This window comes from Macaca fascicularis, chromosome 15 (genome assembly GCF_037993035.2).
Source record: "Macaca fascicularis isolate 582-1 chromosome 15, T2T-MFA8v1.1".
Taxonomy (NCBI): Eukaryota; Metazoa; Chordata; class Mammalia; order Primates; family Cercopithecidae; genus Macaca; species Macaca fascicularis.
The window spans coordinates 7,268,117-7,412,295 of NC_088389.1; the positions used below are offsets into that span (position 1 = coordinate 7,268,117).

A 144,179-nucleotide genomic window follows, 5' to 3' on the forward strand; every position below is an offset into this window, starting at 1 on the left:
GGATGATGGATGTTGGTGAACGACAGGCTGCACTCACCGCAGCTGGCCCAGGAATGGGGAAGGATGGCTGAGTATGTCATTCAATGGTACCTGGTTCTTTCAGATTTGACTTCCTTATGGATTTTCTGCTGTAAAGAGGAGAGAGCCTGTGGTTCTAGGCCAAGCATCTCACTCATCTCATAGCATCTTGTATCACTCAGCCAACATTTATGTCAAGTTTTAGAAGTCCTATCAAACTGGCAAGCATTTCTCAATTTGGTTTAACCATTGGATTTTATATCTGTGTCTGCATGTCTATTTTACATCTATGTGGTTATTTGACACTCTGTAGTACCTTTGTAATAGGTTCTATTTGGTGGAAGTTACTTTCAACAAACCCTTGCTGCTACTTGAATTTTCAAGGTTGCAAGTAGAAAGGAGAGAATAAAAACCACATCTTCTCTAATTTTAAAATGTGTTGTTTCTCAAATCACACCAGAAGTACAGATATTACAAATTACAAAAGCAGCCAGAATCAAGGTTAAGAGATTTCTGGGCGATTCTGGCTAATCAGCAGTATTTGCTGAGGTGTGTGCAGCAGAGCAACATGCCAAAAGGCCCGGGACGGGGGAGAGTTGGGAGGCCAGGCTGTGACTTCGGAGGTGTGTTGCCTCAGGGAGAGGAGCTAGATGTAGAGAGGATAAATGGCCACAGGTGTGACCACCGCCATCCTTGCCGCGGTACGGAGGCCTTTCTACAGGGGCCTTTGTGAGCTGAGTTAAAAATCGAAATTGAGAGAGTGCAATGCATTCTTAGTTTTTAAAATAAAATGCTAATAGAGAACGTTTTGTTTGTAAGAATGTAAAATGTTACATCTTTGTTTAGAATTTAAGAATAATAATTTGCTTCTGAGATCTTTGTGAGTGAGATTTGAAATCTTAAGTATGGTTTTTTCTTCCATGTTTTATACATATGCACGTATACACATATATGTAAGGTATATAAAAGGAAAATAAGCGTTTCTGTATTCACATTTATATACACTTCCATAATGTGTATACTTCCAGTCACACTTAGGTCTAAGAGACTATGACTTGACTTGATAACCATGAGAGGGTAATCGCGCCTCCCGCGTTCCAGGCCTCACACAGCCCGTGCCAGGTTTTGGAAGCAGGAGTTTGTCTGCAGCCACTTCGGGAAGCGTGTGGTTGCCAGGATTGCCTAGAGCTCCAGGCTGTCTCCAGTCCCAGCCTCCCTGGGGTAGAAGCTGCCCTACCAGGGGCCTGGACATGGACGTTAGGGCCTGGAGCCAGGGACCGCTCCTGAAGCGGGGGGCTCCCCTCACGGCTGGGCATGAGAACCGAGGATAGGAGGCGGAACCAGCCTCGGGCCAGTGCACGGCCTCCCTGAAGTGCTTGCGGGAAGCCCCAGCTGCACTTTGCTGACCCCATAGACAGCACCTCACTCTGTGAGATCCCCCTGGCCCACCCCTCAGGTTCCTAAAATGATGAAGGTTTCCTGAGCTGTGAATTTTTAGGTCTAGGCTAAAAAGTCCTGGGACAGGCTCACAGGGTTCTTTATGTAGAAATGATGAGTGTGCTGGTGACTCAGAGCAGGCACTGCACCCTCACTCCAGGGTCCTTCGTGCCAGGTGGAAACGAGCGTGTGGGTCACCCAGAGTCCCTGCATCCTCACTCCAGTCACTGCTCTTTGGTTTCTTAATTAAAAGCCTAAAAGCCTTGATAATGAAAATGCATTCTCCCCAGAGAGTCGAGTTTCCGGTTATGGAGGCTCACCTGTAAAGGCCGTGCCAGGTCAAATATGCTGAGATCTGGGCCAGGTCCTGCTTCCTGCCCGCGGCCAAAGCAGGTACTTCATTTGGGAGGTGACCCAGGGGGATATCTGAGAGGCCTGCCGGTCCCCGAGGGATGAATCCGCTGGCCTTCACACTCTGCTCCGGCCTCCATCAGCTCCTTTCTACCTGCAAACTGCTGGCTTTGACGTTGCCATCATTGGAGATATGTTAGGGACTTAGTATGGGTTGACACCCATAGGACCAGCAGATCGTGGAAAGGTGGGAACCAGGGCTGGGAGGGTGGTGACCACGGCCAAACTGAGAACCGTGGTGGGCTGGGAGGTCCATCTTCTGTCTAAAGTGTTTTTCAAAATATAAAACATAGTGTCTCAGGAGCATGAGAGGGCAGGCCACAGACGGGGAGAACGCATCTGTAAAAGACTCATCTGAGAAAGGCTGTTATCCAAACCGTGCAAGGAACTCTCAAAAGTCAACAAGAAAATGAACAACCTGATTAAAAATGGACCAAAGACCTGGACAGATACCCCAACAAAGAAGATACACAGATGGCAAATCTACACGTGGAAACATGACCCGCGTCTTATGTCATAGGGTGAGGCGTCACTGTGCACCCATCGGCCTGGCCAAAACACGAACTCCGACACTGCCGCGTGCTGGTGGGTGTGTGGGCATCAGGACCCTCACTCATCACTGGGGGAAGTGGGGCAGCTGCTGTAGGAGGCAGCGTGGCGGTTTTCCGTGAAACTAAGCTCTCCGACCACAGGAGCAATCACAGTCCTGGACGTTTACTCGGAGGAGCTAAAAGTTTGCTTCCATGCGGAAATGTGCACACAGACGTTGACAGCAGCTTTATAATTGCCAAAACTAGAAAGCAACCAAGATGCCCTTCAGCAGGTGAATGGATAAACTGTGGTATGTCAGATACTGGGATATTATTCAGCACTAAAAAGAACTGGACCCCTAAGCCATGAAGACAAGGAAGGATCTTAAATGCATGTTGCTAAGTGAGACTCCAATCTGGAAAGGCTGCCTGCTGTCTGAGTCCAACCACAGCACAGTCTGGAAAAGGCAAAGCTGTGGAGACAGTCAAACAGTCAGTGGCTGCCAGGGGCTGGGGAAGGGAGAGATGAATGGGAGGAGCATAGGGGATATGGAAGGTGGGAAACAACTCCAGGTGGGGCTTTCATGGGGGATGCATGCCGTTCCACGTCTGTGAAACCCACAGAGTGAGCAGCAGCAGGCCGAGTCCTCGTGTGAGCTGTGGACTGTGGGTGGTGGTGCCGTGTTGATGCGGGTCTGTCGGTCGTACAGACACGCTGGTCTGGTGAGGGCAGGAGAATGATGGAGGCTGTGCCTGTGCTGGGAAAGGAGATAGGTGAGGACTCTCTGTGCTTTCCTCTTGATTTTGCTATGAACCAAAAACTGCTTTTAAAAATGTCTATTGAAAAGACAAAAGAGTGCTGGCCAGACAGCATCTGTGTGAGGGTGTGGCCTGTGTTCTACATTCAGAATTTCCGTTAGAATACACACATCTAAATTTTTCAAAGTTAAACCTTTGCATTAAGTAACTCGCTACCAAGTTACAGTATCAGCTTGAGCGCTGCCAGGATGGCCAGGATCCTGTATCCTGACAGGCTTCTCCCCTTGCAGGTGCAGTTGACGTCCATGGCCACATCCCAGTAAGCAGCAGGGCTGGAATCAGGAGTCAGGCTTTGGGGGACAGAGAGGAAGTGAGATCTGTAAGCACGTGGCTGAGGGCCGGCAGGGGGGAACCCATGGCAGGGGGCCGGCAGGGATGACTTTTTGATCAGTTTTCCTTATCGCTGAGGCCTTCTTAGACTTGGGGAGTTGGAGTCCCCACTCTCGGGTGCCTCAGAAACCAAAGGCTGCTCGTAATCCTCAAGTTCCAGATGCCTCAGGGGAGGTACCTGGGTTGTTGGTTGCAGTTCCGTTATTTGCTGCTCGGTGGGATTTGCCCACAGCATTTCTGGTTGTTTTTAAGAGCTGATGTTGGAGCTGCTTATAATCACATATGGATGTCGATCTACCAATAAAAGTTAAGAGCAGAATTTTAGTTCAAAGAGTTTTGAAAATGCTCAAGGTCGTGTACTAATGTATACATTACATTTGTGGAAATATCTAAAAGTCCAGGATTTATATTAAACACTTCTCTTGATTTTTGTGATATCTACCTGTCATTTTTCCATTTGATTAATAGATGTCAGAGGGCTTAAATTTTGAGTGCCTGAATTCACTGAAACTAAAACTTCTTACATCAAATGTAATTGAACTGAACGTAGCCAACAGTGCATGCTTTTATAAGAACTGATTAAAATATATAGAAAAACACATATCCATGAACATGCAGATGGGGGCAACATGTTAAACCGTGGAAGTAGAATTAGTATTCTTTGTTTTCTGAGAAGACAAATTTTTAAAAAGCTAAGGGGTCTTATAACTTTCTAGTTTCCAACTTATTTGCCCTAAAGTGGAAGATTGACAGCAGCAGAAGAGGAGATCCTGCGCCAGTGCAGGCTCTGGGAGAAGCGGGGTGAGTGCTGGAAGGAGCTGGCTGGAGGCAGAGCCAGGGAGGTGCTCAGACAGGCCAGGACGGCCTCAGGGCACGCGGCTCAGTGAGTGAGAAAAGGTTCACATTTCTTGGAGAGCCCTTGACTCTGCCCACGGAAAACCCAAACTCCTTCCAACGGGGATGTGCATCTCATGTAAAAGTTGTTACTCCCAGAAAGAAAGCCAGTGGATGTAGAAATTTTATGTATGCAGAAATAATTTCAAATTTGTTTCTAACCTTATCCTTTTCTTCCCCCATCTTAATGTGTGGTGACTTTCTGCAGGTGACGCACACATCTTAGGAGAGCGCTGTATTTCAGTTGCTGTTGGCTCTGTTGTGACTTTGTGGTGTCCGATGTTCTGGTTCTGAGGTTCTGCCCAGAACGTGGCTCCTCCCTGCTGAGCGTTGCTTGTTGAAGGCCCGTGTGGAAACTTTCCCTGTAAGCTCGTTGCCCACAGCAGTCTTGGTTCAGAAATCTTTGGACCTCCTGAGACTCCACACAACCTTCTAAACTTTCTAGCGTGACCTTTTCATTTTACTGTTCCCCACTAACTCAGATGTTTTCCAGAATGTAAGTAATCTGCTGCATGCAGGGCGGGGAGTGCCCTCCGTTGGCTCTGGGGAGAAGCATCGCTGTTTCTCCGGGTGGAGCTTCCCGCCCACCATGGTGTGCTCCAAGACGCAGCAGGGTTCCTTGGCAGAAGTAACCGTCGAAGGCCCGTGTCTCCGTGGCATGGTGGCTGTGGGTATGCGGCCTCGCGGCCATACCGGCCCCTCCCCATCAATGGCACCACGGAGAGGAGCAGGGGGAGGCCTGGGATCTGTCTCCAGAGTCACAGCTGTGCTTCCGAGACTGCGTCGTCCGTTTGTAACTAGACATGCAGAGAAAGTGTTGGAGATCAGCAGGAGACGGTGTCTGTCCCTAATGAGCTCAGGCATGCCCTTGAGAGGGTCAGGTTTCTGTGCGGCTGACCTGGACTGAGCCTGGCTGTGGCAGTGCAGGTGACTGCTGGGCTTTGGCAAGGCTGCACCCACTGTCCGTCTGAAATGGCCCCCTTCCCTGGCTCACGGTGCCAACTGGGTGCCCAGGCCTGTGTATGTGTCGGGGAAGGGGTGGGTGGGGGTCCTACTTTATTGCCGTATCCAATGGCAAGCGGGGTCAACACTCAGGAAACATGTGCTGTGTGGGTCAGCGATTGAGTTCAGAAACCTGGAAAATTCAGCAGTGTAGGCTTTGGGCATGACCCGTCCAGCCTTGGGGCTCTTTCTTTCTCTGAATTTCCTTCCATGGCATCCTCATCCCAGGGGCCCCTGTCCCCATATGGCTGTTGGCAGCTTCACAGGTTCCTCTGCCTCCCCTCCCAGGCCCTGGAGTGGCTGGGACAGCTAGTGGTTGTGCAGACCTCACAGCCAGTAGATCGTTGGTGCCAACGCCTTGGGCCTGGGTTACCTGAGTCAAGGACTCCAGTACATGGCTGAGCTCACCCCGAATGTCTGGATCAGAAGGCCTTGGGTTGCAGAAAGGTGGGAGTTCGATATCGAAGGACAGCCTCCAAAGCAGAAGGGGAAATGGCTGTGCTGGATGGGCAGCTAGAAGAGTCTGTGCACAGCCTGGGACCCAGTGCAGACACAGAGCTGACATGGGCACTGCAGTGACACGGCCACCGTGGAAGTGGGCAAAGTTATAGGCTTTAGATCGATATGGAGGGGCTGGTCTAAAACAATCCTCTGTTTCCTTTAATCCTAGCAACTGCTGGCTTTTGGGGTGGGGGAGTGAGATCTGTGGTGGCCGCGAGGAGAGACAGGGATTTTAATTAAACCCCTCTTTCTGGGAGAGGGGAGTAGCCGTTTCTGTAGGGCAGTGAGCATCGTCATCTCAGGCAGCTCAGGCTGCTGTAACGAAACATCATTGACTGAGTGGCTTATGAAAAACAGGAATTTGTTTCTCACAGTTCTAGTGGCTGGAAGGCAGGATCAGGGTGCCGCACGGGTGGATTCTGGTGTGGGCTCCTTCCTGGTTGGCACACACCTTCTCTCTGGCCCTGACACAATGGGAGGGTGAGGGATTTGCTGGGCCCCTTTCTGAGGCACAAATCCCATTCAAGGGTCTCCAGCCTCGGGAACTCATCACCTCCCAAAGACCTCCTGACAGCATCACATTGAGGCTGAGGATTTCAACCTGTGTTTTGGGGGGCAGGCAGTTCGTAATCTTCACCCTCTTGGTGTATTTCTGACTCAACATTGAGTCTGCCTTTGGCTCTCCAGGGGACGGAGCCTGTGTGGACACTGAGCAAGGTCAGAGCTGCAAGCATGTGCACATCGGGGGCAAGGGAGCTGCCAGGGGTGTGAGAAGGGGGTTTCAGCGTCAATCGGAGCTGCTTTCCTGGCAAATGTACTCATAAGCTATCCTGGCAACATTTGCTTTTCACGAAGAGTCGATGAGGCAGTGGGGGCAGCAGGCGGTGTTGCCAGAAGCTTGGAACTGATGGGCAGCAGAGAAGGGGCAGAGGCCATGACCTTGGGGTGGTCAGCAGTGCCAGGTGTCTGCCCTCCAGGTCTCAAGTCTGTGATTGTGCAGAGAGTGAGCAGACCGGGGCTTGCCAGCCAGTGTGGCTCTCATGCAGGTGATTATCGGGGTTGCTTTCTATGTAATGTTCCCTCAACCCCATCCCCCCCCCCCACCAATTTCTGTGCCTAGCAGAAATGATGCTGCGTTTCCTTGATGAAGCCTTGAGTTTCCCATGGAGATGTAGGAATAGCACGATTTGGCTCACGTCAAAATACTTTGCAGTGAAGCTGCACGGAAGAGGATTCTAGGCTTCCATTTGACGTTTTCAACAATGCCTGAGTGTTACAGGACCGTCTTGCTTGTTAAAAAGCACCAGATGAAAAAGGCTACTGGTTAATAAAGGAGACTTTTTACATTAGCATAGAGAGGGTGGCTTGAGATAAATTCAGCGTAACGTAGGTGTGTTTGTAAGCCGTCAAAAGGACCATCTCTCTGCTGGCGACACATGTTTTCCGGTATTGGTTTTGTTCTGAAAAAGGATGACTGGCATTCGGCAGAGTCATTCCAGAATTCACCTGGAAGGTGTCCACATGGTGCCTTTTCTCCTGACATTCTGGGCACCACGAGGAATCATTCCTGTCTTCAGCACTAGCAGGAGACTTTTCCTGAACACCTGCTCCTCTTTGGCGTTGTGGGTGTGAAGGGGTCAGAGTGAGCCTGTCTTCATGGAGCTTTCAGACACCATGGGGATAGTGTGGCACAAGTGTCGGGCTCAGGGGGGACGGAGGCTTTCCCCCAGAAAACAGCTGCCGATTCCAGGATGGTCCTCGACCCCTCCTCCCTCTGTTCCTCTGCGTCATGTTTGAATTAAGGCTGTTCTATCGTAGCGGGGTTGTCATGTTAACTGGATGTGTGCTTTTTTACTGGGCAGTAAGTAAATTAATGGTACATTTTCCAAGGACAGCGAGGTTTGATTAGATGAATCCAGTGGGGGAAAGGAGAAGGGGCTTGGCTGTGTGGGGATGTGTGTGATGGGAGCAGAATGGAACAGCCATGCAGGCTGTTGGGATGGAGGGGCCACGCCCGCATTTCCATGGGGTCCGTCGCTGTTTGTGCCACTAGACCTGAACCTCTGTCTCTACAGTAGTAAGGCATCATTCACGTCCCAGCAGGCCAAGTCCTCAGGAAAATGGGGCCAAAAAGTAGAAAACCATGACCGTAGAAGGTAACGGCACATGACTGAGCTTTCTGGGTGGTGCGTCCTTGTGATAAAAACAGTCCTGAGCTGAACACCAGAATGAAAACGAACCGTCCTCCGTGCTGAAGGCGGAAGAGGTGTGCTTGGCTATCCGCAGTGCCTGCCTGTTTGGGCGGTGATTACTGCAGGTCACACGTGCTGTACAGGAGGAGGGCAGTGAACTCTGGAGCCAGGCTGGCTGGGTGCAAGTCCCAGCTCCATAGCCAGCTCTGTGATCTGGGACAAGTCACCTATGTCCTCTGCCTCTCGGTTTCCTCCTCTGTAAAAGGGGGGTAATAGTCGCATCTATCTGAAAGGGCTATGTGAGAATTAAACGACCTTGTAAATGTAAGGGGCTGAGAACAGTATCTGCTCTTGGTGAGCAGAAGGATGACCAAGGAGGTGACCAGCAAAATACCCCTTTCGAAGCCTCAATACTGTTCCATAGTGAGCAAAGACACAGCTCCTCTATGGACGAAGCCATTAATAGTCGATCCTGGCAGGCAGAGTGCAGATTCCTTCGAATCAGAAATTTGAACTCTGGCCAGCGACTGCTGTACTGATTGAGTAAATCTTAGGATTTGTTGTTAATGGTAAAGTCTACAAAAACAGAAACAGTCTGAAGGAGTTTGAGAGGGTGTGGGCTCAGCTGCAATCTCTCCTCCCAAGGCCGTTGGTTAACATCATCTCCAGCCCTGTGGAAAGACAGCAGCAGTGAAGAAAATGTCGGACAAACATTTGGTGTGTTTGTACACTTCTCCCAGAAATCCTAAATGCTTTGCATGTTTCAGCTAATAATTCATTAAAATGGATTATGCTGACCATTTTATAACCTACTTCACTGCTCTCCTGTCTAAATCCATCCCTTTGTGACACATTTTTTACACTTGGCTCATTTTTTCAATTGTGTTTGCTGTCTTACTGCCATGTAAAGGATAAACGTGCATGTCTATGTTGATTGGACTGAGACAGCTAATGCTAAATATGTCTCTGTTCCTTGAAGGTTGACTTGTGATGGTGTCATTTAAGTCTCTTACTTTTTCCCCTTGAGTCAGCAAAATATTCCATGTTACTTTGAGCAAAACTTGCTCACTAGTGTTATGGAGGGTATAAAAGCAAATGGAATAAGTTTCCTGCCTTCAGGAGGATTGAAATCTCAAAGTCGGTATGACAGCATGGATGGGAGTCAGCTCAGTTTGCAGCTTTTAAAACATGTTGGAATCTTTCCTCTGCCACTTTTAATGGTGAGACCCTGAGCAAATCATTTCCACAAGCATCAGGCTCCCCATCTATGACATGGAAGTAAAAATAGCAATCTTGACAAAATTGTGATGACTACAGACGTGTACCTAACCTCTTATTTACCGCCTCCCGATAGAAGATATTGTAACTCATCCCATTTGAGAGCAGGTGGTGATCACCCCATCCTGTGAGATTCAAGTATAATAATTATCTGGAATCCCCCATCTGCAGGCGAGGAAGACCCAGCAGCCCTCACAATGTCTTCTGGAAACTGGATTTTGTTTGAAGGGTGAACTGACTCCAAGTTTCTTCTGTTTTCACGTATTGTCCTTCCTACGTGTCTCCTGGGGTTTTTCCCTACCTCCCAATCTACATTAACCTGATAACAGCCAGCTATGTTTTCTAGAATTCCCCTAAATTGACTCATGCCAAATACTGAATACAGTAGATTGGGAGGGTTCATTAAATCACGATAGAGCATCCTAAAGAAGGAAAGTAGACACCTTTGTTCTTAAAGGGTCTTCAGCCATCCCACCCTGGAGAAGGTTGCTGATTGCCTCTTCTCCTCGGGCAGTCTTGTTACTATGCATCACTTTTTTTGTTTTTTTTCCTGAGATGAAATCTCTGTCACTCAGGCTGGAGTGCAGTGTCATGATCTTGTCTCACTGCAACCTCCATCTCCTGGGTTCAAGTGATTCTCCTGCCTCAGCCTTCCGAGTAGCTGGACTACAGGTATGTGCCACCACACCCAGCTAATTTTTGTATTTTTGGTAGAGACAGGGTTTCACAATATTGGTCAGACTGGTCTTGAACTCTTGACTTCGTGATCCATCCACGTTGGCTTCCCAAAGTGCTAGGATTACAGGCGTGAGTCACCGCACCCGGCCTGCATCACTTTTTATGCCTCGTCTTCATCCTTACAGCTTCTCCTTCCTAGGGGCCTCAACTCCCAACCCTGGAGTAAGGGTCACAACTGTCCATCTTCATGCAACACAGCTTAGTTCCCCTTCTTCTCCTCCCCACCATGCCCTATGGGCTGCTTTTCTACAACCAGAATGGAGACCCAGGGAGATCTGCTAAACTAAGACAGTTCTCACCCCTGGGAGAAAAATCTACTTCCCAGTTCTCAGTCCTGCTAAACTATTGTTAAGATAAAGAAGGACCATGATAAATCCTATTGGCTAAGAGAAGAAGATTCTCCAGGTTGCCATAGGACAAGAGAGGAAGTGACAGAATCTGCAGCCATTTGGTCGAATATGTGATATGTGAGTCATTCTGAGGAATACGTTAAAATTCTGTAGTCAGATCTTGGAAAATGATATTGCCAGTAGAGGGAAGAATGTAACAAAAAACCCAGGCAGAAAACAAACAAGTGTGTGTGGAGAACAACAATAATGTGATGTGAATGAAGGGTTCGGTGTCATGAGTGAGAAATGGCTGACCGAAAGTAGGGAGATGCAGAGAGGAAGATACTACGGGAAGACTGAACATCACATTAAGTGATTTAGGTGATTCTGCCTGCAGTGCAAATATTTTGGGCTCTGAAGTGAAGTCATCAAAAGGTTTACGTCTGTAATGGAGGATTGGTCTAGATAGCCTCTCAGATCCCACTCGGCTTTGAGGTCCTTGATTCCGGGTCACACCTGCGGGTCTGGAGGGCAGTTCTTCAGGGTCATGAAGGAAGGAAGGATTCCAGGAGGCTGGAACATGAAGGACATTCAGGTGACCACATCAAGAGATCAAGTGGGGTAACAAGAGCCTGAACTAGAAGGAATGCAGTGTAAATATGAAGAAGAGGAAATGGGAAACTGACTAGAAACGATAAGTAGAGAAAAAGGGAAACGTGTGATTCCAAGGTTTAGAACAGTATTTGTAAGTTACAGTCCCACAACTTCTTGCATAAACAGTATCTAAGAGAGTCATTTTAAAAAGAATAGCAAACGTCCAAGTTCCACTGAAAGACATCAGCATCTCTGTGGAGTGAATTGGGGAAAGAGAATGAAGAAGTCTGTTCAACTTTTAGATATACAAAATGTGAATTGAATTGCATGAGTGACACCAACAATGTGAAGATATTTAACAGGAGCTCTTTTTTCCCTTTTTGGTCTGTAGTATTTAATCCTTCTATCATCATTATCGTCCTTTCTCTAATTTAATGTCTTTGAACCTTTATTCAAAAATCCACTATGTATAGGTAACATGTTTGTGAGATTATTACTAGACCCTCTAGGAGGTTTCATTAACCCAGTTTTGATAGTTCAGGTAAGTCCTCCACCATTTTTTTTCCAAGTTGTCTTAGCTCTTTTGGGTTCTTTAAATTTCCAGACACATTTTGGAATCTGCTAGTTCATTTCTACTGAAAAAAAAAATAAATAAAATAAAATCATGCTGGGATTTTGATAGGAATTGCATTAAACCTCTGATCCACAAGGGCAGAACTGACATCTTAACAATATTGAGCCTGCTGATCCATGAACACAGTATATCACTTCATTTATTTAGTTCTTTAATTTATCTCAGCATCACTGCCTGCTTTACAGTGCATAGATCTTACACATCTTTTGTCAGATTTAGTCTTAATATTACTTTGTAAATTTCCATTTCCAATTATTTCTTTGCCAGTGTATAAAGAGATAAATACTGCTTATGGAAAGTTTGCAAGATACAAGCTAAACCCAAACTCACTTATTAGTAAGTAATTTATTATTATTAGTTTTAGTGGCTTTTTGTGATTTCAGGAGATTTTCCACACGGGTGATCACGTCACCTGCAGATACAGATAGTTTTAAATCTTATTTTCTAATAAGGGTGCATTTTATATGTTTTAACTTGCCTTATTGCACTGACTAGACTCCAAAAAAATGCTGAAAAGCAGTGAGAAAAAAGTCATCAGGTGGGATGGTAAATACAGCCCTTGTTCTTACATTTTGACCTGAAGCACCCAGTGTGATCATTTTCTCATTTGATTTTTGTGAGGACTTTTTGTTTCCTTTTTTTCCTTTATTTTTTTTTTAAAAATACACTTTATCTTCTAGGCAGTTTCACGTTCACAGAAAAATTGAGGGAAAGGTGCAGAGAGACCTTCTATATGCCTTCCCTTCCCCCACGTGCACAGCCTCCCCAAGTAACAACACTCCTGCCCAGAAGGAGCATTTGTAATAATTGAAGAACCTACGTTGACATATTGTCACCCAGAGTCCACAGTTTACATGAGGGCTCCGTCTTGGTGCTTGTTCTATGGGTTTGAACAAATATGTCATGACATGTATCCACCATGATAGCATCGTACAGAGCAGTTGCACTAAAATCCTAAAAATCTCCGTGTTTCACCTCCTCATCTCTCCCTCTTCCCAACACCTGGGAAGCACGGACATTTTCACTCCATAGTCTGGCCTTTTTCGGGATGTCCTTTAGTTGGAAGCTTACAGTATTTAGTCTTTTCCGAGGGGCCTCTTTTGTGTAGCCGTGCATGTTTAAAGTTCCTACGTGTCTTTTCATGGCTTGACAGCTCACTTCCCTTCAGTGCTAAAGAATATGCCATTGTTTGGATATATCACAGGTTATTTATCCACTCACCTAGTGAAGAACATTTTGGTTTCTTCGTTGCCTCCAAGTTTGAGCAATTATGAATAAAGCTGGAATAAAATTAGCAATTACGATTAAAGCTTCTATAAATGTTCATGTGCAGGTTTTTCTGTGAACACAAGTTTTCAACTCCTTTGGATAAATACCTAAGAGTGCAATTGCTGGAGCACATGTTAAGAGGATATCTCGTGCCCATCAATGATACACTGGATACACAAAATGTGGCACGTATATACCACGGAATACTATGCAACCATAAAAAAGAATGGGTTCCTGTCCTTTACAGGGACATGGATGAAGCTGGAAGCCATCATTCTCAGCAAACTAAAAGAGGAACAGAAAACCAAACACCACATGCTCTCACTCATAAGTGGCAGTTGAACAATGAGATCACATGGACACGGGGAGGGGAACGACACACACGGGGGCCTGTTGGGGGGTGGGGGCAAGAGGAGGGAGAGCATTAGGACAAATACTTCATGCATGCAGGGCTTAAAACCTAGATGATGGGTTGACAGGTGCAGCAAACCCCCATGGCACATGTATACCTATGTAACACACCTGCATATGTATCTAAGAACTTAAAGTAAAATGTAAAAATAAAAAATAGGGAGTATAGTTTGGTAAGACAATGTGATAATTTTACAAACACAAAACATGTCATACCCACTTCCCCACCTCCCTCAAGTGCTTTCAACAGCATCCTGTTGCTGTTATTAAGAGAATAAAGCATCTACCATCATCTCCCAGCCCCTGCCTGCCTGCCTTCATTCTTGTCTTGTGCCACTTTCTCCCGTGTTTACTTCCTTGCACGTGCCTGTTTCCTGCTGCAAGAGGCATTCTGCACGCACCCCCATCTCTGTTTAGACCGTGGTGTCCCTACACTCCACCCCCCTCAACAAGCAACCTCTACTTCTCTCCAGACTGCAAGGGGATCATACCTTCCAGAATGCATCGGTTTTCTACCTCTCATCCCAAGATACGCCAGATTCTTTTACAGCATAAATTTAGAGAACCCCGCTTCCCTTTCTTTGGTGCGCTTTCCTCAATTCTTCATCAGAAACCCATTAGACTGATTGTCATATTAGTGCCCATTCTCCCCATCAGGCCGCAAGTTCGTGTGAGCAGGGGCCGCAGTCATGTTGGTGAACCACGGTATTCTCAGTGACTATCCATGTGCTTAGAAAGTATTTGCTGAATGGGTAAATGGGTCTGCAGTTCCAACCAAAGCTAGAAGCTTGACTTTGGAAGAATGAAAGTAGATAACATCTCCAAAGCAGACCCCATAGCATGAAAAAAGAAAGGAAGAACGGAGGCAGAGCTGAAGGATGAATATTGGCACAGGAGTAGGTGAGAGTTTGATGTAGTTTGAACTACATCAAAATCTTAAGAGTAGCCATTTCAGGATGACAAGAGAACAATATATTGTTTTTGTTCATTCTTTTCAACATTTGCAAAGTTTTTTGCCTTGAGTGTAGTCACTTTTGCAATCAGAGGTTACAGTGCTTGATGGAATGAGGCCATGAAGCACACACACCACCGAGTTTCTAACACAGAGCAATCTGTGAGGAAGGATGGAGACACAGGAAAGGTTCATTTTAAAGCAATGCAGGTGTTTTCTTTATAAAGGCAAAAGACATTTTTTAAAGTGTTTGCATCATACACAAGTCTGCTAAATTTGGTCAAGAAACAGAGAAAACAGTAACAGAAGAACACTTTAGCCCACAAGGAGACCAGCACACCCAGCTCGAGACCACTCCAGATGAGGAGTGGAGAGTGGTTTCCTCACAGCTGACCCACAGGATCGGGTAACACAAGCAGAAGGGAAACATGGGGACCACAGAGACATCAGACTGTGGACTTCATAGCAAGAGACAGCAACACAAACTAGCGGAGTAATTAAAAACTATGGTAAAAAGAGGTCCCCATTCTATTTTAACCTGAAATCAGTGGCACGGGGACCACCACACCACCCTGCAGTTGCCTCCTCCCTCCCCCACACACAGCAGCCTCCTGGGACAACATCCTACTTCCAACTTGCAGTTGCCTCCCGTCCCACCCCCCCACAGTGGCCCCCTACGACAACATCGTACTTCCACCCTGCAGCTGCCTCCCATCCCCAACACACAGCAGCCTCCTGGGACAACTTCCTACTTGCCGGCCACAGCCTGGAGCCCCCAAAGCATGGAGGGGCTTAGCGAGCCACACAGCATTCCCCCTTCACACCTGGGAAGTCAGCCCCTCACTGAAGTGGGTCCTGTGCCCACCAGCTGTGCACGATCAGAGGTGTGAGGTTATGGACCTGGTCACCCACTGTGCAGAGAGGCGTGAGGTCATGGACCTAGTCACCCGTTGTGCACGATCAGAGGTGTGCAAGGTTCCAGACCTGGTCACCCACTCTGCACAATCAGAGGTGTGAGGTGATGGACCCGGTCACCCGCTGGGTATGAATAGAGGTGTGGGTGGTTAGTGACCTGGTCACCAGCTCTGCACAATCAGAGCCATGCGAAGTTGCAGACCTGGTCACCAGCTGCACCCAATCAGAAGCTTTTGAGGTTAGGGACCTGGTCACCTGCTGTGCACAGAAGTGTGAGGTTATGGACCTCGTCACCCGCTGTGCATGATCAGAGGTGGGCCAGGTTAGGGACCATGTGCGTGGTGATGGACCTGATCAGCAGCCAAGACACCTGACGTTTCCAGTGTCATCCCGGCTTCTTTCAAAACTGGAAAAGTCTTCAGATATTTCCCAAAAGCTTGTCCATCTTTGAAAACGATATGCGTGTGCACAGGTGATACCGATGACTGAAGATTGAAGTTTAGAGCATTCCAGCCCCATGCCCATGTCCCATCCCATCTGCGAAAACTTGAGCACAAACATCTCCCTCTCTGAAGCTCCCTGAACCCTGTGGCAGGCCTGAGACTCAGGTCCAGTGTCCTGTCAGTTACACTGAACAAAATGTAATTCAACACTGGCCATGGGCCCTGTGCTTTAAAAACCACATATAAATCTCCCAAAGAACTACAATCTATGAAAGCTTTCATGGCTAGTATTTTAAGAAGACTGATCAGTCTTGACGTAAATCAAAGCCGACACTGCCCAAATTCACTCTGACCCGAGCTTCGTGCACAGGCAGCCATCGCCTGGCCGTCAGGGTGACCAGCAGCCTGGGTACAGACAGGACCAGCGCCGGTCCCTCCCTGCACCTTAAGGGGGCTTCTGAGCTGCTGTCCATGATCAGTGATGGTGACGCCCAGAGCAGCTTTCCGGGAAAGCAGTAAACCTTTCAGGTCCTCACCTCACGAGGATGGCCAGGTATAAATCAACCACCTTTGTTACTGCCCTGCCATTCTCAAAGAGGGGATGGGTTAAACTTCTTTATCCACATGCCCAACACAAGGCACACCTGCTCCAGCACGAGGCTCATCTACTCAATCCCGGGAAACTCACACAACCCACAATCAGAGGCCGCACACAATCAGAGGCCGCGCACAATCCGAGACTGAGCACAATCAGAGGCCGCGCACAATCCGAGACTGAGCACAATCAGAGACCACACACAATCAGAGGCTGCACAGAGACCACACACAATCAGAGACTACACACAGAGACCCACACAATCAGAGGCCACAAAGAGGCCAGAGGCCACAATCAGAGACTATACACAATCACAGGATGTGCACAATCAGAGGCCATGCACAGTCTCTGCAACCTCATCAGAAACTGTTTCTGACCATTCACCTGAGGCCACCAAGTTTAAATGAGAGGCCCAGGTTTTAAAAGACAGCAGGAGTTCTCTGAAGGCAAACTCCGTGCATTCCACCATCAGCACCATTTGTGCCTGTCACGGTCAGGAAGAACCACAACCACGTCTCGGTGCCCTTGCAGTGCAGGGCGCTGCGTTTCTCCCCCTTTCCAAACCCGCGGCGGCTCCTGGCGACCCAGCGCCTCTGCTCAGCCACACGCCCCCAAGGCCTTCCTCCCTCACCCCACAGGGGAGCTCCCGCAGCCGGGCTATCTGGCTCATCACTCCGATTCAGTCACTTACACCCTCATTCCAGGCTGAAAATCTCTTCTGAAACTATCCAAATCTTACCCACGTCAGGCTCCATCTTTTCCCCAGAGCTCCTCATCCCCTCCAGAGCAGCAGCCCTGGTGCCCGTGCAGCCGGGGCCTGTGGGCAGATCCGTGGGCTCAGAATGCCCAGCCCCTCAGCCCCTCTGTGTGTCCCCTTACTCCCTGCTCCCTGGCGTTAATGCCCTCCGTCTTCGATTTCCTGATAGGCAAAAGGGGGTTAATTCTAAGAGTGCTAACCGAACTGGATCACTTAACACCATGTCGGGCCCAGAATACCCCTTGATCAATGACAGGTATTGCTGCGCTCTTACCATTGCGCTGGGTCCAGGTTTCCTGTGAGCCCTTTAGGCTCTTTGCCGTAAAGGCCACTCAATGGTCCTGTGCAAGCCTGTCTGTGGCAGATGGACAGGTGAGTGGCCGATGCACACGTGTGATGCTGAATGGGATTGTGCAAAGCTGGCCCCGCGTATTGTGGTCAACGTAAGAAAAAAGTCGCCCATGCTTGCTTGCTGCTGCCCTGCGGTGTCCAGAAGGAGCCGCTTAAAGGCAACTCCGCCGCACCTACCTTCTTGGAAGGAGACGGCAAGACCAGATTGGCTGGAGCTGGGAAGTTGTGCGCTACAGATCAGGGCTGCGTAACCCAGGGAAGGCATCACTCGAAACACGTGCTGGAGGGCAGCCAATCCGACCCGACCGTCCACCTCCAGGGTCAGCCATGGGGCTCCACTTGATGTGTCATCCTGATCACCCCTCACAGAGCAAATGAGCCTTTGACTTCAGCCTGTCCTAGGTACAACACCGACTCCCACCTCCCACGTCCTGAACCAGCCTGTTCCGGGGATTGCTGTGGAGGTAGAGGAGCAGGCCCAAGACATCTAGTGGCATTTCCTGGCAAGGACACTCACCATGCTCGACCATAAAACTCGGGTCAACTGGTTTTTCGGAGGGACTGTAATTTACTTGTGGCACGCATGGATACTGATTGACCCAGGGAGGGGCACGGAGGAGGCTGAAGGAAAACCCATGGTGACTGCGCCAGGCATTCCCGCACACACCGACATCTTCAGACTGGGGCGGCGTCCTAGTCTTACAAACAAACCGAAAGCCCAGAGAAACTAGGGACCTTGTCCAAGACCAGCAACAGGTATGTGGGCAGCTGGGATTCAACTAAGTCCTTTCCTGGATCCATCCGCGCTGCTCCCTGCCCCCACTCCCACCACCCCGCCATGGCCCCCGATCGACACAGCAGGTCTGAACATCAGGCACCCCGCACGCAGAGTACGGAGCAGAGCCGGCTTCCGCAGTGGGATCTCACACACATCCCACTCCCCTTCTTGCCGAATGCCTCGGGACTCTGTGCGGTCAAGTCTGCAGATGTGGCCTCACTCTGCGCTAGGAGATCTGGGTGGCCGGCAGCATTTTGCAGAGTGCTCTCCAGACGGGGCTCGTCGGCTGATCCATGAGACACAGGACACCTGAGAGAAGAGCCGACAAACCCCACAAAGTCGCTCCCAACGTGGAGAGGACAGGACCACAGCGGGGCTCTCGCAGTCCACGCTTTGGACAGGTCTTGCTGCAAACTGTGGTGCTCGTCAGGCGCGAGGAAGTTTCCCAGGGCAGGAGCTCTAAGTGACACAACAAAAGCGACACAGGCGATGCAGCAGGATGTACTTCAGCTCAGGGCTCAGGAACCACAGGGTGCAGCGTGGCCTACAGCAAACCAGACACATCAGAAGCCAATGTCCCACCTTTTACATTCAGTGACATTGAACGGAGGGAGTTATCTGTAGCAATCATCTTCCTGGGGGACCCGTACAGCACGCATGACCACCGACACTGACCACGAGTCCTTCCTAGGTCCTGGGGGCTACCCCACTTTACACGCACGGTTCCATGCACAAATCTACGCGTGGCAGTTGTTAGCCCCAGCTTAGAGATGAGGAAAACGCTGCTGGAAAAGCTAAGTGAGAAAATCAGACTTCAGCACACCTGCCATCTCCAAGACCACTACTACTTTATGTGCTAGGGTCTCAAGGGTTGGGTGTGTGGCATTTTAAGTGACTAATTGTAGGTGGTTTTCTTCTCTCCTACACCTGTTTAGCCTGAACGTGCACGTACATGCTCTGCTGCAGGTGCACTGCCGTATGTAGACCAGCAATGCTCTTTCCTGCCTCGGGTTCTCGTCACTGCCTTCCGGAAAATCTCACCTGCTTTACAGCCAAGCCAGGTAGGCCTGGTCAACCGCACAGTGAAACTCCTGCAGTGTCAGAGCTAAGTGCTGGCTGAGACTTTAACGGCGAAGACAGTGGAGTAATGGGGATAAACTGAGCAAAACTGTATTGTAACGCAGATGAACGTCTAGAAGCAAAAGAAACTGACACCCCCTAAGAGAGCAGGCGACTGTCTCTTACTATGATGTTAATAGCAGCTTGCTGTTTCCAGTGTCCCCGTGTGCCAGGGTTTCCAGTCAGCGTTTGTGTTTATCTGCTCTTGGGCTACCTGATCAAACCTCTGCCGAGATCAGGGATATCTAAATTGACCCAGTATCTGCAGGCTGGCTGCTCAGAGGCCGTGGTGTGGAACGGCCAGGACATCGCTTAGCCATACGGGGCACAAGCACGTCACTTGCCACTCCTGTCTTTCTCTTTCATCAAACCCTCTTTTCTCCTGAATATTGACCATAGCAAAGTCATTAGCCTTTGAGATGCATTTGAAACATCAACTTGCTTTGTTCAAGAGGTTTAAGACACACGTAAGTCTTTCTTGCCATGCTCAACACACACAGCCGGCCGTTTCTGAAGTCAGTGTTTCTGGAACAAAAGCCTCGGCCTGCCCCAGTGAACATTCACAATGAGCACACTGTCACGAGGCTGCTTGGCCAACCAGCAGGGGGCAGGACAGAGCTGCAGGGGCCACGTGGGGTCCCTGCAACCCCCCCCCCCACCTCCCTCAAATCAAGACCGGTGCCTCCTGCCAATCCAGCGGTTTCCTCCAAGGGGAAGAGGCCTCTTCAGCTGCTACTGCACTGATTTCAGACGGCTCAGCCAATGGGGCAACAGATTCAACAGAGTTCCATGTTGTTTAAGGAAAACTTCTGTTACCAGGCAACCTTAGTACCATATTCAATGTAAAATAACCAACAACATTGTTTCCAAAACAACATGCTACTAGTGCCTTATCCTTCAATGCTGCTTAAACACGGAAAAGTATGAGGAAAAAAGAGCATGGCACTTACTTCTTAAAAAATAACACCTCTTCCAGGTTATTTTTACCCCTATCATAAAGACTTAGAACTGTGGATTCCCTCCAGGAACGTGGAGTGGGGGTGGATCCCCACGCTGACCCAGCCTCACCCCAGGTCAGTCTTCCCCCCCACCACGGGGTTCACACCTCTCCAGGCCCTGTCACCTCATCAAGGAAAGGTGGGGTCTCTGAGCTCTCTTCACAGGAAGCACCCGAACGGGAGCTAGAGACACAGACACACCCACAACTGCTTTGAAATCCTGAACATATTTAAGGACTTCATTATTAGCTTTTTAAAACTGTAAGAACAAAGTGACCCTGGTTTTAACCTCTCTGCCACAATAACACCATGTCCATCTGTCTTTTACTGTTTGTTCCTTCTCCAGCAGCCGCTGTCTGGCTGGCCGACTGCAGAAGAACAGCCTCTGGTACCCCTGGGAAGCCCTCGGTAAAAGCGTGAACACCACGATCACGTCTCAGGACACCCCACATGTTAGGGTCGCCCACAGACCGCCATTCCCAGTGCCTAGAAGGCACTGAACGGGCCTCCTGCTCTTTGTAAATGTCAACTTTCCTAAGCTAAGTTGTGTTGAAAATTTTTAACTGCAGTCTACACGTACTTCTTTGTGTCTTGTTTTTATCCTAGAGGAATATTTTTATGGAAAATTAAGTTTGCAAGGTTGAAGGATTTTCTGAAAGTCGACTCCTAATCCTGGAAGAAAAAAAAAATGGGCCAAATGTGGTGCTCACGCCTGTAATCCCAGCAGTTTCGGAGGTTGAGGCCAGGAGATTGCTTGAGCCCAGGAGCTCGAGACCAGCCTGGAAAATATGGCAAAACCCTGTCTCTACTAAAAATACTACTACTACTACTACTACTACTACTACTACTAATAATAATAATAATAAAGCTGGGCGTGGTGACGTGTGTCCAGTCACAGCTACTCAGGAAGCTGAAGTGGGAGGATCACCTGAGCCCAGGAGGTGAAGGCTGCAGTCAGCCCAGATTTGCATCACTGCACTCCAGCTTGGGCGACAGAGTGAGACACCGTCTCGAAAAAACAAAAAGCAAAAACAACTGTATAAATCATTATAGAAGGGAGCTGGCCAGGCGCAGTGGCTCACGCCTGTAATCCCAGCAATTTGGGAGGTCGAGGTGGGCAGATCACCTGAGGTCAGGAGTTTGAGACCAGCCTGGACACTATGGCAAAACCCCATCTCTAATAAAAATACAAAAATTAGCGGGGCATGGTGGTGGGTACCTGTAATCCCAACTACTGGGGAGGCTGAGGCAGGAGAATCACTTCAACCCCGGAGGCGGAAGTTGCAGTGGGCCGAGATTGCGTCACTGCACTCCAGCCTGGGCAACAAGAGCGAGAGTCCACTTCAAAAAATAAAAATAAAAATGAAGGGAGCTTATGTTTTTTATTTAAGGGAAGGGAGAAGAACATTCAGTATTTATACCTCTCAAGCACACATCTCCAGTGGTGTCCTAAAGTATTCAAGATACACATTCCTACAAATATAGCTCAAAACTACTCACCAAGTTACATGCTAAAAGCACATGCATTGTAAGAATGCTACATTATATTTTTTGAGCATCTGTATCCAATATTTTAGCATACTGGCAGTTTTCCCTTCAGGTGCTGTATGCCTTAATTATTACATGTTTAGTCATTCATTTTAGAATTTATGACTATTATGCTTTAGGCAATAAACATAAGCTACTAAAGTAATGACTTAGGGGAAAAGTTACTAAGTTAACTTGGAAGTTAAACTTTGCAAACTGAATTTGTTGGACCTCATTCAAGCTAGATGATCAGTTTTTTAAATTGTTTCCTGTGTGTTTCCCTCCAGGATGGAAATAGCTTCACTCTCATCCACTGTGCACACTGCAGCCCACGCCTCTCGTCCACCGCGCCACACTGCAGCCTGCAATTCACCCTATACCAGGCTTTCCACACCGTACCTGAAAGTCACTAAGTATAACCAAGAAGGAAATGAAAAGCAGATAAATGACCTCCACCCCTACATCCAGCATGCAAATGTTAAACATTCATCAAAGTAAAACCAAAATCCCACGTTAGCTCACGATTGTAACTGGTAGAGTTATGTGCATGGCAATTTAAAAAGTCTAGTTAAGTAAAAACCTAATTGAGACTCTCAAGAAAGACATCTGCAAAGATTGACAGTGAGGAGAGGACTTCACTCTGCATCCAGCCTGTTCTGGAAGCCACGGCCAAATGCCAGGTTGTATAGATCCGAAAAGCAGGAAAAAACAAGTGTTGAAAGGTGTACAGTCTCAGCAATGTACAAATTCGATGTAGGATGCTCAGAAACCTTGAATTTCCAATCAGGAAACAGCAACATGAGCAAGTTTCCCAGCAGTGCCCACTTTCTACCTACGGCACGTGTAACAGTTACGCTGGCCACCTCCGGGGGGACAGAGGCTTCCTGGTCACATTCGCTCTGGCAGCCACACAGCTGGCCCCGCCAAACACCTGTCTAATACTGAGGAACCACTCTCTCCCTGGGCTTTGCTCACTCTAGCCAGGAGAGCATATTTACAGAGTACTTTACTGAGTCCTCGTTCAATGCGTCAAGCTTGTTGAAGGCAGGGCAACCCCATTCCTGGCCCAATTAAGTGAACTGAGCAGAGCAAATGCCTCCAGTTGGACGGCACTCAGTCACAACAGCAGTGGCCACTGTTCACAGGGCGCTGGCTTCGTGCCGAGAACAGTTACAAGCGTCTTCTCTCTGTCCGAGGAATGTGCACTGCAACCCTGTGGGGCCGTTTGCAACGTCCACCAGAGTTCTGAGGCAGCCAAGTCCAGGCTGTCCGTGGGCCTTGCCACGTGGCCGTCCACGTCCCCTGCAGATCAGACCTCACTGCAGGGACCACGGGTTCCAGGGCTGCCTTGAGGCACATGCTCCCTTCACCACCTCCTCCTGGCCCCTGACATCAACCCTCACCACTGCTGCCAACACTTGATTTTCTCATGGCTCCTGAGGGGCCTGTTCTGCCCTTCCCTGCTCCCTGCGTCCGGCTTGGAGGGTACCCACATCAACGCCAACGCTCACGTAATCACCAACCTTTCCACGGGGCTGGATGCCTAGGAGTCTCAATATCAGAAAGTCAGATTCCTGTGCTTGTTGGAGAATTTCTTCCCATTGTACAAGTGAAGGAGATAAAATTCTAGGTGCCTGCAATAACCTCATTTCCACAACGAAGCAACTTCAGTAGTAGCACAAAACAAACAAACAAACAAAAAAAGCTTTTTTTTTTTAAACTTCTTTTATACAAGCTAAATACAATTTAATTTTTACATCCACGTTCTCATCAGCTCCCACCTGGTGAGCAGGCAAATAGTAATTTTCAAAGAAACAAATTGTTGCATAATTTTAACACTTAGCATTATCACTATTAAGCAAGAAGTATCCCAAAAATACATGATGATCTTGTTCTCACGTTCAAAAATTGATTGTCACACAGTGAAATAACACTTAATGCAAAGGAAATTTTCTTTTCAGGTATCTGTCCTGGAAAAGAAAAAAAAAAGATTTCTGGCAAAGAGATAAACATTAATTATGTAACAATCCAAAATGCCTCTGGGAAAAATGATGTCATCCAATTAGTTCTTTGAAGTGTTACAAATGCAGCTGAGTTTTAATAGTAATTTCTCCATAATTATCAAAAGAGTCTTTAAAAATCTTAGTGCTGAAATAACTATAAATGGATATAATACGCAAAGCAGAAGAGTTAACATTTGGGGTAGATTTTGGCCCATATTTTTAACATATGCATAGTTATTCACCTAGTTGAAGCTTATCCCTCTCCTCCTAGGCTCTTCAAGACTGATTTTCAAACATAGACTGGCTTTTGGTACATGAAGGCAGCTTTAAAAGATGTCAGGATCAGGCCGGGCACACTGGCTCAAGCCTGTAATCCCAGTATTTTAGGAGGGCAAGGTGGGCCGATCATTTGAGGCAAGGAGTTCGAGACCAGCCTGACCAATATGGCAATACCCAGCCTATATTAAATATTTTTGTAATTAGCCAAGCGTGGTGGCACACACCTATAATCCCAGCTACTTGGGAGGCTGAGGCAGGGAGAACTGCTTGAAGCCAGGAGGCGGAGGTTGCAGTGAGCCAAGATCGCACCACTGCACTCCAGCTTGGGCGACAAAGAGAGACGGTCTCAAACTAGAACTTAGCCCTCAGGAAAAGCATTGAGCACCCCCCACCCAAACCAACCCAAGGAATCACATGGCAATGGTTGTCATCTGATTTCGACAAATAAAGTTCTGTTCTCCCCTCTGAACACAATGGTAAACACCTGCCATCAGCCCACAGAAACTCCCAGGACCCAGTAACACTGGACTAGCAAGATCAATGGGCCACGTATGCAGGGTTCAGCAGCAGAAAGTCATGGCACCGAGAATGGTGTGTGCTCAAACCAGATTCCTTGCTTTCGGGGTGAAGAGGCTTCCCGGGAAAATCTAGTCCAGTGGGATGGTTCCCACGTCCACCATGAGGAGGAAATGGGGGGTTTCCTGAGGGCACTGACAGGACCTGGGTCTCTGCCCCTTTGTCCTCTGTCCTGTTATGGGATGAGGGTGGGCTGAAGGCAGGTTTCCCCTACATCTTCCGGGCAGGAGAGATGGAGCTGACAAGTGGACGACGCTTTTTCCAAAACATTCCCATGTTTATAACCTGTTATCAACCTGTTTTCCCTGGAGATCAGTGAAGCAGCATCATTGATTCTCTTCCATTAGGGACAACCCGGTGTTAAGGGAGGCAGGAGACGACATGCGAGCTGGTCTGAGTCAGTCACTTGTGTCTGGTCCCCAGCGTGCTCGTCTATCAAATGGGCGGCCCCACAGACCAGTGACTTTGAACCAGAGTTCCATGGAGGTTGCCCAAGGACAGGGAGGGGGAAGAGGGGGAAGAGGAGGAAGAGGAGGGAGGAGGAAAGGGAGGAAGGAAGGAAGAAGGGGAGGAAGGAAGGAAGAAGGGGAGAGGAAGGAAGGAAGAAGGGGAGAGGAAGGAAGAAGGGAAGGGGAAGGAAGAAGGGGAGGGGGCGGAAGAGGAGTGTGAGGGAGGAGTGTGGAGGGAGCACTGTGGAGGGAGCACTGTGGAGGGAGCAGTGTGGAAGGAGGAGCAGAAGGGGGGTTCTCTGAGGAGGAGGGCCAAGTTTTTGAGGTGTCTTGGAGTCAGAGATGGCAGTGGCTTGGGCTCTAGGCCCTCTGTTGCATAGTTTTAGGCTTTAACTATTTATATTTGTGGACTCTTTAAAAGATTTAATTTGAAGGAAACCGGAGTTGGGGATACCTTGCTTCTAAAACACAATTTCTCAAGCCTGAGACTAAGTGCTAGGCATTGCTCATTCTGTTACAATCATTTCCTCCTATTTAAAATAAGCCACACACCCCCAATCTCTCTTCAGGGCAAACATCTTTTCCGAGGATCTCAAACAGCAGAGCGAGCGGCCCGTGACCCCAGCCGTGGGCACGAGGAGCGAAGAGGAGACGTGTGGAGAGGGCTGCTGATGACATGAGAGGTAGAGGCCCGGCACCTCCCTCCAGGGGCTGTGCTCCTCCAGGCCTAAAGGACATCCTCGCCTCTGGGGTGAACAAGCAGCACAAACTATCAACACTTATTCCAAAAGAACAGGAAGAAAATTCAAACGAAGTTAATACAGTTACCCCAACACAACACTGCAGCAGCCCAGAAACAGGAGGGCCACTGAGCCTGAGGTGGGCGGTTCCAATAGTAGGACAGCGACGTTGGCATTAGGGCTTTTCGGCAAAGAAAAAAAAAAAAAAAGACACAAAAGGTAACATGGGCCACCCATTATTTCCTGCCAGTGGAAAGACACCCACAGGCCCCCAGATGCCAACGGCCCCTTGGGAACGAGCTCACGCAGCACTTCAGGTCTTCGCACGAGCAGGCACGTGGTGTCCTCAGTACCCCCGCCTGTGACACACACACCACACTTGACTCCCATACCTGAGGGTCCAGGGGAATGGCGGGAAGTTCTCGGGGGACCAGGCATCCTGTGAGGGCACTGCATGACTATGTACCTCAGAGGGGTCCCCGGGCAGGTGCTCTCTCTCCAAAGGATGAACTGGATCCTGACCACACCCAGATTGCGCTGGCCTCCAAGCCGAGCGCCAACATCTCACATCCAAAGGGATGCACAGATGCCTGCTGCACGTGGAGCCCAAGCCCCTCGCAGAGCTCAGGACGAACCCAGTGTCCAGGCCTGGGGCCGTCACCAGCCAGGAGAGGTGTCCGGGGCACTTCCCAGCGATGGCCACAAGAAGAAACAACTCAGGACAAAGCCAGTGTCCAGCCCCAGGGCCGTCACCAGCCTGGAGAGGCGTCTGGGGCATTTCCCAGCGATGGCCATGGGAAGTAACAACTCAGGCCCATCAGGGACTTCCTCACTATACGGGTGTTAGAAGTAGAGACAGAGGTTCAGGTCTAGTGGCACAAACAGCGACGGATCCCATGGAAATGTGGGCGTGGCCCCTCCATCCCAAAAGCCTGCATGGCTACTCCATTCTGCTCCCATCACACACATCCCCACACAGCCAAGCCCCTTCTCCTTTCCCCCACTGGATTCATCAAATCAAACCTCGCTGTCCTTGGAAAATGTACCATTAATTTACTTACTGCCCAGTAAAAAAGCACACTTCCAGTTAACATGACACCCCCGCTACGATAGAACAGCCTTAATTCAGACATGACGCAGAGGAACAGAGCGAGGAGGGGTCGAGGGCCGTCCTGGAATCGGCAGCTGTTTTCTGGGGAAAGTCTCCCTCCCACCCGAGCCCGACACTCGAGCCACACTATCCCCATGGTGTCTGAAAACTCCATGAAGACAGGGTCACTCTGACCCCTTCACACCCACAACGCCAAAGAGGAGCAGGTGTTCAGGAAAAGTCTCCTGCTAGTGCTGAAGACAGGAATAATCCCTCGTGGTGCCCAGAATGTCAGGAGAAAACAAGGCACCATGTGGACGCCTTCCAGGTGAATTCTGGAATGACTCTGCCGAATGCCAGTCATCCTTTTACAGAACAAAACCAATACCGGAAAACATGTGTCGCCAGCAGAGAGATGGTCCTTTTGATGGTTTACAAACACACCTACGTTACGCTGAATTTATCTCAAGCCACCCTCTCTATGCTAATGTAAAAAGTCTCCTTTATTAACCAGTAGCCTTTTTCATCTGGTGCTTTATTAACAAGCAAGACGGTCCTGTAACACTCAGGCATTGTTGAAAACGTCAAATGGAAGCCTAGAATCCTCTTCCGTGCAGCTTCACTGCAAAGTATTTTGACGTGAGCCAAATCATGCTATTCCTACATCTCCACAGGAAACTCAAGGCTTCATCAAGGAAACGCAGCATCATTTCTGCTAGGCACAGAAATTGGTGGGGTGGGCATGGGGTTGAGGGAACATTACATAGAAAGCACAACGCGATAATCACCTGTATGAGAGCCACACTGGCTGGCAAGCCCCGGTCGGCTCGGTCTCTACACAGTTACAGACGTGAGGCCTGGAGGGCAGACACCTGGCACTGCTGACTACCCCAAGGTCGTGGCCTCTGCCCCTTCTCTGCTGCTCATCAGCTCGAAGCTTCTGGCAACACCGCCTGCTGCCCCCACTGCCTCATCGACTCTTCGTGAAAAGCAAATGTTGCCAGGATAGCTTATGAGTACATTTGCCAGGAAAGCAGCTCCGATTGACGCTGAAACCCCTTCTCACACCCCTGGCAGCTCCCTTGCCCCCGATGTGTACATGCTTGCAGCTCTGACCTTGCTCAGTGTCCACACAGGCTCTGTCCACTGGAGAGCCAAAGGCAGACTCAATGTTGAGTCAGAAATACACAAAGAGGGTGAAGGTTACAAACTGCCTGCCTGCCCCTCAAAACACAGGTTGAAATCCTCAGCCTCAATGTGATGCTGTCAGGTGGTCTTTGGGAGGTAATGAGTTCCCGAGGCTGGAGACCCTTGAATGGGATTTGTGCCTCAGAAAGGGGCCCAGCAAATCCCTCACCCTCCCATTGTGTCAGGGCCAGAGAGAAGGTGTGTGCCAACCAGGAAAGAGCCCACACCAGAATTCACCCGTGCGGCACCCTGATCCTGCCTTCCAGCCGCTAGAACTGTGAGAAACAAATTCCTGTTGTTCATAAGCCGCTCAGTCAATGGTGTTTCGTTACAGCAGCCTGAGCTGCCTGAGATGACGATGCTCACCGCCCTACAGAAACGGCTACTCCCCTCTCCCAGAAAGAGGGGTTTAATTAAAATCCCTGTCTCTCCTCGCGGCCACCACAGATCTCACTCCCCCACCCTGTAAGCCAGCAATTGTTAGGATTAAAGGAAAATGAGGATCGTTTTAGACCAGCCGCTCCATATCGGTCTGAAGCCTGTAACTTTGCCCAATTCCACGGTGGCCGTGTCACTGCATTGCCCATGTCAGCTCTGTGTCTGCACTGGGTCCCAGGCTCTGCACAGACTCCTCTAGCTGCCCATCAGCACAGCCATTTCCCCTTCTGCTTTGCAGGTTGTCCTTCAATATCCAACCCCCACCCCTCTGCAACCTAAGGCCTTCCGATCCAGGCATTCGGGGTGGGCTCAGCCATGTACTGCAGTCCTTGACTCAAGTAAACCAGGCCCAAGGCGTTGGCACCAATGATCTACTGGCTGTGGGGTCTACACAGCTACTAGCTGCCCCAGCCACACCAGGGCCCGGGAGGGGAGGCAGAGGAACCTGTGAAGTTGCCAACAGCCATATGGGAACAGGGGCCCCTGGGATGAGGAGGATGCCATGGAAGGAAATTCAGAGAAAGAAAGAGCCCCAAGGCTGGACGGGTCATGCCCAAAGCCTACACTGCTGAATTTTCCAGGTTTCTGAACTCAATCGCTGACCCACACAGCACATGTTTCCTGAGTGCTGACCCCGCGTGGCATTGGATACGGCAATAAAGTAGGACCCCCACCTCCCCCTTCCCCGACACATACACAGGGCCTCCGTCCTGGCGGGAATTCAGGCCTGGGGGCCCAGTTGGCACCGCGAGCCAAGGAAGGGGTCCATTTCAGACAGATAGTGGGTGCAGCCTTGCCAAAGCCCAGCAGTCACCTGCACTGCCACAGCCAGGCTGAGTCCAGATCAGCCGCACAGAAACCTGACCCTCTCAAGGGCACGCCTGAGCTCATTAGGGACAGACACCGTCTCCTGCTGATCTCCAACACTTTCTCTGCATGTCTAGTTACATATGGATGACGCAGTCTCGGAAGCACAGCTGTGACTCTGGAGACAGATCCCAGGCCTCCCCCTGCTCCTCTCCGTGGTGCCATTGATGGGGAGGGGCCGGTATGGCCGCGAAGTCCCATACCCACAGCCACCCTGCCACGGAGACGCAGGCCTTCGACGATTATTTCTGCCAAAGAACCCTGCTGCGTCTTGGAGCACACCATGGTGGGCGGGAAGCTCCACCCGGAGAAACAGCGATGCTTCTCCCCAGAGCCAACGGAGGGCACCCCCCACCCTGCATTCAGCAGATTACTTACATTCTGGAAAACATCTGGGTTAATGGGGAACAGTAAAATGAAAAGGACACACTAGAAAGGTTAGAAGGCTGTGTGAAGTCTCAGGAGGTCCAAAGGTTTCTTAACCAAGACTGCTGCGGTCAACGAGCTTACAGGGAAAGTTTCCACACGGGCCTTCAACAAGCAACGCTCAGCAGGGAGGAGCCACGTTCTGGGCAGAACCTCAGAACAAGAACATCGGACACCACAAAGTCACATCAGAGCCAACAGCAACTGAAATACAGCGCTCTCCTAAGATGTGTGCGTCACCTGCAGAAAGTCACCACACATTAAGATGGGGGAAGAAAAGGATAAGGTTAGAAACAAATTTGAAGTAATTTCTGCATACATAAAATTTCTACATCCACTGGCTTTCTTTCTGGGAGTAACAACTTTTACATGAGATGCACATCCCCGTTGGAAGGAGTTTGGGTTTTCCGTGGGCAGAGACAAGGGCTCTCCAAGAAATGTGAACCTTTTCTCACTCACTGAGCCGCGTGCCCTGAGGCCGTCCTGGCCTGTCTGAGCACCTCCCTGGCTCTGCCTCCAGCCAGCTCCTTCCAGCACTCACCCCGCTTCTCCCAGAGCCTGCACTGGCCCAGGATCTCCTCTTCTGCTGCTGTCAATCTTCCACTTTAGGGTAAATAAGTTGGAAACTAGAAAGTTATAAGACCCCTTAGCTTTCTAAAAATTTGTCTTCTCAGAAAACAATACTAATTCTACTTCCATGGTTTAATATGTTGCCCCCATCTGCGTGTTCATGGATATGTGTTTTTATATATTTTTTAATCAGTACTTATAAAAGCATGCACTGTTGCTACATTCAGTTCAATTACATTTGATGTAAGAAGTTTTAATTTCAGTGAATTCAGGCACTCAAAATTTAAGCCCTCTGACATCTATTAATCAAATGGGAAAATGACAGGTAGATATTACAAAAATCAAGAGAAGTGTTTAATGTAAATCCTGCACTTTCAAATATTTCCACAAATGTAATGTATACATTAGTACATAACCTTGAGCATTTTCACAACTCTTTGCACTCAAATTCCATTCTTAACTTTTATAGATAAATCGACATCCATATGTGATTTTAAGCAGCTCCAACATCAGCTCTTAAAAACAATCAGAAATGTTGCGGGCAAATCCCACCGAGCAGCAAATAACGGAACTGTACCCAACAACCCAGGTACCTCCCCTGAGGCATCTGGAACTTGAGCATTACAAGCAGCCTTTGGTTTCTGAGGCACCCGAGTGGGGACTCCCAACTCCCCAAGTCTAAGAAGGCCTCAGCGATAAGGAAAACTGGTCAAAAAGTCATCCCTGCCGGCTCCCTGCGCCACGGGCTCCTCCCTGCCCGCCCTCAGCCACGTGCTTTCAAGATCTCACTTCCTCTCTGTCCCGCAAAGCCTGACTCCTGATTCCAGCCCTGCCGCTTACTGGGATGTGGCCATGGACGTCTACTGCACCTGTAAGGGGAGAAGCTGGTCAGGATACAGGATCCTGGCCATCCTGGCAGTGCTCAAGCTGATACTGTAACTTTGTAGTGAGTTACTTAATGCAAAGGTTTAACTTTGAAAAATTTAGATACGTGTATTCTAAAAGGGAAATTCTGAACGTAGAACACAGGCCACACCCTCACACTGATGTTGTCTGGCCAGCACTTTTTTGTTTGCCTTTTCAATAGACGTTTTTAAAAGCAGTTTTCGGTTCATAGCAAAATCAAGAGGAAAGTACAGAGAGTCCTCACATATCCTTTCCCAGCACAGGCACAGCCTCCATCATTCTCCTGCCCTCACCAGACCAGCATGTCTCTACGACCGACAGACCCGCATCAACACGGCACCACCACCCACAGTCCACAGCTCACACGAGGACTCGGCCTGCTGCTGCTCACTCTGTGGGTTTCACAGACGTGGAACGGCATGGATCCCCCATGAAAGCCCCACCTGGAGTTGCTGCCCCACCCTACACACCCCCTATGCTCCTCCCATTCATCTCTCCCCTCCCCAACCACTGACAGCTGCTGATTGTTTTACTGTTTCCACAGCTTTGCCTTTTCCAGACTGTGCTGTGGTTGGACTCAGACAGCAGGCAGCCTTTCCAGATTGGAGTCTCACTTAGCAACATGCGTTTATGATCCTTCTGTGTCTTTTCATGGCTTAGGGGTCCAGTTCTTTTTAGTGCTGAATAATATCCCAGTATCTGACATACCACAGTTTATCCATTCACCTACTGAAGGGCATCTTGGTTGCTTTCTAGTTTTGGCAATTATAAAGCTGCTGTCAATGTCTGTGTGCACATTTCCGCATGGAAGTAAACTTTCAGCTCCTCCGAGTAAACGTCCAGGACTGTGATTGCTTCTGTGGTCGGAGAGCTTAGTTCCACGGAAAACCGCCATGCTGCCTCCCACAGGAGCTGCCCCACTTCCCCCAGCAATGAGTGAGGGTCCTGATGCCCACACACCCACCAGCACGTGGTGGTGTCGGAGTTCAGGTTTTGGCCAGGCCGATGGGTGCACAGTGACGCCTCGCCCTATGACATAAGACGCGGGCCATCTTTCCACGTCTAGATTTGCCATCTGTGTATCTTCTTTGTTGGGGTATCTGTCCAGGTCTTTGGTCCATTTTTAATCAGGTTGTTCATTTTCTTGTTGAGTTTTGAGAGTTCCTTGCACGGTTTGGATAACAGCCTTTCTCAGATGAGTCTTTTACAGATGCGTTCTCCCCGTCTGTGACCTCCCCTCTCATGCTCCTGAGACACTGTTTTTTATTTTAAAAAACACTTCAAACAGAAGATGGACCTCCCAGCCCACCACGGTTCTCAGTTTGGCCGTGGTCACCACCCTCCCAGCCATGGTTCCCACCTTTTCACGATCTGCTGGTCCTATGGGCATCAACCCATACCAAGTCCCTAACATATCTCCAATGATTGCAACGTCAAAGCCGGCAGTTTGCAGGTAGGAAGGAGCTGATGGAGGCCGGAGCAGAATGTGAAGGCCAGCGGATTCATCCCTCGGGGACCGGCAGGCCTCTCAGATATCTCCCTGGGTCACCTCCCAAATGAAGTACCTGCTTTGGCCGTGAGCAGGAAGCAGGACCTGGCCCAGATCTCAGCATATTTGACCTGGCACGGCATTTACAGGTGAGCCTCCATAGCCGGAAACTCGACTCTCTGGGGAGAATGCATTTTCATTATCAAGGCTTTTAGGCTTTTAATTAAGAAACCAAAGAGCAGTGACTGGAGTGAGGATGCAGGGACTCTGGGTGACCCACACGCTCGTTTCCACCTGGCACGAAGGACCCTGGAGTGAGGGTGCAGTGCCTGCTCTGAGTCACCAGCACACTCATCATTTCTACATAAACAACCCTGTGAACCTGTCCCAGGACTTTTTAGCCTAGACCTAAAAATTCACAGCTCAGGAAACCTTCATCATTTTAGGAACCTGAGGGGTGGGCCAGGGGGATCTCACAGAGTGTGGTGCTGTCTATGGGGTCAGCAAAGTGCAGCTGGGGCTTCCCGCAAGCACTTCAGGGAGGCCGTGCACTGGCCCGAGGCTAGTTCCGCCTCCTATCCTCGGTTCTCATGCCCAGCCGTGAGGGGAGCCCCCCGCTTCAGGAGCGGTCCCTGGCTCCAGGCCCTAACGTCCATGTCCAGGCCCCTGGTAGGGCAGCTTCTACCCCAGGGAGGCTGGGACTGGAAACAGCCTGGAGCTCTAGGCAATCCTGGCAACCACATGTTTCCCGAAGTGGCCGCAGACAAACTCCTGCTTCCAAAACCTGGCACGGGCTGTGTGAGGCCTGGAACGCAGGAGGCGCGTTTCGCAGGGTCCCTGCTCACATACAAAAGCAAGGCTAAGAGCAGATAAATTATTTAATTACCCTCTCATGGTTATCAAGTCAAGTCATAGTCTCTTAGACTTATGTGTGACTAGAAGTATACACATTATGGAAGTGTATATAAATGTGAATACAGATATGCTTATTTTCCTTTTATATACCTTACATATATGTGTATACGTGCATATGTATAAAACATGGAAGAAAAAACCATACTTAAGTTTTCAAATCTCAGTCACAAAGATCTCAGAAGCAAATTATTATTCTTTAACAAAGATGTAACATTTTATATTCTTACAAACAAAACGTTCTCTATTAGCATTTTATTTTAAAAACTAAGAATGCATTGCACTCTCTCAGTTTCAATTTTTAACTCAGCTCACAAAGGTCCCTGTACAAAGACCTCCATGCCACCGCAAGGATGGTGGTGGTCACACCTGTGTCCATTTATCCTCTCTACATCTAGCTCCTCTCCCTGAGGCAACAGCACCTCCGAAGTCACAGCCTGGCCTCCCATCTCTCCCCCGTCCCGGGCGTTTTGGCATGTTGCTCTGCTGCATACACCTCAGCAAATACTGCTGATTAGCCAGAATCGCCCAGAAATCTCTTAACCTTGATTCTGGCTGCTTTTGTAATTTGTAATATCTGTACTTCTGGTGTGATTTGAGAAACAACACATTTTAAAATTAGAGAAGATGTGGTTTTTATTCTCTCCTTTCTACTTGCAACCTTGAAAATTCAAGTAGCAGCAAGGGTTTGTTGAAAGTAACTTCCACCAAATAGAACCTATTACAAAGGTACTACAGAGTGTCAAATAACCACATAGATGTAAAATAGACATGCAGACACAGATATAAAATCCAATGGTTAAACCAAATTGAGAAATGCTTGCCAGTTTGATAGGACTTCTAAAACTTGACATAAATGTTGGCTGAGTGATACAAGATGCTATGAGATGAGTGAGATGCTTGGCCTAGAACCACAGGCTCTCTCCTCTTTACAGCAGAAAATCCATAAGGAAGTCAAATCTGAAAGAACCAGGTACCATTGAATGACATACTCAGCCATCCTTCCCCATTCCTGGGCCAGCTGCGGTGAGTGCAGCCTGTCGTTCACCAACATCCATCATCCATCCTCCAGGCCATGGCTACACTTTACTCCCAGGCTCCCTGTCATTATGTAGATTAGGTAAATCAGGGCCACTCTCACCTTAAGCCTCCCCTGCCAGCATGGCAATCGCCCAGTCCCAACCACGGCAAGGACAGCCATGTCCCTGGGAATGCGGAGCAGGGGTCGGGAAGAAACCTGGATCTCTGAATACCTCATGGAGCAGTCACCTGCCTGGAACATCCTCCCTGACGGCTTTGCAAGAGAGAAGAACTCCTTGGTTCCTCAAGCTACAATACTGCAGAGTCTCAGGTCACAGCATCCTTATCTACCCTCGTCAGGAACCGTTCATGCTCATCAAGACATGAGAACAAAACTGCAGTGGCACAGTCACACTCGACACAGACCACCTGCTGCTCACATTCATAGTATTAACACCAAAAGGCCACCTTGGTGGATATCCTGGATGTGGACACTGGGCGGCTTTTTGCTGGAGACGCGCTTTGTGCATCTATCGCACGACCATCTTGGCCTCAGGAGGGGCTGTGCAGATGGCAGCTGTGCACGTCACAGGGAGTCTCACTTGCTGGACTCTCAGCCAGCTCCCACTATCAGTGCCCGCAGAGTCCTCTCCTCCGGGAGCACGTGCTTGGACGCCACAGTGGCCTGTGGATCCACACAACAGCACTGTGTGCCCCAGGAGCTTAGAAAGTACCACTGCATCAATGCCTCCACAGGTGAGGCCGGGGGCAGAAGCCAACCTCAAGCAGTTACGGTCCTCCGTGGGGCTGGCGTCCAGGCAGGAAGGCGGCTCAGCGGCTCTCCTCTCACTGTGAAACTTCCTAGGTCCCCAGATGAACAGAACCTAAATAACACGCAACAAACAACAGGAACGAGAACACGACCAGCAGCTTCTGAGATGAGCAAGCTGGGCTGATCATGAGACACCTGACTGGGACGGTGCCAGAGCCCCTCCCGGTAACCTGTGAGGACAGCGCTGCCAGCATCTCCCTAAAACCAGCCCAAGTCAAGTTAGACTTGAGGCTTTCCAGGAGTGGGTAGATCCATTCAATCCCACAGTCTGAACCTTCCAGGCCGTGTCTCATGGCCCTCATCTCACATATGGGAACCCGGACGCTGCACCATAAACGCAGCCCCAAGCCCTCGTTCCTTCTTCAACACTACACACCAGTACAGTGAACACTTAGGATCTGGGCATTCACGTAAAATACTGCTTAACTAAAACTCCTGATTTAGAATATGTTTAATTCCTACTCACAGAGCTGAAAGTGTTTTGTCATAGAAGGCGGTAGCTGTAACTAAGCATGAGAGAAGAAGGGTTCAGAGTGGTGCCAGGTATTAAATATTCCTCTAAATCTATTCACCAGGTTGCCATGCTATTGTCACCTGCTTCATTTTCTGTCCTTAAAAGACATAATAGTTACTTTTCAAAATAGACAACCTGTTTTACTGATGCTTAGCTATAAAGTAGCGAGCTATGTATCCAAAAGGGAGATATGGGAAAACAGAAAATGTCCACAAGCGATCGGGTGGGGAGGGGCGCAGTTTCAGCAGCACCTGGCTCTGTTGCGTTGTGAGCCAGCCACGTGGGATGGACAGCTCACTTAGCCACTGAAATTATATCATCTAAGATTTTGTTGCAGTTACTTTGACAAATTCTCCCTCCTGCTATGAAGAGTAAGGTTTGAGGGGTTTTTTTTGTGTTTTTTTTTTTTTTTTTTTGACTTGGAGTCTCGCTATGTCACCCAGGCCGGAGTGCAGTATTACAATCATGGCTCATCGCGGCCTTGACCTTCTGCCTCAAGCAATCCTCCCGCCTCAGCCTTCCAAGCAGCTGGGACCCAAAGGCGAGTTTGATTTCTTTGCTAACGAATTCTTAATTCACCTCGCAGTGGGCCTGTCAAGGCCATATGCCCGGACATCCACCTTGCCGACCGTCCATGTGGTCTCTAAGGTGGATGCACTCCGGTTTCCTGGGCTCTGCACGCGATACTGAGTCTCCAAGTCTGCCGCTGTATAAGGGACTGACAGCCCCAAGCGTCTCGACGCGCCACCTTGAGCCGGGCTTTATTCCACAGGGCGACTCTGCTTCCCGTGATGAGATGCAGCACGTGAGCACAGATCAAAGGGTATCAGCAACTAACCCATTCCCCTGGTACTAAGCAGAGGACCAAGAGTTTAGTTCCTTACTTATTTACTACGGGCTTGATTCAAAGCAGCTTTCTGGGATCCTGGGGACAAACATCTCCAACTGGTGAGAATTCTGGCTTTAGTAACAGAAGAATCACCTAATGCCCATTTTGTAACTGATGTTCTCATCAGAACTTGAGGCCAAAGCGAAAAATAAAAGGGGGAGGCTAAGATCGTGACACCCCAGTTTGCACAAGGCCAACCAGCCTGCTTGAGGGGGTGAAAGGAGTAGGATTTTTGAACTGCTGAGTTTTAAAAACATGGCTGTAGGCTGGGCGCACTGGCTCACGTCTATAAGCCCAGCACTTTGGGAGGCCGAGGTGGGAGGATTGCTTGAGGCCAGGAGTTCAAGACTGGCTTGAGTAACACAGCAATACCCTATATCTCTTGAAAAAGAAAAAAAAAGGTATTAAAATAGTAATAAAAAGTTTAATGCAATAAATTACTATATCAACATGGCACCCCCAGCTGTCAGAGGAGGTACAATCTCTGTGGCTATGATGAGATCTGGAGAGAAATGTAACTGGCATCATAGGGAAGGTCAACCCCAAAGCCCCACGGCACTACTCCTGTACAGTGTGTTAACCAGCATGAAGTCTCCTCCACAATCAGAAGCCTGGTTTAGAGGAACGCTGTCCACGGGACCTGGGTGGACTCCAGAGGCTGGCTGACCAGACAACACCCCCCCCGGGACCCTGCCGGCAGCCCCAACTGGACAGAATGACCTCGTGAATGTCCTTTCCCGCCACAAGCTGCAGACCCTGAGCCAGTCCTGGCTGTGACTGAGGCTGCGCATAAACGTCTGCGCTCAACAGCTCACCTTTGTACATGACACGCCCAGTCCACCTCATTTCAAATGTTACGCTCGCCCCAAGGCGAACATGGATGTTACAGGTTAACTCACTGCATGTGTGCTAGACTTGCCCTGTAAGTGTTCAGACATTGCACGAACCGGATGAACAAACCCCACTTTCCCTGTAAACGTTCAGACATTCCTTGAGCCCGATGAACACACACAGCCAACAAACCCCGGAACGTGTAACGCCGCGGCCTCCTCTCCTCCTGAGGGGCGTGTGCTTACAGCTCCCCCAAGACCACATTTCCCAAAGCACAGAGTGTTACTCTGAAAATAAAACCTCCTTTTTCCTTCCTCTGTACATCTCGTGGTCGTGTTAACAACTATTGCTACAAATGCAGAGAAATGGGGTATCATCCGTGGTGGTCACCGAATTCCTAGCACCAAAGCTTCAGGGCCCCCCAGTCTGAAGGAAGCTTCTATCGCTCTAAAGCCAACTCTGGAGACGAAGGCCAAGCTGGGGAAAGGCTGTGTCACCGCAAATCCACACCACGGGGCCCTCTGCAGTTGTGTGTAACGAACTCTTGGCCTGTCCTGGGGTTTGGGGAAATCAGGATGCAAGCAGATACCGTACGCTCTGCCATGGGACTGTGAAGTCTGCGGAACCTCAGAGGAACACGGAGACAAACGGTGGCACGATTCTCACCGGCCGAGCCTCGATGGGCGCCCGTGTCAAGAACACAGACACGCTGGGAGGGACAGCCGATGCAGTCAACGCCTGCAGCCCCAGCACACGGCAGCGTCTAAGTGTGGGGGTCTCTGGCCAGGCTCCACCACAATTGCGATATTCTGTGGCAAAACTTTAAAAATAGGTTTTAACTAGTTATAACTCTAACTTGTTTTACACATAAACAGAACACAGGGTACCAACAGGCTCCAAAATACTTCACCTAGAACCAAGTCTAGAATGCAGATGGATGCTGCTCCGAGTGTGACGAGTCCCCTTGTAGTGTCATAAATCCTAGATCTAGGTGACTAAGTGCTCTTCCTAAACCAGACGGCACCCTGAGGCTCTGAGGGCACCCTCTGTCCCCAGGCCAGTCCATCAGCCCCGGCAGAAGCTTCTAGAGTAAGAGCCTGTGGATTTGTATTGGACGGATGCAAACCAGGCAAAGTCACAGGGGCTCGTTCTGGAAGCCCATCCGTTTACCCACTCATGCCATGGAGAGCCGTTCCCCCAACTCCACACCCGCAGTCATGCTGAACCACAGCAACTGGCTTTTAGGCCTTCAAGCCACTCTTTCTCACCGCTGGACAGACCCTTCTCACACCGTGAGGCCCAGAGTAGCCTTAACAGGTGGTCCCAGCAGAACTGGCCACTGCATGAATTGATACTTTGTGTGTGGGGGGGTGGTTGTTCTTCTGTCACTCAGGCACAGTGCACCATAAGTACAGTGGTGCTATCATGGTTCACTGCAGCCTCAACCTGCCAGGCTTGGGTGAACCTCCAGCCTCAGCTTCCGAGTAGCTGGGCCCACAGGTATACATCACCACTCCTATTTAATTTTTTGTAGAGTCAGGGTCTTGCTATGTTCCCCAGGCTGGTCTCGAATTCCTGGGCTCAAAAGTGAACTGTCCACCTCAGCCTCCCAAGGTGCTGGGATGACAGGTGTGAGTCACTATGCCCAGCCTAGAATTGGTTTTTCTTAAACCTGAGTTTGACACATGAACCCCACTTACATAGATATCAGCGCACACTCACAGCTCGAGAGTTTTTCTGAATCTCGATTCTGTCCGTTCAAGGTCAATATCTAAGAAAGGGTCAGAACTGACCCTCCCTCCGTGAAGCCTAAGGGCAAATGCAGCAGTACCTCAGTGCATGAGGAGACAAAGTAAGAAGGTGGAAAATACGCACTGAAATTCTAGTGCTAGAATCATAATCACCAACACTTTCAGAGGGAATCTGCTTTCCAAAACATGTAGCTGCTGGATTAACTTCAAAGTCACCAGATTCCACAGGCAGTAGCTCACAGGGGCACAGCTTTCTAAGGCCGCACAGCCCGGGGCAGCGTAACAGCCTCGGGGCAAAGCAAACTAAACAAAGGCTTGGTTCTCTCAAGGAGGAATGTGCTCAATCAAGTCCTTCCAAATAGATTCTTCTTCTAAGTAAGTTAGATACCTCCTACAATACTGTTTCGAGTGCCAGTGTGTTCAGAAACATGAAGTTGAAACTACATCTCAGGACCCCAAAATCACTACGCTAAAGCGACGTCAAGGTGAGGAAGAGCTTAGAGCAAACCTGCCTCCCATGCTCTTCCGAACAGAGACAGCTACTGGGGGGAGGGGAAAAAAAAGCCACGTACCTCCCTCACAACGGATGCACAAGGAAATTCCTCATGGACAGAGGAGAGAATTCAAAGTCCCCATCTGCACACGGAGATAAATGCGGATCTGGCTGCTTCCTCTGGAAAGGTGCACCAGAAACGCTTTTGTCTGATCTACCTGTGACCTGGAAACCCCTCCCCGCTTGGAGCCGAGCCTCCCTTCCTGGACCGAACCAACGTACATCTCATATATATTGATGTCTCACGTCTCCCTAAAATGTGTAAGACCGAGTTGTGTCCCAAACACCTTGGACACATGTCGAGGACGTCCTGAGGCTGTTGCAGTGTGTCCTCAACCCCGCCTGAGGCTGTGTCTTTAACCTTGGGAAAATGAACTCTCTATGGGCCGAGAACCGTCTCAGAGATCCTTCTGGTTTACAGGAAGCATTCTCTCCTGCGAGTATATCAATGAAATCATGTGGAATTACAAAATGCCACTTTAGTAAAGGCCAAAGGAATTAGGATTCGATGTGCTTAAAAAACAACACAAAAATAACGTTCTATTTGTCAATGGACCATGAAGCCCACACCCCCTTTTGCAGTGAAGATGTCAAATGGGACAAGAGGCCCCTCCTGCGGATGCTACCCTCTGACCCCACTTCCCAGAGTCCAGTTTCCTGCTGCTCAGGGAACAGCAACCCCAGCTTCACGGGGCTCAGGCCTCCAAACCCAACTCCCACCCATGCTGGAGAATCACCCCAGGGACTAGCAAACTGGCAGGTGCAACTCTCACCTCATCCCCTTAAAGGGGAAAAGGCACCTTCCCGCTCCTCTTCCTGCTGGTGGGAACAGGGGCAGGAGCTGGAGGGTCAGGAGTTGGGCGGCAGAATGGAAGCAGCCTGGGTCCCTGCTAGTCAGAGTTGGCAAATGCCAACCATCCCCGACATTCACTTTGCAAATAAATCCTTCTCTTTTGTCAGGTCCCTGGTTATAAGTTTGCACCCATAACTTAAAAAGAAAAAAAAAAAACCTCAGGTAAAAAATCGGTGTTTGGCTGACGGTATTTCAATTATCTTGGGGCCTTGGGTCAAATGACGGCAAAACAGGAAACTGAACGCTGTTATTCAGAAAACTACCTTCCAGCGCCGTCTACCCTCCCAGGCTGTCACCTTATGGTTGTTTGTCTGCTAGATGATTAACAATAACTGCTCTGAAAACCTAGGTGTACAGAACAGACAAGAAGTCAGCTCGGGTTGAGGGGAAGCAGGATAAGACCCCCTTCCCCGCAGGATGGTGGAAGAGGAGGAACCTTCAGCACCTGAGTTTTCAGGATGCTGGATCTCTGAGAGCATCTCTCACAGCTCAAGTACAGCCAGACCCTCCTCTGACACAGCCTGTTCAGGCGAAGGTGGCACCTGCCCTAGAGACCCACAGCCCTGTGCGGGGCTCAGCTGGAGCTGAACTTTCCTCCCTTGGTAAGAGTCAGGGCCAGGGGTGGGGAGAGGAGAGAAGCAGCAGGCCTGAGAGGCACTGTGGAAACTCCATGCCGCGCTAACTCTCGTCTGATGTGCTCCGGCCAAAGCCACGCTTCTCGGAGGGAGTTTCCCTTCACACATCCGGAAATCATCAACATCTAGTCTCCCCACAGAACAGATCCTTCCCCAGGAGGCAGATGCTTGGCTGTAACACGGGGTAATGAGGGGCGTGCCTTCGTGCCCATTCTGTAGTGTTTCCTGTTACCTATTTTACCTTAAGCTACAAATGATTCCCGTTTACACGGGACACAGTGACACAGAGAGCAAAACACATGAGATTCAGTGTGATCCCACACCCGTCACTGCTGACCTCAAGTGCTTTGTTCGTTTTGCTTCTAGAGTTTGTACTCTCTCCCGGGGTTCCAGGCCTGTGGATTCAACCAACCATAGATCAAGATTTTTTTTTAATGTGTTTGTACTAAGCATTCAGACTTTATTATTCATTAAACAACTACTCGCATGGCATGTGCATGGTATAGCTGTTATGAGCAACCCTGACATGACTGTCTGCAGGAGGATGTGCATATGTCATATACAAACACGATGCCATTTTATTGCAGGGACCTGAGTGCCCACAGACCTTGGATTCCATAGGCAGTCCTGCAGCCCACCCCCATGGGCACTGTGGAATGGCTATAATAGAAAATATAGAGGTTTTAACCAGTTATATACCAAATCTAATTGTTTGTTAAGAAATTAATGTGTATCACTTGTACTATTTGGAAGTCCTTCCTGGCCCAGAGACTTGACATGTTCTTATCTTTTTTGTCCACGGATCTAGCCAATCCAGTAAGCTTATTAAACACAAATCAATTTTATAATTAAATTCTTACAGGAATCACACTCAATCTGTAAGCTGCTTTGGTTTTTAAAGTGAAATAACCAATAGTTTTGCAAACCAGCTATATCATAGAATAGGATAAAGCAGCCCCATGACATGCAAAAACATGGGGTTTCAAAGCTAACCAGTATAAAACACGTTACAAACCCCTAAATATGAAAACGTTTTACACCACAACAGATATTCCAGAAAAAAACAGGATGTTCAAAAAAGCCCTTTGCAGAAAAGCACTTTCCCCTTCATTTTCCACACGGTTTCCAGAAGCTTGTGTTTGGCGATGACCATGAACCAGAAGTAGCGTCCACTGCAACTACTGCCACCGCAACACAGAATATTAAGGCATTAAAAAAAAAGGACACAGCATATTTCCTATTGTTGAGAACAGGTAGAGTGTTATAAAAATGAGAGTGTTCTAAAGTCAACAATGTTCAAATTCTAGGTCTCCCTCAGACACTAGACGGTAACCGCCAAAGCTTATGTACTTGGCAACGTTCAAGGAGATCAAGTTCAGAGCTGTCACAATGCAGCACCATCCTCACGCGATTATCTCAGGCGGGTTTGAGGGCAAGTGCCCCCGTCACAGTGGGAAAGCTGCCCAGCCCAGCACTTCCTGAGATCACAGACCTTCACCTTCCCACGTCTTCAATAGTTCCTTTACACCGGGAACCAGACAGCAAAACCTAAAACACTTCCTCAAATCTCAAGACAGTCTTTAGAGCTCTTTTCCTTGCCCCTTCTCTTACTGAAAAAGCCTATTTTGTAAGCAACCTGTAGTGCTTCCCAGAGCTGGGGCGGAAGGAGAGCTGGTGTTGGGTAGACCGAGTTTCAAGCGTGGGGAGACCAGGAAGTTCTGGAGATGGATGCCGATGATCGTGGCACCACAGTGTGAACACACTTAATGCCTCCAAACCATACACTTAAAAATAGAGTGCTATGTAATTTTACCGCAATCAACACACTGAGAAAACTCATCTCTAATTACTGTCATTTCCAATATCTTGCACCCTGTAAGTTGCATTTGCTTTTGGAAATCCTCAGAGCAATCTTGAAAGACTAATACCCTAATCATCTCTGAAACGCAGGCAAAGTCGTTCAAGGGTTTGGTTATAGGAAAGTAGCTGGAAAGCAAAGCGCCCGTTAGACATGGCAGCCGTGGTAGCACAAACACATGGTAGGAAGATGGTGGTCATGCTACACACAGATGGGAAGGGTGTGGGGAGCCACAGCACCGGATACTCGGGAGGCACCTGGGCAGGAGCTGAGAATGTACCAAACACGTTCGATCATGCAACATTCACGGACCGTGAGTCCAGCCACCGCCACTGACATCCATTGTGGCCGGGGTGTCCTCTGCCACAGAGATACACACCCTGCCAAGGATAGTGTACAGATTAAACGTCAAAGCACAGACATGCTCAGGTCTCGCTGTTCACATAGAAGCAAACACAACACATTTCCCAGACCCCAGCAGCATGACTCTCCACTTGACTGCAACCCGGTCCCATTTATTCTTGAACCCATCTCTCCCAGACCCCACAGCATGACTCTCCACCTGACTGCACCCCATCCTGTGCATCCTTGCATCTGTGTCTCGGCCCTTACTCACTCCCTCACTTCCTCGTTGGGTCAGGAACCAAAAGTCCACTGTGTCCCTGGTGCACTGAGCTTTGTCAGGGGCCTCTGGGCCGCATGCTGGGACACGCAACTAGGAACTCCCAGTGCACACGTTGGTCTCCTGCAAGACGCTTGGCTCTTATGTGCGGGAGCCGGGAGCCGGCACCCACCCCTACAATTGACTGCACTCTTAGAAAAGTCACAGAAGGCCCCTCACCAACCCAGCAGCACCCTGAGGCCACATCCCACTTGCCTGCTGGCTCCTGAGCCTCCCACCCTGTGATGACTCGCTCCTTCAGTTCCCCGCCTTGAATCCACTGGTTCCTCTCCTCATGGGCCTCTTTCCTGTCGTCTTCCTGTCATTTTCCTGTCAGCAAGCACATTTCCTGTCATTTCCCTGAAATGACATATTTCCTGTCATTTTCCTGTCAGCAAGCACATGTATCCAGCCTGACCTTGCTGATGTGCTCCAGCTGGCCCTGGACGTGAACCGCGCTGCTGCGGCTTTCCATCAGTGTGACATCTGCGAGTTACCTCCTGGGAAATGCCAGGTGATGGTAACATCAACCAAGAGGCACCGCTGAGAAGCAGAACGCATGGTGCGGTGCCCAGAACGTCACGTCCTTGAACAGACGCTCCGTGTCTTCTCCTCTTCTGCCAGAGCTTCACTGTAGGAAGGCGGCCATTCTTCCAGTGCTGCTACTTCCAACACCGGGGAAAGCAAGCTTCAGAAATGAACGGTGTCAAAGAGGCAGGACCCACCAGCGGCCGGACGACCGCAGCCCCAGCATTCCCCAGCCACCATGGCTGACAGCCCAGGCTCCAGAAATGCACAGCTTCAACCTTAGGAGAAAAAACCCTCCCAAGCCAACTATTATTTTCAACAATGGGATTGGGGAGTGGGGCGTTCTAACCCTGCCTCTCTCAACAGCACAGATCATCAGATCCCAGTTCTTATAGGATTGGGGAGTGTAGGGGGGTGGTTCTAATCCTGCCCCCCTTCATAAAAAAGAACTGGGATCTGATGATCTGTGCTAGGTCAGTACTTTGCTTCCGCCACATGCAGTCATCCTCAGCACCAGGAAAAGTCAGAAGCGTTGAGTGATGACACCAATACCAACACGTGCGGTTCTGACAGCTCCGGTAACTCGCTGCACAGATACAACACAACAGCAGTGAGATCCACGGACATCAGCAGTCTTCCCAACGGCTGTGTTCCTGAATCTTCTGCGTTCGGAATAACGGTCTTCTTTGCCAGGGCTGAGCCATGCTTCCCTGTTGCCTGTCCTCTGCCTTCACCAGCTTCGTGCACGTTTCCCGGCAAGTGTTTGTGCAGGTGCTATCACTTATTTCCACAGCGAGAATATACACAGACACCATACAGAAATGGGCAACCCCATTAGGAGCTGTGCAGAGAGATCTAACTCATCAGATGTGCCAAATTTCTGTTGCCATAGAAATTTAACTAAACTAACGTTGCTATGACCTCATCTCTTACTGTGCCACTAAAGATCATCCGGGTAAGAGGAGTGTGCCTCTGCATAGCATTCAGCTCACGTTTACATGTCGGTTTTCCCTGAATATGGTTATGTGAGATAGAAATCAGTAAGATGGGGTGTAACATCTAGTGTAGGATCGTTGTGTCTCCTAGGCTCACACACTTCCTTTAAGATCCTCAGAATATGAAGTTTAACTCTGTCGACGTGAGTTACATAGTAACTTGTTTTGGATACTGTCTCTTTCACCATCTAAATATCAACACCAAAGAAGTTCTTGAGTTCCTTTTTAAATTGAAAGGAATTTACAAACCATAAAAGCCCCAATATTAAAGGATACAATTCAGTCTTTTTAGCACATTCTCAAAGCTGCACATCAACCACTAGTATGTAATTCTGGGACTTTTTCACCATGGGCCAAAGAAACCTTGAACCCATTAAGAGTCAGCACCTGCTCCTTCCTTCCGCCAGCACCTGGCAATCGCCAGCCGACTTCCGTTTCTCTGGATTTGCCCATTCTGGACATCTGTTGTGAGAAGAATCGTACGGTGCATGACCTTTGGCGTGACCTTCGGTGCTGACATCTTTCACGTCCAAGGTGAGTGGAATCTCACAGTGAGTGACCTGTTGACAGACACCTGGACTGTTTCTACTACTACAAATAATGCTGCTATGAAGATTCTTGCATAAGATTTTTTTTTTTTTTTGTAAAAATGTTTTCAATTTTCTTGGGCATATGCCTAGGAGTGAAATTCCTGGGTCGTATGGTGATTTCATGCATAACTTTTCTGAGGAACTGCCAGACTTTTCCAAATCAACTGTACCATTTTACTTCCCTTCCCACTAGCAATATATCAAGATTTCAGTTTTCCCAAATTCACCACCAAGTCACTGTCCAATACTGGGATTTTACCCATCCAGTGGTTGTGAAGTGGTATCTCAGTGGTTTTGATTTCCATTTCTAAGATGACGAATTCTGCTAAACATCTCATGTTTTTTTTTTTTTTTTTTTTTTTTGAGACGGAGTCTCGCGCTGTCACACAGCCTGGAGTGCAGTGGCCGGATCTCGGCTCACTGCAAGCTCCGCCTCCCGGGTTTACGCCATTCTCCTGCCTCAGCCTCCCGAGTAGCTGGGACTACAGACGCTCGCCACCTCGCCCGGCTATTTTTTTGTATTTTTTTACTAGAGACGGGGTTTCACCGGGTTAGCCAGGATGGTCTCGATCTCCTGACCTCGTGATCCGCCCGTCTCGGCCTCCCAAAGTGCTGGGATTACAGGCTTGAGCCACCGCGCCCGGCCCTCATGTGCTTTTTAAGGCATTTATATGTCTTTCTCTGGAGAATGTCTATTCAAATCCGTTTTCCATTTTTAAATTGGATTTTTATTAAGAGCTTTAAAATATATTCTTGATATCAGGTCCTTATCGTGATAATGTATCCTGTTCTATGGGTTGTCTTTTTACTTTAATAGTATCCTCTGAAATGAACATTTTTAATTTTGATACCGTCTTTTTCCCTTCAGTTGCTTGTTATAGCTTTAGACGTCTCAGCCAAGGAAACATTGCCTAATCCAACCTAACAGTTTCTCGAGGATTCTCCCCTGAAGGTGTTATGGGCTGAACTGTCCCATTCCCCCCCACCCCAAGATTCCCATGTTAAAGTCACAACCCCAGAAACTTAAAATGTCACTGTATTTAGATACAGGGCCTTAGCGTGGTAATTTAGGTCCCATAAGATCTTAAGAGTAGGCCCTGATCCAGAATGACTGGTGTTCTTTTAAGATAATTTAGACACAGTCCTTAGTGCTCCATGCACATAAGAGAAACCTGTGAAGACACAGAGAAGACGCCATCTACACAGCATGGGGTGAGGCCCCAGAGAATCCAACCCTGCCCGCACCTTGATCCCAGGCTTCCAGTCTCCAGGAAAAAGGGAACAAGATGCTATTGTCTAAGTCGAACGGTCTGTGGTGTCCGTTATAGTACCCAGCAGACTGACAGAATGGATCTCAGTCAGCTCCTTACGTTGGATTCATGTTGAGCTTTGCTTATACGGTGAGGAAGGGTCCAGTCCATCCTTTTCCATGTGGACACCCAAGTTGTCCCGGCACCACTGAGTTGTGAAAGGCAAAAAGTAAAGCAACCCTTACCGTCCTTTCTCCATCAACAGATTAGAAGATACACTGAAGAATCGTGGACAATTTTGTCAGTTTAAGCCAGTGGTTTTCAAACTTTTGGGTCTCAGGAACCCTTTGCACTTTATTAAAGAGCACAAAAAAGCTTTCTCATCAAGCCGGGAGTGGTGGCTGCTCATGCCTGTAATCCCAGCATTTTGGGAGGCAGAGACAGGTGGATCACTTGAGGTCAGGAGTTCGAGACCGGCCTGGCCAACATGGTGAAACCCCGTCTCTACTAAAATACAAAAATTAGCCTGGCATGGTGCCGAACACCTGTAGTACCAGCTACTAGGGAGGCTGAGGCAGGAGAATCGCTTGAACTCAGGAGGCAGAGGTTGAAGTGAGCTGAGGTCACACCACCGCACTCCGGCCTGCGTGGCAGAGCAAGACTCCGTCTCAAAAAAAAAAAAAAAAGTAACAATTTAGTTTATTTTACAAGGATAAAGTCATTACATCTTAACACAGTCTTAAAGAAGAAACCATTTTCCAAAATAAGCAGCAGCGTGGCAACAGTTTGTGCTGCTGTGAAAACACCTAACATCTCTGTACCTCAGACAGCAGGATTCTCATGCCTGCATCTGCGTTCAGTGGGCTGCAGAACCGTGACTGAAGTTTATGAAGAAAGTCCAACCCCATACTGATATACAATTAGGAAGCGGTATTTTCACTGTGTTTTCAGATCACTTTAGTTATTCTCTGCTGCCAAATGTAACAAGTGGCACTTCCGTACAGGCTGTCTGCAACACAGTCTGTGCTCTGCTCGTTGGACCTTTCTGCCCCAATTCCTTCTAAGTCGACTGGTCCGTCTTGCACTTGAATGGCTTTTACCAGCACACGATTTTGTAATCACACATTGGTTAGATAACACTGATTCAGAGTTATGAGCAGCTTCCACATTTCGTTATATGTAAAAAACAAAACAAAACAAAACAAAACAAAACCGCATCAATATCATTAATCACATGAGAAAGTGGTAGACACAAGATTTTTATATTTTAATATTCGCTGGAAAGCTCAAATGTCTATCCTTGGGAATAATGTAAGGTACTTTCCTTGAGATGAAAGTCATTCTGTTCATTTTTCAGGCCACACCTGCAAATACCTCCATCTGAAGTGGCATCTTTTGTAAGTCATTCTTTATATAAAGGCGGCCGTTAGTGGAAGAAGTGGTTCTGCAGGTTCATAGTTCAGAGGCACCAGTGCTCTCCCAAGATAACCATAAAATCCGCAGAAGACGCACCTGTGCACACTTCCTGTTTCTCACTCAGAACATTCCAGAAGGAACCCTGAATCCCAATGCCACAGCGGGACTGAAGTTTGCTCTCACCCACACAATAAACCCAGGGAGCTCCCCCAGCACCCACCCCGAGGCCCCAGCCTTGGTCCTCTGTCTGGTCTAGGAGGGCTCCTGTAGCTCCAGCCTAACAGGGAACAGAAGGCACCCACATGTCAGAAAGCCCTCCCAAGGCCTGGCGAGCACTTCTGCTTATGTGCCAGTCAAGTGCGTTTGACAATTCTACAGCCAGCTGTATGGCAGGCAGCGAAGTATCCAGCAAATACTCAGGGCTCACGTTACTGAGGAAGGAAGGTGGACAGCGAGGTACCCAGCAAGTACTCAAGGCTCACGTTATGGAGGAGAAAGCCAGGCAGATAGTGAGGTACCCAGCAGGGTTCACGTTATCGAATAGGAAAGGAGGGTGGAGACAAGCGGGCTGGAACAGTCTGTCATAACCTTTAGCATTTACAAGGCTCGCTGAAGATTATCTGATTTGATCTTAACAGCTCACAAGATAGGCAGAGGCATGACTGTTTTCACTTCATAAAAAGAGATCCTGAGAACTGATGATGACCACGTGCTCTTCCCATAGGCTCCCAGAAATCATCCTCAGATCATCTCTCAGTTGTATACATGTGATAATATCTCAGTCACGTCCCCTCTCTGCAGGGGAATTTTACTGCCGCCCTGCTGTTCCTTCGCACCCCTGCCCTCTCCTGCATTTCAGCCATGCCCACCATCCATGGGGAGTCTGCACCACCCCACCCCCGCTGCTGCTGATGGCTTGGGTCACCCTTATCTTTCATCTCCACCTACAGGGACCTGTTCTTCCTTCAAATGCAGCTCAAACTCACTCGTTGTGTGAAGCCTTTTCCAGCCATCAAAACCGTCATGTGTAAAATCAGTGTGTGGAAAGCTTCATTTAGGAGGTGCTTAATGTTGCCTCACTGGCTGTGAGCAGGGCCCAATTCTGAGCAAACCCGGTGGTCCCCTCTCCCCATCTCTGCTCCAGTGCACTTAAAACAAGAATTCCTGGAAGCACCTTTTTTGTCCAATTCACGCATGAGTCTGCCCCACACCCTGCAGAAAAGCCCTGGTGGTCGGCGGTCAGGGCTCGGGACCCCGAGGTGGGTAAGGAGAGCTTAGTGCCCTCTCTGGACTTGTCGCTCAGAGACCCGCGGCTGGAAGGGAAGAAACTTGCATCCTGTGAAACATCCAGGCCCTGAGACCCACTCAGGAGTGGAAAACGGGGAAGGAGCCTTGAACAGACCCACGGGAGGGTAGACAGCAGGAGTCACAGAGGCTACCAGGGAGAGAGGGAGGCAGGCAGTGAGGCCAGAGGTGATGTGGCCGGGAGGGAGTTGATGTGAGCAGAGGTGAGGTGGTGGGGGGATGACACGGCGTGGTGGGGGGAGGAGATGTGGCCAGGGGCAACGTGGCCAGGGAAGGAGACACGGCTGGAAGTGACAAGAGGGGTCTCCAGGCCTCAGACTGTGCCTCGATTATGGATGACATTTTAATTAAGATGTTGTATCTAACTTTAACGAAAAGTAGCAATTTAGAACCATTGTGTACATTTAAAGCACGGTACAAATAGAGCCCGTTTTCCAAACCAAAGAACAGTGCATTGAAGGAAAAAGTAATAGCTCACCAAAAACAAAACAAAACAAAACAAACAAACAAAAAAACTAATTAAAGAAAAAATTCATTTAAGATCAGAAATAAAGAGATCCTACAGCTCTTCTAGTCCAATCCCCACCCTAACGTGAATGGGGGGAAAAAGGAAGTAGATTCTAGTCAGTCAGAATTAAAGGCAAAACCGATCCACTTTACTTTCTACTTGACAGAAAACAAGAAGCTCATCAAGGAATCCCTACAAAAAATAGCTTTAGTAGTTCCCAAAATGCAAAATTCACCTACAAATTAAACCAACTGCTAAGTGTGTATAGAGTAATTTCTTTCATTATTGCCTTCCTCATCCCCAGGGGCTTTTTTATACCTTGTTTCCCCCTAATTGCCTCCAACACCCAGGAAATTTAAACCCCACAAGTAAACCGTGTCTCGATTCATTCACAGCGTCCTTTGGATCAGGCAGTCCCTTGCTCTAAGACGTTCTTGTCACCTAAGCACCAAGCACAGCCTGAGAACGCACAACATGCACTCACACAAACTCAGACAGACAACAGGTGAGATACGGCACGTGAGGAGGAAGACAAGATAAATGAGCTTCACGGACACCCCAGATCCGACAAGAAGTGACACAGGCAGCCTGTTCGGGTACAGGTGATTCCTAGAAAACAGCCAAGGGCAGAATTTGGAGAAGCAGCACCGCAGGCCAGGAAGGTCTGGGGGCTTTAGAAGGGAGGGGCGCCCCGACCAGGTGCTGGGGGATTCAGAAGGGAGGGGTGCCCCGACCAGGTACTGGGGCTTCAGAGGGGATTGGTGCCCCGATCACTTCCCGGGGGGGTTCAGAGGGGAGGGGTACCCTGACCACGTGCTGGGACTTCAGACGAGAAGGCGCCCCGACCGGTTCCTGGGGATGGCAGGACAAGCCCAGGGTTCCGTCGTCACTTTTCACTCCCTACTCCCGAATCTCGCCCTGAAGTTGCAGCCAGTCCAGGTATTCATTTACCCATAAAATTAAGTATCTGTGAGTAACACAAGTCACTAATCCACACAGATCTGAGTCCACAAATACCTCCCAGAGACGCCACCATCCCTTCTGGTAGAAGAGCAGCCCAGCGGCCCACGCTGCTAGGAAGGGAGACTGTCTCCAGCCTGACGCTGCACAGTCCTCAACACAAAGTCTACCTTCTGGAACCATGCCGTCTCCTACAGAAGCAACTAGGGTCATGTAGGGTTTTTTAAAATCTTTTTTTTTTTTCTTAAGACAGAGTCTCCCTCTGTCACCCAGGCTGGAGTGCAGTGGCTCGTTCTCGGCTTGCTGTAACCTCTGCTTCTCGAGTTCAAGTGATTCTTCTGCCTCGGCCTCCTGAGTAGCTGGGATTACAGGCGCCTGTCACCACGCCCAACTAATTTTTTATATATTTAAGTACAGATGGGATTTCACCTTGTTGGTCAGGCTGGTCTTGAACACCTGACTTCACATGATCCACCCGCCTCGACCTCCCAAACTGCTGGGAACACACACATGAGCCACGGTGCCCGGCCCATATAGCTATTTAAATTTGACTAAAATTAAATAAAATTAGAAGTTCTCATTTACACTTCAAGCATTCAGTTACCCACAGGCGGCCACTGACCAGAGGCTGGTAGAGATGTCACACTCCACACTGCAGAAGGATCTAGGGACGAAATGGCTCTAAGATCATCTCGGCATCTTTATGTTGAAGCTAGTGAAGTTTTACTCTGATTATTATAGACATCAGCATTTTCCCACTTTAAAATGTCAGAGCTATTGCAATGATCAGTTCTGTGGCTTCCCAGCAGCTCTTCTCTTCCTGGACAGAGAACTGTAGAGCATCTGCACTCTGCCTCCACACTAAGGGATAGTAGAAGCCTCCGTATAAAATCAGGGGGAGAAAAAAAAATGAATCCCTAGTCCGCCTCTCCCCCTATGATTTTGTGAAACTCCTCTTAATATGCAGAATAACTGCCAGAGTTGCAATAAAGAAGCATCCCTTGACCAGGAAGCAGCAGGGAAGCAAGAGGAGGGAGATGCAAAGACCCTCCGTTCCCTCTGGGACCCCAGGCCCAGCCAGGACTGAGAAGGGCCGCACAGCCCGGCAGACCCGCACACCTGATGCGAACCATACACACGGCTTCCCTGGGCCTCGGTCCCCTGCTCTGCCCTCACTGACCACCGTGGCTCTGGGTAGAGGCAGCTCCCTGAGCCCCAACACCCACAGCCAGTCCCCTCCTTGCAAGTCTCAGCTGTGCTTTGACTGCCTCCCTGATGCTTCTCATCATCATCGGCGTACCGTGTCCCCTCTACCCCACAGCCCTTGCTACCGCCCACCCCACCACGGAGCCTAGCACACAGCAGGCGCCCGAGACGCCCCAACGGGCGGGCATGCCAGGGTAGGGCTTGGAGTTCCAAGGGCCATGTCCCGCATACCACCACAAGTGCCGCGGAGGCTGTGGAAGGGGTCCAGGTTTCAGCCCTGCACTCAGCTTCTCCTGGCCCCCGAGGCCAAGAACCTAGCAAGGGAGCGCAGCGGGAAGCTGGGTCCCAAACCCACTACCTGCTCCTCAAGAGGAAGGGGGCCTCGGGGCACAACCCCACGAGCACCTTTCCTCCTGCCAGGCTGCCTGTCACAGCACCAACACCTTCACCGCAGGGAAACCCACCTCTGTGAGGAGAAAACCAAGTACCACAGGAGCCACGTCCCCCGCAGCGTCTGCTGAGCCCATTAGCGACAGCAGCAGCCGGGTCCCCACTCAGCACACACCGACTCGGAACCCGCCAGGCACACTACAACACCAACCATCTTGAAGCTCAGCTTCGACTCATCAGGGCTCTCTTCCATGAAAGCTAGGCATGTCTATCTTCCCTGGGCTCACAGAAAGGAGAGTGACTCAGCCCCGAGTGTGAACAGAGTCAAGCTCCCACTAGCTGTACAGACAACCTCCCTTGCCCTGTCCTGGGAAGGAGCCAAGCGCAAATAGCCATCTTTTGCCCGCACAGGTACGGAATTCAGTCAGTTCTCTCAATGGAGTTGTGACAGGTCAACTCCAGGCTCCTCAGTGCTCTGGGGTTCACCTCGGGCCACTGCACCTTTGAAACGTGGCTGTGGACTCCTCTAGGGTGCACAGTGTCACGGCCATTTCATTCAGATACTGCAGGCCCCTGCCGTGGAGTCAGTACGCAGGACACCCCTGCCGGCATCCTCCGAGATGCTGCTGCAGCTGCTGTGATCTGAGAACAGCCATGCACAGACATCAAAGGGAGGGCTTCTCAAATCTTTTCCAGGAGCAGTGGCTACAGCTTTGGAAGACGTTGCACTGTAATCCTGGGTGATCGTGGCTTGGTCTGCAATCTAAACCTAGTTGCTAGGGAGACACACTCTGTTGTAATTGACAGAGGCTGTTGGTGGCAGCTCTACCAAGACCAAGAATGGCAACTAATCTGAGATTTACTATCCATACTTTCTATTTGATATTTAAAAGGAAAGCATCGTGAAGTTCCAGTAGCAAGGAATTTTCTATAATCTATCACACATCAAGATATAGCAGAAATGTAGCTAAAATGTTCATAGGATCTATGCAGAGGAAGAGACGGGTCTATTTCAGGAAAAGTGCTTGCTGGCTTTTAAGAAACATAGTGAAATCCCTGCCAAGTAAAAGATTGTTTATACTTTTGCTTTGGAAACGGAGGGAAAGTTCTTTCTTATTATTTGAATACATTAACTGTATTTAAGTGTTCTGGTAGATTAAGTATTAAACATTCAAAAGGAAGTAATTCTGTTCAGTCTATTTCATTCTTTAAATGTAGCTTTCAAAAACCGACAAATACCTGGCCGGGTGTGGTGGCTCATGCCTGTAATCCCAGCACTTTGGCAGGCCGAGGCGGGTGGATCACAAGGTCAGGAGATTGAGACCATCCTGGCTAAAACGGTGAAGCCTCGTCTCTACTAAAAACGCAAAAACCTAGCCTGATGTGGTGGCAGACACCTGTGGTCCCAGCTACTCGAGAGGGTGAGGCAGGAGAATGGCGTGACCTGGGAGGCGGAGCTTGCACTGAGCCGAGATCACACCACTGTACTCCAGCCTGGGCAACAGAGCAAGACTCCGTCTCGAAAAAGAAAACAAAAAGTGGCAAACACCCCATTGTCTGCCCTGGCTGCGGCCATCTCCACGGAGTGGACAGAGCTTGGGAAAAGCTCACTGTGGAGACCCAGAAGGTCGGGCCTGGCCTTTGCTCAGCAGATGAGCAAGAGGGTCAGCCACCCTAGGGAAGAAGCCCATATTTGCTATGTTACTGATGATATCCACGTAAATTTCTATTTTGCCTCCCACACAGACCTGGGATCTATGTTTGAGCAAGCAGCTCATGCCAACAGTCCCTCCATGCCATCATTTCCCTGACCTCCCCCAGAAGAGCCAGGCCAGGCAGCGTCCCCACACGGGGACTGGGTCCCAGGAAGATCCTGGTCCTACCTCTCTTCTCTCTCATCCCTGCAGCACCCTGGCTTGCTGTGGAAGCCCAGCAGTGCTGGCTGAACCCACGTTCACCTGGGGCATTCAGGAGAAGCCTCTGTGCAGAAATCAATTGGGAAGTAGGATTGTGTGTGCTGGCAGGTCACTCGAATGGATTTGCAGAACTCATTTTTCAACACAGGTGCCGCCACCAAGTCCCTGAAGACCTTTGTGAGCCTAGAGCCACAGAGCCATTTGAGGCACTCTCACAATCTCTAACAACCCTGCACAGAGGCCCTGTTTATCCAAAGGACCATAAAATTTTCCATGTAAACAAAGTTTGACATAATGAATTAAAAGTGAAGTCACCACTTCTATTTTCCATTAATCCATTCATTCAAACAAGTATCTCTTGAGCGTGTTCATCAAATACTGTGGAATTAGGATTTAGTCCATGCCTTCAAGAAATATACAGCACAGAAGAAAAGGTATAGCTTGTAACTAACAGTGGTGAATAGGCAAGAAACACACATCGCAGAAGGAAAAGTATAGCTTATAACTGTAACAGTGGTGAACAGGCAAGAAATAAACATCATAGAAGGAAAGGTAGAGCTTATAACTAACATCATAGAAGGAAAGGTAGAGCTTGTAACTAACATCATAGAAGGAAAGGTGTAGCTTATAACTAACAGTGGCGAACAGGACAGAATCTCATAGGCTCGTCAGGAGCCACCGAGGAGGAAGCCATGATTCACATCCACCTGCAGTAGATAAATGTTTCTCGGATAAAGTAACTTTTCTACAGTGATATCTGCTCCTTATTGTTTAATCCTCCTCGATAGGGTATTAAATTACCACTTTATGTGCTGCTTATATAAAATACATCATTGTCAGGGGAGGTTATAAAATAATACTTCACACAAGCTTGGGCTGTGAATGGTGCGAGGCAATGGGACGATGTGTTCCCGTGTTCTCGAGACGCAGAAGGGGCAAGACCCTGCTTCCCTTCTCCTCCCCACCGCCCTGTTCCCAGATGAGGGGCGGAGGCAAGGCAGCCGGGCAGTCCTAGAGCTGGCTCCAGGGCCACGACACCACGCCCAGACTCTCTGCGCCCCATGCAAGAAACACAGACTGTGGGGCAATCACCAATTTACCTAGCAGTGGGGAGAGTCCTTCATCAAAAGCCTGTGCTTCCAGGAGCCAGGACAAAGCAGGAGCCCCTAGGAAAACTGTTCCGGGTGCTCCTGAAACCTGGGCAGAGTCACAGTCTGGCAGGAAGCACCAGTGATGCAGGTGTGCCCAAGACTGGGAGGATGGCCAGATGCCTGGAGACCAGACCGGCCTGCAGGAGATGACCACCTCTCTCTGGTTCATTAGAGACAGACAGTCTGGGCTTCACTTTTGTATGTGGAGTCTCACAGTACAGAAATATCACAAAGAGATTAGACTTCGTATACCCCATTTTTTTAAATTTAAAAAACACAATTATTTCAACTAATTCTAAATCCAGCAAAGAAAAATAAGTATATAAATGCATGCCTCCAAAATGTAAACCACAATCTCTTTACCCATAGGAGACCCAAAATTTAGTGTACTTTTTCTTCAGTATGATCTCATTTTTTTTTAAGCCATTACTGAGGTGTCTCCTCACTGCCCCATGAGGAGGTTCATGGGCTCTTCAGGGCTCTTTGCTGTTTCATCATTTTTTAGATTTAAGGGCAGGATCATTTTCCCACACTTGCTTGCTTCCCTGATCACCAATTTTTCACAAGGACATCATTGTGCCTCAGAAAACCTAGTAACTGAACTTCATTAAAAGTGAAAACGATAGGGACATGTTGGCTGCTATGACAGCATCCTCAGTCACCGAATCTCCCTGGGGGACCCGACACACCCCCAATCTCCTTGGAACCCCAGCATGCAGGTATCGCTGCGGCTGACAGGACTGACCCACCCTGGGGGAGGCATAAAAGCAAAGGGAAGAGAAGGCAGGTGACTCATTTAGGAAACTCAGGTGATCCTCTCGAGTCACGTTTCTCAGGGTGTCAGGGTACCAGCTACATGTAGGGAACCTCCTTGGCCTGGCAGGTGGCAGACTCCTGGGACCCTCCTCAGACATGTTAATCAGAGAATCTAAAGACGGGCAAACTCTGAAAAGTATCTGTAAAGGAAGGACTTAGCCCTGCTGTGAGCCCACTACACGTGGGGTCACGCAGGATGCCGCTCCCAGCGTCCAGTCTCCATTTCACCCTCCTGGGAGGAACACCCGTCAAGTCACAGAGCACGGTCTTCAGCGAACACCTTCCTGCGCGACCTCCACTGTCGTCCAGCCCTGCAGGATTAGTCGCCGAGTAGGGGAGACAAGTCTTTGCTCCTGACCTGGCCACCTTGACGCTGGGCATAAGACCAACACTGCTACGTCTCTGGGGAAAGGAGCGGCCCTGGGCAGGAATGCACTTGGCAGCCCCAGGGAGGGACCAGGTGTGGAGGACCAGGCCTCTGCCCGCAGACACGTCAGCACAGCATCCTGGAGCAGAACCTCCTGCCCAGCTGAGCCTACAGATGGCTGCAGCCCTGGACAGCATCTTCACGGTGACCCGGGGGACTGGGCCAGAGCCGCTCAGCAAGGCTGCCCTGAATTTGCAACCTGAAGAAGCTGTACAGTCGTACGTGTACTTTGCCTTAAGCCCCTAGTTTTGTGGTCACTTGTCACACAGCGACAGACAGTGGATGTGCACGGACTCCCAGGCCACGATGGCCTCTGCCGGCCTCACCCGGGCTGTCTCATCTGTTCCCGTGACATCACGTTTCTCAGAGCCAAAGGCTGCCAGGATCCCCTCTTTTCTTCACGACGTCGTTACAAGCTCACGATACAAACTGAAAGAAAACAATCTGTAAAATACAACGTATGACGCAATACAAGGGGAATGCCCAGGCACACACACACGCGAAACAGGCACAAGTGTGAAACAGGCACATGCACAAACAGGTGTACATGCGTGAAACAGGTGCACGCGTGAAGGTATACACTCGTCAAACAGGTGTACATACACACATGAAAGCACCCGACATGAAGGGCTGTCTTTGGGAGCCTAGTTTTTAGACATCTCCCTCACCCTTTTACATCTGCACGATCACAAACACAGCACACCACACTACTGAGGGGAAGCCCCAGCTTCTCATGGGGGCACATGAGGCTTTTTATTTATGCCACAGGTTGCATCACTACATTCTAGAACTGCAAGGCCCCCCACTGCCAGGACTGGGTCAGGTCCACCCTGTGCTCCAAGGACCAGGCCGCCTGCCAGCCCACACAGACCTGCCCCTCGGATGGTGCGGCTGCTTCTAAAACAGAGGCTCAGGCCCACCCAGAGACCTGCAGTACCTGTTATTAAATCAAGACTTGGCTGTGGGTAAACGTGAAGATTTTTATTAAACATGACTCTGCAACATTCAAAGGACCATAACTGAATGCTCCTTTCGCAGCCACGGCGTGTCCAGACGCTCATAGAGAAGGCCAGGGCGTGGGAACCCACGGAGCCCCGACAAGGCAGACTTGGAGCTGTGTGGCGCAGTTAGCACCCTTTTTATGCTGATACTTGCCTTTCATATTCAGATTAAAATAAAAAATACGCAAAAGTAGTTCACATTCTATTTCAATTCTCTATTTTTGTAGTAACTGGGCCCCTTTCCCTCTGCTTTCCCAGCCCAGTGATAAATAGGCCCAGCTGGGATTTGTCAAAGTCTGGACCTCTGTTGTAGAGTAAGTGAGGGGGGTAGGGAGGGGAGCAGGAGTGGAAAGGAGGAGTGGGGGATAGGGAGGGACAGAGGGAAGGAGAGAGAGAAACCGCCGAAGGCTGGAGGTAGGAGGGTTGCTCCCTGGCAGCCTCAGGCTCCCCGTTCCAAGGTAACTGAGCTGGCATCACGCATGCGGTGCCATCATATGACTTGGCTGACACACGCCAGAATTACAACAAAATGCTTCAGAAGACTAAGCACCAGCACCTTCAGATTAGGGTAGAGTCCCGGTTTCACGCTTGCCTTGTGTGACATTCTATAAATTGTAAAGATAACGCATTTTCTTACCAGCCATGCTGTTCCCCAAATACTAACTATAATAAAGACCAGACAGCATCTGAGTAGTGAGCGTGTGTCAAGCCCCGTGAGGAAGGCATCATTTACTTTGCTAGAGAAAGAAACAGGCTCTGAGAGAAACTTCCTGAGGCCAGGCAGCTGTCTCCAAACCCACCCTGCGCCTCCTGACCCTGAACGTGGAGGACCCAAGTCATTTACGTGAATAATTTACCTACATGCATGTCAGATTGAGATTCAGCCCCCAGATCTAATCATCTCTATGCAGGAATGTGTCAGGAAGGTATACAATTCTATGAGTTCGAGCTGGGGGAACAAAGGCAGGCACCCTCGACACACATGTGGTGCGGAGGTACGCGCCCAGCACAGGGGCGGACAGGAGCAGGTCCAGCCCTGCCCAGTCACATGCCCACCCTGCCACGCCAGTGCAGGGGCCGCCACCGCGTCTCGGGGAAAAGCAGCTTCTCCTGCACAGAAATCTACCCTTCAAAGTGTGTTGCTGAGAAGGTTTGGACCAACATCTCAGAAATCAGATACCGTGTAACACGCTTATCTATACAGGCTGCCTATGTCAGGGAATCACCAATAATTCCCATCTCGCCATCAATTATTTCTGGTAAATACTGATTATTCTAAGTTAACTGAGGCAACACAAGAACAATATAATGGAAATGTCAGAGTCAATCAGCTCCACCTGCTGAAGAGCTGGGACTAATGATGAAACCTAAGGAATCCTGGAGAACGCAGCAGGACCCCAGACGCCGCGGACCACCCCAGCCTCCTTCCACAGGAGAGTTAGTCGTGGGGCAAAGGAACAGCTTTCAAGGAATCTCAGAGATTCTCAAGGTCTTGAAAGTTGAACGGGAATTAAATATTTGCATCTGAGTCACACGAGCACATTAAAAGTAAAATTTCCTCTTTCCACTAGAATTATGAGCTTGCGGCGGCGACACTGGCTGTATCTCATGCTCGTGAGATGTTTGGGGGCAGCCGTGCGTCTCTGGTGAATCATTTATAATCATGAAAGAAGTGCTTGGGCCCTCGATCCAGACCACAGACCCCACCAACAAGGGTCTAAACAGGACAAGCCTCGGCCTGGAAAGCCTGGTGTCCGTGGGGGCTGGGAGGAGCACCAGGAAAACTCAGGGGCAAGCCCCACGCAAGCTCGGCATGTCCTACCCCATGCAGTCGGCATCAGCCACAGGGATCTTTTGTTCTTTTTTTTTCAGGAAGGAACATATTAAAAAGCCCGGGGCCCAGGGCCTGGACTCCTCAAAGCTCTCCACAGAGCCGGGTTAATTGGCACCTTCCCTCATGTTCAAGTCAACTATATATGGCTGCTGAGGGCATCTCAGAGCAGGTGCAACACTGAGCTTTCTTGCTGTCTGGGGAAAGCAGGAATTCCAGGCGTCTGCCTTAATACCTCCCCAGAGGCTCTGGCCCAGGTGAGCTCAACTTCTCCCAGGTAAGGAGCACAGACCAGCTTCCCCCATGCTCCTCAGGTCACACAGGAGCGGTGCAGACCCTTGCAACTTGGCACAAGCCCTCGCAACCCACCCTAGAGGCAGCAGCCCAGTCCTGTGGCCCCGGCCTGGCAGGAGGAAGCTGCTGGGGCCCTGCTCAGGGTTCAGCACAGCAAGGTCCAGCCACAGCAGGGGAGACATCCACCACCCGGCCATTCATCTTTAACCTAAAACAGACACAGGAATGCGGCAAAGGGTTCCTTCCCCTGACAAACCCATCCTTCCTATTCTCATCTCTCCCTCCTTCCCCAGTACTGCACCCAAGGCCACCCAGCACTGTGCCCAAGGCCTGACTCCCAGTTCACAGGGAATCCAAGACAATTATGATTTTGAGAAACTGGGAGCTACATAGAAAATGAGTCGGTAAAGCCATTGTCCACTGATACTCCACTCCACACAGCGGAGAACCGTCCTCAGGATAAAACCCACAGGGCGGGGAAGACGCGATCAAGGCGGGCAGGACGGCGGAGCCACAAACCTGGTGAATCAGGGAACAACGCCACGTGAACACAAACCTAAAGTGCTCCACAGCTGGAAGACAAAACACAGGAGACAGAAACGCTGACCGTTTAAAAGAAAAAGAAAAAGAAAAAAGCCTCACTCTCAAGAGTCCATCAAGATTTAAGTTCTCAAGTCACAATGTATCAGCACAGACTTCTCATAATGCCTGAAACTTGGCGCAGTAAACACGTGAATCAGTTCTCCCAAGTCCATCGTTTTCTTTGATGAGCCTCTTGAGTCTCAGGCTGGTTTCAAAGTAAGCCCTTCTCTGTTTGTTGATGATTTAATAATTAACATACATGAAAACACATTGACTTCCAACTTAATCTGCTAACAAAATATTAATTACCACACTGGCTGTCATCCACAGAAAAAAACACAATCACCTTCTCGTTGTACAAACATTAGAATTCGAAGCCACTTTGGCCATCTGAACAGCCCCGGCTTTTGACAAGGGCATTCCAAAGCTAATCTGAAAAACTAGTCCAGGCCATGATCGCTGGGGGGTCGGACTTGCCTCATCACCCTACCTCCCTTCTGGAATTAGACAGAACTTAGACGTTTAGTCTGATGGGAAACATTTACAATCTATTCTCTCCGAAGCTACCTGGAGGATTTCCTCCACATGACAAAGCCTTGGTCTCCACAACCCCTTATCTGACAACTCTCTTAACCAACTGTCAATCAGGAAATTTTCGAATCTACCTATGACCTGGACACCCCTGCTTCCAGTTGTCCCACCTTTCCAGACCAAACCCATGTACATCTTACATTTATTTGATCGATTGTCTCATGTCTCCCTAAAAGCTATAAAACCAGGCTGGGCTCTGACCACCTCGGGAATACGTTCGTAGGATCTCCTGAGGGTAATATCAAGGGCCATGGTAACTCATTTGGCTCAGAATAAATCTCCAAATGCTTCACAGAGTTTGACTCTTTACTGACATGGTACCTTTCATGGGTATTCATCTGGGGGACTCACAATCAACCAGAGGCAGCAGTTGCCCACTGTGCAAAAGTCTCTGCAGGACTGAGCCTCTGGCACGGGGACTCCAACCCCTGAAGCAGCAGCTCTCCCACGTCCCACGGCCTGATAGACCTGCACCTCCAGGGCTTCTCATTTCAGAGTCTCAGCAACAAATCTACCAAACGTGATCAACATCACAGAATATTCCTCGAGGCTTTTGGCTGTTGTTTCTCCCCAAGTTTACTCTAGAACCAGAATGGCAACACTCGGAACAGGATGGTTCTCAGTCACTGACCCTCCTGGTAAATACACTGTCTCCAAGGCCCTTTCCCGCCAGTCACAGCTTCCTTCATGTCAGGCTCGAAGGCCACCTCCCCAAGAAGGAAACCTCTTCAATCCAGCAACCACAGCTCCTGTTCCCATCTAGAGCTTGTCTGCCAGGAAGGGAAGACTCCTCATTCCAGAGACAGCAGGTGCCACAAACTCAGGGTTGTAGCCACTGCGAAGGCAAACACTCATGAAATTAATAGACTTTTTCCTCCTTGGATACTGACGTTTCCTCTTCTGGAGGTCAGCCAAGGCCATCTGCACGAGTCACGAGCGTGATGGCTCCAGCCCCTCCTTCGGTGTCAGCAGTGTGGCTCCGCTCTGAGACCCCCTGCACCAGCCGGGCCATGCACCTGTTCCCACGACTGCTGTCAGCAGACTACAGTGATTCTAAAATAATCAGCAAACTGAGGTTCCGAAGGATGCATTTTAAAGAAAAATGTGTAAGTTTTACTGCATGAAATCAGCTACATCTTTTGCTACTCCAGAGGCTTTTTGTTTTGCTTTCCTCAAGGTTCTCTACAATGATCCTGACAGTCAAGGTTCCCAGTTACAGGCAGAGGGTTGGGCAGGCCGCATCTGCTGTGTAACACATACAGAGGATCCACATCATAGGATTTTCCCTGTTCACCAACATCATCAGGACAAACTTTAAGCAATAATAATCTCCCTGTCTGGAAAACTGAGCTCACTTGAGAACTAATGCAACAAATGTGTTTGACAAAATTGCAGGTGGACATTTTAGTGAATAAATCACTATTTCAAGGAGGATAAAGGCTCACTATTCAAAGGCATGTTTTTGTCAAGTTTTGTAATTTCAGCTTCATGCATTTAAATCATGAAATGAGGCTTGTACCTCATACATTACAGAATCTCGACAAAATAGACAAAATTCCAATTCTGTACATTCTCTCTCATTCTTTTCCATATGCATACGGATGGTGGTAATTTAAGTTGGCATTCCAACAGGATTTCTAAATTAAACTGTCTTCTACTTTAAACACTACGTGTTAAACATTACACATTCCATTGTTCAACATTTATAGCAGGGTCTGTATGGCCCGTTTTAAAGATTTCTTCCTCACTAAAAGCAAGCGTTTAAACAATAAATGATCTTCTCTAAAATATTCTAGAGACAGAGATACATTTGGAGAGTGGACACACTTAACACAGAAATCCGCAACATCAAACAGGCACAACCGGCAGTGAGGGTGGAAGGGGCGCTATGTGAGTGCCCCTAAAAACACACACAAGCCTGGCTGCTTAAAAGGAATGAATATAGCTCAACACTCCCATGTGAACATTGATGTGTCTACTGCCTTACAGAATCCTCCTAGCTGAGCTGCAGGAATCTTCTTTGGAACCTTTTCTCACCTACACTGCCTACAGGTGCCCACTGGGCTCCCTGGGCAGTATCGTGTCTTTGTTTAGAATATCACAGTATTAGGAGATCTGTTAAATCCCAAGTCAGAGCCTTATCATAACTCAGACACCATCCCTCAGGGCTTGTGGGCCAACTTCGGCTAATGCAGGCTGCTCCACAGTGCCCTGCAGATGGGCTTGGTGCATCCACACGATTTTAAGATTTGGGGCTGCCGTTTTCTGCAGTCACAGATGCGGACTTACATATTCATCATGACTGAAGGCAGCACGTATTTTTATGTTCCTTCTGTAACGGTAATAATCATGGCAACATTTCCCCGATCCTTAAAAAAGCCTCCTAACAGTAGATGCATTCCACCCCCTTCCTTAAAATTAATAGAATTTACCAAACTAGGTGAAATCAGTGTTCATGAGAAAGTGAGAAATCAGTGTTCACACAATGGCATAGTAGCTGGGCATAGAGTGTACGTCAACATCCCAAACTAAGCACCCATCACAGTTATTCCCAACTCGCAGGAAAGCTAGAAAAATTAGAAGGCTTAAAACGTAATTATAAATGAAAATAACAAGAAATCAAAGTTTCTGAGGAGCATTTGTTAGCCAAACAAGGAAAGCCATTAACCAGTGCTGATTACATTGCATTTGATTACAGCAGCCAAAGACGTGTCCAGAGGAAGAGACTTTTAAACATTAGTCTTTCAGTAAGAATGGTTGCTTAACAAGTTCAGACTACTGGGCTACACCAATCATCAATTAAAAAGCAAGGCAAACGAGTGAGAGTCATTTTCCTTAATCCTTAACGTGTCAAAAATTACCACATTGGTCAAGCTGGTCTCCAACTCCTGACCTCAGGTGATCCACCCACCCCGGCCTCCCAAAGGGCTGGGATTACAGGCATGAGCCACCATGCCTGGCTGAGAACTGTTTGACAGAGGCTGAGGGGAGGCTCCTGTCCCTTCCTGGGACATCCACATCCCACCTAGTTTCCCATACCGACTGTGACACTCGAAGCATCACAGCAAGGGCAGCTGCATCCCCACAGTTCTCTGCACTAACACCACAGCTGCGCGCACAGCCATAGCCCTGGAGCTGCCACTCAGCCTTATCGTGCTGGCACAAGCACAGCAGAAACTAACACGACCCCAAGAGGGAGGAGTGGGGACCCAGGGGAGTGAACCAGGAGGGAGGAAAGTGGCCCAGGGGAGTAGGGAGGAGTGGGGGCCCTGGGGAGTGAACTATGAGGGAGGAGTGGGGGCTCAGGGGAGTGAAGAAGGAGGGAGGCATGGGAGCCCAGGACAGTGAACCAACAGGGAGGCGTGGGGGCCCAGGGCAGTGAACCAGGAGAGAGGCGTGGGGACACAGGAGAGTGAACCAGGAGGGAGGAGGGTGGAGTTCGGCCCAGCGAGTGAACCAGGAGGCAGGAGTTCGGCCCAGGGAGTGAACCAGGAGGGAGAAGTGTGATCCAGGGAGTGAACCAGGAGGAAGGAGTGTGATCCAGGGAGTGAACCAGGAGGGAGGAGTGTGGTCCAGGGAGTGAACCAGGAGGGAGGAGTGTGGTCCAAGGAGTGAACCAGGAGGGACGTGTGTGGTCCAGGAGAGTGAGCCAGGGAGGAGGAGGGAGGAATGTGGTCCGGGGAATGAACCAGGAGGGAGGAGTGCAGTCCATGGGAGTAGGGAAGAGTCTGGTCCAGGGGAGTCAACAAGGAGCCTTTGGGGGTAGCAAATTCACACACCACAAATACCTCCCAATCCATCCGCGTGCAGGGAGGGGCCGGAAACCACGCAGGAGCTACAGCGCTTTCTCCTCACAGAAGAGGAGTAAGGATATCGAATCATGCATGAAATCAGAGCTAAAGTTCTACCACGGTGGGGAGATGCTTCACAGACCCAAATGTGTGCAAAACAAAACCAATCATACAAGATCAGTGGATGGAACGGGATCAGAAATTTAAGCCTGTAACAAGCTTTCAGAAAAAACTTCACTTGATCTGCAACATGACTGCAGCTCTGCTTGATCATTTCTGCAAATTTCTAACTCGCGATGAGCCATCTCAGAGCCCTTCAAGAGGAGTAACAAAATCAAAACGCCACGGCATCCTCCGTATTTTAGATAGCCTGCAACAGTATGGAAATGAGCAGCGGTGCCAGAGCTTTCAAGTTTGTTTGAAGTAAATTCCAGCATGAGGGCAGCATCTTTCTGGCTGAAGCAATGAGGTAGGCTCCTGCTCACCGCATGGGAGACCAGCTTTCAGCTAAGCTGCTGTCAAGGGTCTGCAAACCACGATCCCCGACCGAGCCTTGGCCAGGGAACCAGAAGTGATTTTTACACTTTGACGTTTTCACAAAAGAAATATATGCAGAGACTTCTGTGGCCCTCAAAGCATAACACGTTGCCTACTCTGCCCTTTACAGGAGCTTCCAGCTTTGCTGTCAGTTACAAAGTGTTTCTATAAAATAATGTCACTGATTCTCAAGTATGCCAGCAAAAGTCACACTTCTCAACAACCCTCAATGGAGATGCACCATCCTGTGTTTCACACAGATTTTAGATTTTTAAAAGCCAAAATAAGGGAGGTAATTCAGCTAAGTATTATAGTAACACAATTTGAGATACTTAATGATGTGTGACAACAGAATACTTGGCATTCCTGTGAGGCAATAAACTAGCTCAAACACAAAATAACAAATCAAAGCATGTTTTGGCCTCTCAAAGTGATCAGTGAATTTGGAAATAACATTCAGTTAAATGACACTTAAAAAAAAAAAAAAAAGGACAAACAAAACAAATACTACTACACCATCACTCCTTAAATTTATTTAACTACTGCTGCCAAATAAAATGGAGAGACTTCTTACTGCAGGGTAATAATCGGCCATTGTCATCATGAAATAGACCACTGTGCAGGCTCAGGCCCTCCAGCCCACAAAGGCAGGGGGAGGGAGGAGAAACGATGGCCAGAAACAAAGGGACAGGGCAACCATGACCTAGTCAGCAATTGTACCCTCCCACCTTTCTTCTGGACTTACAATTTTGGAGCCATCTGGGTTTACCTTCCTATGTCCATAAGTCAGCAAGTTCTCGAAGCCAGAAATCTACAATGCTTCTGGCAGCCAAGTCCTCTCGGCCTTCCCCCCATGTTTTAGGGCCTCATCAGCTCACCCCTGGATAGTATCAATGGCCTCGGAGCTCCAGTCAACCTTGCACTCCACAGACTCAAGTATGCCAAGAGCCATTCCAGGCTGCCACTGCCATGACCAAAGGCTTTCAGAGACAGTCGCCAGCACTGCACAAATCCATGTGGCTTCACCAGGCGCAAAGCGGCTCCAGCATTCCATCCAGTCTGTCGCTGCTACCATAGCTGTGAGTCTAGGATGTGTCAGGAAGGGAAGGAAGACACCATGTACATCATCTCATTTAAGCTTCAGTGTCACAAGGTGGATTTTGTCGTGCCTGTTTTATGGATCAGGAAAGTTTTAAGGAGGGCAAGCACAGGGCCCTGCTGACACGAGAGCAAGACCCGCAGAGGTCTGGGCATGACCCCGGTCCCACGCTCCCTGGGTCCTGATATCCACTCCTCCCCCGTGGGAGCCTGATCCTGGGTCTGCCTGAATTGCTACCATTCCTAAGACACGACTCACGTCTGTCCACCTCCTCCTTTATCTGTTTCCCGCAGCCCAGAGGCGTGTGTGCTCTTCCATCCAGACAGACATCACACTTCAGCACCTGCATCTGACATCACTTCAGCCAAAAGCTTCTCTCAAACCTCCCCCCACACCTGCCGGTCACACAGGTCTGCACCCATCACCTTTCTCACACGAATTCTCACATATTCCTGTGTAGCACCATCCAACTGATGATAGTCTGAGAGGAGGAAGCTTTGTAGAGAAATCCACGTTCTACTTTGCTCCCAGCCCTCCGTCTTGCGTCTTGCATGAGGCAACCGATTAACAGCAATTTCATTTCAGCACAACATTTCCATTTGAAGAAATGCAGAGCATAGGGCTCTGGTCATAATTAAAAGCTTGTTTCATTTGTCATTTGAAATTCCATGTACTGCTGCAACAGCAGCACCCTCTCCTCGCCAGGCTCTGCCTTAAGGACATCTTTCTTCCAGCGCTCGATTCCCATCAGAACCCTGGAAGTGAGAGCCCTGCAGGTTTCCCAGCGCCTCGGGCTGCGGCTTCCACGCTGGGCCGGCACTGACAGGACCGGAATGGTGCCCCCAACAACTACAGGATCGGAAGCTGGTCGACTGCTCTGTAGGATGGAGACATGTTAGTAATCCCCGACATTTCCACTGACAGGCTGCTCAGGTAAACTGGGAAAAATCCACAAACTAGAAAGAATCCATGGGGAGGAGCACTTCTGTCTCCAACCTGGCAGCAAACGGTGGCTGTGCAGACGATCTCTTCAGGAAAACTATCGACTGTATCTCAGGTCAACAACAGCCCCGCTGAGGGCCACAAAATCAGCTCCCCCTGGCCCTCACTTCCTAAGGGTCAACCCTCCCAGGCCACCTCTCCTGGAAGATCAGCTCTGACGCACACACGACGGTCAGGAACCGGCTCTGGGACACATTTCCCAGGCTCCTGCCCACCGCCCTCTCTCTTCTTCCTCCTCCATCTCCCTCTTCACTCCCATCCGCCCTCCCCCTTTCGCTTCCCTTCTCTCCTTTCCTCTCCCTCCCTCATTTCCTTTCAGCCCTCACCTTCCTCACTGCACTTCCCTATGCAACTCAGCGGACGCATTCTCAGGTCAGTAGAGTTTTCTTTCACTCTGTTTCTATTGCAATGATCATTCTTAATGAACAGAAACCTGTTTCGGACCATGTGGATGCCACCTCCTGACCAACTGCTGCCCCGCGGCTCCGTGTCCACTCAGTGACCTCACGGCGCAGGTGCCCAGCAGTATGGCTGTGACCAGGGGTAGCAACATGGGACATGAGAGAGGTATCCCAGCCAAGAGGCCCTGCAAAGCCTCCCCAGCAAACCGGAGCAAGGCCCAGGGCGGTAGGGAGAGCGCCGTGCTCACGATGTAGGCAGTTCAGCTTCCGCAAACTGTCCATCGACTGCAACTTACTTTGTTTCCATGGTTACAGAAGAACCATAAGCATTCTGAAATATGTTCTTGGTTTCATGTTTGCGAAATCTAAGCAACATTCTAAGAAAAATCACTGAATTCTGCCTAAGGCTCTAGGGGCGTTTTCCTCTCTGAAAGGAGCCCCCTTCCAGGACTTGGGATTGAGTGACAGCCTTCAAAATCACGGTTATCCTGGTGGTAACAGGGAACTCCTCAGCCCGCCAGGAGCTGGGGCCCTCGACAGCCCCCACAGTTCCAGACGCCAGTGTTCTAAGGATCACACATGTGCAGATAGCAAAGCTTGCTGCACACACGCCAGGTGCTAACAAGCCCCAAACGTCTCACTCATACTTGCTAACCACATCGCTTCTCTCAGCCTCCACGGCGTTTCACACTCTGCCTTTATATAGAGATGAACCGTGCGTCCTGAGCGCTACAAAGATTCAACTCCTTCCGGGAAGAGGGGTGCATCTTTCCATCACGGGGTCCTCACTCCAGCTGGCACAGGATTTGCAGAGTGGGCGAGTCTAATGTTGATGACACTTTCTCAATATTCCCTTCACACCCCTCCAAAAACAAGAGTGCTGCCAGCTTCTTACCGACGTTGTAATGAGCAAAATATTTTTCTCTTATTTGTCACTTTTTAACGTAATACTAGTGAAGAATGTGACTCTGCATGTACACTGTAAGCACCCACACCGTGAACATTCTGCTCTCCTGTGACTGTATTCACAGGTCACAAGGACAAAACTTCTCCATAGTAGCCTATATATATATTTATATATATATATATATATTTATATATGTATATATTTTTTTTAACATGACTTCCACTCATCTGAAAGTCACAGATGTAGCTTTTCCTTCATAAAAAGATCCAAATGATACACAAACCAGGTTTAATAAACACATTGGTCCAGGTGGGAAAATGACCCCTCAGTCTCCCTCCCCTCAAAGACCAGGGCAGCCAGGAAACTGCGCTCTCCAGTAAATGACAGCCGGCAGGATTCCCTAAATAAGCAGCCGGAAGATTCCCATCTCGCAGAGCACACCTTTCAAGACTCAAGATGCCCCCGCTCCCTGAATATCCGACGAAGAACAGGGCTACCCAACGGAGGACTGAGGCAGTAAACAAACATGTATTTGGCCGGGGGCGGCGGCTTATGCTTGTAATCCCAGAACTTTGGGAGAAGGAGGCAGGCAGATCACAAGGTCAGGCGATCGAGACCATCCTGGCTAACACGATGAAACCCCCGTCTCTACCAAAAATACAAAAAATTAGCCAGGCGTGCTGGCGGGCACCCGTAGTCCCACGTACTCGGGAGGCTGAGGCAGGAGAATGGCGTGAAGCCAGGAGGCGGAGTTTGCAGAGAGTAAGATCACACCACTGCACTCCAGCCTCAGCGACAGAGCAAGACTCCGTCTGAAAAAAATAAAAAATAAAATTTTAAAAGTTTTCAGCAAATAGCATCATCGACCCACAAATGAGAGGTACCGTTTTCATTCTAGGAGGGAAACACTACAAAACACGTATACTTTAGCCCTGTAAGTGAATTCTTCGGGCATTCCTGTGTCCGCTATCAAATGCAGCACATCACCTCAAAAGGCAAAGTTCTATAAGTCACATCCAAGGAAGGGAAAAATCATTCTAAGTTTTAGCCATCCAGTAAGAACCTGATCCAGAGAAGCCTACTTGTTCCAGACTCTAAGCAGCAATATATTGCTACAATGTAATGAAAACAAAGGGATAATTAAGAAAATTTCAATGCTAATAAAAGGCAAAAACATAATTAGATTTATTCTACTCTAGACAGAGCAGCCGGGCAGTTCACCCATACGTTATGAACGTTGCTGTTTTTCAGAGAGGGTCCCAACTCTGTCAAGGCTTGACAGCAGGGGCGTGATCTCCACTCACTGCAAGGTCCGCCTCCCAGGCTCAAGCGATTCTCTTCAGCCTCTGGAGTAGCCGGGACTACAGGTGTGCAGCCATCATGCCCAGCTAATTTGTGTGTTTTCCGTAGAGATGGGATTTCACCAGGTTGCCCAGGCTGGTTCCCTGGGTCTCGAGTTCCGAGGCTCAAGCAATCCGCCCGCCTCGGCCTCCCAAAGCGCTGGGATTACAGGCGTGAGCCATCACGCCTGGCCCTTTTTTTTTTCTTTCCTTTTTAAGCGATTAATGTGCTTCAGAGTCTTGTAGGCATTTAAAAAAAAAAAAAAAAAAAGAACAAGCAAATTCTGTAAGGGAAAGAAACCATTAACATGTTTTACACACCTCAAAACTCAAAACAGAAATACTAAGAATAAAATGTATTTTATTCACAGAGGCATTCTTAAAGTTCTGTAAAAGTGACACCATGGACACCACCACATCACAGACGAGTGTGGCAGGACTGCTCAGATTCAGAACACAGTCTAAACAGTCCTCCTGCCACTTTCCTCAGTGGGAACACTTTATTCTGTCTTTTATTCAAATTAAGTATCTTGCAAGGGAGTTGAAGAAAACTGCAGAGCAGATTTTAAAACTTCAATGCTTTTCTCAATTTTCATCACATTCTGATGCATTTTTACCTACTACACGGCCAATAAGTTTAAAGCTTTTTGCATCGATAAAGACAATGCTCCTTGTAGCAATAGGCTTTTTCTTTTCTATACAAAGATCTATAACTTAAGCTAGTAAACTGGGCATTTCACAAAGATTTTGCACAATTCCTAGCACAGATTTTAGCAAAATAAAACCATTATCTTTCTGCAATTAAATAACCAAACATAGGAAACTGCACAGTTAAAATAACCATTCCATTATTTTATATAAACACAAATGATAAAGGAGAGTATGCTTTGGAAAACAGTGTTTCCATAAGCTAATGATGAAGCAGAAGACAGTTCCTCAGCCTCATATGACATTTGACAACCGAAGTACTCTGGCCCAAGCCCAGCCCGGTTAAATGGAGGGGAAGTAAACATGTGACCGACCGTGGTGGGGCACTGTGATAGCCACAGTCCAGGAAAGAACAGCTGACATGTTTCTTCTTCATGGGAAAACTGAAACATACTCGAGACACCTTAATTCTTTAAAACACAGTCTGCCCCAGTACTAACCTTAAGCTCCCATTGATAAAGATTGCGATAACCAGAGGTGTTTATCCAGGCCCTCGAAAATCACGGACATGGTACATACACAACATTTTCAAACACTCAATGCTGCCAGTATGTTCAATGCGCTGTGATACCGGAGGTCTTGTGCAGGACCAGAAGCATCGCAGCCTGGTTACCTTCCTGGTGTTCAATGCTTTGTATGTGCAAAGTCTGCTGTTACAATTTACTGGGCTTAATGTCATTCAGTTTGTCACAGAAGAGAGCTATGACATTTACTTAATTCCACACACAGATTCTCAAGTTCATCTTCCACCAATGACTGCCCTGTCCACAAGACAGCGGAGGGAAGACCCAGGAAAGGCCTGGGAGATGCCAGGTGCTCACAAACTGGTATCAGTCTGCTGGTTCTGGCTTAAAGGAAAACAGACATAGAAGAAACTAAAAGGACTCACTACATCTAATATCACAATGTTCTCAACTTTACCTTAGCCAAAAATAAAAGCGGAATAGCAAAACTACTCCAGGGCATGATTCCAGGGCTAATCTGAAACATGAAATATTTAGAAGACAAAGCTTATTGTGAGTGCAATTAATATACACATAAAACACTGGTTTCGCAAAACCCAGTCTTTGCGATTGCTTTTATAAAAAGTAAAATTCTCATGAGGATCACATACACTAACTGATTTTCAAATGAAGGGACTGGTAAACTTCAGGGCATATGATTTCTGCCACACACGAGGGTAGCAGTGAGAGAGAAGAGCTAGGATCAAGTGTGCTGAAGCTGTCCTAGGACTGAAATTCAGTTTCTGCCAAAACAAAAACACAGGAGGCTGTCAACTTCGATAGCAAGCTCTGCTTGAGAGCGTCAAGATGTTAAAATTGCAAAGGGGCTTCTCCCTGCTATAGGCACGCGTGATCCTTGCAAAAACATAGCTCAGCATCATCAAAAATCAGGAAAGAACACAAGCTTTCCAGACACGAAATCCAAGAGCAGAAGGGAGCAGAGTCCAAGCTTGCTCGGCAGAACTGTTCCCGGACAACAGCACAGAGGACGTCTCAGGGAGGGCAGGGCAAGCAACAGCAGCTTCCGTGATGCCGCAAGCAGGGCCTGAGCCAGGAGAGCAGTCTCCTCCAACCTGACAAGGAGGCGCGAGGAGCCACAGAGAAGTCAATTCAGGGTCTTTTTCAGAAAGGGGCAACAATGAGAAGATCTGGTCTTACCCAACCACCCCCCATCCACGGTAACAGCTAAACTCGCACGTGCGTCTGTCACCTTCCCCACCCCCTCTTGCAGATGCTCTTCCTGCACCCGGGTGCCTGTCTCCGTGCTGCTCCTGAGGCCACACCTGTTGCCATCCAGTAGTGACCACGAATTCACCTTTGTCCGGGCGAAGCAAACGCAGAGTTCACACACTCTTGTACAGGTTTGCTGGCCGAGAATCTAACCGAGCTGTCCAATTCCAGATGTGCTGGTACCAAGGAGAACGCTCGATGTCCGGCATTTATAAACGGTATCAGTGGGTTCTCCTGGGACTCCCAGGCAGCCGAACGAGGGAGGGAGCTGTTGCCCTGTTGCCCCGAGCCAAAGCAGCGCTGCGAGGCAAACACCACAGGCCACATCACACTCGAGCACCGACTCTTGACAGTTGCTCGTTTGTGTGTTCAGAGTTCAGGGTACAGGCGACAGACAGGCCTGATCTCAGCCATGGGACAGCAGTGATTGCCCACAAGTCCCGTATCTAAGCCCCGACTTGCCCATCGGCCTTCCTTCAGGAACAATGCCCACCTCACAGTGCTGCCATGAACGCTAAGTCAGCACGTATATACACAACCAGATTCATTGCAATTGTGCTTTCTACCCCAAGTTAATACAACCGGGTGCTATCATCGAGACTGAATAACCAATATTAGAACAGAAGGTCAGGCCAGCGATGGTGGCTCAGACCTGTAATCCCAGCACTTTGGGAAGCTGAGGTGGGTGGATCACTTGAGGTCAGGAGTTGCAGACCAGCTTGGCCAACATGGCAAAACCCCATCTCTACTAAAAATAATTTATCCAGACATGGTGGCACACACCCTGTAACCCCAGCTACTAGGGAGGCTGAGGCATAAGAATCGCTTGAACCTGTGACGTAGAGGTTGCAGTGAATGGAGATTGTACTCCTGGGCTCCACCCTTCCAGCCTTGGTGACAGAGCAAGATTCTAATAAAACAATAAAAGGTCAAGATGAGAACTGATTGCCAAGGTCCACAGTCCATATACTTAAAACACAAAATTCATTAGCTAGTACTTGATCAAGTTGCTGCTTTCTTCATTACAATCTTGTATATCCTTCTAACACGGCTCAAAATGTTTACATTTGAACACACCTCGAGTATAACAAAAAATAAAGTGCCTGTATTTCACAAACGAGCAATTTCCAGTAAGGCTGCATCCTGCTCTAGTTAATCCTTTGACAATGTAAAACTGAGCCATCCTGACATAGCACTGACACATGGTGCAAGAAGAATGACCTCCAATTAAATCGCTAGATTTAGAGAACACGTAAATATAGTTTATCACTAATTCACTAGCCATTAGCAAGATTTTAAAGGAAGAAAAATTATCAGGACTGTAACTAGGAATAAAGGCAAAAATAAACATGAAGAAATTAGTCACGTTTAAATCAATACCCTTTCTGTGAGGCCATAACAAAGTATACACAGCAGGGGCACAAACTGTCATGCTAAACTGTCACCAAGCTCTCTATGAAGGTAGTAAGAGCGTCCCAAGTCGCAGAGCTTCGTCTTCCTATTTAAACCCTAAACCGCCAACACCACTCAGCATGCAGTGAGAGCTCTGAAAGCTCAGAGGAATGCATGATGGGATGAAGGGCCCTAGCCCTGCCATCACCCTGCTGCTTATTAAAAATATAAAACAAACCCCTGCCTTCAAGGTGCCCAGATCTAACTAGTACAAGGTTTTGCTTTTAACAAGTTAACTACGAATGATGAAGACTCTCAACAGCTGTGAGAAATGTAAGGCAACCTCATAAGAGGAACTTGGCTGAGACTAAACCCAGAGATGGTTTTTTTAACCACAGAAGAGGAAAGAACTGAAGAACTTTACAGAAAGTTGACAGCAATTTCTATTTCTCTATGGTAGAACCTGGAATTTACCTTTGAGACAGACTTCCCTTCTGTTCTGAAAAATCAGATTATTCTTGCAATCCTCCATCAGGACTGAAATTCCCAAAGGCACGGAAAGCCAAGTACTAATTTTAACCCCCCCCCCCCAAAAAAAAAAAAAACTACCTATGATCTTAGATGTGAGATTTAGTATTCTCAAATTCCAAATTTGGAAATATTTTGCACAAAGTCCTTATTTTCCCTGTTTACTTGAAAGCTCTCTATTCTTTTGTCCTAAACATCTTCCTTCTCATCCTTCCAAACAATATCTGAAGATGAACTTACATATCGTTTTCAATGTTACAAAGAAGATACTACATTTGTCATGAACTGTTTATATTCACAACTCTAGGAGGGATTTTGCTACATCGTGAGGAATAACACGAGGCAGTAAATACGCCACGAATAAAGAACAGTAGAAAGTGGACACATTTCCTGATGAGTGCCGATTTCTCATTGAGCTGCTGACAAAGTTATAATACAGAAAGCTAGACAGCTGCTCTGTTAGTTCTACCTCACTTAAGTGACCGAGTCATTGTTGTTTCGGTTCCCTCTCTCGTCTGGGGATGAGACACACCTCACAGAGCTGTTTATGATTTCAGGAACACACACATCAATGAAGTGACTGTTCCTAAATCGTTGCAAAGGGTAGAGTAACCTGCCAAATTTCAACTAGGTTGTAACAAACAACTGTTTTCATCCTACACGCTCCGGTGCCAGCGAGATGGTGCGTTCTTGGATCCCTGCGGGAGCCCTATTCCTGGTGCCATAGAGCGCACACACACATTTACATCCACATAATGTACGTATATGGCACACTGTAACACGTGTACCTGCATAGAGCGTACACACATCCGAATACGTGGAGTGTACATAAGTGCACTACGTGCGTACAGAGTGCACACACATCCAGATCCATGTAGGGTACATGCATAGAGTGTACACACATCCAAATATATATAGTGTACAAACAAGTTCACTACGTGTGTACAAGCATAGAGCATACACACATCCATATAGCAAATGTACATAGGTATGCTAACATGTATGTACATGCAGAGCATGCACACTCGTCTATATGCATACAGTGTACACAGGTATACTATAACCTGTATGTACATGCATATGGCATACACATGCACATCCGTATGTACACAGGTATGCTATTTGCTATATGTATACACATGCATATAACATACATTCTTATCCAATGTACGTAGGTGCACTACAGCATGCATACACATGTGCAGTGTACACATATGCACATGTATACAATGAACATCAGTACACTAACGTATAAAACGTATACACATATGCAATAGTGTACGTACATATGCAGCATGTATACGTATTATTGTGTACATATCCAGAGGTTTATTCAGTGTGCATAGTGTACATGCATGCTTGTGTGCACATATGTATATATACATCTGCAGAAATAATGTGCACATACCCACATGGTGCACGTACACAGGTATGTATGTGGCATTAAATACATGCATGTATGTACACATGTAGAACAGATAGGTGTCCAACTAGTGTGCATATAATCATCCCCGTAGATACACACATATACACATGTACATGCATGCCTACAGCATGCACGTGTGTAGGACACAAATGTAGTGTACATACCTATACACTGTAAATACATGCAGTGGAAATACACGTATGTGTACACCACATACACACATGTACATTTATACAGTACACATACACCGAGACCCAGAACGGGTCATGAGTATTAACACGGCGCAAACGCTTCCAGTTCTACCTAAGTGAATTTTTTTCAAACTATAATAGAACTCATATAAAAAGGGTTTTGAGGAAATCAATACAGCTAGTGACAAAAACAGTGGGAAGGGCACAACCACTTTCCCTCAGAGTTCTGGGCCTGACCGTGGAAGTTCAGAGGTTTCCTAATGCAGTACACATCAGAACTGACTCACAATGAAGCACTCCTTAAAAATTAATAATGTGTCCTCATGTTTTGGCCTTTGAGACAAAGCCTCTTAGTTAATCGAGTTCTGACTGAATTTGACTCACAGTACTCTGGCAGATTCTTCATTTTCTGGTGAGACAGACGAATGTCCCAGGGTGAGGGCAATGCCAGCCGTTTCAGGGTCAGCTTTTCGAGGAGCGATGTCTGGCAGAACACAATCCAACACCATAGTAGGATCCCCCACCCAGCCACTTAGACGCTTTCTGGTACTTACTCTGTCTGCTTGTTTCCCTTTCTTGAATTCAGCTGGGGGGAGAAAAAAAAACAAAAAAATCAAAACCGAAAACAAACAGCCCATGTGTTTGTGTGTCTGAAAAGTGAATACATCCACATCCAACTTTCTAAATGATACACGGCAGGTGTTGATGGTCACCAACCAGTGGCCACTGTTGACAAAATACAAAGTCATCTGCAAACATGAACGAGTTTCTAGGAATACAAAAGTCAAGGGAATTTACTTCACATATTAAAGCTCTCAAGGGTGCTCATCAAAAATATATTTAGAGGTTTTCCTTTCAAGTTATTTTTGAAGATTTTTAAGTTGCAATACTTAAAAGCCTCTGGGAAAAGAAAGGATACAGGTATCTGGAAGATTTATACTAAATGATTTTCATGTCTTTTTGATAAAGTTAAATAAGGTCAGCCTTGAAGTAATGGCTTCCACTACTCTAAGGCTGTGGATGGAATCCACACCACCACCAGACAATTGAATAAACAGCAAGGCTGCACACACAGGACACAGGCAGTGAGCCAGCCTGACTAGTTGTCAGCTTCTGGGTCAGTTCTACCCAGTTCTGGCCAGGCCCCACTGGAGATGAAAACCTGCCCTTTAGAAGCCTTCAATCCCCACCTTTCAAAATCTAATCCTCTTCAACTGAGGCCCGAGTCCAAAAATCTACTGACATCTTAGCCCGCGTTAGACCAGCTGTCCCCCAGCCTTTTTGGCACCAGGGATGGGTTTCATGGAAGACAATTTTTCTGGGGGGTGCTTTTGAATTGCAACTGTTCCACCTCAGGTCTGGCAGCGGATCCTCATAAGGAGCACCTCCGAGATCTCTCACAAGCAGTTTACAATAGGGTCCCAGCGCCTAGCAGAACACACAGCTAATGATAGGGTCACAACACCTAGGAGAACATGCGGCTTATGATAGGGCTCCAGCACCTAGGAGAACAGGCAGCTTAGGAGAGGGTCCCAGCACCTAGGAGAACAGGTATTAAATGAGTTGGCAAAGCCAAAATCCACCGGATCTACCACTCCAAAGCAAACATATACCACTGCCCAATATTGATGTGAGCCAAAAACAGGGAAGTCCTGAGGGCCCACACTGACCACAGCCAGACACCACTTCTGCAAGAAGCAAGCACGCACCTAGAGATCACCAGTGATGACCCAGGAGAGCAGCTTTGAGCAGAGACAAAGGTGAAGGAGAGGCACATGGGCCAGGGTGCTGGGTGTGCCCATCTTTGTGACCTCACTGAGATTGCTGACCTCTGGCCCTTGGTGTCCCTTCCTGTGGAGGTAGCAGCCCCCAAATCCCTGCCTCCCTTCAGCACTGACTGAGGCGGCCCTGAAGTCTCCCCAGGACTGAGACTGTTTCTAAATCCTGTTAACTGCACACCCACATGAAAAACAAAAAACAAAATATCAAGTATGCAGACAGGAAAATAAAAATACGTGAATCCTCCCTTATTCAACAGGCATTTAAAAAGTAACAGGAAAATTGTGATAGTCTTTAAACAACCACCAGCTATCACGTCCTCTTGAAATGTTTTAGCTAATCAGGAACATCTTTACCAAGCACTTGTGTGTTCAGGAAATCAGTTGACAGGTCCCAAATAACCTCGGAGCCTGCGACCTGACCCCCACTCACGCACATCACCTCTCCAGAGGAACGTGTCCTGGACACCTTTCAAATGGTGAGGAACAGGAACAAGGGTAGCTTTCCCTCAACACCACAAAACAAGCTCGACCCCGAGGACCCCGGAGAACAGCGACGTTTGTTTAGATGCTTTCCCACTGTCCTTGTCAGAGCAAACATTCCCATCCCACACCGCCCAGTGTTTAACTCTCCCTGGGATACCAGCAGCGGTCAACCCTCAACAAGCTGGAAACAGAGGCCAAGCTGATAGGAGGCCTCTCTCCATTCCTTACTGAATTCGCTCAGGACACGGATGTTCCCAAAGACATATGGCCCCGAGTATTCCACACCTGGGGAACATTCAAACAGCAGACTCTGCAAAGACGTTCCCCTAAAGAGAAACTCAGTTTCTAACTTCCCTTAGGGAAAAACAGGAGACCCAGAACTTTCCAGAAAATCAAGTGTGAGAGGAAGCCACTCACCTCTGGCACTTCCTAAACCTGCCTTCCCGCGGGTGCTCAGGGATGTCCCCGCGACAGCCCCGTCCACCCAGGACGGCAGCAGGTCTCAGGCAGCCAGCACCTGGGCAGCTGGCGAAGCAACCCCAGGGTGAAAACGCCATCCCAGGCACCACTTCCCGGAGCCCCTCAGCAAGAAAAACAGAGGTGGGACAGAACCGAGGGCTGACTCGAGGCTGGGGAGCCACAGACCCGCACAGCTCAATCATCGGACATGCTCTTCTGTGGACAGAGCCCAGGGAGAGGCCAGCACAGAGACCCTCGTGCCGGCTCCATGGGCCAGCGTCCTCCAGAGCTGCAAGTTTGTGATCACAGCTTCAGAATTTGGTTCCAGAATCTTCCGGAATCAAAGACGCACCAAACTGTAAAGCTGCCAGGACAGCAGGGCCCAGGAGCAGGCTCAGGGGAGGACCACTTAGAAACCCCACACACAGCATACACGTGTGCATGCTTACCCCACACATGCCACCGCTTCACCCAATAGTATACACGCAAACGCATGTATGTACTCCATACACACCCTCAAATACACTCACCAAATATGATGCGTGTACACACTCCACACACACCCTCAAATACATACGACACACATGAACATGCTCACTCCACCCACACCTGCTAAATACACTCAACCACACATGCACAAACGTGACACACGTGCACACTCATTCCGGACGTCACACCCCTCACCAAGTACACAGGTGCACACACCTCCAAGTTCAGAACCTGTAGACTCCACAAGCTTTGGTTTCCCCCACTGTTTCTCTCATCACATGAGATCCACACACAGGTGTCATTTACTGACATCTAACACCCGGGGAGGCCCTTAGACAGAACTGCAGTCACAAGTCGGCTTCATTCAGGCATTCATCACCAGCCTCCTGAAGCCACCTCCTGTCCCCAGGGGGAGCGGGGGCCGAGACCGGAGACGTCACTGGGCTTACAGATCCCCAGGCTGGCAACCCAGCGAAATGAGGAGGGCTGGGCCACGGCCCTGGAGGGAGACGGGTACTGGCTCAAGTATGCGGAACATGAGTCCTCATTTCCAGACAGTGTCACCTACGACAGCGTCAGGTGAAAGCCAGTGGTTTGGCATTCCTGGGATAGACAGTTCTGGAAATACAAGGGAAGCTTTTTACTCCTCCCCTCTGAACACATGAGGTCCATGGTCCCCTCACATCTAACACTGGGAATCCGAATCGGTGACTCCTTGTCCACCTGAGGACCACCCAAGAAGATCCACACACCTGCTACAACAGCAGCACGGCACCTGGTCTGCAGGGGAGCAAAGAAAATCCCACCTTTATGACTAAAACTGGATTACCCTGACACTGGCAGCCTGCAGTGTGTGTATCGTCAAGCCCCCACGTCTGTGCCACCTGCAAGAGGAACACAAGCCCTTAGTCCCAGGTTCTCAGGACGGCCTGTGAGGTAGATGCTGGCACCTTCCCATCTCCCAGGGGAGAGGAGAGAAGGCCACGGTCAGGGCTTGCATATCAGGAGGGTCGGGATTCAAACCCCATCTGCCTCACAAAGCAGCCCTTACCATTCAAGTGACTTCTATCATCAGCCTTAAAATGTACCACAGTTACCAGCAATTCTGAGTGCTGTTCCTTGGGACATCATAAGCAAACATTTTGTTAGAAAGGTTTTGCCAAATCTGCTTTCAAAATCCTATGGTATGAAATGACTAATGAAAATTTGAGCTATGAAATAAAGCACATAGTTAAATGAATCCCAAAATGACTATCGCGAAGGAAGTTTTAACTTGAAGTGAAAAATATCCTCCAAATGACATCAGCCAGAATTATCTTCAATCATTACTGATCCCATATGCTTCAGGAATTATACAGCATCATCTCAGATATGAACTTAAAACCATTAGCTGAATGCACATTTCAGCACAACCAAAGTTCTGCTATAATAAGCAGCACAGGCGTCTCTGGAGAGGATTTTAATTGGGACTACAAACGATGTGCACGATCGTGGTAAGAGGTTTCATGCTGGCTGTTCTCCAAGGTGCGACACAGAGAAACACCACTAACCTCAAAGACACCTGCTGCTTTGTAATGAGATGAGAGACGATGTGGACGGACTACTGTAAATATTCGAAAAGGAGAAACAATGCAAGGAAAGAATCGTATCAGTTACCCTTTACATTCTTAGAAAAAAACGATTTTTCTTTTGGGATGATTTTAAAAGAAAATGACATTTCTGGATTTTTTTTAACTTTTCTTTCTGAGACAGGGTCTTGGCTCTGTCGCCAAGATTGGAGTACAGTGGAGCAATAGCAGCTCACTGTAGCCTTAAGTGATGTTCCCACCTCAGCCTCCAGAGTAGCAGGCACCACAGGCACGCACCACCACACTCAGCTAACTTCTGTTATACAGATGGGGTCTTGCTATGATGTCCAGGCTGGTCTTCAACCCCTTGGCCTCAAGTGATCCTCCTGTCTTGACCTCACAAAGATTTAGCCTAAGCGACCATGTCTTATCGGAAAACAGACATTAGAGCAAATGCATTTCTGTAAGATTTTCTACCTCTTTTCACTGGAGAAAAAGGTAACTTGCCTCCAAGGGTCGGAGACAAAGACGTTACTGCAGACAAGAGCGCTGTGCATCCCGGGAACCGCTCCACCACGAGGCACGGCCGTGCACACTGGACGCAGGAGTAACAAACGAGGCTAGCACAGGCCGATGCTGGCCCTCTCCAGAAGCAGGCCTATCCTTCCTCCTCTCCTCAGCCCCCTCTCCCTTCAGGCCTCAGTGGCTGCTGACAGCGGAGAGGCCACAACTAGAGGAGGCTCTCAACTCCACCAGGGACAGGAGTCCCGGACGCTGGAGACTCAACTGCTGTCCTCCGCATCCACCTCCTTCTGGTCCAGCCTTCTCAGGAGCCAGGCGTGGCCACTTTGACCCTATTTTCCCTTCTGTGGCTCCTACAAAAAATCAGTCAGAGAGCCCAGGCTGCCTTGCACTCCAGGGATACCTGGCACAGGCCCCCTCCATGTCCTTATCCAAGCTCCTGGGGCCAGAAGGGTCTTGCAATATTTCACTTTCCAGTTGACCATCCCCAGCCTGAAATCCAAAGTGCTCTAAAGAGCATTTCCTTCGAGTGTCATGAGGAAGCTCAGAATGTTTCAGATTTTGGAGCATTTTGGAGTAGGGACTCTCAGCCTTAATTTGAACCTCTTCAAGGAAGCCACACACTGAAGCCCCCGATGTCCACCCTACACAATCTCAGCACACCATCTGAAGTCCTCAACAACAGATTTTCTTTCTTCAAAAATAGCCACAAGTCACAAACTCACACGCAATCACAGAAGGGGGTTGTGGACACCCACACAGATGATGAAATTTAACTGTCACATTTTTACCTAGGTAATTTAAAGTCATTCCTCAAAACACACCTGTTTTACTGAGTTGCATTTTAAGGTGAACACACACAAATCATTTCAGGGAAACAAACGTCACTTTGGGCTGCGTGTGGTTTCTTGACTCCCGTGAATAACTCAGCGTTCACCCTCACTTCTGGATAAGGGAGACGATGCAAAGAAAACTGTTAAAACAAAGACATGAAAACAAGTTTAAGAAGGGTTTGAAAGGTTCCTCCTGTCCTCCTGGAGGGGAAACGAGGATGCCTGGAAAGCTCACGGGGGACAGGAGCACAGCCTCCTCGGTGTGTCATGGACGCCGCCTCACCAAGGGGAGAGGATGATGCCTGGAAGGCTCACAGGGGTGGGAGCACAGCCTCCTCAGTGCTTTCTACACTCAGCAGCTTCAGAAATTCCTGCAGAAGCAGAACACATCATGAGAACTGAGACTGGAACACCCCAAAGAAAGGGATGAGGGGTCAAAAAAAGCATTCGATCATTACCAAGGAGCGCGGGCATGAAGCCGCTTCAAAGACCGTGTGAGAAGTCACTCATAGGCGTTTCAGAAAATAAGGGTAGTGCGAGATTGCTCGATCAGCTCAAACAGGCTGCCGTCCATCAGGCCATGAAGTCCTTGAGATGAGCCTGTCACTGAGCAGAAGTCACTCGCATCTCTGCCAGAGAAAGTACTACAAGCTGACACATAACCTCATGAAACCTGGGCTTCAGCCGGTCAACAGTGAGTCTGACATGGTCCATCCCTCCAGATGGTTAAAAACCCCAGGGGTTCATCAGACAACCTCGAAGGGCTGTGTCTGTCCAGCTCCTTTTCCAAGTTCTGGATGATTTTTCCTAATGCACTATAAGCAGCATGTTCCAATAGAGATGTAATTAACTGGATGGGTGTCCTCTTAATTTTGAAATTAGAAACACACTTGGCCAGGCACGGTGGCTCATGCCTGTGATCTCAGTACTTTGGGTGGCTGAGACAGCTGGACTGCTTAAGTCCAGGAGTTCAAGTCCAGCCTGGGCAACATTGCAAAACTCCATCTCTACAAAAAATACAAAACTAAGTCAGGCATGGGGACACATGGAACATGTGCCTGTGGGTCCTGGCTACTCAGGAGACTGAGGCAGGAAGATCACTTGAGCCTGGGAGGTTGAGGCTGTAGTAAGCTGTGCTCACACCACTGCCTGGGAAACAAAAAGGTTTTTTTGCCTGTCTCAAAAAAACCAAAGAGAAAAAGAATTATATACCTGACTAGGCCAAAATAAAAGAGGCCTTCGCTGCCTACATAAAGGGTTTTCAGAATTCACTTCCATCCTTAGGAAAGGGGGCCAACACCAGGCTGTGTCCCTTAAGATGCCCTGTCTCATATGGGAAAAAAAATCAAGAGAAATCAAATAAAGGCCATAAAATACATCAGTTTCAACACTAAAATTTGATAGTATGCTTTAAATTGAAGATGAGTTAAGTCACATTTCCAAACCTCTGAAAGCACGGTTACTGGGAGGGAATGGTTTGCAACACACAAACGCAGCTCTGTAAAAGTGCCCAGGCTGGATGAAGGCTCAAACGTCAGTGCAAGGAGAAAGTCTGAACAAACTCTCTCCTGCCCTGCTGCTGTCCTCTTCCAAAACACACTGTTTATCTGTCAGTTTAGAACAAGACCTAGGGAGGTGGGAGGCAGGCCTGGGAGGGTCACCTAGCATCCAAGCTCCTCATCCACACAACTGCACGAGGCTGAGCTGAGCAGTACACACAAACACAACTAATTCTCCCCAAAAAGAAGATGGAAGGCAGCACACTGCCATGCCAGGCACCCTGCAGATGAGAAGATTGAGGGGAGCCAGAGGTACCTTTAATCTTGCTTGCATGGTGGAGGGAGAGGAATAATGCCACTCACTTGAGTGTTGCACAATTCTTTCTAGCACTGAGTGGCACAAAACAAAAATTATAGATGCTTCCTCAGATAAATGTTTCTGAAGAACTGAACATAAATTACGTTCAGGAAATAGCATTATGAATGCCTCAAGTGCTTCTGTTTTCAATAATCCCAGAGTAATTCTATAAACCCGGGAATCAGTCTCACCCAACTCCAGGATCACGGCCCAGGTGACGTGGGCACACATATCATGAAGCTCCAATACTCAACTAAAGTGGCGCGAGTGAAAATGATCCTGGGTATAATTTACACGGACACAGGAAGGTGGCTGAGCCCCAAACCCCTAAGACACAAACGCCCCTCCCAAGGTACAACACCAGGAAGATCATCATTCAAAACTGAGGAACGTGGCAGAACAAAGCTGTCAGGAGATTTTAATCACCAACACCACTTGTTACATGACCCAAAGATGATTAAAATCCCAGGCCCTTCAAGACTGAATGCTATCTATACTTAAATGCATTTCATCACCATATTGGGGGGTTATTCCTTTGTTTTGCTGCAAATATATCCAACTGCTGTAAAAGGAAAAGGCAATTTGTTAACGAAGCTTCTTGGAGTGTCTCAACAGGCCTCGAGGTAGGATAAAAGGCAGGACTTCCTGGCAGAAACGCTCAGCTCTGAGGTCAGGTGGAGTTCTTGAGCACCAACCAAGGCAAAATAAGGTCGAAGACCACACCACACTTTCCTCAATCACATCTTCATTCCACCTTTCCTTCTATTTCTCACGACTTCACTGGGAGAAATTGTGCTAAAAGAAAATGGAAACACAGACATACATAGGAGACCCTACAGATGCTGAGAATGGGTGCAGCCATCACAGTCCGAATGTCCTTTCAGGGCCATCTGACCTGGCTGGGATCCAAGTATCCGAGGGCAGGATTGTCAGACCCGTGAAGCCAAGATTACAGCCACTGAACGGCAGTTTTCCATCCCACGGAAACCGGCCTTGCTAGGGGCTTCCTCGGGGACCACCGACCTCAAGCCACCACCCGTCAACTACTTCAACTAACCTACATCATGGCAGAGGCCTCCCTAGGCAGACCAGCCCTGCCCAAGTCCTGCTTCATGGCAAACCCTCCAGACAAACGTCCTTGGCCTCTTCCGGGAGGCTGTGCTCGGAAGGTGCCCTCATTTACTTCTGTGGCTCTGAGACATTTAACTAGAGCCCAACACATTTCTTCCTGTTCACATAGTATTGAGTTAAAAGACTTTTATGAGTAAACTTTCACTGGGAAAAATACCATTTCCGGAGCCCCAGTGACCACAATGAAAATGTTTTTACCTTCCCTTACGTGACATCGGCAACGCCAGGTCCAGGAAACGTTCTGGATCTCAGATAATGGCAAATCCACTCATAGTAAGTCTTGGTCTTGTTTCACAAGCTATCAAATGCTGCCCAGAAGCAGGAAAAACCCCACAACGTGGCAGGGAGGGGCGACCAGCGTGAGTTCTAAGGCCAGACCACCCGGGTCTGCTGACAGCGTGGTGAGGGGCAAACAGTGCAGGGTCTAAGGCCAGACCGCCCGAGTCCCGCTGACAGTGTGGCTTCAGGAGTTTCCTAAACCCTCTGCTCTCCAAGTTTCATGTCAGAAAAATGCAGTGATAACCGTGTCCACCTCGTTTAAATATGTATATATACACACACACATATATATATACTCCAAACCTACAGCCCTATAAAGGTCATTAATCCTAGTTATCCTCAAGGCATTGAGCGATCAATAATGAGCCATCCCCCTGGCTGCTGACCTGCCACAGCCCCACCCTCCGGAAACCCCGCATCCACACCAGCCACACAGGATGAGGCCAGGGAAGGAGCAGGACTGTGTCTTGGGAACTTAAACTCTGGAAGCTGAGTTAAATCAGTGCCGCTCCAATCTTGTCACCAACTATCTTGTTAAATTGGGAGATTCCATCTCTGGGGATCTTGAAGGAACCTGAGGTTCTACATTGAGTGAGATGAGCACTCGTGCTGCAATGAGACGGCAGGGAAAGCAACCGAATCTGGGGTCGCAGCTGCCTGAGGCTTGGGTCCCACCGGGAAAGTGGCACCAGGGCCCTCAGGACAGTGGCGGAGGTCCCAGGAGGCAAGTCCCGGTGCAGAGACTCATGGACCCAAAGATTGCTCCAGGGCCAGGAGGGGCTGCTGCGCTGACAGCCACGAGGCAGGCAGCCTTCGAGCTCCTCCAGCTGCCATCCTGCAGGCAGGGAGGACAGTGCCCAGACCACCCTGGGGCTCCCCCCAGCCTGCCAGGCTGGTACTCTTACTCCAGCCACTGACAAGAGTCCCCATGTTGCAAGCTAGGTTGAAACAGTGCCTCAGGCCTCGGGGCACATGCACCCCCCTGCAGGGCTGGGATGGCTATTCCCACACATCCCCAACTCACAGCAAAACTTAAAAATGAAAGTTGGAAGATACAGCCAGGAAACCAATGCTCAAGAAGCAACTCCAGGGTGACTCTTCCTAGAGCTATTGCTATTGAACATCTTTAAAAACATTTCCAGGGTGACTTCCTAGAGCAATTGCTGTTGAAAATCTTTAAAATTCTTCATTTCAAAATTAGCTTTTATTACACTGTCTTCCCTATTCTACCAAGACTGTAGAAAACAAAACCATTACAATTTCCAATTCTATCTTATAGCAAGTTAGAAATACACGTTTCCTCAAAGGATTCTACATGTTTCCTTGGCAATATCCTTTCCACGCCCCGTACTACTGCCCACAACAGAGAAGGCTTTTCCAACTCAACCCAACCCAACCCAACCCAACCCAACCCAACCCAAGGGCCCTGAGACAGGCCCCTAACGAATCGTCTACAAACTCTTGAGACAGGCTTGCCCTGACAAATCATCTGCAAACTCCATCTTCCATTAAAAACAGTACCGAAAATGAGCATATTACCACTTTTTAAAAATTACTGTAAAGTGGACAGTGTTCAGTTCTGTGAATTTCGGCACAAATATTCCCATAATCATCATCACACAAGCAGAACAGTCCAACAGCCCCAAACCCACTCACGGGGCCTCATAAGCATACCCTCCCATTCTCAGCAACCACCCTCTCCGTGTCCTCCCATGACTCAGGTCTATCTTTTGCGAGCGTTGTGGCAAAACACTCGCAAAATCACAATTTCCTGGGCATCGTGCTTGGAGGTGCACCCAGGGTGTCCTGTGATCAACAGCCAGGCCTCGGGGCTGCTAGGTATTTATTATTCCACATATGGCTGTGGCACATTGTAACCTGTTTTGGACAACTATAGACAGCGCTATTAACATCTGGGCACAGTTTTTCTTAAACATCAGATTCTGTTTCTCTAGGGTAAATACCCAGGATTGGGGTCACTGGGACCCACGTTTGTGTGAGTTCAGTTTTGTAAGAAACCGCCAAGCTGTCTGCACCGTGCTGAACCCCAGCATCGCACAGGAGTCCCGACTGCCGGTCCTCACCAGCACCTGGGGCTGTCGGAAGACCTTAGTCAGGCGCTCCAGCAGGGGTGTGAACAAATTCACTGCGGCTTCGGTGCACATCTCGGTGCAACCAGTCACGCTGAAGGTCATTTCAGATGCTTTCGGGCCATCCTCCCGTCCTTCTCAGCGAAGCATCTGTTCAGGTCTCTTCCGCTTTTAAGTCAGGTGGTTTGTTCTCTGTCATGAGCCGTGGGAGTCCTGTGCATTCTGGATACGAGTCCTTTGCCGGCTGCATGGTTCGTAGACATCTTCTCCCCATCTATCGAAAATGTGTCTCTTCAATTTTCTAAGGGTGTCTTTTATATTAAAAGTTTAATTTTGATGTGTCTTACCTGTTTTCTTCCTTGATTATGGATCATGGTATGGCTAAGAGCTCTCACCCTAGGTCTCAACAATTTCCTTTTCTTCTACAGGTTTTGTAGTTTGGTGTTTTACATTCAGGGCTATGGTCCACCTTAATTTTCATACAGGAATGTCTCCCTGTTTTCACTCTTTTGCATACGGCTGTCCCATAATTCCAGCACTATTTGTGGAAAAGACTCAAATTCCACTGAACTGCTTTTGCGTCTTTGGATCTGTTCTGGACTCCACTCTGTCAGCTGACCCGTGTGTCCATCCTGAGCAAAATTTATGACTTGAGTGGCTGTCTCTGTGAAAAAAAGTAATTCTGTCTGGAAGCAAAACCCACTTTAGGAATGCTCTAAATAAGATTCTTCCTGTTGTCAGGAGAGCAAAGCCACTGCCCTAAGCAGAGGTGAGGCCTCAACAGCTCCCAGGCACAACATTAACACACAATGGGGAAGGCAATTCATTTCAAGGGCCACAATGTGAGACCAGCATAGCCATGAAAACTGCAATAATTTCACAACAGAATGAAATTCATAAAGAACTGCTGAGAAGCATGTGGTAAGTTACATAAATCACTGTTCCTTAAATTCTGACGGTTGACTAGGACAGAAATAGCTTCACGGTACAGTTCAAACGGGAGAAAGGTAGGTAGGGGTGGTTTCCACACCACACAGGGCCTGCAGGAAAGGGACACTCTTCCTCTAAACGGGAGATCCTGGGAGTGATGTGATAAACCATGGTGAGAGGCACGGAACTGTGCAAGCCGGAGTCGCGGCCTTTGCCCCACCACGGAGCCTGTGTCCATGAGCGACGAGGCTCAAATGTCAGGCCGGGGCAACCGAGGCAGTTATCAGGGGACAAGAAAACGAGCCCACGGTGGAGGCAAAGGTCTGAAACTGCGCGGCAACTTCGAGTCAAGTGGGACAAACTGACTCAAAATACAGGTTCCAAAAACCATCACACAGAGCTGTTCCTCGGCTCTGGAAAGGCTAAGTGACCAATGCCCACACTGAGCATCTGTTCCCGGAGATGACCCTGGTGACCTAAGGCCCAGCTCCTCCGAACCCGCGCCAAACCTCAGTGAGGAACTTTGTTGGTATCTTACAGCACATTGACATATTCCCTTAAAATCTGGTATTTCATCAACAATGCAGGCGCCAGCTTTGACTCATACACATTTCGATTAAACAAGATAATTTACACCCTGACCGTGCCAGGTAAGAGGTTTACTACAATCTTTAAACAGAGCCAGAGGCTACAGTCTGCTCCTACACAACACCATGTCTCTACAAGTTCGATGGGTTTTTACTTTCCATGTCTTCACTTGCCTAGTGCTAGAAAGCAGATTAAAAACAGAAGGAACCGAGAGACACTATTGAATGAGACTCAAATATCTTGCAGTCATCATCGTGATGAGATGTTTATTAAACAGAAATGTTCTCCTCTGTAGAAAGCAGTACACATCAACACACACCGATAACTGTCGCCAGCATTCCAGATCATCTTCCCTTCCATGGCCACAGTGCAGGGCAATGGACCACGCACACCTGCAGACCCACGGAAAGTGGGGTGACACGGCCGATTCTTGTAGCGAGCAGACCACGGTGCACTCAAAGTGCATCTCTTTCCAGAGGGCCTCCACGGAAAGTTACACATTTATTCCACGAGTTAATGGCACTGCACCAAACATTTCTGTAAGATTCTCTTAGCAAGCTTTTCCTTCTGCCTAAAATGTCCTGACACAAACTGAAAAAGCTCTTGGAGCTGCCAAAGACTTCAGTATCCCCTTAACTACTGTCATGCACGCCCGTGTGAAGAGACCACCAAACAGGCTTTGTGAGCGCAACATGTCTGTTTATTTCCTGGGTGCAGGCGGGCTGAGTCCAAAAAGAGTGAGCTAAGGGAGGTAAGTGTGGGGCCGTGTTATAGGATTTGGATAGGTAAAGGAAAATTACAGTCAAAGGGGGCTTGTTCTATGGCAGGCAGAAGTGGGGGTCACAAGGTGCTCAGTGGGGGAGCTTTTTGAGCCAGGAGGAGCCAAGAAAAGGAATTTCACACACACACACACACAAAAATCATCGCTTAAGGCAAGGACCGGCCATTTTCACTTATTTCTGGTAGAATGTTATCAGTTAAGTCCAGGCAGGGCATTTGCACTTTTGTGATTCTTCAGTTACTTCAGGCCATCTGGGCGTATATACGTGCAAGTCACAGGGGATGCGATGGCTTGGCTTGGGCTCAGAGGCCTGACAACTATAGTCTTTACTTTTAAGGTGTGGGGTCAGATCATATAATCCCCAACTAAGCTCCTGATGCTGTGTGTGGCATCCAGCAACAGCACGTTCCATTCCTGGATTACATTTGACTCAAGAGTCCACAGTGAGAACGATTTCTGGTGAATGAAACACCAGGCAGGAGGGTGATTCCGCTGGGCAGCTCTTCACACACAACCCAGGAGCTGAGGGGAGAGGAAGAGGCCCAGGCGTGTCCACCGTGCTCACGTCCCCTTGGAATGCGCCCCACTCCTAGAGACCCGGACCCAAGGGAAATCTGACCTGAAAATGGGCAAACCCTCACTTTGGCAGAGGGACAGGGACTCGGGGCCACAACTTGACCTCAGAGCAACACAAGTGCAGACACAGCACCCCAGCACACCCTCCCCACCCAAATTCAAGGAGGAAAACCAACGCCCCGCCCCCTTGCGGACACCCCCGGCTGCTGGAGCAGACGTCTGCCGGCGTGTGCAGCCTCTCCCGTCCCACGTTCCGGACTCAGCACCTGTGCCTCAGCCCTGGCACTGCTCGCCACACCCACAGGTGTGCCAGGAGGGGCAGGTCCTAAGATCTCCACTGCACCAAAGCCTGCAAGGCAAAGGGGCAGCTCCCTCCAGTAGGAGTCCAGAAGCACACACTGCACCAGCGTCACAGCGTGAGAATTCTCCCCTCGATCTCCGAGTCTCCAGTCTGTTGCCCACCAGGGTCTTCTGCCAACGGCAAGGCCCTAGCTGGGCGGCACGTTTGGTTCTCACCATTTCCCTTGTCAAGATCAATACTGCAAACATATCCAATTCATCCTGTCACTAAAAATGAAATAATCCGCCATCTCCATCACAAATGACGCAACCAGGTTTCCATTAACGGGGTGGTTTTTTTTTTTTCTTCTCGATTTTGAGATGGAGTTTCTGCTCTGTCGCTCAGGGTGGAGTGCAGTGGTGCAATCTCGGCTCACTGCAACCTCTGCCTCCTGGGTACAAGTGATTCTCCTGCCTCAGCCTCCCAAGTAGCTGGGATTACAGGTGCCTGTCACCATGACTGGCTAATTTTCATCTCTTCAGTACAGACGGGGTTTCACCATGTTGACCAGGCTGGTCTGGAACTCCTAACCTCAGGGGATCCACCTGCCTCCTCCTCTCAAAGTACTGGAATTACAGGCGTAAGCCATCACGCCCAACCATTACTGGTGTAATTTCTAAGCCACTCTCTCACACCCACTCCCATTTTTTTTTTTTAAAGAACCAGCTTTATGGCTATATTTTTTCCAAGAGAACCAGTTACCCATTTCAAGTACAAATAAGACACCGTGTTTAAAAACCAAAAATGCCAATTTGCACAGAAGTCTCCAAATACCCAGTCGATTTGAGCCTTGAGAAAAACATCAAGCTGTTGGCTGAATACAACTTCTCTTTCCATCCCTCTGCCTGTGAATTAGACACAAGGAGGAAGCACCAGCTAGGGACATAAAGGCAGGAACCACCAAGGCAGCCGAGACTCCAAATAAAACCTCAAAGGACCAACACAAATGCACCACACCCTGCACACCCTCCTCTCCTTCCTTTTCAGAATTTCCAGAGGATGAAACAGGGATCTCCTGAGATGTCCCAACGTGCAGGCGGCCACAGGGGAAGGCGGAAGCAGCCTGAATGAGGTGACCGGGAAATCACATTCCACAAACAGAAATTCTCCATGTGCTTTACATCCTCTGTCTCTGAAGAACTATGCCAGTCTAACAGTCGCTAGAAAACCGCCTTCAAGTGTCATTTCCCATTTCAAGCAAAGAAAACAGTGGTACGGCATGAGGGAAAAACATAGCCATGTGTTCTGGGGTATTAAATAAGGTTTTTTCTGTTATAAACATAATTTTACATTCTCAGCTTTCTGTATAATTGATAGGCTTCCTAATTAGCAGACACAGTAATAAAAAGTGAATTCCAAGTGTAAGATCGGAGGACCCGTTCACATGGCTTCAGGTTCTGCTACTGTGTTTCAACTTAAGAAAATGGTTCTGTGCATTGGTAACAAGGCCTGAGCGTCTGTGAGTCTGTGTGGCTGTAATCAGGGTTCGTTTTGGCTCCGTACCAGAGGATGTTACAGTGTTACATTCTCTTCTACAAAAAATCCTGAAAAAACGAAGGCTAAATAGACATACACACCCTCCCAAAATAATCCAAATGTCCACCGATATGAAAAACAGATGAATTACGCTTTCCATCATGGAATATTCCTCAGCAGTGAAAACAAACTATAGCCACAGGTGCCAACTAGGATAAAGAAAACCTTTTAAACACGTTTAAAGTGAACTGACTAGGCGGAATTCCTCGATTACAGGCATCTGCTCCAAAAGGGTACTGTTCTGAATCCTGTGATGTAGAATGATAGTTAAGAAACCTGTTTCGGGGCACATCTAGAAAAAAAACAAAGTAATGACTACACAATTTTAAATTCTTTGTAAATTATAACTATTACTATGAAAATTCTAAAAATGTGAAAATCTTCCCAACTGTTGTTGGACAAGCTTCAAAATAAATACCCTGGCATTGCTTGCCACACCCACAGGTGTGCCAAAATGAATGAAAATATAGCCCAAGTTAGTAGAATCGAAACCTGAAGATGTACGAGCCGTCCCTGCCTCACTATCTATACATCGTGTAGAAATTTAAGAGCAGGTAGTGACACTGCAATGCAAGGCTCAAACCAACTGGGTATTTGGAAACTTCTATGCAAATTGGCATTTTGGGTTTTTAAACACGGTGTTATTTGTACTTCAAACAGGTAACTTTTTGATTCTCTTGGAAAAAATATAGCCATAAACCTGGTCTAAAAAAAAATACGGGAGTGGGTATGAGAGAGAGTAGCTTAGAAATTTTAAAAGTATCAGCAGGGAGCAGTGGCTCATGCCTGTAATCCCAGCACTTTGAGAGGCAGGCCCAAGGGGCCTTTGAGGACACCGGTCTCCTCTGCTGCCTTCCTGCTGGACTGACCCCAGGATATTCACTGGGTTTCCACCCCTGTCTCATTTAACATCCCAAGGGTGGTCTTCATCCTTGTCTGGGGCTCAGCTCTGCCCCAATTTCCTAAATCTCTGCCTTCAGAGCCTGAAAACACCCACGCCCAGGGTCACCCTAAGTCCACGTTTACCCCAGAGAGTCCCAATTTTATGTTTTGCCAGCATCGCCTTAGTGATCATTTATCCTGTAAATTCCAACTGCCTTCACACCTCACCCCTGCTGTCTCCCAGCAGACCCCACTCAGATGCACTTGCCTCAGACCCCACACCCAGGTCTGCGCATGCTGCCCTGCTCTGCCCATGTGGGGACCACCTCTTTTTCTTGAGGAATCCGCTGGCGATCATCTCCTTGTGGGGGGGTGCCCTGACTTCCAACTCTCTCCAGCAAAGGCAGAAGCCATCCTCGGTACTTCCCCAAAACTCAGGCCAAGTATGAAGATGGCGCAGATGCTAGCTGTGCCTGGGATGCCATGGGCAGTGTCCCCAGATGCTCTGCGCATGGCCCGGGGCACCGCCTGAACACAGCAAGTGCTGAAGAAACAAAACTGACGTGCGCTGACCTCTGATAGGGCCTCCTTCACCATCCACATCTGTCTCCCCTCTGGACAGTAAAATCCACAAGACACGGAGGGCTTGTCTCACTCATCTTCAAACTCCCAGGGTCACCCTGGCAGGTAAAGGGGACTCAAATGTCTTCTGAAGGAAGCGGCTGGTTAGCTGCCAAGTTAAAGAGCCTCTGAAACTCAGAGCTCTGCATAGGAGTCCAGCATACTTTATTATGAATGACTCCAACCACGGCAGAAGTGGCCGTGGAACCAGTGCTAACCAATTCAGGGTTTGTTCACTGTTTCTCAGTTCATTATCACAACTCTCTCACAGAGCATCCGCGCACAGATCCTCAGACATCTACACAGAGTGGGACGATGGCGCCAAGTCACGTGAACGTCCTGTTGCAGACTGGGAGACACTGGTCAGACACGGACCCAGGCAGAGCACAGACCTTGCGTTAAATCTGCTCCATGTGAACCGCACTCCCTGCCAGGCCCTTTCCTATCTGCACAGCTTCTACAAACTCAACTCTCGCACCTGACACCTAAGAATACTGCACATCCCCATGTGAACCCCCTACTCACCTCCCAAAATGACCCGGCATGGCCGAGTATAAAAAATTTCAACATAAGGGAACTGGAGGGCATGTGGGGCTTTCTCGAGTCCCTGCTGCCTCCTGATGGGAAGGCCCAATGCTTCACACCCCTAGTGAAGGGCGGGTCTCTTCAGCCCCCCGGCTTTGACCTGGAGCTTAAATCAGCATTAACTAATTTCACTTTCCAGGACCAACTTCAAAGGCCTGCAAAGCCAGAGAAGGGAGAGGAGATGGAACACGCCCTCACCTCAGACCTGCTGCAAGCACGCACTTCTCAGATGCGTCCCAAGGTGCACAGCGTGTCCGTTGCCTGTTTCACATCCACTGACCTGCAGGTCTTCTATGTGACATCAGCCTCCTGGGCACTGGAAACAAGTGGTACAATGGCAAGTCATCTATGCAGCAAAGGTGAGGCAAAGGGACCCAACGCAATGGAACTGACCTTTTTCTGACAGTCTCATAACAGAAGGAAAATACTGTACAGCCAACTTCCCCTCACGCATGTTTATTTACCTGTGACTCAGAGGCCATGACAGACAACTTCAGGTTCTTACCGATTCCTATTTTCCCCATCCAGGGAGCCTTTGTTTTTAATATTGTACGAACTTGCCATTTTGTAGGCCAAAAACAGCAAATATTGGCAGTTTCCAACAGTTCAACTGAATAAAATATGATCATGGCCTTTTGTGAAACCATGAAGAAAAGGTGGATATCTCAATATATGTTTCCAGACTGGCTTTGTTCCTGAAGCGGTAACTCGGTTCACTCAGGATTTTAGACACTGAAGAATAAACATCAATATCCCACCAAGAAAACCAAAAAAATGAAATAAATTTGCATCCACCTTGGAGCCTTTTTAGGACAAGGCAGGACACAAACTTTTAAAAAGCTGCAGTTGTCCCTCTGTATACACAGGGACATGGATTCCAGAACACCCCCCGAGTTTACCCAAATCTACGTATCCACAGGACTCCACGGCCACCCTATGGAACCGCATGTAGGAAACGTCAGCCCTCCACAAAGCCAGGTTTTTTCAGTAAGGGTTTGGTTGGAAAATAATTAACACAAGTGATCCTTCGAAGCTCAAAACCTATATTGTTCAGGGTCAGCTGCATTTATTACTTGTGCCATATCTGAGGCCTGAAAGCCATCATTCTCGATACCTTAATGTGATGGTTAACAAACTAACTGTTCTGATTAGAAAGAGGAAAAAGCTTATTTTTAAGCTGACAATGAGAGTGGATGCAGCTACGGTGAACGGAGAACACACCTAAGCAAGCACCAAGGCTGGGGTGACTGCCTGTGCTCAGACCCACCAGGGCCTGTTCCTCCATCTCCCTCTGCTGAAAGGGATAACCGCTTCTCCCCCACGACTAAAGGGCCTTTTTTAAATATTCACACGAGAAGTGCTATGAAAAGCTGAAAGGTCACAGATAACATTTTTAAAAATAAACATTAACGTAAGCATTTAACAAGCCCATTATGATTTAAAAAAAAAATGGTATTAAGTTCTTGGGTGTGGTCGCTCATGGCCGTAATCCCAGAACTTTGGGGAGCCGAGGTGGGTGCATCCCCTGAGGTCGAGAGTTTAAGACCAGCCTGGCCAACATGGTGAAACCCCGTCTCTAACGAAAATATGAAAATTAGCCAGGCATGGTGGCAGACACCTGTAACCCCAGTTACTTGGGAGGCTGAGGGAGGAGAATCACGAACCCAGGAGGGAGAGTTTACAATGAGCCAAGATCGTGCCATTGCACTTCAGCCCGGGCGGTGAGTGTAAAACTCCATCCCAAAAAGAAAAAAAAAAAAGTATCAAGTTTTCCTTCCAAAGAACCTATCATTCAGCCACCTAGGTATACTATAGCTACTTATTCAGCCATGAGATACACCACAGGAGATATAGGCGAACAGGACACAGTTCTTCCCTGAAAGAAGTCTACACCCTCAACAGAAGGGAGGCACACACTCCGAATCGAATCGGCATGGGAAACAGATGCTGCTGCAGGTGGAACTGGCTGCACAGAGCACCCGCTCCAGTGTCTGAGAAACAAGGAGCCGTTGGTGCCATCACCTTCCATACCTGAGCTGGGGCAATGGGGAGCCTGTCATCACCACCACCACCACCCGGGACAAAGAGCCCCAGAACCACACAACGAGCTTACAAACTCACCGAGACGATGACCGAGCAATGTGCGTGGAGTGATGCGAACACGCAGATGTCAGGGCCACGCGTGGCGTTGGTTTTGTGCATCAACCTGAGCGTGCCCGGGGTGCCCAGATGGCTGGTTCTGTATTATTTCTGGGTGAGATGCATGTTTGCCTCTGGATTGAGTGGAGACCCATCCTCGCCGGTGTGGGGGACACCACCCTGTCCACCCAGGGCCCGAGTAAAACAGCAAGGTGGGGAAAACTGGGTTCACTCCATCTGTCTGGCTGATAGGCCAGTGACATCTGTCTTCTGCAGCCCGTGCTACTGGGTCTCAGCTCCTCAGACCCGGGTAGGATCTGCACCCTCCGCTTCTGAAGTCTTCAAGCCACACCCTCCCAGGACTCTAGCTTGCAGGCTGTGGGTCCTGGGGCTTCTTGGACTCTGTAGCCCCTGCAGCAAGCCTCCCCCTGGAGACACACGCACACCCGGCTGGCTGTCTCTCTGGAGAGCCCTGACTAAAAGCCGCCCCTAAAAGTGGTCTTCAGAGTTTCTTTCTAGCCCTAAGATCCCAGTGCCCCTCCTACAATTCTAGGCGGAAAGGTGAACGGAGACCAATGGACAGAGGTGTGTGCGAGGACACGCCAGGCAACCGCAGTGGGCAGGAGGGCACTAACGCTCACTAAGCAAAGAATCAATGTTGCTTGCCACAAAAATGAGAACCGTAAAGATTTCTTCAAACAGAAATGAGTTTGTTTCATGATTTGCTCTTAATACATAAGAAAGCATAAAAGTAGGCCTATTAACAATTACGTAAGTGTTTAGAGGCCCTTGAACTACTTCCGTCCCTTTGTGTTTTTATAGAAAATAAGCCGGAGGTTAAAGAGAACAACATCACTGGCCACAGCTGGGGCCACGCGAGGACACAGCTTATACCCCTGAGGTCCCTGGGTGCCCCGAGTCCTTCCCTTGCTATTTATGGCAATGTGGGAGAAACCAGGACGTCTGAGCATGGACCTGACCGTGCTCCCAGGGGCCGAGGAAAGCACCTATCTGTCCAGTCTTCTCTCCACCCCGCCGTTCCCTCCTACCCAGACTCTTGGGCTGACGCGGCTCATGCACTCAGCAGCGCCATCATTAAACGTTTAGCTTCGCATCACAAGGGCCTCCTCTGGCCTCCTCTGACCACTCCTGAACCTGCAGCCTAGAAGGTTGGGGTTGCAGTGATCTGTCATTGCACTACTGCACCCAGCCTGAGAAACAGAGTGAGACTCTCAAAAACAAACAAACTAAAACAAATTAAAGGAGTTCAAATGAACTCGCCCATACCCTTTAAATTTTCATTTGGGTTCATGGGGTGATCTAGTTCCTTTTTCCCTTGCAATAAATGAATAATCTAATAATTAAATATAATCTAACAATTAAATGGGAAAATTTAATTATTTTCCCATTTCATTATTCCCTATCTCAGGGAAAAAGTTAAAATTATTCCCTATTTCAGGGAAAAAGGTAAAAATCATTTTAAACCTTCCTTCCACAAAACAGTATACTCAGTCATCTCTATCTGCTGTATCATGTGGAATTCAGCTTCACATGTCTACAATACAGTTTTTGTTAAACAGTGTTTATATAGACAGGCAAGAGAAAGAAACACTTGGTCTATGTAGAAGCAGCAGAAGACACGTTTTAACAGAAAAGGGAGAAGATACCACCGTGTGAATCTGGAAATTGTCCTCATCTTGTCCACACGCACAGAAAACACCCAAGCACGTGCCTAGTGTCCAACAGGAGCACAGAAAGGACAGGGATCCCTCCAGTTGTTTAATGACCAGCCCCACTTGTCACCGCCACATAACAAAATCCGCACGGCAACTTCAGCACGTTTCATTCACGATTCCACGGAAATCAGGCTGAAGAACATACAGATGTTTTGCCCACATTTAAAAATCCAAGTATGGGACTCATAGAAGTAAAACACACTATGGGTTCACTTAACTTTTCCAAATTTTTCCTTGGAGAAACCTACAAAGTTCTTGTCAGTTACATCCTTAAGTTTTTCAATAATTTTTCAATGCAAAGGTCGGGCAAGACTTGTAAATAGGTACACACATACGGCCCGGCACAGTGGCTCACACCTATAATCCCAGCACTTTGGGAGGCCGAGGTGGGCAGATCACGAGGTCAGGAAACCGAGACCATCCTGGCTAACACGGTGAAACCCCGTCTCTACTAAAAATACAAACAATTAGCCAGGGGTGGTGGCGGGTGCCTGTAGTCCCAGCTACTTGGGAGGCTGAGGTTGGAGAATTGCATGAACCCGGGAGGCGGAGCTTGCAGTGAGATCGCACCACCGCACTCCAGCCTGGGTGACAGAGGGAAACTGTCTCAAAGAAAACAATGGAGGTACACACATACATACCACGTTCTTCTCTCAAAGAGACGGGCCCTTTTTTAAGATTCCAGAAGTAAATGTGGTTGTCACCCTGCTTTTGAGAGGATGAGCTGTGTTTTAAGCATGAACACACTTTCCTCCATGCACCAAGGATGCACCATGGGGGCAGTGCTACCGCCGCCTCCCCAGTCTCTGCTCAGGGTGGGGCAAGGGGAGCTCAGTTGTCTCCCGTATACACCGTCAACAGGCCAGGTGCTCAGAAGGAGGCTTCCAGGACTCGCTGTAGGCATTCGTTAGCAGGGTAGGCAGTGCCTCGTGCTGGTGGGCATCCAGCAGTAAGGGGGTCTTGCACTTCACTCCCTGGGCCCAGCCCCAGACAGAGGGGAAAGAGACACCTGTATCGTAACTCATGTGTATTTATAGATACACAGAGACTCTGCAGTGCAAGGTGCAGAACTAGAAGGAATCATGGAAATAAGAGGGAAGACATTTGGTTACAACTGGCAGAGCCACCTCAAGCCTCAGCATTTCCTGCCGGAGCCCTCACTGACCAGACTCCTCCAGGGTCACTGCCACTGCGTTCCCCAGCTCATGACAGGGCAGACAGTGACAGAGCCTCAGAACAACCTCCCACTCCTTCCTCACCAGCCCAGGGGACGAGCTGTCCCAAAGCCTGAATGCGGGAACACAGAGGTGATTGAGCAGAAAGGGGGACAGGAACAATGGCCGCGGGTGAGCAGATATTGCGGGGCACCCCAGCAGCCCTTTCCACCTTAAAGAGGACGGCCATGGGTGTGCGGATGCTCCCGCGTGACCCAGCCATCCTTTCCACCTTATAGGGGAATGGCCACAGGTGTGCGGATATTCCCGGGTGCCCCAGAGCCCTTTTCACCTTAAGGAGATTTTCACAGTCTCATATCAGTCTCCAAACTATTCAGTGAGGTTGGAGGAGTATCACTGTGGACCAACACCGATTGGCACCAAGTAAGGGCAATTTTATAACCATGTCTCAACCATGAAACAATCAGGTCTTTGGCCATCTGATCTAAGCTTTTTCTATAACAAAGTTGGATAATTAAGTTGAACTTTGGTTTTCCAAAGCTTGTTACAGAAACCACATCTTCCTAGGTGTGCCTCTGTGATGTCACGTGCACACATCAGTAGCCAGGCTTGCCAAGACTCACGGCACATTACACGTTCACCTGAGAAGGCTGCTCAATCACTGAGGGCTCTGGCGTGCTCTGAAATGAATTTGCCACTTCGGCCTACACTCTACTCCCTTGTTTGGTTAAAGAAACCCAAAAAGCAGAATTTGTTTTGGCCAATCGCCTGCTGACCCAACTGCAGAGGTTTTAATTAGAGTACTTTCATTGCATCATAGAAAGCAAAGTCATATAGATCAATTCATGATTACCACTCCAAAGGTTTAGTAAATCTCCAAATAATCAGGCAAACATTTTAAGAAGCTACATTAAGGTTTACAATACTCAAAATTTAAAACTACATCCATGCTTCAAAAAACCACCATTCCCATTTTAGATGGCCAAATGCATATGAGAAAGAAAGAAACGTGCTGAGTGCATTTTTTGGGTAATCTTATGGAGAAACTGCCACTTTAAAAATGGCTCTAGTTCCTGGCTCCAGATGGGTGTGGTGGGTTGTCTCACTCAATTTCAACTCCACCTGAAGCTGGGACACTAGAAATCCATTCCCAGACTCCAGGGCACAAGAATTCCCACTTCTGGAAACAGCCTGGAATGCAGATGTGTAGCAGAGAATTCTTTCCTGCCCACCCTAACCGTCCTCTGTGGAAGGCAACAGTCAAAGACAAGTCCACCCCCCTAGGCGCAACTGCACCATGAAGAACCATTTCAAGGTGGGAGGTGATTGATCAGTGGGAACAGACAGTTTAGCTAATCACTTATAAGGCAGAGATGGGGGGTTTGAAGGCCTGTGTCTGGCCTTCTCCTCGGTAAATGGTCATCCGCCAGTCAGCCTAAGCCACATGGGAAGGGGCTTCTTGCAGTAAAAGTGGGGGCCTAGTTGTGGGGAGGGGGAATGTCTTAACCACCACTGTTTTACAGGATCACAGGGCTCAGGAAATGTTCAGTATTATCACACACCAAGGTTTTTACAGTCTGAAGAAAACTACAGTCCTAAGGTGTCAGTTCTCAAAGCCTTAAGTTCCTCCTGCTAAGATTCCCAGAGGGTCTCAACTTCTTGCACTGAACCCCAACATGCACAGGCACCTGCGTCTTCCTCCTGCAGCAAATGCACATGAGAAGGCTGTGGCTCTGCTGCAGTAATGATGCCATGCAGCCCTAACACCGTGGCAGAGCAATGGCTTTGGCCTGAATGTCCCCAAAACCTCATGCTGAAACCATCTCCGATGGGATACATTAAGAGGTGGGACCTTTGGGAGGTCCTGCTCTCAGGACTGGGGTTGGTGTCCTTGTTGGGAGATGGAGGAGCCCTCCTGCTCCTCCACCATATGAGTCCCGATGAGACGCCTGCTGCCACGCAAGACCCGGTGAGATGCTGCTGTCTGTAAGCCACAGGCCCTGGAACACCAGATGTGCAGGTGCCTTGACTTTGGACTGCCTTGACCTTGGACTTTTCAGCCTCTAGAGCTGTGAGCAATAAATGTCTCTTTACAAATCACCCAATCGACAGCAGCCGGACAGAGAGACAGTAATGTTACAACATGAGTCACTTTCTCAGTGGGCCAGAGGCCTCCCCATGAGCCACCACCGTAAAGCAAGAACTCCCTGGAGGCTGCAAAGGGGTTCACAAGGAATTCTACCCAGCACCAGGGTGTCTGTCCTTTCTCGTAGGAAGATAGCTGAGCCATGGCAGGAAACTACGGGGTGGGTGGGGCTGGACAGTAATGTGTCACCTGCTCACCTAAGCCTCAGTCTCCTGCCTCTCATCATGACAGCGGGGGTAACCCCCTCACCTGAGCTGTTGGGGGAGGTAAGAGTGTTGGGTGATTAACAATTGTTAGCTCCACAGAAATTAGGCAAAGAATCCGCCCCTACGTCTTATAAAACCAAACCAGCCCAGGAATTCCACATCACTACTAATTTGCATGGGAAAATGCTGGATTCTCATAAGTTCTGGCATGTCATTTGTATTGATAAAGTTTGCAGAGTTGTCATATACTAAGTATATAAAACAGAAAAAAAAATCATGCAATTTGGAGGTTGAAGCAGGAGCATCACTTGAGTACAGGCGGCGGAGGTTGCAGTGAGCCGAGGCCGAGCCACTGTACTCCACTCTGGGTGACAGAACGAGACTCGATCTCAAAAAAAAAAAAAAAAAAAAAAAAAAAAATTGCTGCTTCATGCTAGTAAAGTGGGCAGATTCTACATGCCAACTCTTATTCAAAGGTCGCCTAACACTGACTCAGGAACTCTGGCCCTGATGTGCTTGAAGTTTTAATCCTAACAGTGTTAAAGACCACTCCCCCAGGAGCTCTGAACAAGTACTCCAGGTATACACTGAACAAGACCACACACTCTCTGACCGAAATCTAACTTCACAGACCCAAACTACAGAACCACAGAAGACACTGCTTCTGTCCAACTTTGTGTTCTGCCATCGTTTGTGTCCGTTATTTCCTACAAACCATCTCATTAGAATTTAGGGCACACAAAAGGCCGATACAACAGGGTTACTTTTCAAAGGTTTGGAGGTGAAGAACAGATACACTGCATTAACTTCCTATTGCTGCTGCAACAAATTACCACAAACGCAAACCTCCTCTCAGCCCTGGAAGTCAGGAGTCCCAGGGCTGAAGTCAAGGGGTCAGTAGGTTGTGCTCCTGCCTGGAGTCTCCCAATTCATAGAGCCCACCATGCAGCTTGGTTCACAGCCCCACACCCCTCTGACCACTGCCCCGGCCTCAGCCCTGCACCCCTCCAGCCCTTGCCCCACCCTTGGCCCATGCCCCTCCGGCCCCTACCCCACCCCCGCCCTCAGCCCCACAGCCCTCTGGCCTCTATCTCATCCTCAGGTCTCCTCCTCTGAGGCAGACTCTCGTTCTCCCTCCCGTCAATGCACATATGAGGACGCTAGACCCCACCTGGACAACCCAGGGTCCTCCCCCATCCCACTGTCCGTTACAGTCACATCTGCAAAGCCTCTTTTGCCATGTAAACTTCATTATACTAACAGTCATTTAACAAGTCCATTATAATGATGTAAAAATTGGCATTGTTTTCCTCCTAATGAATAGATCAGTCACCCATGTAACCTATAAATATTTAACTATTAAATATACAATACTGTAGGGGACAAAGATGAGGAAGACGGTTCCTTCCTGAAAGATGACTGGACCCTAGATGGAGGGATGAACATTCTGAACAGAATCAACCTAACTCAACATTTGAGTCCGAGAGGCCAAGCAGTAAGACTTTCAAAAAAGCAACCAGAAAGTCTGTACCGTGCCTGTAGTTCACAGCTGAGCCTGGCGTCATGAGCACGAGCGTGCGGACATGCATACCAGGCCCAAGTTTAAGATCAAATATAAAGAGCTTTCAACTGTAGTATTTAACTAGATCTTATTACACAATAGCTTCTTGATTACAGTTTTTGTCCAAAAAGTTCTCTGTAATTAAAGAAATTAATTTTCCCCTAAAAAACACTTCTCCATCTATCGTCCCATAAAAACTAAATGGGTATATTAAAGAAAAAAGACAAATGTTTGACTTCGGGGGTTTGCCTATGACTTGGATAAGCATGATTTTCTTCTGGCCAAGCAGGGAGCAGCTGGACCAGACTGGAGGGAAGGAAAAACAAATTTCCACTCTGACCTCGTTTGGGCACCAGAGTCTTCGCTGTCAGAATGTGGGTGTGGTGCTTCCCACACACCAGCCTCTGACAAAACTCAGCCCAAGGGTGTGGGAAAAGGCCTTCTACTTCTGAAAAATCTATAAAGTACAGACACATCAAAAGCTTCAGAAGACTGTACAGTGCCAAGAGGACCACTGCACCCTTGGAGTTTACAGAAAATGGTCAGCATCACACGTGCCTGAGGTCCAGGTTCAACTCCCAGCTGCCGCGACACCGTGAGCGCAGTCCTGGCTTCCCCTCTGATGCAGAGAGCTGGAAACTCCGCTGGCAGCACTCAGAGCTCAGAACATTCTAGATGAAAGCAATGTGTTCCTTTTAAAATGGGGAACCGGGGCAGCACAACTGAAGCTCTACGACTGTCTCAACTACTGGGTTTCGGGGTAGCATTAGGAAATCGTGAGAATCTAAATCTCAATTTCATACAGATTCCAAACTCACTGCAGGTTCCAGAATTTCCTGAAGCATTCTTCCACTTTATCACTCAGGATTCCCTTGCCAAAGCTAATAAACTCTAAATTCCTTACGGAAAAGCCACCATAAGCACCACCACAAATAAGATCAACTGACGCCCGCCCTTTGCACCAAACCTATAAACTCTTACTCACACAAGACTGTGCTGGAGGCAGCTCTCAGCTGAAGCCGAATCCGTGAGACTTCATTATCCCCATTTTGGATCGAGTGCAAAGACTGTCAGCAAACCAGGGCCCCAGTGTGAAGCAGAGAACAGATTCTCTGACACCTGCCTGAACATTTTCTTCCCACCTGTCTTGGATATTGAGCACCCTCAGAGCTACTGAGTCACCCACATTTGCAGGTCATTTATCCAGCCACCAGGATAACGTAATTATGCGATAAAAATGCCTTCTCAGGGCTTTGTCATACTCAACAAGGCAGCTCAGAAGGCTTGGTAAGCCCAAGAAAGGGGGAAGCGTCCTCCAAATAGACAAAGACCAAGGAAAACCATGCAGAGACTCTCTCAAGACAGCAGAAACAGAGCCCGCTGTAGCCTTTCAGGTCCTGCTGGCCACAGCCCTGCTTTAGGTGGCACCATTTCCACAGATGCAGCCTGCTGGGCCCATTTGAAAGGTCCTGCTTGCCACACTCACCCCCACTTCCAGTTTCTGCAAGACCCGCTGCAGCCCCACTCCACCCCGGGGGCCAACTGTTCAAGTTTTCCCGGCGAGACCCCTCAGAGCCTGCACAGCGTCTGAGACTGGGAAGCACCAAGGATCCAGAAACGCACAAACCCGTTCTCCTCATGTTGCTTTCTGGGTTCCAAGTTGTCTTAAGAACGAGTCTTGCATAAACCCCGGACTGGGGAGCCAGTCACAGCCCAGCAGCACCCAGCTCATGTGCTCCACCCACCCCACAGAGGACCACGGAGGCCCCAGCACACTCTGTCCGGGGCAAGACACCAGAAACAGCCACCGTTCAGGGTTCTGCCACCCACCCCGCTGCCGTAATTACCTGCTGTGATCTGAATTCTCATTGGTTGGGTAGGTGATCCCACAGCTCCGCTGCCCTAATTACCTGCTGTGATCTGAAATTGCATTGGTTGGGAAGGGGATCTCACTGCTCAAGCACTCCCTGCTGCCTCCTTGCAAACAACATAAAAAATCCAAAACCCCTCTTAAAGAACGTTTACTATAACCTCAAAACAAGACACATCACGAGACCAGGGAAGATACATACGCACATCTGACAGCTGGTGGGCGTCAGTGACCGACGCCACGGCTTCCGTGTGGCGTGTGAAGCGGGAGGCCTGTCACGGTGACTCAGGCTGGGGTCTGAATAGGGGTTTTCCAAGCAACTAGGCAACCAGGACGCACACCCCAAAACCCAAGTCCCCGCAGTCATGTACCTGGCAGAAATGCTGCGTGGCCATTGACACCAGTTGTGAACCAAGACCGATCTGCGTCCTGTGGCCCTCACAACGTCCGTACACGTCTGGGCCCAGCACAGGCACGCATGGCACCCTGCTCACCTCCAGTGGAGCTCTCTCCTGCCAAGGGGGATGGCCCTGAAGTCCGTTGAGATTTCCAAAGCTCTACAAAGTCGTCCTTCCTCCTGCTTGTTCAGAAGCCCTAAAGCCCTGAAGACACCAGTGAGAATTGACCTAGCCTCTTAAGGCAGCTCAAACACCTAAACACAGGAACGCTGGACCTCTCTGCCCTCAGGAGCAGCCAATAACCCACTGGGCTAAGCAGAAGGCACAGATGTCACATCCAGAAGCCAGTGGCGCTCACGTTTGCATTCCAGGAGCCGCCCATGTGAGTCCCTCCAAGGCTTCCAAGTCCCACTTGATTGTTTTCATCGTATCTCTATAACATCAGAGACATTATATCTCATGGTATCTATGAGATTCTCTTTACTTTTATGAGCATATATGCTCCCTGACTTACCGTGGGATGAAACTGTTCCAATAAACCCAGCGTAAGCTGAAAATATCCTAAATAGAAAGTGCATTTGACATAATAGTTTCAACTTACAATGGGTTCATCCAGAGGCAGCCCATCTCGGGCCGAACAATGCACTGAGTGCGACTAGTTTACACCATCACAAGGTTGAAAAAAAAAAATCACAAATGTAACCATTGTGAGCCAGGGACCATCTGTATTACAGCTCCTGTCTTCAGAGACAACAGAAACCTCTTCTCAGACAAGAATCGCAATTTATAATCCTCAAAATGTTAAACTTAGTTTAACAATCTACAGGTTCAAACAAAGCCAAAGTAGGCCCACAAGACCGTTTGTGCCATTCGCTAAGACACACAACTCTGGAATAACCCTCATCACAGCCCCTCAGGGTGAGTCCCAGAGGCGGCTGTGGCTTGTAGCTACAGACACTAACAAAACCAAAATCAGAGTACGCAGGTGCAGTCAAGTCATCTGACTTCTCCACTAGCATATGCACAAATGTTTATCAGCAAATCTGATCTTTGCTTTACCTCCCTCCCATGACCTAAAAAGGAGTCCACCACACACACACACCACACTTCAAAAACATAATTCTTACTTGCTTTCAATTCTGGGCATTTAGAATAAACCTAATGGGTGATTAAACCTCTCCTCCAACCCATTGCTTAGTCTTCTTAGAGGATGAAGGATTTTGCGAAACACAAGTCAGCATATAAAAGATCTTGTATAGAAACAAACTTTCAAGTTGTCCTCATTATAGTGATTCAACTAATATACAAAGGACCCAACACACAGCACAATGTCTATTAGAAGAATGATTACTTTGTTCCCCTCAAAATCCTAATATCTACACAGAAAAAATACCCGATACACATTTTATCATTCTTTACCAGTATAGTCATACAAAGGAGTATCACAAAAGCAAAAGAACACATTTGGTTTCACTCGCAGTTCTAAATTTAATATAAAATTGCTAAAACCACCAAGACAAACATGACTATGAAATATTTAACGATCTTCACCTAAATTCAAGTCACTATTCAATCACCAATACCTCTGCTCTCCTTACAGGAACTTTCCAAAAGTAAATTCTGGAATTAACAGGACAAATTTTTCTAGTGATAGAAAGTAGGAAGAAATTGGTTGAAGGTGGTTCCTTGGCTGTCAAACTTTTTCTCCATAATAGTTTGTAAAATAAAAGCATCAAACAGATCTTTACATTAACTTACAATCTATCAAGCAATACTGGAGCAAGCTTTAAATATTAGCCACATTCTGTCAGGGCTGACTCACATTAAATCAGCATCAGTCTCATGTCTTGCAGCATCCACAGCTCATCTTCTCAAAACCACTTAAGATTTCATAATTAACTCAATTAAACAATCTAAGTCCTCTCCTTGATCACTGACATGAAGGGATAATTTTCCCCCAAAATAGTACCTCTTTCCTTGACATGATTTAATCTGTAGTTAGAGTATTTAACAGGATTTCTTTCCTTCTTAGAAAATAAAATATACACCTTTCCAATATGAAAAACACTAACTGATAAGGCTATAGCTTAATCAGGTCAAAAGGGTTTGTTTGTTTGTTTTTTAAGTTAAAAAAAGAACCTAACTGCATCTTTGGACCTTATGTGAGGCAGTGTCCGGGGTCACTGGGACCCCCACTTGGTCAGTGCAGCTGGGTACCAATTAAAGACAGAAACCCAAGGGTTCACTCGAAGCCCCTTCCCAGCTCTTCATCCTAGTGGAAACCATGGGCACAAAGGAATGCAGCATTCCACGGAGGACTTTGGGGAATGGCTGCTTGAGAACATCAAAGTGGCTCACGTCCCCCAAGTATAAAGCCAGTGACTGCTCTCAGCTTCAATGCAGCACCATCCACAGCAGCCAAGATCTGGAATCACCTGAGTCCCCGTCAACAGGGGATGAAGGGAAAGTGGCCCGAACATTCACAGGAGCAATACTCCACCATACACCTGAGATCCCTGTCATCAGAGACAGGATGGATGGAGCTGGAGGACATTACGTTAAGCAAACGAACCAAGCAAAGAAACGGAGCATGTTCTCACTCATAAGCAGGAGCTGAGAGCAGATCTCATGGAGGCCAAGAGGAGGTGGTCAACAGGGCCCAGCAGAGTCCACTCATAAGCAGGATAGGCAGAGGCTCGTAACGGGAACAAACACACAGCCTAATGGGAGCACAAGACCTACTATTGATAAATCAGCAGGGGGATGGCAGTGGGTCATCTACTGTGTATTTCAAAACAGCTAGGAGAGAATAACTTGAACATTACCAGCATAAGGAAAAGAAAATATTTAAAGTGAAAGACATCCCAAGTACACAGATTTCATCAATATAGGGATGAATCAAGATATCACATGCACTCTGAAAATATGTACACATATTATGTATCAACAAAAACAAAAACCAATGACAGAACCATTTGCGAAGCATGTGCAGGAGAAGAATGGGAAGCCTGACATGGTGTGGCTGTGTGTTCCCACCCAAATCTCATGAACTCTAACCCTTTGTTGGAAGTGAGCCCTGGTGGGAGGTGACTGACTCATGGGGGTGGTTTCTAATGGTTTAGCACAATCCCCCTAGTGCTGTCCTCATGATAGTTCTGAGATCTGGTTATTTGGAGGTGCATGGCACCTTCCTCTTCACTCTCTCTCCCTTTCCAGCCATGTGAAGACATGCCTGTCTCCCCTTCACCTTCCATTCTAAGTTTCCCCAGATGTAGAAACCTGTACAGCCCACAGAACTGTATGCCGATTAAACCTTTTTTTCCTTATTACCCAGCCTCAGGTAGTTCTTTATAGCAGTGGAAGAACAGTACAGTCCTCAGGACCAGCAATGTTTTCCTTCTACCCAGCAGCCAACAAGGTCCCACACCCTAGCTGGTTTTCCAAAGCCTTTGCTAGAATGCTGAGGCTGTTTTGGGGATACGGTCTTCCCCATCTCTGGCAAACCAGATGGGGCATCCTATTTGCCTCTTACCACCTTTCTCAGACAAACCCCACCTCTGAAACATCCTCCGCCAGGGGCCTCCTTCAGCAGCAGCAAAGCTGAGTATTCCTTGCACTTCCCTTCTTCTGAACAAGTAAACATCTTAAGCTTATTTTTCCATCTTCCCAGCTCATTTAAAAAAATATCTTATGCTTTCTATTTTCCTAACACACACACACAGAAGAGAAGTGCCGTGAGGGCAGGGGCTCTTGCTTTCCTGGATCTGAGCCTGGCCCTCAAACACTAGCCGAATTCATACTGACAGGATATCCAGAAGCAGAAATGCAAATATCCCCACGACTTCAAATACCCTAAGGATCTAACAGGCCGAGTGGCCCATGTAACTATGGTTTGTACTAGGCCATTCAACTGGTGTCCAAATCCTTGTCCAAGTGAGCTCTTTAATTTTGGGACTTTTCAGACAGCTGTTTGTTGTTGTTGTTGTTCTGTTTTGTTTTTATTAAAGGGATCTATTACAGTTACAATCAAGAATATCCCAGGCCAAGTGTGGTGGCTCATGCCTGTAATCCCAGCACTTTGGGAGGCCAAGGTGAGCGAATCAAATGAGGTCAGGAGTTCAAGACCAGCCTGGCAAACATGTTGAAACCCCATCTCTACTAATACAAAAATGAACCAGCCATGGGGTCAGGCACTTATACTCCCAGCTACTCCGGAGGCTGAGGTAGGAGAATGGCGTGAACCAGGAGGTGAGGCTGCAGTGAGCCAAGATCGCGCCACTGCATTCCAGCCTGGGCAACACAGCAAGACTATCTCAAAAAAATAAAAATACACCAATACGCCCAGTTAGTTCTTCACCAATGTCAGATACATCAGTTTAAAGAAAAATAATATGAATGCATGTTTTTAAATTTCAGTGTTGAATTTAACCATATCTTTTAAGAAGATATGAAGATAGAAGTTCCCCAAGGATCGGGGGAGAAAAAAGCAGTTAACAAAATGTTAAAACCTTAGGAGAAAAACAAGGATGGGGTAAGACCTCAAGGCAAAACTTTCTCTTTGCACTTTGATTTCAAAAGAACAGAGATGCCCAAAATATGAACTCTCCCATCTGCATTTTATATTCCTCTATGTCCTTTGAAAGACTGGAGATGGGATCCCAGGTTCCAAAGTGCCCGGCCAGGGCTCACATCAGGCCGATTCCTCTACGTCCTTTGAAAGGCTGGAGATGGGATCCCAGGTTCCAAAGTGCCTGGTCACGGCTCACATCAGGCGACATCTTTCACAGCCGTTTACTCCCCTGACTGTACCTAGAGAACTCTGTGGCCCAATTTACACAAAAGGGTCCTAATTTACACACGTTCATCACTTTGAGCAGAGTCTCAACAAATGAGACAAATATTGACACTCCACAGAAGCAAGTATTCTTTTCCGAAAAATTAAGTGTCAGGTTCCCATAAGCCAGGCAGCTTGGTTACAGAAAGCACTGGCTGACTTGCTGGTTTAATGTTAAATGCATTTAAAATGTTAAGTGATCTGGCCCCCCCCCCCCAGTGGGTGTGTACGTTGAGCTGGTTGCAGTAGTGATGCACAGACCACGTGGTTTTGCTTCAAGCAGAGCACCCCACACCCAGGAAGAGGCCAAAGGACGGCATCGAGGTCTAGGACAGTTCTAAGGAGAGCTGCAGTCTGAATGCCTCGTCTGCAAATAGTCTCTCATTTCAGAGGAAGTCACTGAACAGAGTTCGTAACACATGAATTTTAAAAATTCCTATTTCTAATTTCATCCCATTAGAACTTTTGAAGAACAGATGTGCATCTGCTCCAAGTCAATGAGAGGACACTCAAGACAGTCCCTCACAGGTCCTCGGCCTCTGCCTCTCACCTAGAGAACGTCAGCTCAAGCCAATCACAGCACAGTGCGATTTTCTATAATATGCACGCCTGCATCTGACCTGAGATGTCAATGTCTGGAATGTGCCTGCCAGGCCCAGGAAGAACTGCAGCAGCTGTGGGGACATAAGCCGCTAAGGAATCCGATTTGGAGGGAACTCGAGGCAACTAAAACTAGTTCCACTGTTTTTTCTTAGCAAGGTTTGACCTGGCAAACTGTTATCACTGTTGCTAATTCATGGTAATTGGGATGGGGACTTAACAGTAAGTAATTAGAGCAGTTCTAGAATTTGCCACTCAGTTACAAATGGCACAGATTCCTGAGAATGGAAGAACTGTTGCCCAGGAATAGAGCTCAACAGGTCCTCCCCATGCCCCAGGAAACATGACATTTCCCTGCACCCCTGCTTTGTTCCCCGGCCACCTGATCTCAGCCGTCTGATGGCATCACTCCCCAGAGCTGGAAACACCTGACCTCTTGTCACCCTCCCATCTGCCCTGCTTTCCTCCAGCCCGGGATATTCAGGGATGCCCACATACAGGACCAGGAAACCAGGGTTATCCTAAACCAGTGCCTGCATTCAAAGTCCTCCATGGCAGGACAATCACCAATGGCCAATACTCCCAGAACCTTCCACCTCAAAACGGGAGCACATCTGGATTCAAGCTGACAACGCTGCATTCTCTTTGCCATGTACACATGGAGGCATGTCAGGTTCCACCTAAAGGTATCAGGTTTCACTCTGGTCAGGAGCCCAAGCCTAGTCACTCTGCATGATCTCAATTCACCATCCACAGAGAAGCCTACAGTTTTCCTCTGGTGCACGGTGTGGATGGTGGATGCATTTCCCCTGAAGACTCGGAGACGGGCTCCTGGCCAAGGAGGCCAGTCACCCCAGCCCCTGCAAGACCCAGATATGCCCCTCTGCTGTCTGCACAAAGTACCCAAGTCTAGCAGTGCTGACTCTGTGGTGGGATAGCTCTGGGCCTGCAGAGGACACAGGGCACAGGAACCGTGCAGCCTGGCTGTAGCCAGAGGCCTAAGGGATCCCCACGAGGCTCTCCAGCCAAGGTGCCTTCACCACAGGCAGAGCCATTCAAGAGAACTGCCTGCTGAACCAGAAACGTCCCAATCTGCTGAGCCAACACAGAATGACAACAGCCACCTAACAGCTGCTGAGCCCCAAAACGTGGCCACTGGGCCTGAAGGGCTGAATCCGGTATTTAATCTGTGAAGCTCTTTTCAAATGTGTTTGGCTATGTTATCAAATCTTTATTCTAATTAAATTTAAAGGAGCCTCTGGCTATGGGCTCCCTTGTCGGGCATCACAGCTCCAGGGAGTAAGAATGGGAAGGAGAGGCCCAGAGCCTCTCTGCATTCTCCACCCTAATTCAACACGTCATCATAAGGAAAGGCACTCCAGCAGCAGAAGTGTGCACGGGAAGAACTGGGTTGGCCCTGATACAAGCATGACCCCCATGGCATCACAGCTGCCTCAGCCAACAGGCAAGACAATATGCCCACCTGGACAGGTCACCAGATGTGATGATGCACCCCAAGCCCTAGTCCCACAGCAGCCAGAGACCACCCGCTGTTCGTCCCGGGTGAAACAGGCAGAGCTGTCCGAGCCCTCAAAAGCAGAAAGAATTAAGGAGGCAATTCCCACGATTCCCACGACATACACGACACTCCTCGCAGACAGACACAGGCTTCGCTGTGAAAGTGCAGAGGACGGTGCAGTCCCTAGGCGGGCTGCTTCTTCCAAGAATCAGGGAAGAAACTAGATCCGTTTCCTTGTAGGAGAATCATCTGTACCGCGATTAGACAGAAGGTGGCTGATGTTATCAAATCATCAAGCACCGCATGGCTCTGTCTCCAAGGAGGACCTGGAAACTTGCAGCCACCCGAGTAGGAACCGCAGTGTTAATGGAGACACGGGTGACTGAGGTCTGGCTTCCTCAGGGAAACTAAATTTGAACTTTCGTCACTGAGGAATCGGTCATTTACAGTCACTCACCCTCAATGCAGAAGAGGGCTCAAGACACTGCACCAGACTTCAACACTCAGGGTTAGGGTCAAATTCACAGGTTTTACAAAACGTATTTACTAGGGATGCCAGAAGAGATGTAGTTTCACCACCTCCCCCCAGGGTTTGCTTAGCCCCTTCACCAGTGGATCTCACCAACGGATGACACATCCACGCCTCGTCCATGGCAGCACAGAAAACCACTCGGAAGACAGCCACTCCCACCAAGCTTCCTGGTTTTGGTGTTTAAAATCTCCATCGTTTAAAATCTGTATCTCATACGTGAGATTACACTCCTCTGAACAACAGACATTGCGACTGTCATTTCGCCCAAAAGGGCTTCAGGAAATGACACGTGGCACAGACGCCAGAGGTCGCCTGCCGCCTTACTCTAGCCTAATTCCTTTGTGCCTGTATGGAGGCTTCACAGATACAGCCCAGTCACATTAATGACCATATGAGCAGCTCAGGGAATAGATGAACTCAGTGCTGAATTTTTCTGTTTATCGCCCTTTTGTTTTATCCAGAAGACAGCTGAGAAAGGCTGGGGCAGATCATCTCCTCCAGTGTAATGACTCCAGCCACTTCTCTTCACCCTAGGTCACCCCTCAGTCACACGCTTTTGAGAAACCAAAGCAATTCTGTTCCCTTCACTCTGGGTTCCAAGCACTAAATTCCTCTGTTTTATCAATTAGATTATCAAGCAGCCGTTTGTAATCTGGACTGCAATCTGATACAAAATTTAAAGCTAATTTAGGTTGTAGTAATAGCTCCTATTTACGTTATAGACAAGGCATGAATGAAAACTTTAATCTGTTCATAGGACCAATTTGGTAAACAAATCAATTATTCAAGCAATGATTGTCTACAGTTAGATGCAAATTACTTTGCTCATAAAAGATGTTCCAGCAGGAATTTTTAAATCCATGGTCTGTATTTCCCGAGCATGTCTCTGCACCTTCCCCGAGTGCACAGCAGGACTTCCCAGGGCGTCCCATCAGCAGACCCACTGAAGAGAATAAGCCCCCAGCCCCCAGCCCAGGAATCAAGTCCGAGCCCCAGCAGCCCCTCGTCCAGCCGGGGCTTCCTCACCAGCACAGCACCCAGAGGTTTTCCAGGTTTAATGCCATGTGTGCGTGGAAAGTAGAGTGCTGGAAAGACCACAGCTGACATTCTACAAATGCAAATTCCCTCTTGGAACAGCCCAGCAACCCTCTGTACCTTCCCCAAAGTACCCATGCCAGGCAGGCGTAGACAGTCTAATGGGGTACCTAGGAATCAGCATTTAACACGATTCTGATGAATAAAAAAGTTGAGAGGCCAATCAGCGAGAGGCTGCCGTGGCCTCCACTCATTTGCAGGCTCTGAAGAGACACAGACACAGGTAACAGGCCAGACAGGACAGGACAAGGATGGGGCAGTGGAGGGCAAATTCCATGGACCACCAACCACCCCGCCATCCCCACTGAGACTCCGTGATTTAAGGAGAGGCAAAGCCAGGGAGAAAAGATGCCCGCATCACTCGAGGGACTGAGATTTCACCTAAAGTGCACAGCATATGGCTGAGGGCCAAGGTTGGGCAAGCCGAGAGCACAGAACGGGGTTCACAGGCCCAGAGGTGCCACCCACACCCCGCACAGACCTCCCAAGCACTGCTTGTGTCTCCTACCTGGTTTATTTCCTTCCCCCATTCTACTGTGTTGGTTTCTCAATCGCCCCCCACCACCACACACCCCTCTATACAAGCTTGGTGAACTGAAAAGAGCAGGTGGGGGAGTAAGATCTGGGCTCTCGGGCCAACGTCCTGCCTGAGACATTAGTTCCAACCCACCCAGCTGTGATGTAAGCCCGAGATTTCTCAAATGTGAGAAAGGAAGGTGACTGAACCCACTTCCCAGGACGGCTTTGGAGACTGAGATCACATATAGCCACACCTCAGCGTCCAGCACACGTGGGACCCCAGCCGTGTTGCCCCTCATGGGAATCCCTCTATGCCCCCTCTGCTACCAGCGCCAACTCCCAGCAGTAGCTGTGGAGGGTGCATCCTCTATTCCCACTCCACTCACCTCCCATCGCTCCCCGCAGTGACCTGCCACACAGCGGCCAACAGCAAATCCGGCCCCATTGGATAACCAACCACACCCCCCACCCCCACTTTGGGGCGTCTTCCACTTGCACTTCCAAAGCAGAGCGAGAAACCGCCCTCAAGGGCGCTCACCTGTTCCTTATTGCACGTAATTAATTACCTGCCACGAAGGGCCACCAGCAAACCCAGCTCCACCATCCAGGTTCTGGTGGGTAACTGCCTCCCTCTCCCGCTTCCTCCTGGGGAGTCTGGGAGGCTCAGAAACTGCCCTCCAAGGGCACTCATCTGTTCCTTATTGCACTAATACCTCCTTTACAGAAATCCACTTTGACTTCCAGCACTGCAGGTGTGACAATTTAGGAATCTTATTTGTAAGCTCCAAGAGCTTGAGGTCACGTACACCTCACCAGCATCGCAGAGACCCAGCACTGTCCCACTGTATTTACGATTCCAAAATACTCCTTCAAAATGCTACTGGCATTTGATTTGCGCATAAAATGCTAAAAATCTTCAAGTGAAACCAGTATCTTCAACAGTTTGATTCAATCATAACATGCGAGTTATACATCTGCCAAGTTATAAAGCCTCATGCATTTACAACATCTTATGTATGATCAAATGGTTCATTAACAAATTATGAGAATCTCTAAGAAATGGGGATTTTTCTGGCATTAGATGACCAAAGGAAAACTGGGTTCTGGCGGGCTTGCAGGCCTGTAAAGACAGACATATCTGCTGACACAACCAAGCTCCTTCCCACTGACGTGGCCTCATCCCAGGCCCCTCGCCCGGACGCCTGCAGGCCCCTGGAGGAGCAAGCTGACCTGCCCACATTTCTCAAATGCACAGCTGTTGTTCACACTGCAGATGGAGCTCAAGGCACGAGCAGGCCACCACACAGAATACCACACAGCGTCCACGCCAGGTGACGGTGGTTTTCACTCCATCCCAATGCCCCATGTATGAGTTTACAGCCATGCTACTAAACGGATTTTTAGACTCTCAAGACATACTTTGTTTGCTTTTATGCACCAAAGTTAAAAGACTATCACTCAGATATAGGCTCTGAAACTGTGGCATAATCATTTGGGAACAGAGCCTCTGCCAGATCAGGATAAGCACTTGGGACAACACCCCGTGACCTCGGTCCACACAAAGCCATTCAGACCAGAGGCCTCCCGCACAGCTCTGTAATTTCTGTGGATTTCTGTAAATGAGGTATTAGTGCAATAAGGAACAGATGAGTGCTCTTGGAGGGCAGTTTCTGAGCCTCCCAGCCACACGGCCACATTCAGGCTGAAGCCACACCACCTCCAGAAATACTGTCCCTTGCCGAGGTGTGCCTGGCTTCTCCCTTTTTCCAGAACTTAACAAAACCTGAAAGGACAGGTCTGTGTAGAAAAACACAAACTACTTGCGATTCCTCTGCCCAGTTCAGGCTGTAGGAAGCTCGTTTCAGCCCTCACCGTGTTCTGACCTTGGTTCCCATAAGAAATAAAGTTAGAATTCTAGTCCCTGTCTCCTGGGCAGTGTGGCAGGCATACATACCTTCAGTTACATGAGGAAAGGCGTGGCGAGCCCCCTTCCTTCAGTAAAACTGCACAGTTCCCAGAACCCTGACGCCATCCCCCTCACGCCACTGTGAACACCTGGACACAGCACATTTCAATGCGTGCACCTTCGTGGGCTGGTTTTCTATTTCTCCACTAAATCACCCCAAATTTTGCGTCCTAAACACTGACTTATTTTCTCCCATTTCTGAAAGCTGGAGTCCAAAACAGGTCCCACCAGCTAACGTCGAGGTGTCGGCAGGGCTGGCTCTGGGGAAGCGACTGTCTCCTTGCCTCCCACAGCCTCTAGAGGCTTCCGCATCCCCTGGTCCATATGGCACCTACTGTCTTCAGGACCCACAGCGGCCCTGATGGCCCCGCAACAGGAAGAGGCAGAACGTCAGGAGCCCGGGCTCCAGTGCTAGGGCCAAGCCTCACCACCCTCCAAGCTCCTCACACGCTCCCGTGCGAGCTAATATAGATTCCACTTTAACTAGTATCACCTGTGTAAGGGGTAAGTGCCCAGCTGTGAACTGGTTAACCTCGCTCACACAGACCCCGGGAATAAACTCACAGGCCATGGACCACTCCACAAGCAATGAGTGACCACCTGCTTGGGGACCTCCATGGCCCAGCAGAGCCCTCCTTTGCCTCCCCGTGCACTCAGGGTCTGCAGCGCCAGAGGGCCCTGGATAAAAAAGACAGCTCCCATGTCGGGAGGCACCCACCAGAGGTTGGGTTCCCGGTACTCTAAGTAGCCCAGGTGGACAGGCCACGCCCCGTGCAACTCCATCACAAGAATAACAGCTGCACGTGGCTAGTGCACAGGTGGTCACCCCTCGGCCCAGCTGGCCACGCCTAGCACATCACCGCCGTGACGTCCAATCAGACTCAGCTGCTGGCACAGTCCAGGTATCGGCCCCCAAGAACATTCTGGATCACAATTCACAGTACTGATTGCGATCGGGGCCACACGTGGCTGAATGTATTTACAGGAGGACGCCACAGCCGATCTGGCTGGACTGAGAACATTTCCCACTGTACATTCTTACAACACCATTTTATTTGCACTTTATTAAACTTTTATGGCTTTTTTCTGCCTATCTACTTTATGGGAGTGTTTCTTGTTCTTATGACTGCAGTGATACTTTAAGTTACAACTATTAATGTGTAAAATTAGTTTGGAAGTCGCCTTATCATTAAATATTTCACAAGCAAGCAGTCAGAGGCACCTAACCCGGAGGCCTCTTTTCTTCTCTAAGCCAAACCCACATTGGACTCAAAGAAAATGGCACACGGAGAGGGGCTGGATCTCTAGCGCCCATTCCTAGGGGGCCTCCTGGGGAGCAGATATGGAGGGAGAAGCCCTGGGTTATGGCACCGTCTTACAAAAGAAAAGTCCATTTGGATAAATGTAAGTGCCAGACTTAAGAGATTAAGCAAACCATGAAAAGAAACCACTAACCACAGCTTCTCCAAAACAGAACTAAACTCCCTTTAGTTTGAATTGGAAAAGCAGAAGTGATGATCAGGATACAAAAAAAATGACAAAGTATCTGAAACAGGAGAATAATCAAGGGTCTCTCTCTCTCTTCCTGTGTGAGTGGGAGCCTCGCATCTAAGCTGGATTTAGAAGGTTACTACTTTGGACTGAAAGTTATCCCCAACCCCAGTTTGTAAGCAAGTGGAGCAGAACTCTTCAATTATTTCAAGGTTTAGCGGTAAAGCTCTGCAACTCTCACAACCATTTTAATTGGTGTGAATTTTAAAGTGACTCAATCTGTTAGCTGGAGTATCTAACGGCTTAACCACGGGGTCATGTTGGAAAATTATTCCAATTGCTCTTGTTTTCTCTACTGAAGATGCATTTGAATGTTCTTGTAGTTTGCAGTTGGCTGGTTCTGATGTTCGGTCTGAGGAGGCTCAAGTAACCGGAGAGGAAGAATCTGAAACCTCAAGACACTCTAGTGCTGTCTGGGGAGATGGAGACCCCAACCCGAGAGCCACTGACGGACTCAGCACGGACGCAGGGCCGCCAGAAGCATTGGGCCACGTATTTGCCGCTTACAAAACAACATAAGCACACACCCCCAGGTGTGTACACATGCCCTGTACACGCTAATGTCTGTCTATGCTAACACCAGCACACACCCCCAGGTGTGTACACTTCCTCTGTGCACGCTCACGTCTGTCCATGCCAACAGCACACAACCCCGAGGTGTGCACACACACACTGTACACATCTGTCCCTGCCAATGCCAGCACACATCCCCAGGTGTGCACACACGCTCTGTACACACTCACATCCCTCCCTGCCAATATGAGCACACACCCCCAGGGGTGCACACACACTCTGCACATACTCACGTCTGTCCCTGCAGCCTGAGTCAGTCACAGAGAGGCAGAGGAGGACTAGGAAGGACGTAATGGGCACTGAGATTCTGGGCCGGTTCCCCTCTCTACCTCGGAAGAGACCCCTCATGTGATCCTGCTGTCACTCACCGTTCCGCCTCCATCCTCCATCCTCCCACCGGGATCAGGAGGACGCCCACTGCACAGAGCTGTGATGAGGATGAACAGAAGATTGCAAGAGCTCACGCCAAGGTACTGAGCACAGGGCCTATGGAGTGCTTCTTTCTGCTGTGGCTGACATCATCAAACAAGAGGCTGACACGGCTTCCGCAGAGAATGTCACTCGCTGAGAAACTGAAACGTGTGACCTAGGAGCCTGTGAAGGTCTAAGAACAAACCAACAAACCAAACGGTTTTGTTTGTTTTTCAAACACCATAGCCTGTTTTTTCGTTTTTCTCATGCTGTACTTTGAGTATCATTTAGTTTAATTTCAAAGTAAGTCCAAATACACAAAATCACAGGACTGAGCATGGAGCATTGTTTCACTTCATGTCCTCCAGCCTTTAGGGCACATTAAGGAAAGACATGATTCCAGGACTCCCATTAGAAAGGCTGCCCTGAGGCACCTGCTGGGGCAGCCAAATTGCAGCTGTTGATGCTGCCCCCAAGCTGCTTGGATGAAGCACAAGATTCCAGAGGTCTCTTCTCTTCTGCCCTTCACCCAGGAGAGAAGGTGGAGGGAGAATGGTGAGAGAAAACAGGAAGAAGGAGGGGGGAAGGAGGGAGAGAGGAGGGGGAAGGGGGGAGAGAGGGAGAGAGGAGGACGAGGGAGGGAGAGAGGAGGCAGGAGGGAAGGAGAGGAGAGGAGAGAAGGAGAGGAGAGGGGGGAGGGAGGGAGAGGAGAGGGGGGAGGGAGAGAGGAGGAGGGAGGGAAGGAGCGAGGAGGGGGGAGGAAGGGAGAGAGGATGAGGGAGAGAAGGAGAGAGGAGGGTGGAGGGAGGGAGGAGGGGCATGTTCCATCCACCAAGGCAGCTGCACTGCAGAGAGAATGAAGGGTGTGTTGCCTCTCAGGACAGCAAGTTCACGCTGTTTATAATTGTTAGCATAAACAATGACCCGCTGAGGACAGGGCTGCAATTGGAGTTGACAATGTTTTATTTTCATAGTTGATATTGGGGACCTGGACCTAAAGCACCGTGCCTTGCCCTTTCAGCAGAGGGGCCAATGCCTCTCTATACTTGACTCTATTTTAACTAAATACCCGATATTGACTAGGAATTATGACGTGTAGGATACCCCTTACCACAGTAACGTCAAACTCACGTTCTAAACGCAGGCACCAGCGTGAACTCAGACTCCACGGCCAGCATCGTAACTGGAGACCACATGGGCAATGCTGTGAACTCAGACCCCACAGCCCACACCATAACCGGAGACCACACGGGCACCAGTGTGAACTCAGACCCAACAGCACCTGCCTGGGCTGCTCCAGCCACCAGCAGAACCTGTTGTGCAGCTGAACTGGAAGCTGATTCTGGAAAGAACTGAGAAGCATGAGGACGAGATCCTTCTACCTCAACAGGGATCAATTTTTTAACGATTTCTTTCTTTTAGAAAACTGTTAATAAAATACTTTGTTCTAAAATGACCAGGATTTCAGCAGCCTCTACGTTCCTTCATGTCAATCAAAGCTTAGGCACGTGGGTTACTTCACTGTTCATGACACCTTTTTCAAATAAACCCCGGGGCCGCCTGTGTACCCAAGAGCCTGGGCACTGAGCATTCAGAGAAAACGTCCAGGGCGAGAGTGTTCACGTCCCAGCGGTGCAGTAGAGCGCATGGGGGGAGTTTAAGCCACAAGTGGCCACACTTCCCCTGCCTCTGGCCAGTGCCCACTGCTCACACACACACTCCTTCCTCGACCCATCCTGAGCCACGGGGCCCACGCGTAACCAAGGTCACTGCAGCACCTCCAGGAACAAACTGGTTACAGGTGGACTGCTCTCTACGCAAGGTACGCTAGATTAAGAAAACTGACTAAAAAAAGTAGGAAGAAAAACTCACTCCACCCATTGAGGCAAGAGAAATGCACACAGCCTCTGAAATCACTGCAGAGGAGTTTTCCTGGGTTAGGTACGCGGTGGGGTGACCCTACCCCATAGCGGGGCAATAGCACATGGTGGGAACCAAGGAACATCTCCGAATAAATGTAGGAAAATGCACTCAACTCCCAAACAGAGAGAGAAACTGCTTTTTTCCTTAAAAGCTTCTCTCTTTTATTCTCAGAAAGACTCTCTTTGGTGTCTTGACTGCTGACGAGACAAGCCTGTCATCCCCAGAAAGCCGCCCTGGACAGTCTCCAGATCCTACAGCCCTCAGATCCACCTTGCCTACTGATGATCCCACATTACAAAACCTAATCATCAGAAAAAGCTTCCCAGTCCGCAGCTCACAAGTGACATTTTATTCAGGGAAATGCTAATAAAAACCTGGGGCTCTGCGTAAACCCTGTCCCCTAGGTACTGAGTCTCCACACAGATGGCACACAGGGAGACAGGCCTCACCCCTTCCTGGCGCCCCATGTCTCTCCTCACATTTTATTAGCTGAGTTTTGTGGCGGTTTGTTACTTTTAACCTGCCTGTCCAAGGCAGCTGCACTAAACTACTTGTTCAGGGCAGATCCACTCATAATGACCATCAGCTCAGAGTTGGAAGTAGCACTGGAGAATGAGGTGGTTTCAGGGCACTATGCTTCCCTGCTCTCTTTTCCAGGGATGCCAAGTAAGTTTCTGCCGTGGCTGATGATGTCAGTACTACACTAACATTAGTTCAACGGCAGGCCACCAATTAATACTTAATGAACAATCTCCTTAAAAGCAAAACCCCATCTCTGCCAAAAATACAAAAAATTAGCTGGGCATGGTGGTGAGCGCCTATAATCTCAGCTACCGGGGGACTGAGGCAGGAAAATTGTTTGAACCCAGGACGCAGAGATTGCAGTGAACTGAGATTGCACCATTGCACTCCAGCCTGGGCAACAAGAGTGAGACTCCATCAAAAAAAAAAAGAAAAGAAAAGAAAAGAAAGAAAGAGGAAGGAAAGAAAGAAAGAAAGAAAGAAAGAAAGAAAGAAAGAAAGAAAGAAAGAAAGAAAGAAAGAAAGAAAGAAAGAAAGAAAGAAGGAAGGAAGGAAGGAAGGAAGGAAGGAAGGAAGGAAGGAAGAAAAGAAAGAAAGAAAGAAAGAAAGAAAGAAAGAAAGAAAGAAAGAAAGAAAGAAAGAAAGAAAGGAAGGAAGGAAGGAAAGAAAGAGAAAGAAAAGAGAAGAGAAGAGAAAAGAAAAAAAGAAAAGAAAGAAAGAAAGAAAGAAAGAAAGAAAGAAAGAAAGAAAGAAAGAAAGAAAGAAAGAAAGAAAGAAAGAAAGAAATGATTCTCACAACACTGTCAACATCTTCAGTTCTTCCCGAGGGTAGCATAAAATTATCACACACAACGTAAACTCAATCAGATTAACGTTCTTTCCTCACCAATCCATACCTAAATCCTTATTTCAAACTGGCCCCAATTTTTCAGAATTTAAGAAGACTGAGAGGAATAACCACGAACAAGCAAGGTTTACGCAGACGTCAGTCTTCCCAACTCTCGCTCAGGAGCTCACCCCAAACTCCTCCTATGGAATCAGCCTGGATAACAGTCCCTGGTGGCCTCACAAGAACAGAGGCTCCCACGAACCCACGACAGACCCCACCATTCAGCCCCAGGCAGAGGAGGGAGGCGGATGGTCACGAAAGCCGGAAACGCAGGCAACTGTGACTTGTCTGACCTAATGTAGGCGATTGGGCTAAAAAACAAGGCACATCCACCAGTGAATGGGGTGCGCTCCCAGCTGGCTGCGCAGAGGCTGTGGATATGAAGGAACTCACTTCCCTGCACACTGAAGTCCATCAGCGTCTCCACATCGACCGCACCTGGGCTCTGCTCACCCCTCACAGACTAGGATGACAGTGGCCGCGTCTGGATAGAATGTCAAGGACGGATGGACAGACATCCTGGACAGACACTGTACAGAGACCAGGGGCTGGGCAGGGGGAAGCGGCATAGCCTTGGGGCCAGCAGGGGCAAGGCCAGGAAGCCTCGGTGAAGGCCTGCATCTCCTCATCCAACAGAAGCAGGAGCGGCCACGCAGTGTGGGCTGCAGCTGTCGTGAAGTGGCCAGTGGGACATAGCAGGAGGCCGTGCCCAGCCTTACCCCCAGCCCAGGAGGAGGGGCCCAGCTGCGGGCACTGCCCCGGGAGCCGGCATCCTGAGCCCCCAGGGAAGGCGGGAAATTGCCCCTGGGCACTGGGTGCTCAGGCTGGAGGTGGTGAGACCTCGAGGCCCTGCAGTCAGGGAGGTGAGGGCAGAGGTGGCCAAACTGAAGCTCAGTGAAGGGCTTTGTCAGGAAAGGCCCCCAGAGGCTGCCTCACCAGCCCGGGGGAGGTTACTTCCGGCCCAGAGGCTCAACAGGGCCCTCGGTGGTGACGTTTAACCTTGTCCTCTGACACAGGACCATCGAGACAGGGTCACTCAAACCTCTGCCAAGCTCTGCACCCAAATGAAGCTGTTACCACAGACGCTGAGGCAGGCAGTGCTCATCTCAAATCTGCACAAGTGGTTTCTTTAGCCAGTTCTCCAAATTCTTAATGACAAACCACACTAAACGTGTGTTTTCAGCATCACCTATGCTCATAGCTATGTATAAAATAACTATCACAAGGAAAACTAGGTGGTGAACCCAGGAGGAGGAAATCCCCACGACGAGTCGAGAGAACACCAACGGACGATGGGCTCTTCCCAGCTGAACCCAAGAGCGCTTGGCTGGGCTCACTTCCGTTCTAATTTCCAGATTTATTTTTACTTTCTCACATTTTCATTATGAAAATGTTCAAACATATTTAAAAAGTGGAAGAACAGTACAACGAGTGGTCAAGTTTTCTCCACGTGGAGCTCCAACAACTGCTAGCTTTTCGTTAGATTTGCTTTCTCACTGTCTCTGTAGATCAGACAGAGAGACAGATTTGTTTCTCCTCTGGAGCCACTTGAAGGTGAGAGGCTCCTGCTGCCTCACCGAGTCCTCGGGTACACATTCCCTAGGAATAAGGGCCCCTCTGCAGCCGCAGTACCATCATCGGCAGACAAGAATTATTTCCGAGCATCGCTGTCCAGGTTATGTTCAGGTAGCACAATCGTCCCGAAAACGTCTTTTCTATCCGGACCACACACTGCACCGAGTGATTCTCCTTCCCCGTCTTCGTCAGGACAGCCTCGCACCCTTTTATGTGTGATCTTCAATTTTCGAGAGTCCGGGGCCATTGTTCAGCAGAATATCCCCTACCCCAGAGGCATCTGTTTCTAGGGCCATCATGAAATTCCCTACTATGCACCTCCATTCCCTGTAAACAGGAAGTTTCAGTCTCGAGGCACGATCACCTTCTGTCAAACGCTTCTCAGCAGCTTCCGGGTGAGGCTGCTGGTTCACGAGGGGTGCGAGCTCCTACTCCTGGTCACTGATGGCGCGGCCGCGACCAGTACCACATCCGGAATCAGAAACGTCTGGAGGGGCCGCGGGCAGCCGAGACACCTGGAGGTGTGAACGGCACAGGCGTGGGGCAAGAACAAGGTCAAATCATAACGGAACGTCTGATTCCAGACAGTCCCACCTGGGTAAGATGGTGACATCTCCCTAGCAAGTATCTGAAGCCAGAAAGTACGACAGAAAATTCATGACCTGCCTTCGTTCACCCAGGATGCTCTAACAACACACCACAGGCTGAGCAGGGGCTGGCGAACGACACAAGTTCATTTCTCACAGCTCTCAGTCTCAGTCTCAGGCTGGGAAGTCCATAGTCAAGGCCTGACAGGTTTGCCTGGTGAGGGCTTCCTGGTTCATAGACGGCGCCTTCTCACTGGGTCCACACACCGTGGAAGGAGCGAGGGAGCTCTCTGTAGTCCCTTTTTGAGGCACAAATCCCATTTATGAGACCCTCACAACATCCTCACCGCCCAAAGCTCCCCGTCCCAGCACCATCTCCTCAGGGGTGAGGATTCCAACTTGTGAATCTTGGGGAGACACAAACATTACAAAAGCCCATCATTTAATTTTTTCTAAAGGCATTTTTGCTTCTACAAAGTCTCAAGATAAAATCAAAAGGAAGAGGTCTGAGTCAATCCACACAGTTCTCCCAAAAAGGCAAGTGATCAATTGCTACCACTTTTTATCCGAGACCCGCTGGGTGCCCCGGTCTGCATGACTGATTCTAAATCGCCATCCTCTCCTCTGCCACTCAGAGGTCAGTGTCAGTCCAGAGCTTAACACCAAGGCAAAGCTGACTGAATGACACCAGCTAATCCAGTAAGACAAGCCAAGACTCCTGCCCAAGGCCTAATTCTTACCCCAGGGAAACATGGAAGGGCCAGACACCTGGCAGCCCTTCCTTCCTGCTCTAAAGCCCCAGAGACACAGCCCCGGACAGGTGTGTGCCTCGGGCAACGCACGGTAATGTCAGCTGGGCACCGAGTCTGAGAACATGTTCTCAAGTAAAAATGAAAACAAGACTGCTGAGAAAAGTTCATGCTTAATCACCTCTGGGCTGAATTCTAAATGTAATGTTATTTCAGAGCTAGGTGGAAGTAATTCCTTAAAAATATATACAAACAGTGACTAGCAACCAGGATAATAAGTACTCAATATGTGTTTGATGAATAAATGAATTTTTAAAATTTATGAAAAGAGCACACTTTATTTAGGATCATTCTATTTAATTGGATGTCCTAACTATACAGTGGTTCCTTCGTGCTGACAGCAGAGTTTGCTTCAGTTAACTCAAAAAATGGTAAGTCACTCTAACAGGAAACCAAAAGGCTTTACAGAGAGTCCAATTATGGTGCCAGTTCAACTGTGCATGGCAATTTCACCTTAATATTTAAATTCTCGAAGCACCATAGTCAGAAAACAAGACATAACATACATAAATGCATCGCCTGAAGCACCATCACCTAGAATTTGACAAAGTTTGACTGTGAGTTTCAAGAAAAGGGCTGATGAGGCCAAGAAGTTCCTTCCCCTCTCCCTTTACCTCCCATTTTGGTGACCAACTTAACGCAGAAAAATTCCTGTTTCAGGTTTGCAGACATTGGAGCAATCCTGGTATCTATTTCCCCAAGACACCAACAGGCTGAAGTCTGCAGGGTGCACATATTGAAAATCACAGGAGCACTGGAGTGGCGGAAAGAGGTGCCCGTGAAGACGTCATCCTTTCCAAGACAGGCTCTGATTCTGCCTCCAGGCCCTTTTGCAAAACGCCATTGCTACAAATTCACAGCCACCAGGAGGACACATACAAAAGACCCCACTGCCCTCCTGGCTTCCCAGAAGGCCTCAGAAGGACGAGACACGGAGGCTGCGTGCAATCCTGGACCCTCCTCCCTGCATTCAGTTTGACGCATGTCACTTGTTTGACTGACGGAGGTCCCACAATGGGCACAAGGAGACCCGTCAGGTCAAGAGGGTGCTGCCCGGCTCATGGTCCACACACGGGGATCTGTCAGGTCAGGATGCCAGGCTCACGGTCCACACATGGGCACCCGTCAGGTCAGGAGGGTGCTGCGCAGCTCTCAGTATCAGCCACATATGCACATTCTCCACTGAAGCCACTGCATGAAACCACTGCATGAAGCCACGCTGGAAGCACTTTCTGGCAGGTTTAGGAAGCTCGTGTCCAAGGTCATTAAACACATGGCAAGCTCGCCTTGGAGGCATTTTACTTTGCTTATGACAATGAAGCATTCTCATTGCACTGAATAAAGCACGCTTTCTTGTTCAGTGCCTCTTTGAAATAGGCATTTTGTGCCTGTCTTACAGATTACATCAAGGCCCTAATACATTTAGACCCTTGTCTCAGGTACACACAAAGCAGCGGCATCTCTAGAACGTGTTTTGGACCACGGGAGGAAACCAAATCGCAGCATTATCCATTGATGTTGCTTAAAGTGTATTTCCAAATGTGTCTCCCGAGCCCGGCCATTGTTTACGGCTTCCGCTGACCACACACCATCTGCTGGGCACTCTGTGCACTTTCTCCTACACCCGCCACGCCTGTGGTCCTGTGCCTGTCCCTCCACACGTCCCCACGTGGCTAAATCTCCCACACTCACCACACCTGTGGGCCTGTGCCTGTCCCTCCAGGCGTCCGCACCTACCACGCGGCTAACGTACACCTCTCACAGGCGGCAAGTGCCTGAACATCCCCATGGCTGGAGGGGCTCCGGGTAGGTTCTACAGAACCCACAGACAGGCATGGCCACCCCGCCCACGGCCACCAGAGGCTTTGCTTTGTCTCTAGAGGTGCCTTCGATGAGGCGACATGGCAGGTGACCCAGTGTTAGGTAATTAAGACTCAGGAAATCACGGCGGTCCTACCTTTAGAACTCACCTCTCTCCCCAGCACGAAGGGTGGGTCGCCAGAGCTGCGGAAGAGATGCCCAAGGCTCCCTCCTGCCCTGACAGGCTGGGACACTGCTCCCCTCTGTTGGTTTCTCACCGCACCTCAATAAACTAAGCTCACAGCAAGAGGCGGGCATGAGCTGAGTAGAAACACACAGCAGACCCCGGGTGGACAGGACGGAGGACAAGGGTGCTCGCGGAGACGAGGGTGTGCCCCAGGAAGAAGGTGCACGAGGGGTAGAGGGGGCACGCGGGGAAGAGGGTGCACACGCTCTGAGAACCTGGTGGCAGCAAGGCCGGTCAAGGCTGAACTCCAACAGAGGCAGCAGCAACGGTGTTGGGCAAGTCACAGAGATAGCACCACCCAGAGGGGCTGCAAGAACCAGCAGCAACCCCAACCCAACGTGCTCATCGAACTAGGCACACGCACACGCTGTGGACACGTGTGAATATGTTCCAATTAATGTGATGTTACGTAATAATCAACAATGTTAATCCCACGACTTCATTACATGGCATCTGGCACATTGAGACTTTTTATTCTGTCTCTCTTCCTATACAAAGAAGTGAAAATAGGTCCAAGATCATTCACAACAAATTATTGCTAATTGCGAAAAAAAAAAAAATTCTACCCTCACCTTGGAGGCTCTCAAGGCAACAGCTCGTTCTTTGAGGTCATGGTTTGGACGCTCTCCGGACCCCTAGGTGGATCTGAAACTGCAAGGAATCCCCTAATGGGCAGTTTTGGGGCCAGTACTGACGCCAGCCATACATCCAGGCAGGTCTTGGCAGGTTGCTCCGTGACCTCGGCTGGTTCACTAACCTTTTCTTGCACTCGGAACCCGCCAGGAACGAGGGCACCGGCCCGCACGTCTCTGCTCCCAAGGCTACATCCCCTATGTTCTGCTGCACTCTGGGTTCCATGCCTTAGATCCCAGGCACCTTAAAGATGACGTTTCCCCACCAGCCCTCATGAAGATGATACTCAGATAACGTCCTTCCTCTCCCACCTGGTCAGTACCCAGGGAGAAAGGAACCCGTGTCTCAGTTTGATTTTCTGCCAGTCCATCAAAAAACAGCTGGCCAGCAGCACTGGTGCACAGCACTGCCAGGTTACCCTTGAGGAAAACAAAGCAAAACGAGATATACTCAAGTCAGCTGCGGCAAGTGCTCCCACATCCCTGCTCCAACAAGGAAAGACAGGAGGCCGGGAGTGTGGCTCACATCTCTTGTCCTTCCTTGTTGGGTCAGGGGTACAGAAGCATTTTGGGAGACTGAGGCAGGACAAATGCTTGAATTTGAGACCAGCTTGGGCAAAATAGCAAGACCCCGTCTCTACAAAAAAAAAAAAAAAATCAGCCAGGTGTGGTATCGTGCCTGTAGTCCCAGATACTCAGGGGGCTGAGGTGAGAGGATCACCTGAGTCCAGGAGGCGGAGGTTGCAGGGAGCCAAGACTGCACCACTGCACTCCAGCCTGGGCATCAGGGTGAGACCCTGTATCAAAACAACAACAACAACAACAAAAAGATAAGAAATACAGGAGACACTAATAATTCCAAATAGTGCCTGCTAATTTGAAATCTTTTCCAGATATGGTGAAGGAAATCATTTTGCTTCCTACACCCATTCTAAGGAAACATTTCTGTTTTTCTGCTATACAATTTGGTAACCTGCCATTTCAGATCCTGGTCTCTGTAAGCAGGACTTGCTGGAGTGCCAGCAAAGCAGCGCTCTGAAACCTCAGCATCCTCAGGCCCACCTGGAGGGCAGGTGAAGGATGCTGGGCCTCCACCTCCAAAAGTCACACTGGGGTGGGGCAGGTCTGGGGTGAGGCAGGGTTTGCACTTCTAATGCATTCCAGTCGAGGGCCACACCACCCTAAACACGCCCATCTCATCTAATGCATAGCAGAGGGAGAAGCCACGTGGGGCAGCTCACAGAGCAAGCGTCCAGGCACCAGGTCACCAGTTGTCTATTTAAATGCAAACCCATCAAACAGCTTAAGTCAAACAGGTTCACCCTCCTAACACATTGGTCAACACAGCTAGTGATAAATATCACTGCTGTTAGACCTTCTGCTCACTGATGACCAGAGCAATGGCCTGAAGCATCAAAGCTAAAGGGTGTGTACCACAGTCAGGGTTCTGCACACCCCCATCCCAGGCCATCTCACACGGGTGCCTTCACTGGCACCGGGGTCTCACAGACCAGCTCCACGCTCACACTTACTGGGACACAACCACCCTTTCAGCCCTTCATGCTTCTATACCCTATAGCAGTGTTCAAGGGAGGCTAATTTAAGAAACAAATGTAATACGGACATCTGTGAACTTTTCCTCTATATCCACTGTGTGGCCGTCCAGAAAGAGAAATATTAAAAAGAAAAAGAAGATTTAAGTCAAACACAGGGCCGGGTGCAGTGGCCCATGCCTGTAATCTCAGCACTTTGGGAGGCCAAGGCGGGCGGATCACATGGGGCCAACAGTTTAAGACCAGCCGACCAACATGGCAAAATCCTGTCTCTACTAAAAATACAAAAATCAGCCAGGCATGGTGGCACATGCCTGTAATCCCAGCTACTAGGGGGTCTGAGGCAAGAGAATTGCTCGAACTGAAAGACAGAGGTTGCAGTGAGTGGAGGTTGAAGTGAGCCAAGATCATGACACTGCACTTCAATCTGGACAACAGAGCAAGACTCCGTCTCAAAAAAACAAAAGCAAGCCAGGCACGGTGGCTCACGCCTGCAATCCCAGCACTTCAGGAGGCCAAGGCGGGTGGATCACAGTGTCAGGAGATCGAGACCATCCTGGTTAACACTGTGAAACCCCGTCTCTACTAAAAATACAAAAAATTTAGCAGGGCGTGGTGCGGACACCTGTAGTCCCAGCTACTCGGGAGGCTGAGGCAGGAGAATGGCGTGAACCCGGGAGGCGGAGCTTTCAGTGAGCCTGGATCGCACCACTGCACTTCAGCCTGTGTGACAGAGAGAAACTCCATCTCAAAAACAACAACAACAACAACAACAACAAAAACACAGAAACTCGTGGAACAAGCCCTTGCCCCACTCCATGTCAGCTGTGCTGTGTCACCCAGGAGCATGCCAAGCTCAAAGAGTCATCCACCTGCCTTGTGTAAACGATGTCACTACTCGAATCACAGAGACTGAGATTCCCTAGCCCTCGCCATGTGGCTTAACAGGCATACAGATTCAACACCTTCTGGAAAGGTGATGTGTCAGGTTTAACTAAGATTTGTTTTGTTCTGAAAAGAGCAGGGGCACGTTCCCAGGTGAGGGGACTCCAGGAAACACTGGCTGTGTCCGATGGGCCCTCACCTGGAGAAACAAGCGCTCGACTCCTCCACCCTCCACCCGGACTCAGCAGGAAAGGGGTGCAGAGCTGAAGACAGACTCGTCTATAAAACCCTCAAGGGTTGTATCCAGGAGCTACTCACTGCCCGGTGCCGCCGCACCCTGCCCCCCTGTGCAGGTACCGGAGCTGCTGTCCAGCCTTCCCCAGGCTCTCCACGCCTCCTTCCACCCCACGCCAACCTGCACCACCCAACGCCCCACCGTCACTTACTGACCACCCGCCTCAACTCCCGCATAGCCTGGAAACTACAAAGCTGCCTGGCAGCAAGAGGGGACAGGCATCGACCGCACCAGCCAGGTGGCACCTGCTCCCACCAGACTACAGGGTCACAGCGCCTGCCTCATGGAGCCGTTGTTATGCACAAGTACAGTGGGAAATCAATGCAGCTTTAGCTTTACTTTGGTGCTAAATTAACTTTATAACACTTGGTTATAACATACATTAATTTTTACAGCAACTACTAAAATAACAACTCATAATGCATTAATTTACCATATTAAGCCAAGCAACTGAAAAACGAAACACACAGCAGAATTTTATAGGACTGTAGTAGTTTTTGTTAGGCTGTCAAATAATTTTAAGCTCAAAATTAAAGTAATTAAATCTGTGACTCTCAACTGGGGGAGGTGGGCACACACAGAGGGGGGAAGGTAAAATCCTTTTTTTCTTCCAAACCTCACACAGACCCACTCAGCTGGTAATTTCCATTGCTGGAATTGTGTCCTGTTTCTTAGGTTAAAAATAACTGCCTTCATGCCTATTAAAAATAATGTTTCTTCCTTTCCTGAGTGATTGTGAAATGAGCCATGCTGGCAAGGTAGGCACGAACAGAGGGAAACTGAGTCCATGTCCACATTTGATGGTGGGCGAGAACAGAAGGAAATTGGGTCCACATCCACATTTGATGGTGGGTGAGAACAGAAGGTAACTAGGTCCACATCTCTATTTGATGGTGGGCAAGAACAGAGGGAAACTGAATCCGTGTCCACATTTGATGGTGGGCAAGAACAGAGGGAAAGTGTGTCCAAGTCCACATTTGATGGTTAGCCAGAACATGGGGAAGCTCGGTCCACGTCCACATTTGATGATGGGCGAGAACAAGGGGAAACTGGGTCCACGTCCACATTTGATGGTGGCTTTTAATGCACTGCAGCCTGTGTTCCCTTGACCTTCACGAATTTTCAGGTAGTAAGAAAGCAATTTTTCTTATTGGAAAGGAGAAAACTAAGTGGCTGCAAAATAATATAATTTCCTTAAAGCAAAACAACAGAGAACCAACTTTGACTTTTTCCACATTACCCAGTAATTCTAAGACTCAGGGTCTTGTCATGTTACAGCAAATGCTGTTCATTAGGGGGAAATTGGAAGTCAGAACAGTGTGTGCTATTCAAATTCTCAATGAATAATTAACTCAAATAATTAACTCAAAAAAAAGAAATTAATTTGTTTTTAGTTTAACCCCAAATTCCCAATCCTTTGCCAAATGATCCTCTATGTATCCTACATAAAGGACAGGGTCTTTCTGGCAGAAAACCATTAAAAGTTGTATTTGCAGTAAGAGAAGCATGCCTTCTTATTCTCAAACAGTGCATGGCCCCCACTTTCTTGGGCATTTTCCGCACCAGGACAGATGGGCTCTGCTCTCCTTCCTCCCCGACCAAAGCTGCCTCACAGCAGCCACACACAGAGCCGTAAACCCTCGCAAGACTGTGGGTGTCTCGGGGTGCCCCACGTCCCCAAAGACCAAGGGTCACAGATCCACATTGTCCAACAACACTTCAGACATGGCCTCGAGCCTGGGAACCCTGCTGGCCAGCCCAGGCCAGCCCCAGAATAGAGGTGTGAGGGGTGACATCTGCACTTCTTAAAAAAAAAAAAAAAAGGCAGATATTCAGTGCCACATTTAAAATGGTCATGGCGGCCAGGCACAGTGGCTCATGTGTGTAATGCCAGCACTTTGGGAGGCCAAGGTTGGCAGATCACTTGAGGTCAGGAGTTCAAGACCAGCCTGGCCAACACGGTGAGACCCCTGTATCTACTAAAAATACAAAAATTAGCTGGGCATGGTGGCAGGCACCTGTAATCCCAGCTACTCGGGAGGCTGAGACACAAGATTCTCTTGAACCCTGGAAGCAGAGGTTACAGTGAGCTGAGATTATGCCACTGCAATCCAGCCTGGGTGACAGAGCAAGACTCCGTCTCAAAAAAATAAATAAATAAAAATAATAAATAATAACAAAAGAAAAAAAAAACAACATATGCATTCCTAGTCCCTTGGAACTGCAGCAACAAAGCTGGTGATATATTTTGGGTGTTTCTAATCAGTGTTTTCCATGAGCTACACTGCAAGTCTCAACCTTGATCCTGCTACAGTAATTATCTATTACAAATTAAAACAAGAGCCATAACTCTGTCTCCTACTAAAATATTCGAATTGAGGCATGTTAACAGAATACATTTATTTGGGTGAGAAAGTATCCACCAGGGTGGGGAACAGACGGCCCACCGATTGTGCTGTGGCCCTGACCACCAAGGACTCACGAATCATCCACAGCCAGGCTGGCGACTCGAAAAGAACACTAAATTGCCCTTTGACATTAATTCTTAAACCTTGAGAAACCAAAGTTCTCTTTGTAACAGACTTGACAAAGGATGAAGTCAGAAGTGGTTCAGCAGAGACGCACCAACTCTCACCTGGGAGAGACACTGCTTGCTAATCACGTCTGGATTAACGGATGCGCTAAAAGCATCTCTTCCAACAGGGACACAGACTGCAAACAGGAATGCCGCGCACACCTTCCCCAGATTACCCAGTCCTGACCCATCCACCCCTTAGGCGGTCCCCAGCCAAGTCCAATAAGGAAATGAACCCAGAGCAGATGCAGGTGCAGGCAGTGAGGGCAGCGGCGTCAGGGAATTCCGCTCCATAAACCTTGGCAGCACGCAGGGAGGTGCATCTCTCCTCATCAGGCACTAGTGTGGCTTTCATTCTTCACAGCTGCTATCTGATCTCTCGCTAATCAGTGTTTTCCTGACAGCAAAGTCAAAGTTTCCCTGAAGAGACTGCCAGATGAAAGAAACGGAGAAAAAACAGAAAAACCAGCTGTACCCAGCCGGACAGGTGAAGTCATTTAAGTGCAGGATGATCTGGCCACTCCAAATATGCAGGGCTTTCCAATTTTGTTAAAATGAAACCCAGCCTTTGAAAAGGCCTGGACTTCCCACAGTGTGTGGTATTTATAGTGTGGAGGGCACTGTAGAGAAGTTATCAGAAAGTTCACAACAGCAAGATCCACGGAGGCTCTGCCATGTGCCAGGCACGAGACAACTGTTTACATAAAACACCTCATTTCATGCTACAGAGTCCACAGACTGCTTCACATTTCACCCTACAGAGTCCACAGACTGCTTCACAGAACACTACCAAAGGGGACCATGAAATGATCCCCAAGAAGTAATGAGCACCTTAAAAGTAAGAAAGCCAACCTCCTCCCCCTCTCTTATCTCCCCGTCCCCATTTCCACAGAACCAAGGAAATATGAAGGGCCAGTGACGCCCCACTGAACAACGCTCTCCTGGTGGTTACACTCTGTACATAGGGAGCACAACACTGCTCCGTGCTGCTCGAGGCTACTATTCTATACTACACTAGTACGATCTGTTTGTTCTATTCTATACTATTCCATTCTCTACGATAGACTACAACAGTTTCATTCTATACTATATAATACTGTACTATGTGTTCTATTCTAAACTATTTTCTTCTATACGGAAAGGAGTTAGCCAGCTTGCTTTAGGCGGACAGTAAGGAAAGGGTCTAAGAGAGCCTCCAGCCTCCAGTTTTGTGCAGATAGGGGGACTTGCACAGGGGGCTTGCCTGAACATGCTCACAGCAGACTAAGGGCCCCCATGCGCACGGGGGAATGAGGTGGAGCCACCAGAAAATCGCTCCTTACACAGACAGGGAGCCCAGCCCCATCAGCTTCTATATAAAAGCTCTTGTAGTCAGCTGGGAAGGGGGCAACAAGCAACCTGCTCTCAGGACCCCTGTTTTCGCCGAGAGCTTTCCTTTTAGCTTAATAAGTTCCACTGCACTCACTCTTCGATGTCCACGTGTCTGTTTCTTCCTGGTCATGAGACAAGAACCTGGACTCAGCTGAGCTAAAGAGCAAAACTCCTGCATCAGTGCTACAGAGCACTATCCTCTCTGTTCTGTGCCATGAGACTCTACTATTCCACACCACACTACGTAATATTAATACTATGCTGTGTGTTCTAATCTAGACTGTATTATGCTATGCAATACTACGTCATTAGTTCAACTGTATACTCTGCAATACTATCCCACTTGTTCTATTCTAGACCATGCAATACTATTTGTCCTATTGAATACTATACTACATAATGTTACAATGTTTCTTCTGTTCTATGCTACCCTATATAACATTATACTGTTTGTTCTATTCTGCGCTACTCTGTATAATTCTATTCTGTTTGTTCCATTCTATACAATAATCTTGCATCACTTTACCATCCTCCACGATACAAGAGTAGAGCTAGTTATACTTTCATAATCTCTTTCCCAAGCTCTTACCCCGTAAGAAATGTGATGTTTTACTATGCCTCACATAAATGCACATTTCATGATAATCAATGCCATTTCCTATGGTTATAGAATTCTGTCTCTATGATTCTATTGATACAGCTTCTTTGGGCTTTTCTGTAAGTCCTTTGCAGTGTCAGGTTTCCTAGTGAAAAGATGACTAAGGTCCCGATAAGATCCTATGAAACCAGCATCCACACACGCTCACCTGTGTGCACACTGCTGGACTCCGTGTTGAAGGAGTGACAGGAAGACAGATGGCTGTCGGGGATGGAAGGCAACAAGGACAGAGTAGATTCCAGAAGTGAGACAGAGTAGATTCCAGAACCAAGGCTCTGGCACAGCTGAGGGTCGATCCCAATTCTAGCCTCTCACAGAAAGGCAGAGGAGACTTAGCACAAAGAGCATGGAACTTTCCTTTAATAAAGCAAATGCTTACCATCCACTGTGAGGAACTCAAGGAGAAATGGCAGTAGGCACTACTAATAACTACTGCTGTGAAAAATGGAAGAGAGAGCGTACATTTTCACATGGGACAGGTGGAAAGTTGGCTGGACCTGCTGCTGGACCTGATACTGGACCTGACACTGGAGCTGCGGCTGGACCTGCCCCTGGATCTGACGCTGGACCTGCCCCTGGACCTGACACTGGACCTGATGCTGGACCTGACACTGGACCTGCCCCTGGCCCTGCCACTCGGTCTGCTACTGGACTGCTAACAAATGCTGCAGATTTTTATGGAGAAAAAAGTACAATGCGTCTGAGAGCAGCTGTCCCAGCTCTGGATGAAGCCGGCAGAACAAGGAAACAGCAGAGACGCTGGTATCATTCAGTGGGCAGAGTCAATGACCCTCCTCTAAGTCCAGCAAAGCTCAACCTGCATGTCTGCAACTAGAAATACCAATCATAAGCCAGACCTCCTGGCAAATATCATTGACCCGCTGTAATTCTGTGTGGTGTATTATGTCCCATGTACAGGAAGTCATTCACAGAGCCTTTAACAAGGAAGTATTAACATGACTTTTAATGCAATATAACAGCTTTGCACCCATTTAACATATATTTAACCCCAGTGGTATATGTAAATATATATTTTATAGAACATCAGGCATGTTTACCTAATGGCTCCAACCTTCACAATGTCTCTCTCCCTGAGAGGACAGCGGAGGATCCCATGCACTGTCTCCAGGAACATGCCCCTCCCAGAGAGGACTCACAAATCAAATGTGCACATGCCTGCATGCACAGACACATATCACACACACATGCACATGCACATGCACACCTACACCTACATGCAATACATACATTCACACATGCACACACATTCACATAATCACATAATACCAACACATAACACATGCATGCACATACACACAACACTCAAACACACACGCACATACAACACTCAAACACATACGCATATACATACACTTTCATGCATATACATTTTGACACACACATACATAAGTAAATGCATAGACGTAACATGCACAAATATACATGTATAACTACACACACACGAGCACTCATGTATGCATATTTCCACATATGTGCACGGTCATGCCTAAACATGTAACACATGCACACGCATACATGCAACACAGATACACATGCACACATATACACATGCATGCACGTGTACATTACACGCAAAGGCACACATACATGCACAACACATATACATGTAATACACGCTTCCATACACATAAATGCAAACACACATACATATATATACCCCTCAAGGACCCCATTATTCAACTCTAAACAAAGTGGTTTATCCCCCAAATGTACCTTCTCGTAATTAATAAGCTCTACTGCACATTTCCTGATTTCAAATAATGAGGTCTCACACACGGCACACACACATTTATACTCAAATACATGTGAACATACAAATAGAAATAGGCACACGTGCACGAAGACCCTCTTCTGTAAAGGTTTTCTCAAACTGGAACTGAACGAATTCTGCTAATTATAGTCAGAGTCAGCAAAGGTATATATTTGACCTCGGAATGAATATACTCGTTCTTTTCGTTACCCCTGGCAACAGCAAGAATGTAAAACAGAGTTGTGTGATACGATGCCACTTATTCAATCCCACTTCCTGGGATCTGACTCACTTGTAAGAGCGTTTCTGTCTGAGTGATTTCCTTCTGACTAAAATCATGAGATAATTCCTTCCCTTCCTGCTTTCTCTTTCCCAGGCCTTTTCACTGCCCTTTCATCATCTCAGAAACTAAACCATAGTTGTCAAAATGGAAGGCAAAGAAACAGCCTTAGGAGAGAATCCCACAGTGGAATGGACCCGAGAGAGGAAAAAATATTCTTTTTGAAAATGTACAAAAGGAAAAGTCAAGAGGCCTGGGTTCCCTCTCATGATAGAAACAGACATCAGCATAGCAGGTCACTCAGCACAGTTCAGCTCTGTGTATGAAACAGAGATTCTAGTCCTTGTCCCTGTTTCAAGCTCTGTGTATGAAACAGAGATTCTAGTCCTTGTCCCTGTTTCATGATGTTGCAGTGAAGGAAACAAAACAGACAAAGGGCACAGGCTGCAGAAAAGGATTTTAAAAGGATGACTTTTAAAATGTGTACCTGCTTTTCAAGGGCACAGTGAGGACACTTTCAAGTACATTAAAGCTGATTTATAAGAGATGGGTATAAAGACTCTACAAGGTCATTAGACTTTAGACTTACAAAGAAAACAAATCACATTCTCCTAGCATCACGAGTCAGGTGTTGCACAAATACTAAGAATAGCCACCGCAACGGGATCCACTATGAGGGGTCAAAACATAACCCATGAAGCGTGGCCAAGAGCTCCTATAACCTGATTTCTAGGAATCTAATTTTAAACATCCTCACAGCTAGCACATCACAAAAATACAGAGCTCCAAATGCCGTAACACAAGTGCTAAGAACACCTAGCCAAAAATATACGAGGCATTTCAGGCAAAAATACCAGAATTAGAAGAACACAAGTTTTCTAAGTTCTTCAAAAGCTGATGCTCGTTGAGACTCTTCTGCAGATTTCAACAAAAGACACGCTAGAATTAGCCATTGACAGTAACCCTGAGTCAACACGCACCGTGTTCGGAAAAGCACAAGGCCTGCTCTGGGCTTGAGACCCTGGGAACTTTCTCTGGACCGCACCGAGTGGATGACTTTGGGAACTCAAAATAACCAACAACCAGTCCATGAACAGAGAAAGAAGACTGCAGCCTCCCTGGGGACCTGGCTCCATGCCTGCCCCCTTTCTTCCGGATACCTTTGCCCTTCCCGGCTCCCTGCTTCACCTGGATACACTCTGGGTTCAGGCCCCTCTCCAGCTGCGTCTTGGTCCACGGCTGGCTGCCCGTGTGAAGCACCAGGCCTTGAAGGACCATCTCCACCTGCTCCCTGCACTTCCCACCCACTTCCGCGAGACCCCCAGGCTCTGGCTGTTCTCAGGGATCAGGGCCGCCAGGCTCCCCTCGCAGGCTCCAACTGGAGTCCTGCCCCCTGGTTTTCAAAAACACTTGGGACTTTCTCCTTGAAACTCTCGGCTCTGGGCTTTAGTGAACTGCGCCATCCAGCTCTTCTCTGGACTGTAAGCAGGGCCTTTTCTGGGTCTTCCAACCCTTCCTCCATTTCCAAATGTGGGCTTTCCTTTGGCCTCTTCTCTCCAGACATGCACGCCTCACACTCTGGCTACTTGACCTGCACTTCTACGTAAGAGGCTACCAAATGCACCCTGCTCCACATTTTCCCCAAGCCTCCTCCTGTATTTCCAAACTCGCAGCTTGCACTGGTGTCTGTAAGTATCTCCGAGTCAGGTCCACACTTGCTTCTCTTGATTTCCAGCAAAGCGCAACGCCGACCTCGGGGTGCAGACTCGCAGCTTCTTCCGCCTTCCTGCACTCCCTCTTCCCATCCTGACCCAGGCACCGAATTGCTCAGCTCACTGGCTGCCTTCTGTCCTCCTCTCGCCACGGCGAGTGCCCTGCATGAGCCTGCTCTGTCCCCCCGGCTCCACGGCATGCCGCACATCAGAGGCGATTCTCTCCGAAACCCTCAGTGGCTCCCTAGTATCCGACAGGTAAGGACTTCCACATTCTGGTCCCAATCTAACTTTCTGGTCTCAGATATACACATGCATATTTTATCTATGCAAAGAGAGTACAGGCCTCACACCTGCTCTCATTCCTGGGCTCCTAGCTCCTCCTGAAGGTGCTGTATGAGCCACTTATGCACTTTCCAAACACTAATTGAATATGCGCTTGGAGAACATTTACTTGATAATTTTGTGGCATTGCTGGATAATGTGGACAAAGTGAGAACTACGCAGGTGTGTGGATGCTGCCTTGCCCAGACCTCACTTACCCAGACACTCCCAGATGCTCAAGGTGACCAGCCCTATTGGCGCACAGGCAGGCGCAGGCTGCACCCCCACAGCTGGGCCCCGCGAGCTGAACTATAATCATGAAGCAGCTGTTTGCTCCTAAATCTGTTGATGCCGGTGCCCTTGTTACACATCACTGAAACCAATAAAGTATGACTCCAAAGAGACAATAATTGTATGAAAACTAAGTTGGATGCCTTTCAAAGGCTTAATATGGGGGAAATTTTTTTTCATTTTAATCTTTTCTAAATTGCTATCACATTAGGTATGGGCAAAAAATATACACGATGTTTGAGGAAATAATTTTTGAAGGTTTCAAATGTAACATATCTTGTTTCTCTTGTGTTGCCTATTCTCTTCTAGAGGAATCAAAACTGTGGCAGGTCTGCGATGGCTGTGGTGGAGGAAAGAGGCCACACCCACAGCCAGTAGAACCACGCTCAGCAGCAGCCTAGCCCCGCGTGGAAGAGGCGTGAACACTCTCGGGAGAGGTGGATGTGCACTAACCGTTCCCAGCTCTGATCTCTTTGATTAACTGAATATGGTGATTGGTTTTATCTGAACGTCAGACAAAAGGGTGTCTACGCCCAGGAAAGACTCTAAACACTCTGGACCCTGCTGGGGCAGATGGTGACCTTGACCCAGTGATACCACTCTCCAATGGGCAGCCAGCCCAGTCTCCTAATCGTAAAGGACATTCATAGAAACACTACGAAAAAGAAACACGACTGTTCTGACCCGGAAAAGTGAAATTTAAAACATTAAATATACAGGTTCTAACTAAGAGGCAGAAGGACCGGGCGCGGTGGCTCATGCCTGTAATCCGAACCCCTTGGAAGGCCGTGGTGGGTGGATCACTTGAGGTCAGGAGTTCGAGACCAGCCTGGCCAACATGGTGAAACCCCATCTCTACTAGAAATGCAAAAATTACCCGGATGTGGTGGCGAGCACCTGTAATCCCAGCTACTTAGGAGGCTGAGGCAGGAGAATCGCTTGAACCCGGGAGGTGGAGGTTGCAGTGAGCCGAGATCGCGCCACCGCACTCCAGCCTGGGCAACACTTTCTCAAAAAAAGTAAAATAAAATAAAATAAAATAAAATAAAAGGCAGACAAACAAAAGGACATTTCCTCTGATCTTAAAAACAGAAGTATTTGATTCACAGCCTGGATAATTGAAGATCTGCATAGAAATCACCTAGGGCCCCGCCCTCCCTCACAACTGACTGGGATAGAGGGAAGGAGGGCAGGAGGTGGGCCCCTTATCCACGAGAGGCTCCTCGAACCCTATCCCCTTCCTTAGGAGGGCGGCCTGCCCGGCACAGGCTCCATTCTCCCCAGGTAAGACCCTGGTGTCTCTACAGGAACACCCACCTCCCTTCCCTGCAATCCACTCCAGCTGCTCACGGCCAGCCAAGGGGGGCGCTCTTCAGAGAGGAGCAAACGGCTTCGGGGAGAGCCTGAACTCTCACGTCCCAGGTGTAGCTTGCCAGGGAGCACAGAGGAAGGATGCAGGTCCCGAGAAGGAGGAGGCGCAGGAGGACGATGAGAGAGACAAGAGAGACCAGAGAGGCAGACCGCCTAGCGACGCGCTGAGCGCAGGACCTGGCGGAGGCCTCCTGGGGAAGGGCAGAGGCACACATGCTGCTGCTTCTAGGCTGCTCCGGAGGATACAAGCTCGGAAGGGGCTGCAAGGCAGGACTCGCTGAGGAGCAGTCATGTGGATGCCCCGCCTCTCACACGGCACACACTGACAACATGCAACTAACAAACAACACAACACGCATGTACAATGCGCTTATACAACACTGACAACACACAATGCACACAAACACACACAACCTATACAACACATACCCAATACATGCAACTCACAACACAATATGCATTTTTTAACACTCAGGCAACACACAACCAATACATGCAACTCACAACACAACATGTACGTACAACATACTCATACACACATACAGCACACGTAACTCACATACAACACAACACGCACGTACAATGCACTCATACAGCACACACAACACACAACTCACATACAACATGCACATGCAACACACTCATACGACACACAACACTCATATAACACACAACACACACAACTCACAACACAACATGCACACACAACACTCACACAACATACACACAATACATACAACTCACAACATACACATACAACACACTCATACAGCTCACGTACAAAACATGCAACTCACGTTCAACACAACATGCACGTACAACATACACGACACACGCAAATCAACGCAACATTCACATACTCACAACATACACATACAATACACTCAAACAACACATACAAGAAATGTAACTCATGCACAACACAACATGCACATACAACACACTGCACAACATTCAACACATACAACATACACAATACATGCAACTCAACACAAATACATGTACAATGCATGCACGACACACAACACTTACACAACACACAACACATGCAACTCACAAACACACGTACAACACACTCATACAACACACAACACTCACACAACATACACACAATACATGCAACTCATATACAACATACACATACACACGTACAATGCACAACACTCATATAACACACAACACACATACAACATACAAAACATACAATTCACAAATACACGTAGAACACACTCATACAACACACATACGACATACAAAACATACAACTCACAAATACACGTACAACACACTCATACAACACACAACACTCAAACATACAATAAATGCAACTCAACACAATATGCACATACAACACACATACAACCCATGCAACTCACATACAACACAACACACTCATGCAACACATTCATACAACACACACTGTACAGATTCTAAGTATGAAATAGAAAACAGCACACGCACGGTTTCTAAAGTATGATGAAAGTGTTTTCAAGAAGGTCGTCCAACATCCACACTGGTACCATGTCCTCATTTTCAGCTGCTGCTCAGATTCAAGCATTTTAATCATCCGCTCTATGAATTGTAATAATACAGCATAAACCCAGTCTTCATTTAACACCCACTTTGGTGTGGGTTGCTCCAAAACAGGGGCCAGGAGCCTCAGAGTCGTCCCTCAGAACAAAACACAACCCACACTCAGAGGCCAGGAAGGGAACTCGGGGGGCGACACACACTCTCTCATCTGCAGAGCTCTCCTTCAATTACTTCACACGTAACCAGGGCTGGAACGGGGTTGCTGAGGGTACAGACATGGCAAACTGAGAAGCAACTGGCAGGTGGAGAAAGATCGGCCAAAACCCAAGGAAAAATGCTGAACATTTTCCACATAGTTCACACGACAGATGATACTCGGGCTACTGAAAGTTTATTGAGAGGGGTCTCGCTCCAAAGAAAAAGTTGTCTCCCAAGGTTATCGAAGATTCA

At 48.5% G+C, this 144,179-nt stretch overlaps 1 long non-coding RNA gene across 2 annotated transcripts; it reads right to left on the reverse strand.

Annotated features, from left to right (window-relative positions):
- Nucleotides 1-3,276: 3,276 nt before the first annotated feature.
- Nucleotides 3,277-95,616, reverse strand: LOC135967333 (uncharacterized). 2 transcript variants are annotated; one of them, XR_012425018.1, is made up of 3 exons: nucleotides 95,494-95,616; nucleotides 12,929-12,987; nucleotides 3,277-8,805 (listed from the first exon to the last, which is right to left on the reverse strand). It is a non-coding gene; the product is annotated as an uncharacterized lncRNA (long non-coding RNA). The 2 variants fall into 2 exon arrangements; XR_010581354.2 differs by lacking the exon at nucleotides 95,494-95,616 and adding an exon at nucleotides 83,091-83,300.
- Between the last annotated feature and the right edge of the window lie 48,563 nt (nucleotides 95,617-144,179).